Genomic DNA, 142,699 nt, shown 5'->3' on the forward strand with positions numbered 1-142,699 from the left:
TAAAATTGGAGACAACATAAGTATCATGAAAAAAAAACTAGATACGTTATTACACTAACTTTTATAAGTAGTTTAGAGAAATATTATATTTTAAGTTTTAGTTATGCATTTGAAACTATGAAAATAAAAAAATTTGAATTTGTAAAAACTCAGAACTAATAATATTTTTTTTTGTTTATTTAAAATATTTTGCAATCTGTTGAGTGTCAACAATAAACACAAGTAATGACATTTACTAATAGTCCAGGGCGCATCTATTTTGAGATGGATGTTGAGAGGTGACTAAATTTTTTTGCAGAAATTGCTTGAAAAAGCTCAAATAATAATATTTGGGTTTTAATCCCACTCAAAAAGGTCTGGAACATTGTTTAAATAATCAAAATGTCAAAATATGAAGGAAAGATTTGGTTTTTTTCTTCGTTTTTTGATTATAAATTCAAAAGTATTCATTTCCGAGAAAAGTTGTACTGACATAAAAGTTGCATAATTAAATTTCCCACAACATACAATTGGTTAAAAATTTAAAAAATAGTCACCCTTTTTGCAAAATAGCAATAATTGCAAATACCATAAAAAAATAAGTATTCGCATTTTACGTTTTTCAACAATTTATGCTACACTTAGGACCTTCATATTTTACCCAGAAAAACTTTATGATATAGTAAAACAATACTGTAAATTTCATTAAGATCGGTTCAATAGATTTTACAAAATAAATTTTGGAATCCAGCTTTCGCAAAAAAATTAATTTTTTTCAATATGTTCAAATAAACTAGGCAGCAAGTTGAAAATTTTTTTACATATAAAAGAGTACTGTACCTTTCACTTGCAATTTGCAAAATTGATATCGATTAATTACCACGGCGTCAGGAATTTTTTTAAATAAACATTAATTTTTGGTGCTACGCGCAGGACAGCGGTGTTCGATTCACACAAGTTGATTTCCACCAAAATTTCCTCCAATCTTTATCTAATATATTATTTTCTAACTCTATATTCTGTTTAATGTTAATATTTTAATTCCACAAACATCAAACTAATTTTATTATTGTTTGTGAAATATTGTTTAAACAATTGCATATGTTTAAAAATAATAAACTTTTATTTTTTAAGTTAAAATATATGAACAAAGAAAGTTTTTGCTAAAAAAAGTGTTATTTCAAAGGACAGAGTATGTGTTTTTATTTTTCAATAAACAAATTTATTGTTGTTGTTTGTTTGGGTTTATATGACTGCGGACACTAAATCCATTCGCCAATTTTACTATTTTTTATTTTATTAGTCATTTTTTCGTATCTTATCCTAAAACTAATACTAATATAATAAACAATTCTACTAATAAATAATTATTTTTGTATTTTTTTTAATAATTTTTTATATATATATATATATATATTTTTATTAATTTTTTTCCAAATGATGTTCTCAGAGTTCCACAGCAAAAACTGCAACATTCTTCTTTAGCCCTCTACTTTATTCGAAAGCTATTTTACTATGGACTGTCCAAGTTCGTCATTCATTTTTATCTACATATTTTTTTTATATTTTTTAATTATTATATTTATTTTTTTTTCTATTTTTTTTTATATATCTTTTTTATATTTTTTCTTTCTTTTTTTTATTATTTTTTTTTATTTTTTTATTTTTTTTTATTTTTATTTTATTATTTTTTTTATATTTCTTTTCTTTTTTTTTTTCTTTTCTTTTCTTTTCTTTTTCTTTTAACATATAACAATTTACAAGAAATACTTACTCTATATTTTACAATTACAATTTAAGCTTAATATCTAAAATATGTTTATACAATAGTCGGTATACCAACTCATTATTTTCTAATGTTAATAAATAATTTAAATTAATGGGATGGTGGACATCAGTCAAAGAATATAGTGAATTTAAAAACATATTAACTTTATTAGAGATAAGAGAACAGGTCAAAATTTTGTGTTGTAGATTGCCCAACTGTCCACAAATACATTGTGGACTATCAGCTATATTAATTTTAAATAAATATGATGGAGTAAGACAGTGGTCAAATCTCATTCTGCATATGGTTCTTATCATATCTTTTGTCGACTCCATTTTAGAAAACCAAGGTTTATCCGTTATATAGTTTCTGATTGATCTGTAGTGGTTTCCTGTATTTACGTTTTCATCAATATACCTTTCTTTCCATTCTTTCTTAATCTCTTTGAATAAATTTGATTCAATATCTTTTGGCGTACAAAGATAATGGGTTAATACTCCTTGTGTCACCGCGTTTTTAGCCAATTCATCTACCATTTCATTTCCAGTTATTCCACAGTGGCTTTTAACCCATGCCAACTTAACAGACTTTCCTTGTTGCTGAAGTTCTTTAATTTTATTTATGATATATAATTCAATGTAGTTCACTTTTGATTTAGGATTTATAGCACTAATTTTACTAAGAGAACTTTTACTGTCACTAAAAATTATAAACTTTGAATGATTTATATTAGATAAATAATTTAGTGCTTCCATTATCGCTATTAATTCAGCTGTGTATATACTCATAATAGAATTTAGTTTAAACATTTTACTAATTTTATTACTGCTATCCCAATAGGCACATCCCACACCTTCAATATTTTTTGATGCATCTGTATATAGCATACAATAATCTTTGAACATTTGTGAACTGTCGGAGATAAACACTAATTTTCTTAAAGATATAGGCAACTTGCTATAGTCCCTTAAAAAGTATACCTGAACTTGTTCCATACTATTAAAGTCAATATTATAATTTGGGTTTATGTCATATTTATAAAGTTGTTTATCATATATTGTCATTTTTGAATATAAATCTACCGTATTTAGAGTTTTCTTTTTTATCCAATATTTTTCTGTCAAGTCTGCTAAAAACAGTTGATGTATTTTGGAAATTAAACTTGCCTTTTTTTCATACAATCTAACTAAAAGGTTGATGCCAAGTTTTTTTCGTCTTATATCCATCGGCATTTCACAGCATTCAACTTGTAGATTATTTATCGGTGTACTTCTTAGGGCTCCTATACACAATCTAAGGGATTTATTAATGATTTTGTCTATTTTATTTAAATGACACTGTGATGCGTCACTGTATAATATTGATCCGTAGTCGAATATAGCTCTTATATTATTTTTAAATAACAACAAAGAAATATTTGGATCTGCTCCCCAACGTAAGTGTGATACGAATCGAAGAAGGTTTATTCCTTTTTCTGTTTTTTTAACTATATGGTCTATATGTTCTTTCCAGAGAAGCTGTCTATCCAGAGTAATACCCAAATATTTAACATAACTTTGTACAGGATAGGATATATTGTTTATTAAGATGTGATTGGGTATTTCTTTTCGTTTTCTTGTAAAAATACATAATTTGGTTTTGGAATCAGATATATTTAGTCCATGTAATTCACTCCATATTTTAATATGTTTGTCTCCTTCTTCAATGGATTTGACTGCATTTTCTATTTTAATGTTTTCTTGATAAATAACTATATCATCTGCAAATTGTAAAATTTTTGTTGAGTTTAAATTTTTTTCTATATCAGAAGTGTAAATTAAATATAACAAAGGGCTTAATATTCCTCCTTGAGGTAAACCACCCATCGCTAGTCTTGGACCAAATGTGTTATTATTTACCGATATATAAATTTTTCTACAGTCATACAATTTTATTATTTTTTGACAGAAGCATTCTGGCAGACCTATTTGTATCATTTTGTTATATAGTATATTTAAATTAACGTTGTCGTATGCTGCTTCAACATCTAATAAAAGAGCGATTACTGAAGAATTTTTCGTAAACGCTAAATTTATATCTGTTACCAAATGACTCACAGCTTCCACAGTAGAATGATTTTTTCGAAATCCAAATTGTGTTTGTGATAATTTATTGTTTTTTTCTAGCCAACTTTCGAGCCTAAGTTTTATCATTCTTTCCAGTGTTTTTGTTATGCAGGAGCTCAATGAAATACCTCTATAAGATTCTGCTGAATCAGGATTCCGATTTGTTTTGAGAATAGGAATCACCCGGTACTCTCTCCAGTTATCTGGAATATCTTCTGATAACCATATTTGATTAAAAAAATTTAATAGTGTTTCTTTCCCTTTTTGATGTAAATTGGCCAACATAATATAATGTACATTATCTATACCTGGAGAAGTATTTTTCTTATTCTTAAGGCTTATTTCTAATTCACAGAAACTAAATGGAATTGAAAGTGGATGCATAGAGTTTTTTCTTTCCATTACATTAATTTTTGAAAATATATTATCTGGACATAATTTTCTTAAAAACTCCTCAACCCATTCTCCTTCAGTCACTGGATTTACTTGTGGTTTAAAAATGTTTTGTAATCGTTTGGCTTGATTCCACATATCTTTAATTGGTGTATTTTTGTTTAAAGTTTTACAAAAATTTCTCCATGCATTACGCTTACTCTCTAATACAACTTTTTTGGTTTTCGCTACACATTTATTATAATTTATATAATTTTGTATATTAGACTGTAGTTTAAACTTGCGTAAAGCTAGTTTTTGTTCTTCTATTACCTTTTTACAATTGTCATTCCACCAAGTTTTTCTAAATCGTGGATTAGTCCCTGTTCTCTTCTCCGGTATACATATCTTACAATATTCGTTTAATTTATTTAAAAATTGTTGGTAATTTAAATTATTACCTATTTCCATGAAATTATCAGTGATAGAAGAGAAAAGAGACCAATCCGCTTTATTTATGTTCCATTGGAATTTTGTATTTACACATTCCGCTTTATTAACATTAATATTTGACTTAATAATAATAGCAAAATGATTTGATCCTAATGTCTCGTCCACAACATCCCAATCGAAAAAATGACTAATATTTGCTGAGCATATTGTAAGATCTATTGCAGATTTATTATTGCTATTCGGTCTACGCATCAAAGTTTCTTTACCATTATTTAAAATTACAAGATTACAGTCCTCAATAGCTTCTAACAGATTTTTTCCTATAGTATCTACAGTACTACAACCCCAAACATAATTGTGGCTATTAAAATCACCACCAATTATAAAAGGCTTCTCTAGACTATTAAAAAACTTTTTCCATTCATTTAGAGTGATTTTAAGATTTGGTTTTACGTATATTGAATAAATGTTTAACTTTTTTCCGGATTGAATTTTAATTGATATGCTATTGCACATTATGTCATTAATTTGGTGAAAAGTAGGACTGTTGTAAAAGTTTATTAATTTTCTCAAAAGGATGGCTACTCCACCATATCCATCATCTCTATCATTCCTAAAGACATTATAACCAGTAAAGTTAATAAAATTACTTTTTTTTTAACCAAGTTTCTGATATTAATCCTATATCTATTTTATTGTCATACAAGAATTTTTCTAAATAACCCTTACTTGTTTTAATTGATCTCGCATTCCATTGAAGAAATGAAACGTTAGCCATCACGAGGTAATAATAATTGTGAAATATTGTTTTTTAATAATTCCAACGTTTTTTGATCTAAATTGTGATTAATTTGATTTAATGTTGCTGAAATAAAGTTTACTATTATTTCTCCTATATTATTTTGATTATCGTTTTGTGTTTGTGTTGTGTTAGAATAAATGGGATTATTAAAATTATAACAAGGCTGACTTTGTATTCTTGGTGTTTGCAAAATTTTTCTGCGTGTTTCCATTGTTTCTTTATCTACACTACTAGAATCAATACTACTTGATCTTTTTCGTTTAGATATTGTATATTTATTTGAAGTATTTTCTTGGTCTTTACTTACTGTTGAATAACATTTTTTATATTTATTATTAGCTTCATAATATGTTATATTTTCATTATTCATAATTTTTTTAATATATTCCTGTTTTTGTCTTTCTGTACAATCTGCTCCCTTGTCAGTAGCGCTGTGTTTTCCTTTGCACAATACACAAAGTAAATTATTCGGATTGGAACAATTAGATTTGTTGTGTTCTTCGCCACATCTTTCACACCTATCTTTTCCTCTACATTGGGCACTTATATGCCCAAATCTCAAACACTTTAAACATTGGATTATTCTGGGTGTATAATTTTCCACCTCGTATATCATTTTTTCTATTATTACATTTTTTGGTATAGACTGACCTTTAAAAGTGACAATTACGGTTCCTGTTTTTACATAATTAGTATTACCATTATCTTGAATCACTTTCCGCATAATTCTTTTTACATGTAATACTTCGAATTTAATTCCAAATCTAGGTTTAATTAATGATACTAAATCATTATCTTCTATCTCTTTATCTACCAATTTTATAACACCTTTCTTTTGAGTAAAAAACGTTGGAATATATGCCTCATACTCTTTGCTTTTAAGAATTTGAGAATCAATTAATTTATTAGCACTAGCAAAATTATTTAGTTCTACCTTGATTTTATTTCTACCAACTACTGTAATTTGTGTGATATTATTTTCAATTTCAGGTACTGCACTTAAAATCAAACGGGCCGTGCCGATCCTGTGTAATCGACCAATGTTACCGTTTTTATTTTCTATGTGTACTATATAAGGAGCATTATCTCCAAATTGATATCTATGTTTTAATCTTAAATTTATTACTTTATTTAAATTTTGCTTACCTGACTTATCTGTTTAATTTAAATTTGTCAAAGTTTCATCGTTATTGCAACTAAATTTGTTACTTACCTCAATAGTACTACTTGTTTGGTTTTGTTTGTTTGTTACCTTATTATTTACTCTATTGTTATTTTTATTTAATTCCTCATATTCCATCATCCCATCTCCTTCCATTTCTACATAAAATTTACCTTTATCTGGAGGTTCGGGTGGTATACCTTCCATATTATTTGTTTTCTGAAATTTAACTTCTAGGCGCTAAATTTCACACTTTCTTACAGATCACTGGTTTAGTACTTCTTTATACTACTCGTAATACTCAAAAAGTTAAGAAAAAACCTTAAAAATTAATAATTTTTAGGAGAACTTCTAAATAAACTGCCTTTCAATTTGACGTTTATTTGACATTCCAACAAATTTATTTATTTATATCGAAATGTACTAAAAATAAAATGTATCAATCATTATCAAAGGTCATTATAATGCCCAGTCAGAGCAAACTATCCGCTGTCCTGCGCGTAGCACCAATAAAGAATGTTTATTTAAAAAAATTCCTGACGCCGTGGTAGTTAACCGATTTTAATTTTGAAAATTGAAAATGAAAGGTACAGTATTATTCTATATTCAAAAAAAAAATTCAACTTGCTGTCTGCTTTATTTTCAGTCCTGCAACATTTAGAAAAAATGATTTTTTTTGCGAAAGCTGGATTGCAAAATTTATTTTGCAAAATATGTTCACCAGATTTTAATGAAATTCACAGTATTATTTTATTATATTAGTGTTTTTCTGTGTAAAATATGAAGGCTCTAAGTGTAGCATAAATGGTTTAAAAACGTAAAATGCGAATACTTGTTTTTTTATGTTTTTTTCGCAATTATTGCTATTTTGCAACAAGGGTGACTATTTTTAAAAATTTTAACCACTTCTATATTGTAGGAAATTTAATTTCGCAACTTTTATGTTAGTACAACTTTTCTCGAAAATGAATACTTTTAAAGTTATAATCAAAAAACCAAGAAAAAAATCGAATTTTTCCTTCATTTTTTGACATATTGATTATTTAAACAATGTTCCGGACCTTTTTGAGTGGGAGGATAACTCAAATATTATTATTTGAGTTATTTTCAAGCAATTTCTGCAAAGAAATTTGAGTCACCTCACAACATCCAAATGTACTAATATTTTTACAGATGCGCCCTGGTCTATAAGGACAAGAAGGATTTTACTCACTGGTAAAATCAAAGTACAATTTTTATAAAGTTGTATAGAAAATAATTACATTTTATAACTACTAACTAATTAGTTCACAAGTTTACTCTAAATGGCAAGTTTGAACCTCTTTAACCTACGCTATTCTTGGAATTGTCTAGCTAGGAGGTTAAGTGCAAACTGGTTTACATTATCCTCCAACTTGGCAATGTATGCAGCGCTACGTTTTTGAAGATTTCTTGTACCATATCCATTTTAAGGTCTCGACGAACTTTTGGTGATGTACCAAGGTGCATTAATTATGGTTCTGAGGGTTTGTTATTGGAAGCGTTAGATGATTTCTATGTTGACGCGACTGTCTGTTCCCCATAGTTTCAAGCCATATGTTCAGATTGGCATAAGTATTGCCTCATAGAGCAGCAATTTATTATCCAGAGATAGTCTTGATGAACGGCCCATTACCCATAACTTATTTTTGAATTGGAGACCTAGTTGCTTTCTCTTGGTCCAGATATGTTTCCTTCATGTGAGACTTCTGTCCAAATGAATAGTAATTTAAATTCTGAAGAATTTTCATCAAAACAGATACAGTCGAACCCGCTTATTAGAATACCTCTTAAAGGAATATCCTGGTTTAAGGAATAGAAATTTGAGGTCCCGAAACATTTATAGTAGCAACCAATGATCGGTTATTAGAATATCCCGGTTATAGGAATACTTTTACTTGGCACAAAGGCTATTCCAATAAGCGGGTTTGACTGTAGTACCTAGTTAGTTCAAAGTATACAGTGATGAGCGCGCTATTAACCGGCAAAATAACGCAAAAAATGGAAAACATAATACATTGCGAAACAAAAAGGGATAAAACTAGTGGAGATGGAAATTATCGTTATAAACGTATAAATTAACATTACATTACATAGTTTTCCACCTTTAGACGTATCAGAGGAGTATGACAACTGTCACTGTGATAGTAGAATTTTATAAAATACTCCTGTCACAGATGTCTAAAGCTGGGAAACTGTGTAATGCAATGTTAGTTATTTATATGTTTATAACGATAATTTCCACTTCAACAAGTTTCATCTCTTTTTGTTTCGCAATGTAATATGTTTTCCATGTTTTGCGTTATTTTGCCGGTTATTAGCGCGCTCATCACTTGATATTTTACCCCAGGAGTCATAGTACGAGATCCGAATAGGAAGTCAAAATGTATCTGCTTGCCGGATGAACATTTTTTTTATTAAATTTCATACATAGACAAATATTTCTAGCATGAGTTGCCTATCAAAATCGTGTCATAGCTATCCTTAAGTGGGGCCGAAGAGGTTGAAATCAATATTCCAAACACATTTTTTTAAAGTATGTTAGAATTATTTTATTTTTAAATTATAGGCATATTCAATACAATTCATAGATTACTCAAGAAAAAATTCAAGGAAAAATACTGAAAAATAAGCCAACGGTGGCAAATTTTTAAAAGACACCTCAAAATATAATGAATTTTGCGGTGGACATCAGAACTCATCAGTGATTCATGATAAACAAAAGATTTAAAATGATTTTATTAGCTTATGAGTTTCTCGAGGTAACGCTGGCAAGTTTTTATAGTTTTGTCTAATTTTGACTTTTTGACATCACTCAGAAATCTAAACAAAGAGTTTTATTTTGCAAAAAGGGTGAAAATCAACATATTTATTATTGTTAAATAAAAAATAAGCATAAAACAAAAATATCTTGACAGAATTACCTCAAGGAATGTCTAAAAAAATATATATAAAATTCCAGGTAAGTTGGTCAAGTAGTTTTTGAGTTACAATGTCTACAGCCTGAAAAAAGCAGTTTTGAGAAAAACGCGTTTAAAGTATTGTCAACTTTTATTTTCAATTTCTTTTTATCTGTCAACTCGTAAAGTGATGCACACCGAAATATGTTTTTAAATCGCGGAGTAATTTACAAAAAAAAATAAGAACAGCTGTTGACCGTTTCTCACTACGCACAAGCGCGTTGGCACGAACTTGCTATAAAACGAGTCGAAGGTAGGGAGGTAGGGAAATAGTGTTAAATAGCCTTAACTTCGACTCGATTTGCAGCAGGTTCGCGCCAGCACGCTTGAACGTAGTGAACAACGGTCAACAGCTGTTCTTCTTGTCTTTTGTACATTACTCTGCGATTCAAAAAGATATTTCGGTGTGCATCATTTTACGATTTGAAAGACAAAAAGAAATTGAAAATAAAATTTGACAATACTTTAAACGCGTTTTCCTCAAAACTCTTGACTCCTCCGAAAAACTACTTGACCGACCCAACTGGAATTTTGTATAAATTTTCTTTAGCCCGCGAGTGGTCGCTATATGAGATTTTCTCTCACGGTTTCAGAAAATTGCGCACAACTTTTTTTCTGGGAAATTATACGCGCTGCAGTTCCTTCTAGTCTCCTATCCTCCCTCGACAATCTAATACACTCGTCCACTCAGATAGTGACTCAGTTTCTTTAGTATCACCATATTGTTGAGTCAGTGCGTTTCATGTGAGAGATTCTCTCATCAAGCGACCACCGGCGTCACCAACTGTGTATAAAAATTAATTTTATTTTTCCCCTTAAAACCTGAAATAATATCCTTTTGTGATGTAATAAAAGGCGCCGTGGATGTGGTCGATGATATGAAAATCCTATTAGGGGAGGGCATTTAGATTTTCACTTCGGAAAAAATCAAACAAGATAAAACTTTTTGTAATTTCATTAAGAAATGTTTAATAAACAACATATCAAAAAGTTCTACTCGAGAAGTGGGTGCTTCATTTTTTATTAAACAAATGAACAGCGAAGTTAGATGTTTTTTTAAATAACTCCGAAAATATAATTTTTAGAAAAAAACTGACGTGACCATTCAAAAATTCAGAAAATTTTACAAAAAAAATCTTATGTAAAGATTTTTCTAAAATTAAATCTCTAGCTTCTGTAATTTTTTATTTATAACGCTAAAGTCACCCTTCTCACACACATTGGCGCAATGTAAACTAGCGTTGGAAGAAGTGCACGGTTGAGTTTTTTAATGTAATTCTTCAACTAATGGATCAAAAGAAATTTTACAAATTGGACATGAAAGAAGATAAAATAAGCTATCTTATGGTTGTAATAAAAAGAAATAAAATGTATGGACATAAGTACAGTGTGGGCGGAAAGTGAGACTTAAATGAATTTTGTTTAAAAATTATTTAAAAATGTGTAACTAATACAATTTTACTTACAAAGCTCTCAAATTCGCACAACTTACCTCCCAATCATCTTACTAAACGATGTTTCATTCAAAAAAAATCTCAAAAATTTAATTCAAATAATACGCTGTCTCAAAAAATGTAATTTTTGAAAACTTCGTAGTTCTACAGAATTCCCACCACTTTAAGACGGTATTACTCAAGTTTGAATAAATCTAATACAATTTTTTTAATATTTTTTTAAAGCCTAGGATGTATTCTTTAAAAAACACTGAATTATTTTAGATTAAAAATGAAATAAACAATTTCTTTTTGAGAAAACTAAGAAAGATAACAAAAATGTAATACAAAAACCGAAAATTACCAGCTGAAAAAATGTATATACAGAGTGATCAAAACATTTTTCTGTAAAACTTACCTAAAATTAATTTAATAATAAGCTTCAAAAATAATAAATGTTCAACAAAAAAATTTTTTTAGCTCTTATACAGTATGTCTGCGTAACTTGGAACCTATTGATAACTTTTTTAATATCAGTTTAACGAAAAAAAGTTATTCTTTATAAAATACTCTGCATCGTACATAACATAAGATGCAACCATCAAATATCAAATTTTGTTAATTTTGTACGAGGTATGTCAAAAAATATGAATTTCACTCAAGAGTAAAGTACCTTTATATTTCACAATATCGAAAATTTTTATAAAGAAAAGTTGTTTGGAATTAAAAACTATGTTCCAATATGTAATTATATCCTTCTAATCGAAAATTTGTTTTTTTTTAATATTGTTTCAAATTAATTATACCAAACATCATTAAATTTTCAGTTATTATTTATGATAACTGATTTATTATTAATTTTATAAAGAAAGTTATTCGTCATAAATAGCTGTGCATGGTCTAACACTTAATATGCAAATATAAAATATTATATTTTATCAATAATATACGAGGTATTATGTAAAAAAATTGCATAAAAGTGTAGTAATTGCATATTGACACATCGTTTTTAATTCTGAACAACTTTCCATAATAACAATTTTCAGTATTATGAAAAATATAGGTATTTTACTCCTAACTGAAATTTTTATTTATTGACATATCTTGTACAAAATTGATAAAAATTGATATTTTATGATTGCATTTAAAGTTTTAGAATATGCAGAGCTTTTTACTAAGAATAACTTTTTATTTATAATTCCATTGCAACAATTTTTTGAATATTGAAGAGATAGATTTTGAATAATTGGTTCTTTCTTTCTAATACATTTTAATTTTTAATATTTTTGTGAAAATTATTTGTTTATCTTTTTTTTAAGAATGAAATTCCATATTTGTTTGATTGGATTCTACTTGTTTTTCATTTAAATATCCGCCATTTTGGATCCGCCATTTTGAAATTTAAATTTTTAATCTTTAATTCAGATTCAACAACCTGTTAAAAATAAAGAAAATAAATGTTTTAGAAAAATGTTCTTTTTAGAAAATCCGCATTTTAGATCAGCCATTTTATAGTTTATAATGTTAACATTAAGTTAGGTTTATCAAAGCTCTCAAAAATAAATATATGTAGAAATAAATACATTTTGTAAAGAAATTATAATTTTACAACTATTTTTTAAGTTATCCGCCATTTTGGATCTGCCATTTTATAATTTAAATTATCAAAATTTGATTCAGGTTAAGCAACCTCTCAAAAATATCCACATATATGTAAACAAACACGTTTTATAAAAAAAAATCGGATTTTACAACTGCTTTTTAAGGAATTTTAGGAAAAAATCTGCCATTTTGAATCCGCCATTTTGAATTTGCAAATTGTAATGTCAGATTCGGGTTCAGCATAATCAAAACTAAAATAAAAACATTTTTTATCAAAATAAAATGTTGAATTCACCCATATTCTTAACATTATTTATACAAAACAATTGTTATTGTTTAAACAATTAATAAACAATTAGCGGCGAAATTTGTGAGTAGAACTTTTTACTTTAACATATTTATAAACTAACAAAAAAAGTTTTAGAAAAATATAACCTTGTTTGATTTTTTCCGAAACATTGTATCTTCTCGTTCTAATTACACTCCCCTATATATTCTGTTTCGAATTGGCAACACTGTAGTCAAAACGTAAACACATATTTTATTTGTCGTCTGCAATAAACTCAATTTCTGAGAGTTGTAACGGGAAATAAATTATTGGAAGTATCTAGTGAATAATATAAGACATTAAGTTAAGGACAGTGATAAGAAAAAACTTTAAAATCGGTGAAATAGCATCGGAATAATACCAAGGACCTATAAAAAGTAAGATCGCTACAATTGATAAGCTTGTCTAACATCAAAGCGTAGAAACGAAACCTTGACCGTTGAAATTGCGACGTTACCGTTGTGAGTAGACTTTCAGGATAACCACAGAAAATAACAACGGATAATAAACAAACAAAATAAATACGGTAGACGCTGTCTTCTCTGCACTGTTGAGGTGGAAGACAGTGTTTGGCGCCGGAAAATGGAAAAATTAGAGAGTGATGACACACATCCAGAAGGAGGGTCAAAAATTGATCAATTAATAATAATGATGAGCCTCCTCACCGATGACATTAAGGAAATAAAAAGAAATCAAAAAGAAAGTAAGGAAACAATAGAAAAGCTCATTATGGAAAACAGAGAGCTGAGAAAAGAAAATGCAGAACTGAAAGAAGAAAATAAAGAGATCAAGGAGGGACTCAGAGAAATAACAAAAAACATGGAAGTTATGGAAAAACACCGACGAATAAACAACGTAGTTATAAGCGGCCTAACAATAGACACATATGAGCAAGCACGGTTAAAAGGAAAAATCAACAATTTCATCAAACACCACTTAGGAATAGAGGTGAAAATAAGAAATGCTCACAAGCTATGCGAAAAAACATGTCTAATTGAATTAGAAAACCAAGAGGAAAAAAGAAAAATAATGGAAAAAAAGTACAAGCTAAAAGAAATTAAAGAGCACAAGGTATATATCAACGAAGATACAACCATAAAAGAACGAGATATACAGAAAACAATTAGAAACATTGCCCAGGAAGAAAGAAATAAAGGAAATGAAGTCAAAATTGGAGTAAAAAAAATATGGGTAAATAACATCGAATGGAAGTGGAACGACAAAGAGGGCACAATGATCAAAACAGCATCAAAAAACTAACAAATAACTGTACCATAGGAATAACGTTGACGAAACAAGCACAGAAAAAGGATAGTGATAATACAAAAAAAGGAAACAAGAGGAAAAAAACAAAAACCGGACCAAAAAACAAGAAAACATGTCGAAAAGAATACTTACTTTTAGGAACATGGAATGTAAGAGGCACATATGGCGAAGGTAAACTTAAACATCTTGCGAGAGAAATCGAAAAGTTCCAATTTGACATAGTAGCCTTGCAGGAGACGAAACAGCTGGGAAATGATATATTAGAAATAGAAGATACATTGTTTTTTAACAGCGGTGGAAAGAATCGAATATTAGGCACAGGTTTTATGATAAGAAAAGAACTAAAAGAAGCAATAGTAGAGTTTAAACCGATATCAGACCGCATATGTACTATCAGGATCAAAGGAAAATACCAAAAAATCACCCTCATAAATATTCACGCTCCATCCGAAGAAAAAGATAATGATGTTAAAGAATGTTTCTACAGTGAACTAAACAGAACAATCGAAAGTGTACCCAGATATGATATGAAAATTATTTTAGGCGACGCTAATGGCAAAATAGGGAAGGAAGAAGTGTTTAGACCGACAATAGGAAAGCATAGCAAACACAATGAAACTAATGAGAACGGACAATTTCTCATAGATTTCGCAAGAGAAAAAAATATGATCATAATGAGCACATATTTTGAAAGAAAAGAAATACATAAGGAAACATGGATATCGCCAGATAGAAAGACTAAAAACCAAATAGATCACGTGCTGATTGAAAAAGAAGAACAGCAATGTATAAAGAAGATAAGAACATACAGAGGACCAGATGCCGACTCTGATCATTACATGGTGGGCATCAAAATGAAACAACTGATACCAGAAAACAAAAACAAAATAAAGGTAAAGAAATATATAAATAAACCAATTCGATTAGCAACAAAGAAAGAGCAAGAAACGTATGGGGAAACAATGGAAAGAGAACTAAAAAAGATACAAACAGAAGAACGAACAGAAAACAACTGGGACATCATAAAGCAAGTAATGAACAAAGCAGCAAAAGAGTGTAATAAACAGGAGAATAAAAAGAGAAAGGAGTGGTTCGACATAGAATGCCAAAACGAAATAGAACTAAGAAAATCATTAAGGATGGAAATGATAATGAAAGAAACGACAGAGACGAAGAATAAATATATAGAGCAAAGAAATAAAGTAAAGAGATTGCTGAGAGAAAAGAAGAGAAAACACGTAGAAAATAAGCTAAAAGAAATAGAAGAGAACTACAGAAATAAAGAAATAAGAAACCTGTATCAAGGTGCCAGAAATGAGAAAAGAGGATACCAACAAAAACCAATATTCGTTAAAAACAAAGCGGGGAATAATATAAGCGGTGAAGCAGAAATAGTAGAGAGATGGAAAGAGTACTTTGACGAGTTACTAAATGGCAAGAATAAGTCAAACCAAAGAGAACACATGGAAGCAGAAGAAGGAAATGAAAACTTAGAAGACATAGAAGATAATTCACCCAGCAAAGAACAAATCGAGGAAATCATAAAAGATTTGAAGAATAACAAATGTCCTGGAAGCGATAATATAACAGCAGAGATGATGAAATATGGTGGAAAATTGCTACATGAGTGGATATACAAGATCATAAAAGAGATATGGAGAATAGAACGGATACCAAAAGATTGAAAGGAAGCAATTATTTGCCCATTACACAAAAAAGGAGACAAAACAGAATGTAGTAATTACAGAGGAGTAGCATTACTAAATACCATATATAAAATCTTATCAAAATCCATAAAAGATAAACTTGAAAAAGAAGCGGAAAATATAATAGGTGAATATCAGTGCGGATTTAGACGAGGAAGAAGCACAACGGACCAAATATTCGTAATCAGAGAATTACAAGCAGAAAGCTATGAACACAACCTACCAACGATAGCGCTATTCATCGATTTCCAGCAAGCGTACGATAGAATAAAGAGGAAGAATTTAAAGCAGGCGCTTGAGGAATTGGGAGTTAGCAGAAAGTTACGCAACATGATACATATTACGTTAGAAAATACAGAAAATAGAGTCAAAATAAACAACCAATCATCAGACACATTTATAGTAAATGAAGGAGTAAGGCAGGGCGATCCTTTGTCATCATTACTCTTTAACTTATGCCTAGAAAAAATAATGCGAGAAGCAAAAATCAATAGAGAAGCACTCCTATATCAAAAACGACACCAAGTTTTGGCATTTGCGGATGATGTGGTGTTGCTTGCAAGAGGAACAAAAGAGCTACAGGAAATAGTACAGAGAATAGTAAAAGCAGCGAAGAAAATGGGACTCCACATAAATGAAACTAAAACAAAATGTATGGAATGGACAGATGGTCAGTTCAGGAATGGACAAAAGCTTAAAGTAGAAGTAGAAGAAGGAACATCATACGAATTCGAAATGGTAGAAAGATTTACATACCTAGGAGCAATAATATCACGTAAACCGAATATTAAAGAAGAAATACAAGCTCGAATAATGGCAGGCAACAAAAGTGTACATGCGCTTAATGGAATGCTGAAAAGCAAGTTTTTATCAAGAAAGGCAAAAATACAGTTATACAAAACAACTATCCAACCAATAGTAACATACTGCAGTGAGACATGTACAATGACAAAAAATGAACAAAGTTTACTGGAGATCTGGGAACGGAAAATCCTGAGGAAGATATATGGAGGAATAATAAGGGACGGTTTATGGTTAAGAAGATCAAATAATGAGTTAAAGGAATTATACAATCAACCTAATATAATAGGAGTGATAAAGGCACAGAGACTTAGATGGCGAGGTCACATAGAAAGGATGCCGAACGCGAGGACTCCAAAAAGGGTACTAAACTACAACATAGCCTCAAAAAAGAGAAAAGGAAGACCGAAAAATAGATGGAAGCAAGAGGTCGAAAAAGATATGGAAAAAATGGGGTTAGAAGGTCAGAGAAGAAAAATGAATAACAGGAAGGAATGGAGAAAAATCACATACCAAGCCAGAGAAGATCTAGGTACCTAAAGAAAAGTAAAAATGAAGAACTAACAAACTTTTCAAGCCATGGGCCTCTAAGGCCTTTAGTGCTATTATATATATATTCTGTTTCACGGGTTAGTTGTAGAAGGTCACTTACCATATATTTTTCAGTCTTAAATATTGGCGGCATCAGTAGTCACATTTTATATAAAGAAAATAATAATAAAACAGAAAAACGTCGTATCTTTTTAAAGCAAATAGCTTTATCGTTGCTAAAACCTCATCTTTTTGGTAAAATTTTGTAAAGAAAGCCAAAAGTTGGATATGTGAGAGAAAATCTCATGCGCGACCACTCGCGTAACAACCTACCTAGCGACCAATGCCGGGTTAGACATTCCTTGAGGTAAAGCTGTCGAGATATTTTTGTTGTATGCTTATTTTTTGTTTAACAATAATAAATATGTTAATTTTCACCCTTTTTTACAAAAAAAATTCGTTGTTTTGACTTCTGAGTGGTATCAAAAAGTAAAAATTAGATAAAACTAAAAAGCTTGAAAGCGTTACCTCGAGAAACTCATAAGCTAAAAAAATCTTTTTGAATTTTTTGTTTACCACGATTCAATGATGAGTTCTGATGTCCACCGCAAATTTCATTATGTTTTGAGGTGTCTTTTAAAAATTTGCCACCGTTGGCTTATTTTTCAGTATTTTTCCTTGAATTTTTTCCTGAGTAATCTATGAATTTGTACTGAACATGCCTATTTAATTTAAAAATAAAATAATTCTACCATACTTTAAAAAAAAATTTGTTTGGAATATTGATTTCAACCCCTTCGGTCCCCCTTTAAGGATAGCTATGACACGGTTTTGATAGACAACCCATGCTAGAAATATTTGTCTATGTATGAAATTTAATAAAAAAAATGTTTCATCCGGCAAGCAGATGAGTAAATTTTGACCTCCTATTCGGAACTTAGACTATCAAAGATAAAAATTATAAATCGTATGGTAGTTACAATAAGCATAAATCAATCGAGAAATGAACAACTGAACTTTTTATTGCACCCAAATACATTTTTTACCTCCACAAATTCAAACTTCTCGAATATTTTTATAGCAATAGTGAGGTGATTTAAAACACAATAGTGTTTGTCTAAATTGTTCACACTCCACAATAAGTCGATTTAGTAAAAGAACAATAATTTGTGAAATAACGAGGAAAACGAGTGTAGAGAAATATCGTAAAATAATTGAATCTCCAAGCCAGGCATCCGGCTAACGTTTCCTTATAAATTTGCTCATTCTATTCGTTTATAAGGGACGGACTACCGGGAAATGCAGGAACACCTCTTTTTTTTTTAATTATCAGTAGTAATTATTGCACGAGAGCTCTAAAATTATCGATTTGTTTCCCGAGTGACACTTTGACAGTTATGTCAAAGTGTCACGAGGGCAACAAGTCGATAATAATTTTAGACATCGAGTGTAATTCGCTGAGATTATTTCATGAATAATTCTATTTAAATCATTTTAACTAATATTTTATTGATATATTCAGCTGAATATTTGCTAAACCTGTTTGTGTTCTCTGTGACAAGTTGTAAAACATTAATTGTCATTAATGTCACCGAATGTTCATTTTTGCGTAATAACGAAGGGCATCATATAGTGCGGCAGATTCGTGCAAATATTATAAGAATTGTACATTTAATGATAGAAGCATATCATTTGGACCACATATACTACACATACAAAGGTTCAAAATTAGATATGAGGCCATCTCAGATTTTACCTTTTACAAAAATGGCGGGCATTCAAAATGGAGACAATACGTCGATACATATGTGACTAATAGCACGATAACTTTAGGATACTTTAACTAGTGGTAAAAGATAGTTTTCTGCTGTTACCAGGGGCGTGCTGTGTAGGGCTTTTCATTCACAATCATTTGTTTCGAGCTTCTGTCAAATGTCGTATAATCCGTGTATTTTATTTATTTAGCGTATGGCTTAAGTATATCACAGAATATATTTAGATTTATGCATTATACAATGCATCACAAACAGATGTCCAATTTTTTTATATATTCGATTGACCCTTCGGTTGCCATTACAAAGTCTATAGGGTCGCCTGTGTATGCTCTGCGTGGGCAGTCCTGAACAATGTGACTGATCGTCTGTCTTGCAGCGCCGCAGTCACAAGAAGGCGAGGGGAGTTTACCCCATCTGTGGAGGGAGTCGGCGCATCTTCCACAGTTTTTTCGAATTCGATTAAGGGCTGCCCAAATCTTACGGGGACGTTCAAATTCGCCAGGTTTCCCTATGATGTCCGGTAGACTATGGTAATGCGGATCTGTCCTACTTTCCCAATCTTCTCTCCATCGGGTATTTAAGTCAAAGTTGGATTGCTGCAGCGCTTGAGCAGATTGTAGAGGGGGTAACCTGGATCGGAGACGGTTTCCAAGAATATCGGGGATGTCGTTGTGGACTAGAAGCTGGCGACTGTCCATTATTTTGTTCTATTCTTTAACCAATGCATGTTCGCGGCGTAGGTTGGGTGGTGCTATATTACTAAGGGTAGGTAGCCACATTGTAGAGGTGGGCTTAATTGTGCCTGTTATCATACGCACAGTACGGTTTAGTTGGGTGTCGACCAGGTGGGTATGCCTGCTATTTAGCCACACTGGAGCACAGTATTCTGCCACCGGATATATCAGGCCAAGAGCAGAGGATCTTAATGTTGATGCTGTGGACCCCCATGTAGTGCCGCAGAGTTTCTGTATTATATTGTTGCGTGTTTTCAATTTTGCTGCTGTTTTCGTCAGGTGTTCTCTGAATGTGAGCGTTCTGTCCAGAGTAACCCCAAGGTATTTCGGGTATTTATTGTGTTTTAACAGCTTGTTATGAAAATACACTCGCAATTCTCTGTTTGCCAACTTGTTTAGATGAAAAGCTGATACTTCAGTTTTTGTAGTACTTGGCTGTAGTCTCCATTTCTTAATGTATTCGCTGAGGATGGATGTCATTCGTGAGAGTGATTTCTGTAGTTTCTAAAGATTGGTGGCTTGTTGCAAGGGTCCAGTCGTCAGCATATCCAAACTTCCGAGATTCGGTTTCAGGCATGTCAGCAATATAGAGGCTGAAAAGTAAAGGGGCAAGGACAGAACCCTGTGGAAGACCATTGTTAAGTTTCATCTGTCTACTCGTCTCCTTTCCCATTATAATCTGGAAGGCTCTGTTGGTCAGCATGTTGTCAATGAGGTTAATTATCTTTCTGCAGGGGATAATGCGGGCCAGATTATATATTAATCCCTGTCTCCAAACAGTATCATATGCTGCTGTTAAATCTATAAATACTGTTGCTGTCTTTTGTTTCTTTTGAAAACTAGCTTCTATAAAAGTTGTTAATGACAGCACTTGGTCCGTACAGCTTCGATGAGGGCGGAAGCCAGCTTGTTCAATGGGGACATTTTCTAGTATCCTGTGACTAATTCTGTTGAGGAGAAGCTTTTCTAATAGTTTATATACCATGCTGAGTAGAGCTATGGGGCGGTAGTTTTCTGGCTTATCGTTTGATTTGCCCGGTTTCGGAATTGCAATTATCTTTGTTCGCTTAAGTGAGAAAGGAATGTTACCTGACTGAAGTATATCATTAAAGAACATTGCAAGCCACTGTTTCGTGTATGCACCACTGTGTATCAAGAACTCTGGATGGATACCATCAAAGCCAGGTGCTTTACCTGATTTCATTTCTTTCAGCGCATGTGTGATTTCAGAAATAAGTATTCTTGCTGAATATTCGGAGTTCGTTCTGTCCATTTGTTTTAATGCCCTTAAGTCTCTTTTCACGTTGGTAGTATGTGTTCGATCTCGTGGAGCTCTGGATAGATACTATATGGGAGGCAACCTTGTTAGGAGACATTTTAGACTCTCTGGATTCCAGCTGGTTAGCTCCTCCAATTTTCCGCAACAAGGACCATGCCTGCCGGCTTGATTTTTTGAAGTCAAGGTTTTCGACAGTCTTTATCCATTTTTGGCGTCTAGCTGTATCGATGTTGTGTAAAAGCTCATCGGCTATTTCTCGGTCACCACTTTAGAGAAATTTCGTGTATAAGTCTTCACATGTTTCAGTCCATCCAGGCACATATTCTTTGCGATACCCCCTAGGGATGGTTTTCTTGGCAGTGCTTATTACTGCGCCCACAAACCTCTCATAATGTTTGCTGGTTGGAGGGACCCAGCTCAAGGTCCGGTCTAGTTGTTCAGAGAACTTCTTCCAGTTTGCTTTTCTAAGATTCCACCTGGGTCGAGGATATGATCTAATTATTGGAATTGATATTCCGATGGTGATAAGCACCGGACGATGTTGAGTATGTGGGAAGTCTGCAAGGACACTTCTCGCAGTTGTTAGTGGTCTGTCATTGGTATCTTTTGAGACAAAACATAGGTCTGGGTTATATTCTTTTCTCCATGCAGCTGATTTAAATGTTCCTCTGTCTTTGGCATCAAAAACTAGATATGTGTTTTGCTCTTCGGACCATTCTACTAGTGCCTCCCCATTTTCATCATTCGTGGTGTACTTCCACATTTCGTGGTGGCTGTTGAAGTCGCCGATGTATACAGTAGGATGTGGATGAGTCTTTAGCACTTCTGGGTTCCATGTAGTGGCTGGAGGTTTGTATATGTTAACTACGGTAATATCTCCAATCTTGGTGACTACTTCATGTATATTATTTTCATTGGAAGCAGAAAGTAGGAAACCATTTTCTATATTGCAGCGAATGTAGGTTGCGACGCCGTAATGTTTATCATAGGTGGCTCCCAGTAAATCGTAGCCAGGTATCTTCCCCTTAAATCAAGCTGGACTTTGTCTTCAGTATGGGTCTCTTGTATGGCAACCAGGTCAATGTCGTTATCGTGTAGGATTTTTTGCAACACTTGGCATTTTGCCTGGCTTATGCCCTCGATGTTAAGGTGACAGACTCGGATACACGGTCCGAGATCTCTAGTCAGTTGGTTCTGAGAAGAACCTTTATTTGTTCCCATCGTATGTTTACGTATAGATAAGATTTCTGTTTGTGATCTGTGATGTTGGCAGGATATTGTTTTTGTTTTTCGTTCGTCTGCCGCCAAATCCGTGTATATTAATATTACACACAGACTATACAACATATGACAGAAGCTCGAAACAAATGACAATCGATGAAAAGCCCTATGGATATACAGGTGTGGTAATCCGAAAACTGCATATAGCACGCATAATTCGTGCGAAAAGAACAGTATGAGGTTGTTCTGCTAACAGAGAGAGACCAAATATAGTATGAAATTAGTACCGACATACGAGCTTATTTTAATACCCATTAGATTGAATTCTAGTTTTGTCAAAGTGACATTCAGTTTGATAACGATAACAGAAACGTCAAATAAACGTTTATTTTTTCATTAGTAAAAGGTATTATTTGCAAAAAAACAGAATAAAGAAATTAATATTTCAAGTTAGGAAAATGGTAACCTTTACAACTGAACATAAAATTCAAATTATTAAATCTCATTATTGTGGAAGTAGTGCCGACCATATAATCAGTAGATTTTCATTTTCATTCGAAGACCCTGTACCAACAAAATCTACAATTCACGACATTATTTTTAAATTTGAAAAAACTGGTTGTGTCAAGAATTGTAGAAAATGCACGGATAGTGATGAAAACTTAATTTAAAATAGTTAAAATTATAAAATTTTTATTTTTTAGAATCAATTGTTTTAGTTTATGAGAATTTATTATGTTATTTTTCATGAACTGAGATTAAAGAAACTTGATTTCATCTAAAATATGAACCTGCTTTTATAATCTTGTAATTACATCGTTGACATATTCCCCAGACCATCTAAAAAATAAACTTTCTTCGGCAAAAATGTACAGACAAGACTGGCCATAGTGCTTACGGGTTTATCACAGACACGTGGTTACATGTTATTCTCTCGGACATACAAGCCCATATAATATTTTTTCTCAGTTCGTTGCGTTGTCTTAATGCCCTATAATCAGATATTTTTTTTCCATACCTGTATACTTCATTTTCGCCCCTTTTCCCCCCTTACAATGTACCCCACTGTCGTAATAATCATTTCAGCATGTTTTTTGTTTCTTCGTTACTTCTTACGTAAATATCATCCTTTTGTCTCAATGCGATAGAGTAAGTAGTTTTCAAGTTACTTGCGTTTTAACGTAATGGATTTATAGTCCATTCTTTCACGGTCTTTGCCCTAAATTTTAAAGAACCGCTTGGATTGACATGAAATTTGGCATGCGTATAGATTACATGTCAAAGAAAAAAAGTGATATTGTGCCGATGTGTGCTTTTGCCCTGGGGGTGATGTCCAAAATAAGTCCAGAAATGGGTAAACTGACTAATTTTAAGTAACTTTTGTTCTATAGAGCTTCTTCGCCAAGTCAACACTTTTCGAGTTATTTGCGAGTGAACATGTTCATTTTTCAACAAAATAACCACATTTTTAGACGATTTTTTGCAAATAACTCAAAAAGCAAGTATTTTGTCGAAAAAAACGTTCTTAGCAAAAATATAGCTTATAAAAAAGTAAAAAAAATGGTGTGCGCGTTAGGTCTCTGGATCTCGTAGAACCAGAGTTATAGCCAATGAAAAATAGATTCATATTCACCAAATTTCAAATAGAATATTTCGACGTGAAATATCCAAAAAATTAAGCACTTTTTGGAGAAAACCAATTTGAACTTTTTTAAAGTGTTCAAAAAAAGATTTGTTCCTGTTTTTACCAAAAGTTTCTAGCGTTAAATTTAAGCAAGTTACGCTCAAAATAAAGTTGGTCCCTTTTGTTTTTGCAAAAAAAAAATCGGGAAGACCAACCCCTAATTAGCAACTTAAGCGAAGTTAATCGTTACCGCTCCACAAATTATTTTACTTATGTTGTGTTTATATGATCTGTAAGTTTCATCGATGCAAAGTGCTTATTTTTAAAAAAATTTGGTTTCAAAGTAAAATTTCTAAAAATTAAAATTTTGAAAAATATGCTTTTTTTCAAAATAACTTAAAAATTGTTAGAGATACCAAAAATCTCGAAAAACAAAAAAAGTCAGATTTGCTTTTCTGAATATCATGTATTTTTTTGTTTTTCTGTTAGACAAAAATTGATTAAGATTTGGTGTTTCCAAATTTGCATACATTCGTGATCAATGACTCGTTCAACCCCTTTTAACTACAGCCCTTTCAATAATAAGGACTTTGAACCGATGAAACTTACAGATCATATAAACAATATATACACGAGTCAAGAAACTTGTGAAGTCGTAACGATTAAGTTCATTGAAGATACTAATTAGGGGGTGATTTTCTCGATTTTTTTACCAAAACCGAAAGGGACTAACTTTATTTTGAGCGTAACTTGTTTAATTTTGATGCTAGAAATTTTTGAAGTTATACTTCTTTAGGCGCGATTGAGATTGAGGGTGAATTTATATTGATCTGCGCGCATGCGCACAACGACAGTTTGGTATTAGTCGTTATACGGGCTCTGATTGGGTGTTGAAATAATCTGTCAATAATAAATAATTGTTCAATATGAAGGTAAACAAATGTATAATATATTAGTTTTATTGTTGTGAGGACAGAAACAAAAAAGTTTATAATTGTACTGACATTTAAATAGTTTTTAAAATCAACAGGTACGTCATAATTGTAAATGTATCATAGGTACCTACCTGTTTGAACCTACCAAAATACATAGTATGTAATAATTTTATTTACATAATTTGATTACCATCAAAATTTCTATCAATGTTCACCTAATATATTGTTTTCTTACTCTATGTTTTGTTGTATTTTTTCAATTCTAAATCATTTCAATTCAAAATCAAAATAATTTAATTTAATTCAAAAATGTCAAAAGATTAATCCGTTTAGTTAGTCGATCTTCGCACATAATGACACATTGCCTCCGTGGCGAAGCGTTTAAGGCGAATGAACCCCAATATACCAACCGCGCTGATAGCTGGTTCGAATCCCAATAAAAACTTTTATTTTTTTATTTTTTTTATACATTTTATGATTGTAAGTATATTTATTATATAATTTTATTTTCAGAAAATACGTATTTGGTTAAAAAAATTTTCTGACAATTAATGTTCAGAAATCATTTGTGGCATTTTTAATGTGTTTGTGTGTGTTTCATTCTTTTATTATTTTAATTTTTGGCAGTTTTAATAAAAATGTTTGAGAAGTAGTAAGTGTAAATTAGTTTAATATTTAAATAAAATATAAATAAAAAGTATATTAATTTCGTTTAAATCATATAATAGAAGTATAACTTCTTACGTGCGTACAAAGTACACACACATTCTTTTTTTTTATAAAACCAAAATGAAGCTTTTTTTAAACACTTTAAATAAGTTGTAATGAGTTTTCCCCGAAATGTGCTTCATTTTTGGTTATTTCACGTTAAAGTATTCCATTTGGAATTTTACGAATACTTACTATTTGAGTTATTTGCGAAAAACCGTCTAAAAGCGTGGTTATTTTGTTGAAAAAATGAACATATTCATTGCCAAGTAACTCGAAAAGTATTGACTTAGTGAAAAACTCTATAGAACAAAAGTTACTTAAAATTAGCCAGTTTATCCATTTCCTGACTTTCTTTGGACGAATATTTTTTCACCCCCAAGAGGGGGTAGCACATATCGGCACAATATCACTTTTTTTCTTTGACTTGTTAGCTATGTGTATGCCAAATTTCATGTCAATCCAAGTGGTTCTTTAAAATTTAGAGGTTTTGCAATATTTTACCGTTAAAGAACGGACTATTAATAAGATTATGTATTTTAAACACAAATGATCTTATTGAATGTATTTTAAAATACATAGTCTTATGGAATCCATTATCTTTAAACGCAAATAACTTGAAAACTACTTACTTACAACAGTGGCGTAGATTATGAGGGGGAAAGGGGCAAAAATGAAGTACTTATATATCCCTACAGCACGCCTCTGGTAACAGCGGAAAACTATCTTTTAACACTAATTAGAGCATCCTAATGTGTTTAAACTGCTTGTCGAGTTTGAACAAAAATATCGGAAGGTGTTAAAACAATGGGCTGAAATCATTTTCGAATATTTTTAATAAAACACTCTGTATCTCGGTAAGGAAGAATATTATTTTATGAATACCTTTAACGGTTGATATTAACAGATGTTTGAAAGTCCTTTCCTGTACCTAACAGCCCACTTGATTGATCTCGTTATTGTGGAATGCGCTGAACTGATTCATATGAGAGGTTCGTTATTTTACACCATAATTTGTTTTCTCGATTTTCACGACTAAATTTACGGAAAAATTACTGGCACGTTGCACAAATGAGAGGCAACGTTCAATGTTATATCAATTAAATGGAAATTTCCGTTTATGTAAATTTTCGTCTTCGTTATTTATTGTACAAATGTACAAGAAATTATAACAATTAAAAAATGTTTAATTGTAAGTGAAATTTAATAAAAAAATTTCCTCTTGGTAAAAGGTATATTAGTTTATATATACCTTTTAAATATACATTTTTACCAAGAGGAAAATTTTTTATTAAATTTCACTTGTAATTAACGGTATACAGCCAACTACACGAATGTTTTCCTTGTGGATGTTTAATTGTGTATTAATATAAAATATTTACGAAAAAAAGTCAAATGCCTGGGTATTGGGATGTCCAAAACCCCCTTTTTGGATATTTTCTTTTTAATAATATTATACTGTATGATTATATTGTATGACGGCGAAAACCATAATGATAATAATAGGCCTGGATCTCATGTACCAAAAAAAAGTTGATTAATAGCAAGCTGAAAATTTGTTAATAGCTTAACGGTGTCTAGTCGGACAAACTTTGATGTATGGGAACACTGGAACAAGGTAAGTTTTAATTGTGGAACGTTATTTTAATTGTGGAACGTGTCATCCTGACAAGTGTATGGTTGTGAAAACTAGCAGGTAATTTTTAAGTTTATTTAATAACAAACTTTATATAATAGGGTAGAGTGGGCCACAATGAGACATGGGCCACAATGAGACAGTCAAAGTATTCAAATGTAGCGGAGCTTGACAGGTGCTGAATTATATGGGCAGTTCTATGAATTTCATCTTTACCCATAACCCTACATTACCAATGGATGCTATCACTCTATTACAGATTGTTTGACTTTCGTACTTTTCGACACCAGAAGTTTTTTCATCACTCTATTTCATCACAAAATATTACCCAGTTAAGCACATATTCTGTTACTTTCTATAACTAACATATAACACATGTTTGATATAGTTGAATTTCATGATATTTACATTTTAAGTTTCTATGTTTAAGTCGGTTATAATAAAAAAAGAGTAAACACTGTGCTTTGGGCCACAATGAGACAGATACATTGGGTCACAATGAGACAGAATTTTTGTAGGCAGTCAGACATAGAACACTACGTTTCAAGTGAGAGCAGTGAGGAATTTCAAATTACTGCTTCTAGTAACAGTGAAGAGAGTTTTCAGACACTGATAATGACCAGCAAGAAAGAGTTGATCCTTCAAAATTTAAGCCCCTTGATGAAGACCCAAATGTTGAAGATTTAGTCCTTGTTAAATTTGAGGCTAAAGACATGTTTATTACATATAGACCGGTCAGTATCGTCGCCCCCGCTAGCGCAATTATTCCGATTCGATTTTTTTGCACAAACTTACTCAAAAAGAGGTCCTTATAACATATCCACAGGGCGGTGCCGTTTAAAAATGTTTTAAACAATTTTTTTAAACAAATTCACAAAAATAATTTTTTCATTTCCGACAATTTTTTTTAGATAACTTGGCTCATTGTGAGTAAAAAGGTTTCTGTTCATTTTTCTCTAAACTTGACTGTTGTCGAGTTATACGCGATTAAAAATTTGAAAAATGCGAAAGTGGCCATTTTCAAGGCTTCATAACTCGATTAAAAATTATTATTATGAAATTCAAAAAGTGACAAAATCAAGATTCAAATATCTTCTTCAACGTCTTGAACATATTTTTGGCATTATTTTATTACAAAGCTGTTACTTTTAGTTATTAACAATTAGCGCTAGAGTCCAACTGTATCGTTGCCCCCGTTAGCGGAACTATTTCGATTAGATTTTTTTGCACAAACTTACTCAAAAAGAGGTCTTTATAACATATCCACAGGGTGCGGGGCGGTGCCGTGGTCGAAAAATGTTTAAAAATTTTTTTTTTAACAAATTCACAAAAATAATTTTTTCATTTCCAACAATTTTTTTTTAGATAATTTGGGTCATTGTGAGTAAAAAAGGTCTGTGGTCATTTTTCTCTAAACTTGACTGCTGTCGAGTTATACGCGATTAAAAATTTGAAAAATGCAAAAATGGCCATTTTCAAGGCTTCATAACTCGATTAAAAATTATTATTATGAAATTCAAAAAGTGACAAAATCAAGATTCAAATATCTTCTTCAACGTCTTGGAGAGATTTTTGGCATTATTTTATTACAAAGCTATTACTTTTAGTTATTAACAATTAGCGGTATAGTCCAACTGTATTGTCGCCCCCGTTAGCGGAACTATTTCGATTAGATATTTTTGCACAAACTTACTCAAAAAGAGGTCTTTATAAACAATTGTTTAAACCATTTTTCGACCACGGCACCGCCCGGCACCCTGTGGATATGTTATAAAGACCTCTTTTTGAGTAAGTTTGTGCAAAAAAATCTAATCGAAATAGTTCCGCTAACGGGGGCGACGATACAGTTGGACTATACCGCTAATTGTTAATAACTAAAAATAACAGCTTTGTAATAAAATAATAACAAAAATCTCTTCAGAACGCTGAAGAAGGTATTGGAATCTTGATTCTGTCACTTCTTGAATTTCATAATAATCATTTTTGATCGAGTTATGAGGCCTTGAAAATGGTCATTTTCGCATTTTTCAAATTTTTAACCGCGTATAACTCGACAACAGTCAATTTTAGAGAAAAATGACAAGAGACCTTTTTTGCTAAGAATGACCCAAGTTATCTAAAAAAAATTGTTGGAAATAAAAAAATTATTTTTGGGAATTTGTTTAAAAATTGTTTAAAAAATTTTTCGACCACGACACCGCCCGGCACCCTGTGGATATGTTATAAGGACCTATTTTTGAGTACGTTTGTGCAAAAAAATCTAATTGAAATATTTCCGTTAATGGGGGCGACGATACAGTTGGACTATAGCGCTAATTGTTAATAACTAAAAATAACAGCTTTGTAATAAATTAATGACAAAAATCTCTTCAGACCGCTGAAGAAGGTATTTGAATCTTGATTTTGTCACTTTTTGAATTTCATAATAATCATTTTTGATCGAGTTATGAATCCTTGAAAATGGCCTTTTTCGCATTTTTCAAATTTTTAATCGCGTATAACTGGATAACAGTCAATTTTAGAAAAAAATCCTTTTTTGCTCAGAATGACCCAAGGTATCTAAAAAAAATTTATTGAAATAAAAAAATTATTTTTGTGAATTTGGTTAAAAAAAATTGTTTAAAAAATTTTTCGACCATGGCACCGCCCGGCACCCTGTGGATATGTTATAAGGACCTCTTTTTGAGTAAGTTTGTGCAAAAAAATCGAATCGGAATAATTGCGCTAGCGGGGGCGACGATACTGCCCGGTCTAATAGATAAAGTAATCTCAACAAAGGACATAAATGGTGATATAGAAGTAAGTTTTTTTAAGGAAAAGTTTAAAAAATCCAGGTGTCTCATTGTGGGCCACAATGAGACACTGGCACTAATTTTTAACAAACTTTTTGAAACTGATTGAAATCAATCAGAGATCATCAATTTCAATGTAAAACGCAGAGAAAACGTCAACGTTTCTAGAATACTAATCTTGAAAATAATCTGTCTACTGAAAAAAAAAAATAAAAAAAATAATAAAGTGAATTTTGTCTCATTGTGGCCCATATATGAAAAAATGTTGGTCCGACAAATACTTTGGGCATTTTAATAGGTTCGACATGTAGAACATGTCAAATGGCAGGAATTATATGGGTGGTAAATAGCAGCCTGGTTTTTGCATGAGAGTTTAATGAAAGGGTAACAAATCAATTTGAAGTGCTGTCCGGCAAAATACATGGGAATTTTTCGTGATCTGACTTTCGAAACCTGTAACCTGTTCCACAATTAAAACTTCTCCTATTCCAGTGTTCCCGTACATCAAAGTTTGTCCGACTAGACACCGTTAGCTATTCACTAATTTTCAGCTTGCTATTAATAACCTTTTTTGCAGTGGCGGCTCGTGACCTCAGTATGCGGGTAGGCTACACATATACTTCGGGTAGACGACGGGTAGGCGACAAAAAATATCCTACAATTTGTAATACATTTTGAGCCGTCTTGCAATATTAAATGTAATCTATGAGCGCAACAATATGTAAAAATTGCTTTTGGAGCATCTACTTTAATTTTTGATTGTAATCCGTTTAAAGAGCCAGCCATTACACTTGCACCATCGTAAAATTGAGCAATTTATTTATTTTTGTAATCATATGGCTCAAGCACGTTTGAAATTAAACTATATAGAGCGTCTGCAGATCTATTCTCGCTAACATCAAAAAACCCTAAAAATCTTTCTGTTACCTGACCAACTTTGTTAACAAAACGGATTGTTAAAGTACTCTGCCATTTTTCGGTTATATCAGTAGTATCGTCCGCTAGTATAGAAAAAAATTGACTTTCATTAATTTCTGTTGAAAATTGATTTTTTACGTAATCGGCAAGACAATCTATTAAATCTATTTGTATTGTTTTTGACAAACCCGTGAACACCCCTTCTATTTTTTAACATGATCCTGGATTTCCTGATCGCGTTTAACTACTAGATTAAAAATTTCTTTAAAATTACCCATGTTTGAAGAATTATGGCTCTCATCACGACCGCGAAATGCAAGTTCTTGTTTTGCTAACAGAATTGTAACATCAATTTCTTCAACTTCTTCAATCTTTTTCAACTTCTTCATTAATATATCTTATTAGATAGAGAAATGTGTCCAGCTAAAGCACTGTCAGTAGTTTGTTTATTTTTTTCTAACCGTTTTAAACCTAAGCAATTGTTTAAATGTTCTTTCGAAGATTCATGTTTTTTTACACTGGCTGATAAATTTTTCAAATCTGAATATCCCTGACTCACCCAAACATTTTGCTTCAAATTTGAGAGCAACAGACAAGGCCAACAGAAAAGTGAATTTTTAAAATAACTTCCGCTTAGCCATTTATGATTTTCATACCATATTGTTTTAAACGATCTCGAAAATGGTCGATTGTCTTTTGTCTTATCTGTGGATAAAATTGTTAAATTTGGTAAAGGCGGCCCATTGAAATAATTTCTGATCTTTCTTGATTTTGGCGCCTTGAAAAAGGCGTCTCGATGAAACTGCATATTACATGGTTTAAAATATTCATATTCGATGACTAAAGTTTTTCCACCAATAAAACTAACACACCTACGTTTCAACAACGTCAAATATTACTTATTTTATTTATGTATCAAATAATAATTTACTCTTCGAATAAATTGATAAGTTAACAATTAACCTCGCTTTAAATTTTTAATTATCTATATAATCTAATAACACAATTCGTCAGTTTAACTTTAAATTATCCAAATTGTATTGAAACACAATAAAAATATAATGGACGACTGACAAATAACTATTCACAGATTTATTTGTCGTTAGTGAATTATTACTAAATTAATATAAAATTAAAATGCCCTTCAATAGACCGACCTCAAATTTACCTGTTCATTATTCAGTTTTCATAAACAAATTTAAATTGTCCTACCTAGTTTTATTCAATACTTAACCTACTAATAACAGCCAAAATCAAAAAACAATTATTTAAAACAGTTTCACAAGACACAAGAGAAGCAACTGATAAAATTTTGTAGGTCCGGCTATAAGACTCTGTGCCTATCCGCCCTTTCAAAATCGTGGAATACGGTCGCTAGCAGCAGACCTGCAGCAGGCCTTTAGTTCTCGTAAACAGAGAGAGATCGCACGTCAATTCGGTGTTTTCGTCGTTCTATTTCAGGCTACGTTTACAAGTGCCTGACCAAGGAAGAATATAAAATCTGATACAGTACTACTGATACTACAAGGAGCGTACAATAATTATAACTACGGAGAAAATTTTTTGGATATTTTTAAAAATAATTTGTATAATTTTTGCTATTTTATTGTAGGTATTGTGTCAAAATTTATAAATTACAATTTTGAAATAAGTAATTTTTATTAATAATTTATATTATTGTACTACATTTGAAGAGGGTAGGCGGCGCCTACCTTGCCTACCCCGACGGGCCGCCCCTGCTTTTTTGGTACGTGGGATCCAGGCCTATAACATACCCTTAGTAATGATTTCAGAACATTTTTTTAAACAATCAATTCACCGATAGACTGATTTACATTAACCAATTATTACCACCCCCTTTAATTTTTGTGTGAATTTACAACACAAAAATAAAATAAATTATCCATTGCAAACGTGTAAGTAATCTCCAACACGTGTCCTGTCAAACAAGGACGAATCAGATTTAAAGGTATTAAAATTTAAAACTCTGTTGGTGACATTGCTAAGCTTAATCTTCGATTTAAATCCCACAAAGGGTTGTTTGTAACGTGTTACATTGTTTTGAAACACGTTTTAAAATAGATCGATTTTTTTAAATTCAATTTACTAACGTAAGCTTTTGTATTAAATGCTGTATTACCAGTTAAATATTGTTCTGAAGTATTAAAACCAGTGTAGTTTTTTTCTTTTTTTGCACGTTAAAATGAAGTTAACTAAAAACAGTGAATAAGATCAAGATTATGAGGAAAAAGAAGAGGCAAACGAGTAGCCAGAAAAAGTAAGAGGAAGAATTCTATGAAGTATTTCTACAATAATTATTGTTAATTTTTTCTATTCGACATTAACCCTTAACCACTGACATGCGGTATGTCATTTTTCTTCTTCTTCTTCTTCGTCTAGCCATTCACGTCCACATCTGAACATAAGCCTCTTCAAGTCTTCCTTTCCATTGTTTTTTATTGTACGCTACTTGTAGCCAATTTTTCCCGGCAGTACCAATTTTGCAATTTTTAGCACTCCATAGGAGACTTAAAAATGCCAATTTAAAGCACTGGGTGCTTTAAAATTTTTAAGGCACTGCAGTTAAAAATGAAATTTCAAATTTTGAAAGCAAACGTTAAAATATTTATATTTCTTTATAAACATTAATAGTAAAAGTACAATTTGTGTAATTTGAAGAACGAATTTATTGCACTGCAGTTTTCCGTAAACAATTAAGTCAACAATGGTTGCTAAAGTCCGTAATATATGATGCAATTTAAAACTATTAGACAAGACGAAAACGGCGGGTTCGTTGGGAAAAATATTCCCATGAGATTTTTTGCATAATCACATTCGTGAGACACCCCAGAATAAGGTTCAAGAAGTCGCCCACGCGAAAAGTGGTCCAATTTTTTTTCAATTTTTTTTTAGTTAATTTGCAAAAATCAATATTTTTGGCCCGGCAATTTTTTTTTAGGTTTTTTGGACCATTCTGGGCAAAAAAGGTCTGTTATATTTTTTCTCTACAGTTGATCGTTTTAGAGTTATAAGCAATTTAAAATTTGAAAAACGCGAAAATAGCCATTTTCAAGGCTTAATAACTCGGTAAAAAGTTGTTATTATGAAAGTCAGAAAGTGACTAAATCAAAGCTTAAAGCCCCCGCTACATGATCCTAAAAAATCTGTGTCATTAATTTATTACTTAGCTGTTATTTTTAATTAATAACAATGAGCGGTTAGATCGTATTGACGCGGCTGTAAATGTGAGTGCGAGTAAGATGCACAAGTGGACTGCCGGGATGGCATCTCCCTCGCACTCAGCATTTACGGCCGCCTAACACGTGCATGGCGCTCATTATTATTACTTAAAAATAACAGCTTAGTAATAAAATAATGACAAAAATTTCTTCAGGATTTTGTAGGGGGGCTTTAAACTTTGATTTAGTCACTTTCTGACTTTCATAATAATAACTTTTAACCCAGTTATTAAGCCTTGAAAATGGCCATTTTCGCGTTTTTCAAATTTTAAATTGCTTATAACTCGAAAACGATTAACTTTAGAGAAAAAATATAACAGACCTTTTTTGTCCAGAATGGTCCAAAAAACCTAAAAAAAATTGTCCGGGCCAAAGTATTGATTTTTGCAATTTAAATAAAAAAAAATTAAAAAAAAAAATTTGGACCACTTTTCGCGTGGGCGACTTCTTGAACCTTATTCTGGGGTATCTCACGAATGTGATTACGCAAAAAAATCTCATGGGAATATTTTTCCCAACGAACCCGCCGTTTTCGCCTTCTCTATATCGCCTTTCAATGTATTTAAAAGTTCTTTTAAAATTTAATTGAAACTTTATTATTGCATTTTTAACACGTTTGTAGAAAAAATATTATATGATATACGTGTTAAAAGTACATTTTTAACGCACTCATGCGAATTACAGAATTCGCTTCGCTCATTCTGCAAACCTTCACATGTGCCTTAAAATTTTACTTTTAACACTTATATTATAAATATCTCTTAAATGGCTTGCATGTTTTTGCTTTTTAACTGGATGAATTCTTACATTTGACTGTTGCTAAAATTTATTTCGTAACGCATAGTGCGTAAAATGTTCGACAAATTTTGACCGATTTATACATATATATTAAGAACACCTGTTCCTATATCAGTTTATTTTCATTTACGCAAATAATGAAAGGACATATTTCTTTTATTGAATTGAAGCCTATTTTAGTTAAGCTGTAAACTAAATGGTAATATCGGTAATAGAATTCATTAAGAAATTCCAATCCCGTGCCCTTCTCTCCGACACTTAAACACAGATATTCTAATTTGGAAAACACAGGAGGCTGAGCTCTATAATCCCGAGAAGACGTTTAGCAATTTAAATTTGTTATCGGTTCTAATAGAATTAGAAATTTCGTGTTACAGGAGTCAACTGAAAATTTTGAGGCCTACGTATGAAGAATTTCATTATAGAGAACATAGAGAACAGGTCTGAAAATGATAATATAATCCAATAATATATCCAAGATAAAAATTGACCAGATTATTATTTACTTGCTCGGGATAGGAAAAAATTTGTTAACAGGTTGACAGGTTTAATAGAATTATGACAAAGAATTATTAGAATTATCAGAGTATGATAAAAATAAATTCCACGACTCTCTAAATCAACCATACCCAGAAGCTACTGACAATGATATCAAAATAATATTAGGGGATATAAAAACACAGAAGAGTATACGTAGTACCGGTGGCAGGAAGACATATTCTATCACGATTGATCTATTTGGCCACAAGCTGCAACTTAGTGAACCCGGGTGAAAAGCACCCAGTTTCCTTTAAAAAATCCGTTAAGTAACATGAACATCAAACAATGGAAGAACAAATAATCAAATAGACCATTTTCACGGACCATTTTCTTGTGAACGCCAAGCTCAGAATATAGAATACCAATAGATAAACAGAAGAAGATAAAAGGTGGAATACGGCGAAGCTGGAAGAAGAAAATACAGAAAGATAATATCAGATAAATTTAAAAATAAGTTTCAGGTTTTGGAAATAAATGAAAATTAAAGTGAAGATGGGGATGAGCAATGGCATTCCATAAAAAGAACTATTATAGCAGCAGAGAAATTTATTGGAAGAAAGAACAAAATAAAAAGAAAAAATGGTTCGATGAAGAATGGGAATGAATGAACAAAGAATGAGATCTAAAAGAAACAAACAAAAGAATAATGGTTATCTGTCGATCCCATAAGATATACTTTATATAAAAGGACACCCAATTTCGTTAGAGATAAACATGGACAAATGCTCGCCGCCCAAAAATAAAATAGGAAGATGGGCTGAATATTTTGAAGAACTCCTGAATATCCATACTGTCACTGATGAAAATAATGAACATGATGGAAACAACGGAAAATGTGAGTATCAAATGGTCGAAATAGAAATACTGCCACTCCAGCCTAGAAAAATTAGAAATGCCATAAAAACACCTAAAAACGATAAATCCCTGGTCTCGATAATGTTGAGGCAGAGTTAGTTAAAAAAGGGGGTCACGAATTTATAAGTAAAATAAGTAAAAGCCAGATAGATAAGGTATGGCAATAAGAATTACTGACGAAAGAATGGTGTGGCGGTATTATTGTACCAATACCAAGGAAAAGGGGGATGATCATTGAACTAAAGAGGAATTTCACTCATCAATAATGCATATAAAATATTGGTTCGGAATTGCTACATACGCCGAAGTGACTACCACTGTGGCTTCAGGCATTCATAAAACTACCCAGGTGTACGTAGATATTAATCAATGCTTCAGGAAAAGGAGATCAACAATAATTGGATAAAATTTTTTACTATAGTCCATTCTTTCACGGTTTTTGCTCTAAATTTTAAAGAACCGCTTGGATTGACATGAAATTTAGCATACATATAGCTTACATGTCAAAGAAAAAAAGTGATGTTGTGCCGATGTGTGCTTTTGCCCTGGAGGTGACTTTCACCCCCTCTTGGAGGTGAAAAAATATATGTCCAAACTAAGTCCGGAAATGGGCAAACTGACTAATTTTAAGTAACTTTTGTTCTATAGAGATTTTTCGCCAAGTCAACACTTTTCGAGTTATTTGCAAGTGAACATGTTAATTTTTCAACCAAATAACCACATTTTTAGACGGTTTATCGCAAATAACTCAAAAAGTAAGTACTTTGTCGAAAAAAACGTTCTTAGCAAAAATATAGTCTACAAAAAACAAAAAAAAATGGTGTACGCGTTAGGTCTCTGGATCTCGTAGAACCAGAGTTATAGTCTATGAAAAATAGATTCAAACTCACCAAATTTCAAATAGAATATTTCGACGTGAAATATCCAGAATATTAAGCACTTTTTGGGGAAAACCTATTAAAACTTTTTTAAAGTGTTTAAAAAAGCTTTATTTCTGTTTTTACAAAAAGTTTCTAGCATTAAATTTAAGCAAGTTACGCTCAAAATAAAGTTGGTTCCTTTTGTTTTTGCAAAAAAAAATCGAGAAGACCACCCCTAAATAGCAACTTAAATTAAATTAATCGTTACCGCTCCACAAATTATTTTACTTATGTTGTGTTTATATGATCTGTAAGTGTGATCGATTCAAAGTGCTTATTTTTGAAAAAATTTGGTTTCAAAATAAAATTTTAAAAAATTTAAATTTTGAAAAATATGCTTTTTTTCAAAATTACTTAAAAATTGTGAGAGATACCAAAAATCTCGAAAAACAAAAAAAGTCAGATTTGCTTTTCTGAATATCATGTATTTTTTTGCTTTTCTGTTAGACAAAAATTGATTAAGATTTGGTGTTTCTAAATTTGCATACATTCGTGATCAGTGACTCGTTCAACCCCTTTTAACTACAGCCCTTTCAATAATAAGGACTTTGAACCGATGAAACTTACAGATCATATAAACAATATATACATGAGTCAAGAAACTTGTGAAGCCGTAACGATTAAGTTCATTTAAGATACTAATTAGGGGGTGATTTTCTCGATTTTTTTACCAAAACCAAAAGGGACTAACTTTATTTTGAGCGTAACTTGTTTAATTTTGATGCTAGAAATTTTTTTTATAGAACAAAAATGAAGCTTTTTTAAACACTTTAAATAACTTGTCATGAGTTTTCCCCGAAATGTGCTTCATTTTTGGTTATTTCACGTTAAAGTATTCCATTTGGAATTTGACGAATATGAACCTATTTTTCATTAGCTATAACTCTGCTTCTACTAGGTGTAGAGACGTGATATATACACCATTTTTTTAAATTTTTTACAGGCTATATTTTTGCTAAGAATGTTTTTTCGACAAAGTACATACTATTTGAGTTATTTACGAGAAACCGTCTAAAAGCGTGGTTATTTTGTTGAAAAATGAACATATTCACTGCCAAATAACTCGAAAAGCATTGACTTAGTGAAAAAACTCTATAGAACAAAAGTTACTTAAAATTAGCCAGTTTATCCATTTCCTGACTTTCTTTGGACGAATATTTTTTCACCCCCAAGAGGGGGTGAAAATCAACCCCAGGTCAAAAGCACATATCGGCACAATATCACTTTTTTTATTTGACTTGTTAGCTATGTGTATGCCAAACTTTATGTCAATCCAAGCGGTTCTTTAAAATTTAGAGGTTTTGCAATATTTTACCGTTAAAGAACGGACTACTAGTCGACAAATGAGTGAAAAGTATTGACAATATAATCAGGATGTATGTCAGATCTACCTTATAAATGTCAAAAAGGCTTATGATTCAATTAAGGAGTAAACGGAGTAAAATGCAAAATGTCGAGGCACGTCAAAATTTTCAACGTGTTTTAAATGTACTCATTTTTTATAATCCTGAGAAAACTAATGAGTATTTTTAAAAAATTTAAACCCAGAATGAAAGACTACTTTATTGCCGAGGGTTGAAAGTACCTTAGAATAACTAAAAAGTTTTTTTTTAATGAAATATTTGCAATTAAAAATCACACTAAATTTTCTCTTTTATTTTCACCCCTGTAACTTATTAAAATAAATAGTGTAGAAGTTTTCAGGTACTTTCTGCCCTCATTAATAATGTAATCTTTCACTCTGGGTTTAAATTTTTCAAAAATATTAATTAGTTTTCTCAAAATTCGAAAAAAATGAATACATTCAAAGCACATTGAAAGTTTTGACATGCGTCAAAATTTTGCATTTTGTTCCGTTCCCCTTAATCGCTAGATGCTATGGAATCCAACGATTGAGCTGGATATACCTTAGAACAGGGGTGGGCAAACTTTTTTTAGTAAGGGCCACAAAATGTTTTTGGTCTATTACCAAGGGCCGCAATATTTGTTACCTACATGTTCGAATTTTTAACTCTTGACTAATTTTCCTTAAAGGGGTTGGGGAGGGTATGTTTTGAAATCAACACTTCAAGCACATTTTTGTGAATTTTGTTTGAAACTGTGGTAGAATTATTTTATTTTTAAAATAAATAAACATATTCGGTACAATTCAAAGAATGTTCAAAAAAATTTCAACCAAATATTGAAAAATAATTAATGGTGGCCAATTTTTACAGACACCTCACAAAATATTTTATTAGCTTATGTGATTATCGAGGTAACGCTGTCTAGTTTTTTAGTTTTAATAATTTTTGAGTTTTTGATATCGCTCAGAAGTGAAAATAACAAAATTTTTTAAAATAGGGGGGAAAATCAACATATTTATTATTGTTAAAAAAAAATTCTCGACAGCGTTACCTCACGAAATGTCTAAACAAAATCTATGAAAAATTTCAGGTGGATCTGTCAAGTAACTTTTGAGTTACAATGTCCACCGCCTTTGAGAAAAGCAGTTTTGAGAAAAACGCGGTTAAAGTTTTGACAACTTTTATTTTCAATTTTTTTTGTCTGTCAAATCGTAAAGTGATGAACACCTAAATATGCTTTTGAATTGCGGAATAATGTACAAAAGAGAAGGGAATAGCTGTTAACGTTTTTCACTGCGCTCAAGCTACTGCAAAGCGAGTCGAACGTAGGGATATTAAACATGTTTTATTTCCTGTAATTTTACTCCGATCAAACTGAAAGTTTCAGAGAGTATTCTTGAAGTTAGTAAAATACTTGCATTCAAAATAATAAAAAAAATCGAAATCGATTTTAAGTTTGAAATTAAATTTATTTGACGTTTCGATTTCCACTTCAGAAATCGTTAAAAAAATACAAAACATTAATAAATTAAACTAATTAAATAGATGCTTAATTTATTAATATTTTGTATTTTTATAACGATTTCCAGAGTGGAAATCGAAACGTCAAATAAATTTAATTTCAAACTTAAATTGTGTCTTATTTCCAAATAAAATAGTAAATTGCATAAGATGCCACTAGGAACTTCCACTTCAGAATAATATTAGTCAAAAAAGAAATATGTTCATAGATATTGAGGGAAATAGCATGCTTAAATAAGTGCAAATGTTATTTAGGGCAGGGGGTATGTGTTTGAAATGTGATAATAAAAAAATCGAATTTTTATAACGATTTCCGAAGTGGAAATCGAAACGTCATATAAACCTAATTTCAAACTTAAATTGTAGCTTATTTTCTAGTTGAATGTAGACTGCTAGGAATCAATTTGAACGGAAAAATGATTTCTTAGAAGTGGTAATGGAAAATATATCTTCAAAATCTTTAAAACAATTTTCAATATCCGTCAGCAAATTATAAAGTTTTTTTTCGTCAGTTTTAAACATATTTTATGGTACATTATTTAATGATTTTAATGAGGGAAATAATTGAACGAATTCTTGCTTTTTTATATGATTAATGAATAGTTTGAGTTTCATTTTACGTTCAAACCTTATTTTAGCAAATTTGTCCCAGTTTTTGATTTCTAAAAATAAAGCAATTTCCTACTCTAATTCACAGCATGTTTAAGAACCCTTTCTAAACCTAACCATCGAATATAATACATTGAGTATGTTCTGTTCCTATAACTCTTCCAAAAATGCTATGAATGTACCATGATATTTAATCCTCTTGAACGAATACAACTAACAATATTAGTTATAATTATTGAAATGACGGTGTCTACTCGTAAAACATTTTTGCACAATACCTGCTAACGGATTATGCAGTGACAAAATAATAAATCATGTTCTGGAAATTGTTCATGAACGTTATCTTTAGGTTTTCTCAACATTACAATATTTTCTCCTCTTAAATTTGGTGCTCCATCAGTTGTTACACTTAGGTACTAGGTGATTACGGTGTAGTTTAAAATTTTCTAAACAGTTCCTGACTACTTCAAAAATATCGTTTCAATTTGTTGAAATTTCATTGATTTCATTGAGAGAGCCGACAAAACTCTGTGCCGGAAACCCAAATAATTGCCCGCGTTGTTTTGAAAATTTGCGGAAAAATCACCCGTTGCGAAAGTGTTAATTAATAGCTGTATTATTATCTATATTTAATTACTAATATTACCAATAATTAAAAAATCTTTAAATGAAAATAATTAACTTTTTTTACGCGGGCCGCAAAAAAATGTCTAAAGGGCCGCATGCGGCTCGCGGGCCGCACTTTGCCCACCCCTGCCTTAGAAACTAGCTACAGTAACGCAAGTGTGGGTAAGTAACTCTTTTGCATAAGTTAGAATAGAAGAGAAAACATTAAATGGTTTCTGATTAAATTCTGAACTGAGACGGGGAGATCTGATGTCCCCATTTTTGTTTAACCAAGCATTCGAATACGTCATGCGCCAAATTTATCTGAAAATCAAACCGACATAGCTACTCGCGGTGCAACAATCGTTTTCGCCTTTGGCGATGACGCGACGCAATCTCTTCAAAAATTTCCAAAAAGCATGGAATAGCGTCTTGTCCATCTTGAATGGACACGAAAGCTAATGGAATAGAGACCAAGAGAAGATAAACGCATTAGAGGAAGGCCGCCTACATGATGGACAGATGATAACAGACGGATTAGTAAAAACTGGCAACAATCAGCACAAAACCGTGAAGTGTGGAAACAATTGGGGGAGACCTATGTCCAGCAGTGGACGTAAATTGGTTGGGTGATATGATAGCATTAAAATGGATCAGATATGAAATGCAATGGCAGAACTTCTAGTTCCAAAAAACTTCTGTAGATCCAGGGTACGGGTAGGTAACAAACTCTCAGAATCGCTTGAAATAAACAGTGGTCTGAAACAAAAAGCACTAAGCGTCTACATCATGACGTACACAGCGCTAAACGTTAGTGCACTGCGCTTCTTCTTGTTTCAGGCCTATTCATGACTATTGAATTTCTATCCTCTTTCAGAATAAAAATCCAATCTATGGACGATCTATTTTTTCGGAATCTGGCTTGATATTTTATATTTCGATAAGATTTTGTACGCCATATTAAGTAGAAAAATTCCCGATGATGAGTGCGCTAAAAACTGGCAAAATAAAGCAAAAGACGAAAAACAATACGTTGTAAAATAAAAAGAGATGAAACTAGTAGAGGTGGGAAATTATCAATAGAAACCTATAAATTTACATTATATTGATGGTTTCCTACCTTTAGACGTATCGGAAGAGTTAAACAGTAGTACTAAATTCCTTTTTCTATAATCAAAAGTTTCAATTAAAGAATACAATTTATTGTGGATGATCATATAATTTTTAGAAAAATTTCTTAAGATTTTTTTAAGATTTCTTTATTTTGATATAATATGTTTGCAAATTGCTCTTTTTTGTAATAATACTTCAAGGCCCGAGATATTTTTGTTTTAGCACCCGGTAAATATTCAGCAAATTGAAATTTGAATCCATCACGCCGATATAGGTACGACTATAATAAGATGGTAACGCGTCCAAGTAATTCTTGGGATTCCCTTCCGACCCTTTTCATATTGCTATATTGAAGATGTTGGCGTCTTTGAATTGAAAATTGTAAACCACCCTAACCAACTCTCGCATTCCAAACACTGAACATTCACACCAATATCTGACTGTTCGCGGGGGACGGAGAGCGACTGAAAGACCTTCTCAAGGATTTTCTCCAAAATTGCACTATTGCCGAAAGTGTACGCGGTAACAGACATTTATTCGATCTTGAAACAAAAACGTTATTCTCAATAACATAGTTTCAAAAGTTATGCATCACCCCTCGCATTCACGATGTTTACGCTTTTATAAATCCGTATCTTTATCACATCTTTAATGGACCTTTTTTATAAAAAATATACCATTTTTGGTTTTTTATTTTATTTGATTACCCATGTAATTGACCTGGTTTTGCCAAGGTGTAAACATTTGAAAAATTTATTTTGATGAAATTTTCGAAAACGTGATTAAAAATGAATCGTACTTTAATTTCTGAGTTGGACCGTATAAGAATTATCGATTTAGTTGAAGAATGCAATTTACAGCGGTTCTTGGAGGAAAGAGTGGGTGTTTCTAAGAGTGATGTCTCACGGATATGAAATAGGTTCCTGGAGACAAACTCGATACGGAATAGAGCTGGGTCTGGTAGACCTCGAGTTAACAATGATCGACAGAATAGATATATCAGAATTTCCATCTATAGAAATTCTTCTATGTCTGTACCAGCCCTCCAAAGTAGAGTTGCACAAGTTTGACTTGAATGTTTGAACTTGACTTGAGTTTGACTTAATTTCAAGTCAAACTCAAGTCAATCCTTCTGACAAATAATTCAAGTCAAGTCAAACTGGTCAATCGTACAGGTTTGAAAATTCAAACTGTTTGTCAAACTAGTTTGAAAGAGTTTGAACACAGTAAATATACTTTTTTGTCGAGATTGACATGTTAGTTGCCAATTAAGATAAGAAAATTAATAATACAATGAGTGCGACATAAAAGTAACTTAATACAAGAAGCGATTATAATCAAAATAGGGTGGTAAATTTAAATTTCTTGAAAATTATTCCTGTATGCTTAGAACTGCTTGCTGGCAAGTTCCGTTTTATCGATATAGCTTTAGGATAGGTGAAGGTAACATCATCTTTAGCATAGGTGAAAAACTGAAAAGTAATTGGTATTTGCTTAGTAAAAATTTTTTGTAACGGCATGCGTTTTCACGGTACAGGGCGTTGAAGAACAAAAAATTTTACACATTTTTTACGATTTTGCCGAAACTACTGACAACAACGTATATTATTCGTTATACAAAAATTTTTACTAAGCAAATTCAATTATTATTTTCCAGTTTTTCACCTATGCTAGAGACGGTGTTACCTTTTTCTGAAACACCTTTCTGATTCAAACTTTCTGCATTCAAACTCTTTATGATGACAGAATCGAACAGCGTGAAGCCAGTGGGGCCGTATGAAAACCCATGTTACCGGAAAGTCAAGAACTTTGCCTTCAACACTTTAAATAATTAGTACAACCTGGACCTATATTGTCTAAACCTTCTGGGCGCTCGGTAGAGCGCATACAACCGAGTTGAGTGACGCATGGCCCCTCTCAGCAAACGTCTGTCAGACGTCATCCTGCCGTATGAACATTTTGGTTCTCATCTCGACCAAAAAGGAAATACAATTATTGATGAAAATTTGGAAAAACTTAATTTTCAGCACGCTGGGGAGACACTTGCCAAATAGAGTTGCACAAGTTTGACTTGAATGTTTGAATTTGAAATATTAAACGGGGGTCTTACAAATTGTAATGTGAAGAAATGAATCTACACGGATAGTTTGACTTTCTGTCTGAATAAAGCACTTATTACTCCAAGTTCTCGTTAAGGGAAAGACGCAAAATGTCGCCTGTCAAAATTTTCAATGTGTTTTAAATTAAAACTTTTAAATGTAGATATTCATTTTTTTCGAATCCTGAGAAAACTAATAAGTACTCTTGAAAAATATAAACGCAGAATGAAAGATTGCGTTATTACCGAGGACCGAAAGTCCCTTAGAATAAATAAAAAGTTTCTTTTGAATGAAATATTTGCAATTAAAAATAACAGTAAATTTTCCCTGTTATGTTCACCCCTGTAACTTATTAAAATAAACATTATAGAAGTTTTCAGGAATGTTCGTCCCTCAGAAATAATGTAATCTTTCATTCTGCGTTTAAATTTTTCAAAAATACTTATTAGTTTTTACAGGATTCGAAAAAAAATAATACATTTAAAACACATTGAACATTTTGACAGGCAACATGTTACGCCAATGTTCTTAAGGGTTACAATTTATAATAAAAAAAAAGACTATTGGGCTTTTCAATAAACAGCTCAAAATAAAATGATTTGGAATTTTTATGACTTTCTTTTATTAAAAAAGGCATTTATTTAAGTTCCAAAAACATCTGGTACCAAGATGTACCAAGTTCCCTCGAAGACACCACAATACAAAAGTATTGCCATTGTATTGCTGTATATTCTTTGGTATTTCTTTAAAATTCAAAACTAACCATAGGGTTTTTTATCTACAACTTAAATTTTTTTCGGATAGAAGCTACAAATGTTGGGTTTACATTTTAAAAAAATTAATGTATAAATCGAGGGGTTCGAGCGGAAACCCGATAACTAACAAAACCATTGTTTAGAGATAATCGCGATTAAAGATTTTTGGAAGTTTGAAGAAGATTTAAAATCGTCATAGGAAGTTTTATCAAATATTTGTTATAGCCAAATGGTAGAGAATTTAATATTTAGTTAGAATAATTTTAATAAGTTTAATTTATAAAAACGTCTTTACAAAAAAAAAAAATAAAACGTGATATTTATCGGGTTTTACCTCGTTGAATGAGTATAACATTTGACTTTATTGGTTTTTATTTTGAATTTTTTTAATTATAAAATAAAAGTTAATTGTAGGTATATTATTCCAACAAAAATAAATAAATCTGCATTCTTTTTAGAAAATTAAAAGGTAAAATGTGTTTTCTTCCGATTCTTCTCACATCATTACGCCTGGAATCTGGAATTCGATCTACGATATAATTACCGGTTTTTAAATTTGTTATTCAAGCATGCACCTCTTCTGGAAAATATTTTCTTAGCACATGTTTATCAAATCGGTTTCCTTTGCTTCACTTATTGGAAAGGTACTTTTATACAACTTTCGTAAATTGCCCGGAGTTGGTAAGTCTATGGTTGCTTTTTGGGATGAAATTTGTTTTAGCCTTTTAGGGCGTAGAGTATGATTTTTTTTTAATTCAAACCAATATATTCTGATATTTTTATTAACTGGTTACCGTTTTCCGCTATTGTCCTCTTTAGAATATCATCCAGTAGAATCACTGTTAGCTACAGCATTTATTATATCATTTGAGAATACATATACACAGCGTTTTTTAAAAAACTTTTGACACACTGGAATTCATTCATGGTAAGCTAGTGGAAAGAAACATTTCTTACTAAATGTTCGTTCCTTTCTTTGGGAAGTTTTAGGGACAAGTTTTGTCCAAATTAGTTTAACAGTTATATTGTGCAAAATAAAAAATGTTCTAGACTAAACTACTACTACTAGATTCCAGTAATTTCTACAGAGTTTCAATAGTCTTCAGACAACTTTTCAGTGCACTTAAATTTAAATTTACTACAATTGATTTGCTGTGGTAGCTTGGTAGCTCTGAGTTTGTTTTTCATTATAAATATAGCCCCATTCCAACCACTTTTTTGTTTTCGTAATATTCAATTGTCAATTTACGCCATCTTTTACTGGGTTTTCGTAGGAAAAAAGTGTGCTGAAAGTTAATAAACTATCATATTCTAAAATTCTTTATCGGATTTTCGCATGAATATATTTTGTCAAAATGAACAATTTTGTAATCTTCATCTCCGATAAAATAAATTATCAGTTTTTAACTTAGAAATGTTTCTAATAAAATTAGTAACTTTACACAGGAAAAAGAAGATAAATGATTCTACCGGATTCTCATATTATAAATATGTTTACAACAAAGTATTTTTATCAGTAAAGGTATATATCGGGTTGGTGTTATTTGAAAATATGAGTTAACGGTTTTTACCATGTTTGGTTTTTATTAGTTATTGTGCTTAAAAATGTTAATATCAAATAATAACATTTACCAGTGGTAGGAGACGTATTTTTACTACAGCAGAAATAAAAATACCGGATTTCATAATTTTGGTATTTATCGGGTTTTCGCTCGAACCCCTCGAAATATGCACTAAGCTTTCTTAATTATCCTAACTAGCGCGTTTATTGGGTTTTATTTGTCTGTCTGCGGTTTAAATATCATAGCAGCTAACGGACCGTTCAAGTATTACGTAACGCAGTTTGGGGGAGGGGGTCAAAAATCTTCACAAATTGCGTTACGCAATAGTTAAACTCCCATAAGAGTGCATTACGTAGGGGGGGGGGGGGATAAAAATCTTCAAAAATCGCGTTACGTAATACTTGAACCCTCCCTAATACATTTCTATGTTTATTGTTTGTCAAAAAAAATTTTTGGACAAAGGCGTAGGCGGTCTCATTTAAAATTGAAAATAAACACGTTGCGTAATATTCAAACTTTTCAAACTGTTTGAAGATGTTTGAATTCAAGTCAAACATACACATATCGAAATCAAGTCAAGTCAAACTTTTTTATAAAAAAAGTTTGATTTTCAAGTCAAGTCAAGTTTGTTGAGTAAAATCAAACTAGTTTGACTTGATGCATCTCTACTCCAAAGAGAATTCAGGCATGCTACAGGAGTCAGAATAACGTTGGCTACAATAAGAAGAAGGATTTTAGACTCAGGTATGAGGAGTCGTCGACCAACAAGTGTTCCTCAGCTACAACCTAGACATGTTTTGGACTGCCTCCAGTGGGCTCAAGAACACACACAGCTCCCTCAACAGTTTTGTAATTTTGCGTTTTTTTAGACGAGACCAGAATCTGTTTAAATAGTGATAACCGGCGAATTCGTGTGTGGCTAGTTGTGCTCTCACCACACACAAATTCGCCGGTTATCACTATTTAAACAGATTCTGGTCTCGTCTGAAAAAAGCACAAAATTCCAAAACAGTTAAGGGAGCTCTATGTGTTCTTGAGCAAACTGGAGGCGGTCCAAAACATGTCGAGGTTGTAGCTGAGGAATTCTTTTTGGTCGACGACTCCTCAAACCTGCGTCTAAAATTCTTCTTCTTATTGAAGACAACGATACTCTGACACCTGTAGCATACCTGAATTCTCTTTGGAGGGCTGGTACAGACATCGAAGAATTTCTAAGGATGGAAATTCTGATATATCTATTCTGTCGATCATTGGTAACTCGGGGTCTACCAAACCGAGCTCTATTCCGTATCGAGTTTGTCTCCAGGAACCTATTTCATATCCGTGAGACATCACTCTTAGAAACACCCACTCTTTCCTCCACGAACCGCTGTGAATGGCATTCTTCAACTAAATCGATAATTCTTATACGGTCCAACTCAGAAATTAAAGTACGATTAATTTTTATTCACGTTTTCGAAAATTTCATCAAAATAAATTTTTCAAATGTTTACACCTTGGCAAAACCAAAAATGGTATATTTTTTATAAAAAAAGGCCCATTAAATATGTGATAAAAATACGGATTTATAAAAGCGTAAACATCGTGAATACGAGGTGTGATGCATAACTTTTGAAACTATGTATATGATTCGAAATTAAAAGCAACAGAGTTAATACAGATACATAGCGAGAGGCAATGAATGCGCCAAAGTTGGAGTGTATTTATTGTACACTTGAAAATAAACAAAATTAACATGTTTTTTGCTTTATGGCCTTGGTTTTAAACCTTTAGTCAGGTAATTACATATAGTTATCACTAGCTCAGGTGAGTAATGTGTAGTGTGTGTTGAGTAAAGGTTTTGTTACTTAGTAAAGTCGACTTTATTGTCTTTACAAAAAGGCACTATTGTATTCGAACTTCTGCGGTCTCTCATAGTCTAGGCACTAAATAGGGGTACGTCACCGTGGCATTTTCGATTTTGATAGGTCCACCCAAGTTTTGTTCAGGTATTTTTAACTGCTGATTACGAATTTCGAGGGAGGATTTCGATCCGAGTATCAAATTTTGTATTTATAACAAAGTATTTATAATAAAAATTTGTTATAAACAATTTAATTGTTTATAAGGCTCTAGCTCGTAAACTAAAAAAATTCAAATAAAATTTGTCCCTTAATAAAGAAACTAAGAAAATGGCGTTTACTAAACTCTAATCCAATAATTAGAACTCGAGATATTGTAGAATTAGTGAAATATGGTTCCAAAATAAATATTTTTCGAAATTTTTCAATCGTACCTCGGCTTAATTTGTATATCAAAAATAAATAATCATTTTCTATTTCGTTGCAACACGAAACTACAGCCGCATCATATTCTAGTTCAATCAGAGGGTGCAGCAAGCACCTCTGCCGGTTTCGAAACTTATTAGTCTCTCATCAGGAGGCACATATGCTGCTCTCTCTCTCTCTCTCACCCAACCAGGACAAACCCCGGCGTGCAGTCACGGATTGCAACGATCGAAATGACAGGGATGCCCTAGCGGCAACTGCTAGCAAATGACTAAGTTTTCAATATAATAGCACATAAAACAACATCAAAAATATTACTCTACATCCCACCAGACTGAAAACAATGGGAACCTTCTCTGGTTACACCTCCGAAGCTTCTAAAATTTACCTGGTGGGATGTAGAGTAATATTTTTGATGTTGTTTTATGTGCTATTAGATTGAAAACTTAGTCTTTTGCTAGCAGTTGCCGCAAGTGCAACCCTGCCATTTCGTTCGTTGTAATCCGTAACTGCACGCCGGTGTTTGTTTGGTTGAGTCAGAGAGAGCATCATATATGTGCCTCCTGATGACAGACTAATAAGTTTCGAAACCGGTAGAGGTGCTTGCTGCACTCCCTGATTGAACTAGAATATGATGCGGCTGTAGTTTCGTCTTGCAACGTAATTGAAAATGGTTATTCACTTTTGATTTACATGTTTACTCTAATTGCAGTAGAAGGGAACCATTCTCGTTGGAACTTGACCGCGCTGAGCAGATGGGACGTGAATTATAAATTATAAAATTCCCTCATCTTCTTTAGTCTCAGCATCCGTTATGGCTTGCAAATTTTAGAAGCCTCGGAAGTGTAACCAGTGAAGGTTCCCATTTTTTTCAGTCTGGTGGGCGGTAGAGTAATATTTTTGAAGTTGTTTTTATGTACTATTAGATTGAAAACTTAGTGTTTTAATTTATATACTTTAAAATAAAATTTGCGAAATTACGTATTCCTTATTTTAATAAAGTTATACGCGTCTGAAGTTGTACCATCGTTGTACTTTTCTTAAGAAAATTGTAAAATAATTTGCTTATAAGGCTTTTAAGTAAAATTAAGCAAAAAACATTTATACTTTAATTAAGAGTAATGTTAGAAGGATTCAAAAGAAGATTTTGAGATTAGGAAAATGTTCGTAGGTTTATTTTTTATAGTTCGTAGGTTTATTTAGTTAATATTATACAAATATGGTGTCGAAGCATGGATATTAAAAATATCCACCATTAATCGTTTGGAGGCCTTTGAAATGTGGCTGCACAGACGTATACAAAAATACCATGGACGGCCATGCTGACAAATGTGGCAGTCCTTAAGAAAGCAAATGCGGCTCGCGAGCTGCTTGATAATATCCAATGTAGAGAGATGGCCTATTTTGGACACGTATAGGAAGGGGAAACATCTTCATTTTTGAAGATCCTAATAAAATGTTTTCATATAATTCTTATGATTAAATCATCATAAAATAGATCATTTTCATTATATTTACTTTTTCTTGGATTTTTTGTACTAAATCAGATTGTTTCGAGTAGGTAACCTATTTAGGAAATCCTTATATTATTGAACTGATCATATTAATAATCCTTATTAAACTAGTGTAAGAATTTTCAGTAAAGGTTCTGAATAGGTATCTCGGAAAATGTGAAAACTTTTGATGAACTTCGCTGTTGTTTATATGAACATGGAGGTGTTTTTCTTCTTGAAGAGAATATAAAAGGAGCATTTTATGCTCTGTTCATAATTTTCAAAAATTCTGTGTAGAAATTGTCTAGTCCTGCGGCTTTTCCTTCCTTGCAGTTTACAGCAGCTTCTACTTTCGCTTCGAGTTCTATAATGCTTCGATTTCTTTACATTGTAGGTTTTTTTTAAATTTTAGACGTAACTAATCAACAAGTGGGTTATGGTCCTACTTAATATGTGCACCAGGGTAGGTTTCTACTGATGCTATTGAATCTTTGAATCTTTTAATTATTAGAAGATAATTTTTTATGGGCATTTCTAGCGTGTCACCGGGTTATCGTCATTATACAACCTTCTGTGTAGAATAATGTTCTATCTAACTGCTATCAACATTATTTTATATTGTTTAGTTGCCAATACTCAAGTTTTTTTATAATTCAGTTTATAAAGGCTTTTTTAAGAACCTCCACCATTTTTTAAATATTATGCATGCGTTCATAATTTTCTTGAAAAAATAAAGTGTGTTTTATTTGGAGTCGTATTTTATTCTACAGCAATGTGAACAATTATTCTGTAGTTGATGTAAAAACAAATACAATGATATAAGACAAATTCATTTGAAAATAAAAGGAGAATATCTAACAATAAAACACTGAAAACGTTTGTTTTCTATACTTCCACAAAATTTATTACAACTATGTGACTACAGCTGTTTCGGCAGAGTGCCTTTCTCAAGTGATTTAGTTTACTATGTGTTTGCCTTTTTAAAGTCTTTATCTGAAGAGGTTGAGGAGTGGGGAGCTGTTTGTCTCGAGTTGGTCATTCAGAATTATATCTTTATTTTTCAATTTATTAATTTCCATAGATTCTAATAAAGATAGCTTAAGGCCTTTATTTTGAATATGCAGAATTTGAAACTGTTCATTAAAAGAATGATTATGATCTAGAAAGTGGAGTGCGTATGTAGACGTGTCTGTTTTTCTATTGTTGAAAGCCCTTTTGTGTTCTGCACGTCTACATACGCACTCCACCTTCTAGATCATAATCATTCTTTTAATGAACAGTTTCAAATTCTGCATATTCAAAATAAAGGCTCTAAGCTATCTTTATTAGAATCTATGGAAATTAATAAATTGAAAAATAAAGATATAATTCTGAATGACCAACTCGAGACAAACAGCTCCCCATTCCTCAACCTCTTCAGTTAAAGACTTTAAAAAGGCAAACACATAGTAAACTAAATCACTTGAGAAAGGCACTCTGCCGAAACCACTGTAGTCACATAGTTGTAATAAATTTTGTGGAAGTATAGAAAACAAACGTTTTCAGTGTTTTATTGTTAGATAAAATGAACTTCCATCAAGTAACGGTCGAATCCATCAATTATTTAAAAGGAGAATAGGCAACGGTATGACATCCACGTCAGTAGTTAAGGGTTAAATCGTTATAAAAAGACTCTATTACTTCATTTGATTTATCTGCTGTGAGTGCGTATATTTGGATTACTTTTTTATTTGTTTATTTAAAATTATTCCGAGGTAAAAGAAAATAAATCGCAGTTTTGTGCAATTTTAACAATTTTATTAACGCAGTTGTGCCAAATATGCTAACAAATAACATTAATATTCCACATGTAACAATTGTACAAAGTACTAAACAAACTGTAAACAATTTCACCCGTAATACGCAAAACTGTTACTGTTCAACAAAATATTATTAAAGATAATAAAGCTATTAAATACGTTTACATTACTAAATAAAAATATGTAGGTACTAGTGACATTCATTTCAAAACATAGTAACAATGAAAGCAAAAGAACTTGTTCTTATTGTTTATTTATAGAATTTTAAGGAACAATTACTATTTCAAATAACATCCATCCTACTATTATATAAAAGAGAAAAGGACAATAAAAATTAATCTAAAAGTGTATTAGAATGAGAAACAAAGGCGACTTACACGATGAAGAAAAAACTAAGCAGGGAAAAATAAAAAAAATATGAGACAAATGAAAAGTCGTTTAAACAGCTGAAACGGAAGAAATGAGGAGATAGGAAATTAAGAAATGAGAAGAAAAGAAAATATAGGAAGAGAAGAGGAACGGAGAAGCAATTTAAAAGATGAGTAAAATGAAGAAAAGAAAAAAGAGAACAAGATTGATAAGAAAGTTAATCAAAGGCGTTCATTCAAAATATTTCATTGATATTTAGTGATTATTAAAATATATATTATACTGGAAATCTATAGTAGATCATGCAGCTCTGAATTTAATGTCTACTTCTGCTAAGTTTCATAATATTTTGGAGTATAATCTGCCTATTGTTGGTATTACTGCTATTTCTCTATAATTGACTGGATCAGTTTTTGTGACTTTCTTATACGTATATTGAAAAGATTTATTTCATTCTTCTGGACCTCTTTCGCCAAATAATCTACGAAGCATTTCAACAGCTCTGGATATATTACACCTAGGCCTAGGTTTTTTTTTTAAATTTCATCCCCTTAACTCCATCTCCTACCTGTACTATTTTTAGCTATATCCTTCCTTCAGATTCGATTTATTCATTTGTTTTTAGAAACTTTTCTTCATTTCCATCATGTCTGTTTTTTCTGTCAACAGATTGTCGAAGTGCTTTATCCATGTGTCCCCAGATGTCATACTTAATCTAACGTTGTTTTCATTAGTTGTTCCAATAGTTTGTTGGGCTCTCCATGCTTCTGAACGCATTGTTTGTCCTAGATGGGTGTCTATAAATTCGCACTTTTTGTCCAGGTCTTATTTTTTTTATTATTTTTTGTTTCACCTCTATCTTCAAGTCTTTATGCTGTATGTTTGTTTGCCCGTCTTCATCTTTCAATACGTTTTAATACAGTTTCTTTTATTTCTTGGCCTTCTTTCGACTTTTGGTCTCACCGATAAGATTTGCTTGTTCTTGGATCTTGTTTCCCTAAAGCTTCTTCTGCTTCCTCAATTTTTGGGCTTGATCTGAACCCTTTGTGCCTCTTAGATAATTGATCCTGCTAGTTGGTTGTCTATAAATTTGCACTTTTTCCCAGGCCTAATTTCTTAGTGATTACTTCTCGTTTTACCTCTCTATTTAAGTCATTACATTGTATTTTTGTTTGTTCGTCTCCCTTTTGCAATATTTTTTATCACAGTTTCTTCTTTTGATTGATATTCCTTGATATTTTTAATATTTCAGGTTATATGACACGTTATGTTGACATTTCATGGCCGTATTCCTTTCCTACCATAAGAAATAGACAACTCGTCTCCCCTCTTTGTCCGTTCGGCTTAAAATCAAAGCGCCCAATATACTACTCGCGAAGTTGATCGAAGTTCAGCGAGCACGAGAGTGTAGAGAGGTACTTCATGCGACTTCGCTTCGACTCGGGCTACTTCCATTCTATGTCCGTTTTTGCGATCGAGTCAAAGTTAGTTTCTCCCCGCGCGAATGTGTTCCTCGAAGTTGAACAAGTATGTAGCGATGCATTTCGGACAAGTTTCCCTAGTACTTAGACGAGTAACTTCGGGAGATTGTAGAGCTCGCTTAAGGCTCGTTTAATAAATGTATTTATAAGACAGTATCAAAAACTTATATAAGCATTGTTTATCGCATACAATAGAACTTAATTGAAGCAGTTTTATCTGTTGCAACATTGTTTCTATTGTTTAACAAAAATGCCACTATCTAACCTACCTAAAGTAAAAAGATAAGCTTATCAAACGATGTTGTCGTTAAATTGTGAAACACAAACAAAAAGGTAACTTACACCACCAACTGGCAATATATACATTTATTTACATACTAAAAGACATAAGATTAAAGCAGTTGACCCACATTTTGATTGTCTATTTAAAAATATTGTTCTAGATCTAGTGTAAAGAGATATCAACTTTGTAAAAATGTATAACAGCCCTTGTTACAACAATGTTACATTGTTTTTAGTAGCTAAAGTTTGAGCTTTATTATTTAGGAAAAATATTGTTTTAAACTCGTATAATAGTAGGGGAGGAAACTATGCTAAATGTGCAGTCATTCGAGCGCTTTGGGGACCTATTGGGTTGAAGAGTAGGTTCTAAAACCAAAAAAAGTTAAGCCAAGTTTTCCATTTTAGTGGGGACTTTCCATTTTGTATTTAATTTTCCATTTCCAACAATCGTTTTTTACGATTACAGCGCCATCTATCCATAATTCGAAAAAATGCTTCAAATAAAAGTTACCTACTTTTACGTAAGGAATCCGAATCCGCAATAAAAAATGGGGGCTGCTATTTAAAATTTTAAAGTAACCCCCCACTCCACATCCATGGGGGTCGTGTTTGGTGCCATTCGACAGATTTTTCAAACATAGTGAAATATCGCGGAATTCGTATTTAAAATTTTAAATTTACCCCCACCCCTCTCCGTGGGTAGTCGTGTTTGCTATCATTCGATAGATGTTTGACAAATATTGAGCACGTATTTTTTAGTTTGTAGATCTATCCTTCATTTCGCGAAATATTCGCTTTTTTCTTGTGAAACTTGGTGACTCACCCATTTCCTTACGCCCCGCTCAAATCGTCAGATTTTTGAAATATACACTGTTCTGCATGTACTTAACTTACCTTATCTTAAGCTGACAATTTCGAGTTTTTTTAAAGACAGATTTTTTTTCGGGCCCCCTTAACGAACTCGCCTGTGTTAAGAGCCAATATATGGTAGAGGTACATCTACAGGGTACCAGGGTTCTCCCCATATGATAATCTGACGCGCTCGAGTTACTGCAAAAATCCCTGCTTGGGCTCCCCTACCATAAGTTTCTTGCGCAGTCCGTTGAGGATTTTATGTAGGTCAAACCAAGCAAAGGATTCAAAACAGAATATATGAACATTCCATTTTAGGTCTCAATTCCAACTCAGATTCAGCTCTCGGCAAACATAATCTTCATATAGATCAGCGTACCGCATCACCATCGACGGTATAATAAATATAGGAACCGTCCCCGACTAAAAAGAGTGAATCATTTTTAAATCGTGCCTATCCGTTACAGATGTCGGCGATGATCATTGTCAACTTTATTTTAATATGTATTGGTTCCCTAATACTATTTCATTCTGTGGAAGTATATTTTATTGTGGGCTAGGGCCCATCCAACTATGGAAATAACCGCAATCCATCATTGCCTGGAAGAAATAAAACGACAGAAAAGAACATACCGTTCAATTGCCATCTTCACAGATAGCCAGGCAGCGCTTAAAGCACTCAATTCTGTAGAGGTCAATTCTAAGCTAGTATCGAATGTTATAGTTGTTCTAAATAAACTAGGATTCCTGTAGGAGATACTAGGTAGCCTTGGTATCGGGGCACGAGGGATGACAATTCATATTATTTAATGGCCAAATAAGGCTCATGAATACCATTCCTTGGACTAAAACCCTTCTGTGACGTTGTGGATGGTTCACAAATCTTTGAAATGGTGGAGGAATTCATCAGGACAAAGACAAGTGTAGCAATTCATTACAGAACATTTGCCAAAATTTACGGCGAACCTAATAAGCAAAGACAGGAAACCAGTTAAAACTATAGGCGTAACCAGGGGGGTTGGGGGTTATAACCCTCCCCTCCCCCCTTTTGGATGTACTTTGAGCTCCATACGCTTAACACCATTACTCTTCCATACCCCCCAGAGACCATCAAGTAGTTGTAAGCCCCCTTAGGATCCTCCTGGTTATACCTCTGGTTAAAACAATGGTAGATCTGATAACAGGGCACTGTAACGTTGAATAGGGCTTTTCATCGATTGTCATTTGTTTCGAGCTTCTGTCATTGTCACATTATATTAATATATCTACGTCATACGTCTCTGGTTTGTATCATTGTTATATTCCAATAACGTATGACGTAGATATATTAATATTATGTGACACATGACAGAAGCTCGAAACAAATGACTGTGAATGAAAAGCTCTATAGGCAGTTGAATAGGCAGTTGAAGTTGATTGGATTGGCAGATGATGACCTATGCAGATTCTATCGGCTATAAGAAGATACATCTGAGCACATTTTATGTCAATCTGACATGGCAAATGTGCGGTTATTTGTACTGGGCGAAAAAAAGAGCTACATGAGAGGTTCAGCCTCGAAGTTATTAGACCTTTTAAAAAAGAAAAGGCTAGAGTATGTCATCTAGGGTTAAAGGACTAGAATAGGTCTGAGAATGTCGCAGTGGAATAGACCAAAAGACACCTACCTCATTGAATCTATTTACCTGAGATCGATTCTCGGTAACTGATTGCAATTTTCTGATAACCAGCTTACTGATACCTTCTTTAAAATCGTAAATCTTATGAAGATGAAGTCTTCCATTCTTCGTCGATGTCGACCAAAAGACACCTACCTCATTGAATCTATTTACCTGAGATCGATTCTCGGTAACTGATTGCAATTTTCTGATAACCAGCTTACTGATACCTTCTTTAAAATCGTAAATCTTATGAAGATGAAGTCTTCCATTCTTCGTCGATGTTTTTTTTTTCTTCTTGGTATCGATCCTTTCTCAGATTTTCACTGATCTACCGTTATAGCTTTATTTCCATAGGACTATAAAAATGTTTTTACAAGTAGCTAAATATAAAATAAATAAGATATTCTTCTTTCCTTGGCCATTTTCAACCTGTACAGTTATAACTGATTGAAAAATGAGTATGAAATGACCGGTATCTGATGTCATGAGACTTTAAGGCAGAGGTTCTCAAAGTGGGTGACGCGGCACCCTGGGGTGCCTCAAGCATTTGCCAAGGGTGACATGGAACATCTAAGAAAAGTCGAACAACCGGCCGCTGCGCCAGTGTCCAATCGAAACCTGTTGACTATTTGTACTTTCTCTCGATTACAGGAATTTGTTATAACAAATGAAATCAATCCTCAAACGAACTTCTTTGAAATTTCTCTAAGTATTGTAAACTATTTTCCTGACATTGACTCAGATGACTTATATAGCTGGATGATGGACTCGTTTTCGTTCGACTCAAAAAATAAACCTGTCGGAATGACAAATTAAGTTTTTCAAAATCTACTTGAGATCATATATCAGCGAAGATAGCAGTTTAAAACTCAAATATCGTGAAGGAAACCAAGAAAAGTTCTTTATGCAGGTATATTCAGAAAATAATGTTGTTGGCAAGGCTGCAGTGAAAAAACTTGTGTGTTTCACATCGACTTATTTCTGTGAGTCTTCTTTCTCCGCATATGCTTACATTAAAAACAGAAAATACAGAAGCAAACTTCAAGGATCAAGGGTTTTGACGGTCAAACTTACAAAGATTCCCATAATTACAAAGGATATAATGAAAACATCATCCAAACAGTTTCATTCATCACATTAAGTAAGGATATTTTAATATCAAATGTACTGTATTTTCCTGATCTGAAATAAAGTTTATATTGAAATCAAATGAGCCTCAGAATTGTATTTTTTCATTTTTTGTCATTTCCCAAATCGCTTCAAGGGTTGGTGTGCCTCGAAATATGTTTAGCCCTACAAGGGTGCCGCGACTAAAAAAGTTTGAGAACCGCTGCTTTAAGGAATGTGACTATAAGTTTTGAGATTGATTCAAATAGTAGGTTGATGACTGTATTATTTCAACCATTAAATTTTTTTACTTTCTTGCCAAACTTCTACGAGGACATTTTTCTACGACTACTGTTCCTTCTAAGAAGAGTGATTCTCTTCTTTTAATGTTTTAACTTAGATTGACCGATTTATTGGTTTAATAAGATAATTATTTTTAGTCTTTTTTACTAGAAAACAAAGTGACCTAATTTTTTGTTGTATTTTTTGTAACTGACTGCTCTCATTTATTTTGTTTCATGTGTTTTATATACCTATCACTTACAACTAAATTAATCCAGTTGATAGTTTTATGATCCTATAAAAAATTTTTTTCTATTAAACATGACCACTAAAAAGTAAAGGTATTTTAATTTACCATAAAATCGATAACGTAGGTCAATCACTTCAATCTCCAATTAATAATAAACATAATAAAGTAATAAAACTGAATCTACAGACTAGTACATTTTGTGTCATTGCTAAAACGACCTACTTTTGACGGAATACACATAATAAGTGAAACATTGTATACAGTAAGCAGTATGCAGTAGCTGTGAATAATTAGGAGAAGGTGACTACTGTAATTGAAAAACAATAAATATCACAATGTTTACAAAATCACATCAATATCTATGCAAAAATTGTATTATCTAATATGTCATATATTGAAAAGTTACAGTTTAATACATTATTTTAAATCAACAAAAACACACTTAAGCGAATAACAATAGTAGAGGTGCTAGTATCTCAGTTTTGATATTGTTGCTTTATCTCAAACCCAACATCAGCTTGGTAAACTATAAAGTTTAATTAATATTTCTGCATGGAATGTATAGGCAGCCAAGTAAATTTGTGGAGGGAGTTCCAAATCAGCGTTGTGTCAGAGAAAAGTGAGGTTAAGCGTAAAACTAATATTGCAAGATTATCCATCTCCTCAATGGAGGTTAGCTGTTGCAATTACAAACTCTTCTCTGTCTTCAGCTGTTTAAAATTTAGCCCTATCCATTGTCGGATGTTTCTTAGCCTCGATAGTCTTTTCCTTCATAGCCTTCCCTTTCCATCGCTCTTACATTTCACAAAGAGTTAAGCATATTGGTACTTTTTTAGTATATGGCCTAAGTATAAGTTTTCAAACTTTCACTATGTTAAAAAGTTTTACTATTATATGCAGCACTTCTTATTATTCTTTGGATTTGAGGTATGCGATGTCCATGAAATCTTGAAGATTTTCCGGTAGATCCACATTTCAAATGCTTCCAATTTAAACTGGATATGTTGTCACATATATGTTGCCAATACAATTATAAAATGCCTCCTTGTGTAAGATCTCTTAATCTGTTTATACAGTTTCAGCGTTACCTATATTTCATAAGGTGTAGATTGGTAACCCCACCATTTTTCCAACGTAACTTTACCTCAATGTTACAATATCTTACTATATGCTGTAGTACGTGTCCTCTTATATAGTTGAGTCCCTGAATTTTTACCCGTGTGTCATCATTTAAAGCATACGAAATAAGTCGATGATAAGTCGGAAATTGAAATTTACTAAACGCAACAGCAAGTGACAGTAAGTGACTTGCTGATGCGTTTAGTAAATTTCAATTTCCGACTTATCATCATCGACTTATTTCTTATGCTAATGATGACGCACGGGTAAAGATTCAGGGACTCAACTGTAATTTTTATTGCCTGAGCTTGAGTTTTAGCTCGTCTAATTTCTCCTTCAGTATTGCAGAATATGGAATGGCAAAAAATCATGATAAGATTGATAAATGCACCTGTATTCTCAATTCGATATAGGGCAAAAATTTGGACTCTCCTCATGCACAATAAATAACACTAAAAATTGATGCCTTTGGGATGTGGTGTAGGATTGTGCCATCCCAACGCACAGACATTTACATTCTTAACCAACTTGGCATTAAAAAAAGCTGCCCACAATATGTCTGCAACGAATTCTACAGTTTTTTTGTCACGTGGTTTGTAGATGTGACGATAATTTAGAGAGATCAATTGTTTCTGTAAACATTACGGACAGAAAACTAAGAAGAGGTAGCCAACCAGATGGACCAATTAATTAGAATTTAGCCGGCCACTAATTCTGCGGAACTCCAAGAGTCACTGAAGATGAAGACCAATGGAGAAAATTTATTATTAGTGTAGCGACCCCTTAGTAATGAGAAAACGACAAGAGAGAGATTGCAGATCATGCAATAATAAAGTATTAACTAGAAAAATTAGGTTGGGTTGAACTCACAGTTGTATTTGGTAAGGATTCTTGTTCTTATTTTAGTCGTTAATCTGATGCAGCTATCGTGGTATCATGAAACTATTAGCTTATTTTTCCAGTGTTTTAACTTTTATGGGGTAGAATAGAAACGTAAGAATTGGAGCGACATAATCCTAAAGACTAATCAGCTGAAGATGGACTTTTTGAGTATTCAGGGCAAAAAATTATTGATTAAACCCACAGTCGATCTTAATCTGAAAATCACATGATTCGCCTAATTTAACATTAGTTTGTTAAAACATTCTCAAAACAGTTCAACAGCAAACCTTTCCATTGGTTACGGCCAGTATCCATTCTTGTTTCAGTTTCCTGCAGTCAACGTTTATTTTTTTTTTGAAGCCGGTAGGTCACCTACTTTGTCACGAACATAAATTAATTTTAAAAAGTTATCAATTTTGTTAAATTTTGCAATTGACTTAAAATTATGAATTATACTGCTACTTGAAAGCCTGAAAATTTTAGAAATGGAACAAAAAATAGTAAATACAATAAACAAATACTTGTTTCGAATCAAATTAAAAAAAACTCTCCTTATAACACTGAAAAAACGAACAGTAATAGTAACAAGGTATGAGATAGATATATTGTATTTACCATTTTTTTTCTGTATTTTGATATACTTAAGTTCTAATCAACAGTTAATTTTTTGAATGAACCTTCGAGACCAACGCCTAGTTCTTCATTCATTTCCGATACCACTGGACAATTCTTCTCATCGATTTCGATGTAGAGATCGTCTAAAGCCAGAATCGATTCCCTTTTCTCTTTCAAGAATGTCTTAAATTTGTCTAACATTTCTTTTAGAGGTACCTCACCGCCGTATTCTTTGGGTAGAATCTTCTTGTCTATATGTCCGTAGACGTCGTCGATATTTTTGTATACCTAAAACACATAAATTACATAAAACGCACAAATCCCATCCTCATTAAGTGAGGAGTTAGACAAGGAGACTTAATACATATCACCAAAACTTTTTAATCTAACGCTGGAAGACGTCTTCAAAACTACAAATTAGTCAACATATTATGGTATTAATGTTAATGGCAACAAGTTAAACCACCTCAGATTCGCTGACGATATCGTGATTATAGCAAGCACATTCGAGGAACTACAAATTATGGTGGAGGAACTCAAAGACAGCTCTCAATACGTCGTCCTAAAGGTCGCAGCACATTATCATGCAGGGAGCGAATCCAGCACGTAGCGTTTAGTTTCCGAAAAATATTGATTTTATATTTAATGGTTTTAAATATGAACAATTCACACTGTATGTCTGGAACGTATCGTATCAGACACCTTTCAGTAAAATCAGGTTTTTCGGAAACTACGCTACGTGCTGGAAACGATACCTGCATGATAATATGCTGTGACCTTAAAAATTAATATGACAAAACCAAAAACAATGATAAACACAGACGAACCCAGGTGCATAAATATAAATATCAATGAGATAGAAAAATTTCATGAACATATCTTCTTTTGCCCTTTAATTAGTCAAATTTTGAACATAGGCTTCCCCCAGTTTCCTCCATTCGCTTCTGTTTAGTGCTTTCTGTTTCCAGTGCGTTCCTCCTATCTTTTTAATGTCGTCTCCCCATCTCATCTGGGGTCGTCCTCTTGCTCTCTTTCCTGCCCATGGTCTCCATTTTTGTATCATGGTATTCCACCTATTGTCCGTTTGTCTAGCGTTATGACCTGCGAAGCTCCATTTTAGCCTGGCTATATGTTGTCCTGCGTCTTTGACTTTTGTTTTATTTCTTACCCAGTTGTTTTGCTTTTTGTCTGTCAATTTTATTCCTAACATTGCTCTGTCCATGGCTCTTTGTGTCTTCATTATTTTTATCCATGTTTGCCTTAGTCAAGGTCCATGTTTGGCATGCGTATGTGAGAATTGGGAGTGTGCACTGGTCAAACATTCTTGTTTTTAAGTATTGTTGTATTTTTGTATTCTTCAAGACCCATTTTAATTTCCCAAATCCTATATATATATATATATATATATATATATATATATATATATATATATATATATATATATATATATATATATATATTGTTATATTTCTATTTGATATGAAAATTAAAATTTGATAATTATAAACAAAATTCAATTTAATATAAAATATTTTCAATTTTCTCAACCACGGGCATATAAATTTAGAACAACCTGTATACAACAAATTGTTATATTTAATTTTAAGAAGTGATTAGAAAAAGCTTACGGAACACGGGACAATGCGCTTAGAAAAAACAAAGTGAATTGCGCGTACCATTATCGTTGTTCGCGGAAGGTTCGATCATTAGCCTATGCTAAATAAAACTCAAGTGAAATCGATAATAGGTCATTATCGTTGTTCGCGGAAGGTTCGATCATTAGCCGATGCTAAATAAGACTAAGTGGAAATAGAGAATAGGTCATTAAAATTTGTATATAGTAGAAAGTAATTTTAGAATGGGAATTAACTATTTTCTTTGAAATCCATTAAGCATATTTAGAAAGATTAAAAATTGGTTTTGAGGAAGACTGCAAATGAGAGTTGGTGGTGGAAGTTTGATTTGTGAATCTGGAAGGGATATTTAGAAAGTAGGGGAATGAATGACAAATAGAGATCAGAATGTTTTGAGCTGTCGAGAAGTGAAGTCGAGTAGTAGACGGTAGTGTACGGAGAGTGAGAAAGCCGGTGTAGTTCCGTGAGTGTGGAGTATCTATCGTGGAACGAGAGGTAGGCCAGGTTGAGAGTAAAAGAACCTCCTTGAGCCAAGAGTGTCCCGGTAGCTGATTGCAGTTTCGAAAAAGGTAGAATACAGCATCACGACATAAGCAGGTACGAGAGCTATACGAGCTAGTTTTCAAAGGAGAACATTACTGAAAGCCAGGACGAGGTTTTGGTCGCAGCCAAGGATAGCAGGAAACGGGTCTTGTGTGAAGACATTCTCAGTTCACCAGAAAAAGGTCAGTCTCATTTGTTTGGACATGAATGTATGGGTTTTTCGTATTAAATACCACATTATAAATTGAAGAACATAATAAATAATATCAGAAAAGCTTCATCAAACTTAAATAGAATTGTTGCTAATAAATCCTAATAGTTAAATGTTAATAAAAACTTTCAATTGGAAACCAAAAGGAAATAAGATTCCCATTTGTAAATGTTATGTTTAAGAAAAATAGGATCTAGCAAATATTAAGCAGTGATTGCCATTTAAATAAAATAAACAATATTTTGATTATAATTGTAACCCATATATGTGTATTATTTTACTATTTTCTTCCCTATCCCGATTAGGAACCATTGAGAAATACTTAGAAGCCACGAGAGTAAGTAATTAATTTTATAATTCGCCCTGAGATTGAAAACATATTGATATGTGATCTGGTAAATTAATTAGATTATTATTAATACATTGATTAAATTAAATGACATATAAGAATATTATCTCATATCAATAATCAATATCACATCAACTGTCGTCCAACGTGGAAAGCATTGTAAAGTATTTCTAGTGGCAAATTTGAAGGATAGAAAGAGTAAAGCCGGTATTTGAAAATTTATATGCCTGTGGTAAAAAGTGAGATACTTACATTTGATAACATAAAATTTTAGATCTCTTTAGGTACAAATTTTACATAACTGATTTAATAATTTATTTTTACGATATTTACATTTGATATATTTATTGACAATTTATAATATTTGGGTGAAAAAAAAGTCGTCTTGGTAACATACTAGTAAAATTTCATATTTGGCGGGGACAGTACTTCTTGAAAACAAATGTCTGTGACAAGAAGCCAAAGCAAAGACAACAAAAAACAAAAGAACATTCAAATCAAGAGAATAATTCAGACCAAGAAGATATTTTAGACACGACAATCATGGCATCAGAACAGCAAGAATTATCAGGAATAGATAAATTATTACAAATGATGCAACTCCAGTCACAAAGAATGGAACAGAAAATGGATGAAACACAACAAAAACTGGATGACAATCAAAGAGAAACAAAACAAGCAATGGATGAAGCAAAAAGGACAATGGATAAAAATCAGGAAGAAACATCAAAGAAAATGGATAAAGTGGATCAAAAAATGGATGAAACACAACAAAAATGGATGAAACACAACAAAAAATGGATGAAACACAACAAAAATTGGATCAAAAAATGGATGAAACAAAAAGAATAATAATGAAAATGGGATAAATAGTTATGAGTTGAGGCACAGGAACTCGGAAAAGATCTGAGGAATTTATAATATTCACGATGTATACAAATATCACGAATAAAAGACAGAATTACATGAAGTAGATAGTAAGTTAGGGTATAAGACGTAGATTAAAGTAAGGAAATATACAGGGAGTTGGTTTTGCCTCGAGAAAATTTATTTAAAAATGCAGATAAATTTTATCGAATACAAGGCGGGGATTTGTTATATTTCTATTTGATATGAAAATTAAAATTTGATAATTATAAACAAAATTCAATTTAATATAAAATATTTTCAATTTTCTCAACCACGGGCATATAAATTTAGAACAACCTGTATACAACAAATTGTTATATTTAATTTTAAGAAGTGATTAGAAAAAGCTTACGGAACACGGGACAATGCGCTTAGAAAAAACAAAGTGAATTGCGCGTACCATTATCGTTGTTCGCGGAAGGTTCGATCATTAGCCTATGCTAAATAAAACTCAAGTGAAATCGATAATAGGTCATTATCGTTGTTCGCGGAAGGTTCGATCATTAGCCGATGCTAAATAAGACTAAGTGGAAATAGAGAATAGGTCATTAAAATTTGTATATAGTAGAAAGTAATTTTAGAATGGGAATTAACTATTTTCTTTGAAATCCATTAAGCATATTTAGAAAGATTAAAAATTGGTTTTGAGGAAGACTGCAAATGAGAGTTGGTGGTGGAAGTTTGATTTGTGAATCTGGAAGGGATATTTAGAAAGTAGGGGAATGAATGACAAATAGAGATCAGAATGTTTTGAGCTGTCGAGAAGTGAAGTCGAGTAGTAGACGGTAGTGTACGGAGAGTGAGAAAGCCGGTGTAGTTCCGTGAGTGTGGAGTATCTATCGTGGAACGAGAGGTAGGCCAGGTTGAGAGTAAAAGAACCTCCTTGAGCCAAGCGTGTCCCGGTAGCTGATTGCAGTTTCGAAAAAGGTAGAATACAGCATCACGACAGAAGCAGGTACGAGAGCTATACGAGCTAGTTTTCAAAGGAGAACATTACTGAAAGCCAGGACGAGGTTTTGGTCGCAGCCAAGGATAGCAGGAAACGGGTCTTGTGTGAAGACATTCTCAGTTCACCAGAAAAAGGTCAGTCTCATTTGTTTGGACATGAATGTATGGGTTTTTCGTATTAAATACCACATTATAAATTGAAGAACATAATAAATAATATCAGAAAAGCTTCATCAAACTTAAATAGAATTGTTGCTAATAAATCCTAATAGTTAAATGTTAATAAAAACTTTCAATTGGAAACCAAAAGGAAATAAGATTCCCATTTGTAAATGTTATGTTTAAGAAAAATAAGATCTAGCAAATATTAAGCAGTGATTGCCATTTAAATAAAATAAACAATATTTTGATTATAATTGTAACCCATATATGTGTATTATTTTACTCTTTTCTTCCCTATCCCGATTAGGAACCATTGAGAAATACTTAGAAGCCACGAGAGTAAGTAATTAATTTTATAATTCGCCCTGAGATTGAAAACATATTGATATGTGATCTGGTAAATTAATTAGATTATTATTAATACATTGATTAAATTAAATGACATATAAGAATATTATCTCATATCAATAATCAAGATCACATCAATATATATACACCATTCTTAGGCGTCAACGCCCTTCGGTAGGGATCTATGGAGGAGTATCACCAAGCCGCAAGCCCTTATCCCTTGCCGTACCGCTCCTCCATAGGACGATCAGATGCCAGTTTATTCCAGACCAAGCCGTAGACTATTGAGTTTTGTACTAAGGCGTTGGCTTTTTAATAATTTCTTGACCTGGCTGAGGCTCGAACCATCGATCGCAAACCACTAAACTTGTCGATCGACTGCGCCTTTGCCAACTGGACCGTCTAGACCGACATTTCCCAAATCCTGCCCAGGCTAATCTGACCCTTCTTTTTACCTCCGCTGTTTGGTTTTCCTTATTTATTTTTATCATCTTTCTCAGATATATATAATCATTAACCGCTTGTATTGTGTTTGTCATTGTTTTTGTTTTGGCAAAATTCATTTTTAGACCTATTTGTTCGGATTCATTTGCTAGTTCGGTTAGCATGGTTTTATTTGTAGTTTTTCAAAACTTGATGCTATTACTACTACATCGTATGCATATCTTAGGTGGTTTAATTTCTTTCCATTTATGTTTATTCCCATGTTTGTTCATTTCATTGTTTTGAAAACATCTTCCAGTGCTAATGTCAATAGTTTAAGAGAAATAACATCTCCCTGTCGCACTCCTCTGTTAATTGGTATGGGTTTTGTGGTTTCTTCCAATTGTAGTGTCATTGTTGCTTTCTTACATATATTATGTATTAGCATTCTGTATCTGAAATCTATTCTACAGTTGTAATGAATACATCATAAATACATCTACCTGGGGCAAATTCTGAAACTTGACAAAGGGAACCAAAGTAAGGAAATCAATAGAAGAGCAAGACTCGTATGAGTTGGATTTGGTAAACTTAGTTAGATACTTAAGAACCGCAAAATACCTTAATACTTTAGGAGCAGAGTGTTCAACTGGTGTATCCTTTTATCCTGACCATAACATTTGAATGTTAAACATGGACTCTAACCAAGGCCAATATGAATAAACTGGCCACAACACAAAGGGCAATGGAAAGAGGAATGCTAGGTACGACTGCCACTACTACCAGCAACGTCACAAAACTGATTCAAGTTTAAATTTGAAACTAAAAATAAAGGAATTACTTTTGACACTTACATGTAATCTACTTTTGAGTTTTTCACTAAGTAATGATGATGAATACTCGAATAGTTTGGCGGCACTAGGATTCATGTTAAGGAAGTGGTTTCCCTTGTGCCTCATGGGTGTTGTATTCTGGAAAATAAACATAATTTAACTATATAATATGTTTTAGTAAATTTAATAGACGATAATTAATAAATTGTTTTCGTTTGTAGCCACCGAAGTAGATGGCACCATTGTACGCTTACCACTTGAGTGGAAAACATTCAGGAGATGTGAACTAAATTCTAATTACTATTTTTAATTGTTACTATGCAACCTTTAAACGTACATACGCTATCTCAACATTTTTACTTTTTACACAATATTTTTACACACTTTACTTATTATTTATATTTGTTTTTATTTATTTATTATTATACAATTTAACTTTGTAACGTGATAGTTGCGTTTGTTACTCCAGATAACAAAAATTCAGCCGAAGAAAGAAGGTTCGCTTTTTAAGACATTTATTTTAGAATCAAAACATTACAAATGATAAGATAATTAGCCTTAATTGCTACAGTGGAACCCCGTTAACTCGGATTAATCGGGACCGCGGCCGATCCGGGTTATCAAAAATCCGGGTTAGCCGGAGAAAATGGTAAAAATTAATAAGATATGGTATGCTTACAGATAAACTCCGTTATAATTGTCACACAGACACTGGTAAACCACGTTCACATTCCACACAAAACCACACATACAAAGCGTCGTCAAGAGTCTCATTCTTAGCTTTATTAGCTTTGCACCGTGTCCAAACTGTCTTTTGTTATCATTTTGAAAAAAATTCTTCGATTTTAGTTCTATTTTTCTTCCAATCCGATACTGTAGATGTACCGACACCATATAATGCTGCAAGATTCGCCTTTATCAATTCTACTCAATGCTTCTAGTTTCTTTTCCATTGTCACTACAACATTTTTACGTTTTGTTGACCTTATAGACAACAAACACGCAAACACAAAATCTGAATAGATTTACGAACGATTACAGAACGGAAGCGAACAATACGACTTTACTACACATAATACCGTCTCTTATGTTATGTTATTTAATAACAGTGATGACTAAGACCATTGTTAAAAAAAGAATTTTAATAGTCTTTTCTAAACAATGCTAAGACAGTTTCAAATAAATAAAGGATACTACAGGTGCCTGTTGTTTTCGATAATACGGCAATGAATGTAGTGTGCCATGAGTCATTTTTACTATGGTATATGTAGTTCAAATTACACGAATACCCATTATCTCTCAAATATTATATTACATACATTTTTATTGTTGAAATGTTTGTCTGATAAAAATAGATCCGGGTTAGCCGGAGTTCCGGGTTATCGGGGGCCGACTTATCGGGGTTCCACTGTACTCGTTAATTTCGTTAACAAATATATTTATAACCTACGTATCGAACATTAGGTTCGGGTTGATGTGAAGATATCTGGTATATGAATGAATACTACCGAGGATCGCGTGGATCAGGAAATACATTTATTAATATGAAACGGATATATAAGGAGAGGAAATCTCGTTCAGCTCGCCAGCGGAAAAGACATGTAGGTAAATACGATCACCGCTCGTATAAGGATAGGTAAAAGGAAAAACCATCGAAATTCGTTCAACACACCAAAGACGACGGCGGAAAATGGTCGGGATAACTCACCTCTTGCAGCACTCCAAGAATAATCATCCACTAGGCTTTTCGTTCCGACTTTTATATCGTCCGAGACGGTACAAAAACACGTTTTACTTAATTCATTGGCGTACTCTAGACGATAAAATTATATTATCGTTACAACTTTAACATAAGTTTATTTTGACATTTCGTATTCCAATTCGAAAATCTTTCTCAAAATACAATGCACTAATAAAGTGAAATTATTAATGAAAGTTAAAGCAGAAATATTAATGTAAGAAAAAATAAAAAAGCAGTATAATAATTAAATATAATATTACCTGTATACATCTGACAATATTTCTGAGGTCTACCAGACTCCATAAAGAAATGTGGGCCATGCTAAATCCCCCTTCATCATTTACGTATGTGTAACCATGAATCTGATTCATTTCGTCGTCCATGAGGGATTCTGTAACTAAGCTGTGGACGCGGATCATGTGCGCAGAAGTGAATTTGTGGGGATCGAAATTTCCTAAAATTAAAATATAAATCATTAAAATATGAACCCATATAAATATGAACTTGAACTACAGTTAATATTTCATTCTGTTTCAGAGGCGACTTACGTACGTTTCGCTCTTTTGAGATCTTCAGAGAGACCTGTAATCCGCTCTGAACCAGAAAGAAAACGAACTGTCTCACTAAGCAAAGTTATAAACAAAAATTTGCTTTTAGACGATGTAGCGACATTTAACAACCTACAATGAAAGTAAAACAGTTCGAAGTTTTCCACCAAATTGGTGCCTTCTAAAATTTGCAAGCAAAATGAACGATAATTAAGAAGATTAGTTTTTTATATACAAATACATATGTTGAATGGGTTGTACGTGTGAGTCCATTTCAATTTAGGTAAGAGAAATAAAAGTCACTCACCATTAGTTTAATATTACCTACGACGGCCGGTTTCGCATATTACAATTTGCTATGTCTTCAGGTCTCCGGTCAGCGGTTGTCGCGTTAAGTTGTCTTAACGGAGACCTGAAGATGATCGTAGGTAATAGTAAACTGATTGTGAGTAAGTCTACTTTTATTTCTCTTATCTAAATATATAAATATGTTCTACACAATATAGTTTCATGTTGGTGAAACCTTAGAGTCGCGTAACTAGTGGATTCATTTCCCGTCTCCCCTCCAAAAAGGTGTCCCAGACTAACGATGGTTATAGTTTATGTATGGTTATATAGTTTATTTAACGATGGTCTTGGGAAAATAGATTGTGCGATAGCTTTCTGTTACTTTCCGCACTGAAGTACCACAGTCATTCAAACTGCCCTTCTTTTGCGCCTTGTCTCGGTACTGATGATCTCTCCTGCCCTTTACTAGGGGTTTTAGGACTAGCAGGGATATAAATGAATTAAAAAGCCAAACATATAACGCATGGCGCACAATTTGTCAAGAATTTCCATGTTTGAATCGGTATAAATTGATTGTTATAAGGTTATTTCTGCATCCTAGCTTCGTCAGACACTCTGGTTGATACAAAATTCACACACGCAACTGCCAGCGACAGTTTCCTGATTATTTCACACTTCAGGTGGTTAGCTACAAAAGTGGCGTCTACTTTGAACATCCTCTCTAATTCTATATTTGGTCTTTTTATCCATATCCCATTCCATAGATTTCTTGCAACAAAGGTAATTTATTTCCACACTTGGAGCTCGAAATATTCTGATTTGTTTATCGTTTATGTTTCACTAGCACATATTACTATGTATACCTGAAGTATAATTAGAACACTATGTATAGAATATGTTTTAAGTTAATTTTAAATAACCTTATAAGATGTGTACTATTGGATTAACATTGACCGTAGGTGAACTCATAGACGTGTTGATGTGAGTTAACAATAAAATATAAAGTCACATGAGAATCAATTATATTATTGTACGTAGAATTGCGAGATGCCTCGGCTGATTTAATATTATTGTTTATAATAAACTTCGAAGACTTGTAAATAAAGTATGTTGTTAGCAGATGCAGTCGTAATTATTTAAATAAAAACTATAAGGGTTATTTGAGCACCAACTCTTCAGCTTTTCCTTACAAGGCCTTATTACTCTATTATTACGTTAGGCCTTTTACATATGTTTTTACTTCTTAATAACAGGTTTAGAGCAAAAATTCGACAATTGCCAGCCATAATTCTTACTTGGATTCCTGACTTCATATTTGACCTCCTATTTTCATTCCTAAATACTGGAATATTTCTACTTCGAATTAATATGTTTTTTTGCCATTATTGTTAAATATTGTTCTTGTATGTATCTGTCTATTTCATATTTTTGGTCTTTTCTTTTATCCCATTCTTTTTGCTTCTAATCGTTTTGTTATTTCTCTTAATTATTGCTTACTTCTGGATATTAGTACTATGTCATCAACGAATGCTAAGCGTTGGTGTTTTCTTTGACAGATAAGTCCTAACCTGTTGATTTAAGATTCTCTGACGATAACTTAGAGAAGGATACTGCATAACAGTGATGACAGTGGGTCTTCCTATTGCATCCCCTCACTTATTTCAAACTTATCTGGTTCTTTTCTATTTATTTGTACCCATACTCTGTGTTTCGTAGTGTTAATATTATTACCCTTATTAATTTTTCATTTATTCTCATTTCACTTAGTGCTTTATACACTTCTTTCCGTTTTACTCTGTTACAATAATACATTAAATAACTTCCTCTAAATTACATTCACTTACCTACACAACTGAACAGAACACATCTACCACTATCCCTTTCAAACAGTGGGAATAAATATCCTGAATCAATTATTTCTTTTAACTCTGGATCTTCACAGTCCAACTTTCTGAACCACTGGGGATACAGCTGGCGAATTTTGAGGTATCGTTCGACCATCTCACAGGCCAAGGGTACACTGAACTTTTTCGTACGAAGAAATCTTAGTAAAAAGGTGCTATCTGAAAATAAAAATAATTTAATTGAAACTGTATCTATCTACCAAGTATTTTTCTATCTAAATGAGTTATATACAGAGGTAAAACTGTCCAAAAAAGTTGTATACAGAGGTAGAATAATACAAATGACGTTGGAACTACAAACTCCAGAAATTATCATAATAGAAGAAGTTCAGATAAACAAGTAGAAAGTACCAAAACACTTGAAAACTAAAAAACCAAAAAGGTGCAGGTAAAGATGAGATACCAAATATGGTGGAGCAGCAATGATGCATGGTCAGTTGTTTTATATGGTGTCTAATCATGAACTTTGAAAATATTAAGCTCTTAAAGTCTTTTAAAATGTGGTTGTATAGACGAACACTAAAAATACTGTGTATTGCTAAGCAGAAAAATAAAGTAGTTCTCAACAGAGCAGAAGCTCGTCAGTTGAATCGTCAGTTCACTGATAGCTTCAAATCCAGGATAATATCATATCTTGGGCATATAATCCAGGGAAAACACTATTTATATTCCTCGACTATTTATAATGGGTAAAATCGAACGATCTCACATGAAATAAAAACATTAATGGAAAAACGGAGAACACTAGCTCAACAAAACAAGAGATCAACAGCAGAGTATTCGAAAATAAACAAAAGCATCAAGAAAAAGATAAAAGAAGAGAAAAGAAAGAAACAAGAAGAACAAGTTGAAAAAGTTATTCAACAAAACAAGAATATGAAATGGTTACGACCAAAACTGGGAAAAACAGAAATAAATGCCATCAAAAATACTCAGGGAGAAGAGACCAACGATATACATGAAATATTAGCAATAACACAACAGTATTACTTAGACTTATATCAAGAAAAGCAACCACTGACACAAGAAACTCTTCAAAAATTGAGATATAAAATAAAAAATGCTAACTCTGACCTACAATCAGAGATTAGCAAATCAGAAATAAAGAAAGCCCTGATAGAAGTGAAAAATAATAAATCACCAGGAAGAGACGGCATTACAGTGGAGATGATTAAAAATGGCGGAAAAATTACAAGGGAAGTCTTATATAATATATTATTGAATAAAATACTATGTACACGAAACGTACCCAGTAATTGGAATGAAGCAATCACCCTATTATTGTTTAAAAAAGGAGACAAAAAAGATCTGAAAAATTATAGGCCAATTACATAAAATGCATAGAAAATGCATAGATGAAAATACAAAGGAAAATGCAGAGATAAATAATATTGGGAAAATGGAAATTAGTGGCTTTTTTTGCTGTTCTGTCTGTTAGTTTTGCTCTGGCTGGATCTCTTTTGTTTAAACAATTATGTAAGTATTATCAAATCCGTTTTCAATTTTCTTTATTCTTTATGAAACGAACTATTTATGCATATTATTACCTGTAAATAATACCCCTTTCTTTTGATTTTTAATTGTAAAGAATAGATAAATTACCATTCATTTTAATTTTTTTAGAATCAACTGAAAGTGTATTGGCTATTTGGAAGAAACTCCACATTGTCGATTATTACTTTATAAATAAATATTAAGACCTGTATGGAATTATGGATGCCCACTATGCGGGTGTATTAGACCAAGTAATATAAAAGTTATACAAAGATTCCAGAACAAAATACTGAGAAATATTGTAGATACTCCTTGGTATGTGACAAACAGTGATCTCCATAAGGACCTAGGAATGGAATCTGGATATAATCATCACGAAGATGGTAGGAAGTCACTAGCAACAACTTCATAAGTACGAGAATATTGAGGAAATCCAGCCCCTTGATACCCACATAACAATTTCATGTTCTTAGTAGATTCATAGAACATACTTTTCAGAAAAAGTATATACTTAGAATATGCGTAATTACCATTGCGAATGTGCAAAGCATATACTAAGTATATACTACATTACAATACTTAAACGTTCTATGTATATACTTAGAATGTACTACCGCACTTCTTTTCAGTATATACCAAGAACATACTTTTTAGAAGGTTCTAAGGAGGTGCTATAAACATTCTATTTATATACTTAGAATGTACTATCGCACATATTTTTAGTATATGGGAAGAATATTCCAAGGAAGTGCTATATACATTCTAGTTATATACTTAAAATGTACTATCGCACATATTTTTAGTATATGGGAGGAATATTCCAAGGATGTGCTATATTTCTCAGAGGTATGTTTTCAACATCACCCAATCTCATCCTAGGTTCTACTAATATATTATATTTACATATTCTAATTGCACATGAGAATGTAGTTATTACATTCTACAATATTACGTAAAAAGTAAGTATAAAATATATAAACTTTAGTTAGTTATATAGGTACCTATATATAATAAATATTATATTACCTATATATTTATAAATATATAAAATATAAGTAATATATTTAGTTATTATGTGCACATCAAAATAAAAATGCTGCTTATATATTATATAATAGCCAAATATATATAATATCGATACATTTTTGGCAAAGTAACGTAAGTGACATTTTTGGCGAAAATCATGTTTTTCCATTAAACTAACGCTATTAGTGTTTAGAAGGTACTGTCAAAGTGTAGTAAGCCTAGAATTGCTTTAAACCTTTTTTTTTAACTATTTTAAAAACGTATGTCCAGAATTTTTTTAATCATACCCGCAAAAGAAACGTAACTTTAGCACTATTTCCATAATAATAACGTAAGCAAACGTCGTTTACCGCCATAATAACGTAAGTACCGGTCGGTTTCTGTTACTTACGTCAGATTTTCGCAGTCAGTGTTTGGCTTACGACAGTAACAGATTCATGCTACAATCAACTAAATGATTGATTTTAGGTAACTTATAACGAAAAACATGTTTTTGTAGTTATATTTCAAAAAACTCGAAACCTTAACTAACATTATGAACCTGTAAAACTCCTTTTCATATTTAATTTTGTTTATTTATTACAAATTATTTTGACATAGCCTAAGAAAAAATTTGGTTGAATTGTTTGTTAAAAAATCTTTGTAAATTTTGATATGAAAATGTAAAATGTTTGTGAAAAAATAAGTTAAAAATTGTAAAATTATCAATTTCAACTCTTGTATCAAGAAAACGGTTAGAAATAAAGAAATATTGAAAATGAATAACCATTTTCAATTTCGTTGCAAAACGAAAATACAGCCGAACCATATTCCAGTCCAATCAGAGAGTGCTGCAAGCACCTCTACCGGTTTCGAAACTTATTAGTCTCTCATCAGGAGGCATATATGCTGCTCTCCCTGATCCAACCAAAACAAACCCCAGCGTGCAGTCCCGAATTGCAACGAACGAAATGGCATAGATGCCCTAGCGGCAACTGCTAGCAAAAGACTAAGTTTTCACTCTAATGGCATATAACATATCCCACCAGAATGAAAACAATGGGAACCTTCTCTGGTTACACCTCCGAGGCTTCTACAATTTGCAAGCCATACGGATGCTGAGACTAAGGAAGATGAGGGAATTCTACAATTTACAATTCACGTCACATCTGCTCAGCGCGGTAAAGTTCCAACGAGACTGGTTCCCTTCATACTCCACACAGAGTAAATGTAAATCAAAAATGAATAACCATTTTCAATTTCGTTGCAAAACGAAAATACAGCCGAACCATATTCCAGTCCAATCAGAGAGTGCTGCAAGCACCTCTACCGGTTTCGAAACTTATTAGTCTCTCATCAGGAGGCACATATGCTGCTCTCCCTGATCCAACCAAAACAAACCCCAGCGTGCAGTCCCGAATTGCAACGAACGAAATGGCATAGATGCCCTAGCGGCAACTGCTAGCAAAAGACTAAGTTTTCACTCTAATGGCATATAACATATCCCACCAGAATGAAAACAATGGGAACCTTCTCTGGTTACACCTCCGAGGCTTCTACAATTTGCAAGCCATACGGATGCTGAGACTAAGGAAGATGAGGGAATTCTACAATTTACAATTCACGTCACATCTGCTCAGCGCGGTAAAGTTCCAACGAGACTGGTTCCCTTCATACTCCACACAGAGTAAATGTAAATCAAAAATGAATAACCATTTTCAATTTCGTTGCAAAACGAAAATACAGCCGAACCATATTCCAGTCCAATCAGAGAGTGCTGCAAGCACCTCTACCGGTTTCGAAACTTATTAGTCTCTCATCAGGAGGCACATATGCTGCTCTCCCTGATCCAACCAAAACAAACCCCAGCGTGCAGTCCCGAATTGCAACGAACGAAATGGCATAGATGCCCTAGCGGCAACTGCTAGCAAAAGACTAAGTTTTCACTCTAATGGCATATAACATATCCCACCAGAATGAAAACAATGGGAACCTTCTCTGGTTACACCTCCGAGGCTTCTACAATTTGCAAGCCATACGGATGCTGAGACTAAGGAAGATGAGGGAATTCTACAATTTACAATTCACGTCACATCTGCTCAGCGCGGTAAAGTTCCAACGAGACTGGTTCCCTTCATACTCCACACAGAGTAAATGTAAATCAAAAATGAATAACCATTTTCAATTTCGTTGCAAAACGAAAATACAGCCGAACCATATTCCAGTCCAATCAGAGAGTGCTGCAAGCACCTCTACCGGTTTCGAAACTTATTAGTCTCTCATCAGGAGGCACATATGCTGCTCTCCCTGATCCAACCAAAACAAACCCCAGCGTGCAGTCCCGAATTGCAACGAACGAAATGGCATAGATGCCCTAGCGGCAACTGCTAGCAAAAGACTAAGTTTTCACTCTAATGGCATATAACATATCCCACCAGAATGAAAACAATGGGAACCTTCTCTGGTTACACCTCCGAGGCTTCTACAATTTGCAAGCCATACGGATGCTGAGACTAAGGAAGATGAGGGAATTCTACAATTTACAATTCACGTCACATCTGCTCAGCGCGGTAAAGTTCCAACGAGACTGGTTCCCTTCATACTCCACACAGAGTAAATGTAAATCAAAAATGAATAACCATTTTCAATTTCGTTGCAAAACGAAAATACAGCCGAACCATATTCCAGTCCAATCAGAGAGTGCTGCAAGCACCTCTACCGGTTTCGAAACTTATTAGTCTCTCATCAGGAGGCACATATGCTGCTCTCCCTGATCCAACCAAAACAAACCCCAGCGTGCAGTCCCGAATTGCAACGAACGAAATGGCATAGATGCCCTAGCGGCAACTGCTAGCAAAAGACTAAGTTTTCACTCTAATGGCATATAACATATCCCACCAGAATGAAAACAATGGGAACCTTCTCTGGTTACACCTCCGAGGCTTCTACAATTTGCAAGCCATACGGATGCTGAGACTAAGGAAGATGAGGGAATTCTACAATTTACAATTCACGTCACATCTGCTCAGCGCGGTAAAGTTCCAACGAGACTGGTTCCCTTCATACTCCACACAGAGTAAATGTAAATCAAAAATGAATAACCATTTTCAATTTCGTTGCAAAACGAAAATACAGCCGAACCATATTCCAGTCCAATCAGAGAGTGCTGCAAGCACCTCTACCGGTTTCGAAACTTATTAGTCTCTCATCAGGAGGCACATATGCTGCTCTCCCTGATCCAACCAAAACAAACCCCAGCGTGCAGTCCCGAATTGCAACGAACGAAATGGCATAGATGCCCTAGCGGCAACTGCTAGCAAAAGACTAAGTTTTCACTCTAATGGCATATAACATATCCCACCAGAATGAAAACAATGGGAACCTTCTCTGGTTACACCTCCGAGGCTTCTACAATTTGCAAGCCATACGGATGCTGAGACTAAGGAAGATGAGGGAATTCTACAATTTACAATTCACGTCACATCTGCTCAGCGCGGTAAAGTTCCAACGAGACTGGTTCCCTTCATACTCCACACAGAGTAAATGTAAATCAAAAATGAATAACCATTTTCAATTTCGTTGCAAAACGAAAATACAGCCGAACCATATTCCAGTCCAATCAGAGAGTGCTGCAAGCACCTCTACCGGTTTCGAAACTTATTAGTCTCTCATCAGGAGGCACATATGCTGCTCTCCCTGATCCAACCAAAACAAACCCCAGCGTGCAGTCCCGAATTGCAACGAACGAAATGGCATAGATGCCCTAGCGGCAACTGCTAGCAAAAGACTAAGTTTTCACTCTAATGGCATATAACATATCCCACCAGAATGAAAACAATGGGAACCTTCTCTAAGAGGTGTAACCAGAGAAGGTTCCCATTGTTTTCATTCTGGTGGGATATGTTATATGCCATTAGAGTGAAAACTTAGTCTTTTGCTAGCAGTTGCCGCTAGGGCATCTATGCCATTTCGTTCGTTGCAATTCGGGACTGCACGCTGGGGTTTGTTTTGGTTGGATCAGGGAGAGCAGCATATGTGCCTCCTGATGAGAGACTAATAAGTTTCGAAACCGGTAGAGGTGCTTGCAGCACTCTCTGATTGGACTGGAATATGGTTCGGCTGTATTTTCGTTTTGCAACGAAATTGAAAATGGTTATTCATTTTTGATTTACATTTACTCTGTGTGGAGTATGAAGGGAACCAGTCTCGTTGGAACTTTACCGCGCTGAGCAGATGTGACGTGAATTGTAAATTGTAGAATTCCCTCATCTTCCTTAGTCTCAGCATCCGTATGGCTTGCAAATTGTAGAAGCCTCGGAGGTGTAACCAGAGAAGGTTCCCATTGTTTTCATTCTGGTGGGATATGTTATATGCCATTAGAGTGAAAACTTAGTCTTTTGCTAGCAGTTGCCGCTAGGGCATCTATGCCATTTCGTTCGTTGCAATTCGGGACTGCACGCTGGGGTTTGTTTTGGTTGGATCAGGGAGAGCAGCATATGTGCCTCCTGATGAGAGACTAATAAGTTTCGAAACCGGTAGAGGTGCTTGCAGCACTCTCTGATTGGACTGGAATATGGTTCGGCTGTATTTTCGTTTTGCAACGAAATTGAAAATGGTTATTCATTTTTGATTTACATTTACTCTGTGTGGAGTATGAAGGGAACCAGTCTCGTTGGAACTTTACCGCGCTGAGCAGATGTGACGTGAATTGTAAATTGTAGAATTCCCTCATCTTCCTTAGTCTCAGCATCCGTATGGCTTGCAAATTGTAGAAGCCTCGGAGGTGTAACCAGAGAAGGTTCCCATTGTTTTCATTCTGGTGGGATATGTTATATGCCATTAGAGTGAAAACTTAGTCTTTTGCTAGCAGTTGCCGCTAGGGCATCTATGCCATTTCGTTCGTTGCAATTCGGGACTGCACGCTGGGGTTTGTTTTGGTTGGATCAGGGAGAGCAGCATATGTGCCTCCTGATGAGAGACTAATAAGTTTCGAAACCGGTAGAGGTGCTTGCAGCACTCTCTGATTGGACTGGAATATGGTTCGGCTGTATTTTCGTTTTGCAACGAAATTGAAAATGGTTATTCATTTTTGATTTACATTTACTCTGTGTGGAGTATGAAGGGAACCAGTCTCGTTGGAACTTTACCGCGCTGAGCAGATGTGACGTGAATTGTAAATTGTAGAATTCCCTCATCTTCCTTAGTCTCAGCATCCGTATGGCTTGCAAATTGTAGAAGCCTCGGAGGTGTAACCAGAGAAGGTTCCCATTGTTTTCATTCTGGTGGGATATGTTATATGCCATTAGAGTGAAAACTTAGTCTTTTGCTAGCAGTTGCCGCTAGGGCATCTATGCCATTTCGTTCGTTGCAATTCGGGACTGCACGCTGGGGTTTGTTTTGGTTGGATCAGGGAGAGCAGCATATGTGCCTCCTGATGAGAGACTAATAAGTTTCGAAACCGGTAGAGGTGCTTGCAGCACTCTCTGATTGGACTGGAATATGGTTCGGCTGTATTTTCGTTTTGCAACGAAATTGAAAATGGTTATTCATTTTTGATTTACATTTACTCTGTGTGGAGTATGAAGGGAACCAGTCTCGTTGGAACTTTACCGCGCTGAGCAGATGTGACGTGAATTGTAAATTGTAGAATTCCCTCATCTTCCTTAGTCTCAGCATCCGTATGGCTTGCAAATTGTAGAAGCCTCGGAGGTGTAACCAGAGAAGGTTCCCATTGTTTTCATTCTGGTGGGATATGTTATATGCCATTAGAGTGAAAACTTAGTCTTTTGCTAGCAGTTGCCGCTAGGGCATCTATGCCATTTCGTTCGTTGCAATTCGGGACTGCACGCTGGGGTTTGTTTTGGTTGGATCAGGGAGAGCAGCATATGTGCCTCCTGATGAGAGACTAATAAGTTTCGAAACCGGTAGAGGTGCTTGCAGCACTCTCTGATTGGACTGGAATATGGTTCGGCTGTATTTTCGTTTTGCAACGAAATTGAAAATGGTTATTCATTTTTGATTTACATTTACTCTGTGTGGAGTATGAAGGGAACCAGTCTCGTTGGAACTTTACCGCGCTGAGCAGATGTGACGTGAATTGTAAATTGTAGAATTCCCTCATCTTCCTTAGTCTCAGCATCCGTATGGCTTGCAAATTGTAGAAGCCTCGGAGGTGTAACCAGAGAAGGTTCCCATTGTTTTCATTCTGGTGGGATATGTTATATGCCATTAGAGTGAAAACTTAGTCTTTTGCTAGCAGTTGCCGCTAGGGCATCTATGCCATTTCGTTCGTTGCAATTCGGGACTGCACGCTGGGGTTTGTTTTGGTTGGATCAGGGAGAGCAGCATATGTGCCTCCTGATGAGAGACTAATAAGTTTCGAAACCGGTAGAGGTGCTTGCAGCACTCTCTGATTGGACTGGAATATGGTTCGGCTGTATTTTCGTTTTGCAACGAAATTGAAAATGGTTATTCATTTTTGATTTACATTTACTCTGTGTGGAGTATGAAGGGAACCAGTCTCGTTGGAACTTTACCGCGCTGAGCAGATGTGACGTGAATTGTAAATTGTAGAATTCCCTCATCTTCCTTAGTCTCAGCATCCGTATGGCTTGCAAATTGTAGAAGCCTCGGAGGTGTAACCAGAGAAGGTTCCCATTGTTTTCATTCTGGTGGGATATGTTATATGCCATTAGAGTGAAAACTTAGTCTAAAGAAATATTGCTTGCATGTTTCTATTCTGATTTAAATAGAATAGTGCAGTCACTGAAGCTTTCACCTTCGATTTCGTTGAACCTTCATCGATTTTCATGAAAATTGGTGAGTAATTAGAAGATACCTCAAGGAATAAAGGTGACAGGATGCAAACTTGCGCTTTTATCCTGGGGGTGGACCCCTTCTCGGGGGTGAAAATTATTTTATTAAAAACAATACCATAAGTCGATAGAGGGACAAATTCTAAGCCAAATTTGATATATAACGTTATTAAAATAAATTTTCTTTTTGAGTTATTAAATATCAAAGATTTTATTTTTTCATAAAAAAATGCTCATTTTAAAGTTATTTTTCACGTATAACTCAAAAACTATAAGCTTTTACAAAATAGTTATTATTGACGAAATTATCAATAGTTAGTATTGACGAAATCAAGATAATAAACAAAAATAAATACACCCCTTACTTAAAGAACGAAACTAATGTTAATTCAAAGTGAGTGATGGGTAATTGAGTGTATATTATTTTCGACGAATACTCAAATCTAAGTATTCAAGCTTAAATAACGGGAAAACGATGCACTTTATCAAATATACCTGTTAAGCACTTGTAAAGGTACTTCAGAATATCTATCAAATGAGCTGGAGAAGAAGTTAATAGCTTCAAAATTAAGCAAGTTATGATGAAAATAAGAGAATTTTTTCGAATTTTTTAGGAAAAAGTGAAAAATAAAACATATCCCATTTTCACAAAAATTAAAAATGTATAGTAATCCTTACAAGAAGTTCTTTATATTAGTATAAGTAATTATTCCAACAAGTTTAACCGGTTTAGAATGCATATTTTTGAAAATAAAAAGTGTAATTTAAAAAAATCAGATTTTTAAAATAATCGTAAGTTTCAATTTCTTTTGATAATAACTCTAAAAATACTCAATATACGTAAACAATGCTATATAACTAAATTTTAGTTTTTTCCATGTCAAATATTTTACCTTTTTTTACTTAATTAATTGTTGTAACGTTATTTTGTGTTTCTTATAATAAACGATTGTTTGTAATTCTTTCCAAATTACTTTGAGTGCTACAATTTCCCGCCAAAGTAACGTATGTGTGTGCTTACATTACATTTTTTATCAAGACTCAAGGTTTTAGAACCCGTAAAATAACTTAAGTATCAATTAACCGCCAAAACTATACAAAAACTTTAAAAAATATTGTTCTTTATTAAACTGTAGACCTCAAAAAACACCCTGGTAAATTTTGTATAATTTCAATAAGCTTAACCAGGTTAAATTAAAAACATGGTTTTTCTACAAAAACGTTTTTGGTGACTTACGTTACTATGCCAAAAAGGTATCGATATGTATGTAAATTACTAATATTTATAGGTATCTATATACATTATACATACTTTTACTAACTAGGTATTTAGGAAATATTGAAGTACCAATATGAATTTATTATTTTCAAGCTGCTTTTTATGTTCTTAAAAATGTTTTAGTCCTTGTAGCTAGAAATACTTGTCTTCGCTTCGTCATAACAGCGTAGACATAAATGCCTAACCTAACTGTAGAACTGTACTGACTGGAAACTATTTTCATATTTTGCCCTTTTGTTACCTACCCCCTTCCCTTGTGCAGGTATAAAATATGCAATGCAAGGGTCAAAATAACAATGAATGGCCGTTTCCGGATTCCCGAAAATTATAGGTAAAAATACTTATGGTATAAACTCAAATCAAAATGGTATATTCATTTCAATGGAAAACGAAACGAGAATTTCTCATTTTTTTCAATAGAATTAAGTTTTAAACTTTTTTACCATACAATTAAAACGGTTTAAAAAAGTGAATTAGATAGTTCAGTATAGTTCCTACCAAAATACCTAAATTTTAATAATTATTCTTAACGCGAAGTTGATAATCTATAGGATAACATTATTCTTCTTCCTATAGGTACACACAGTATATTCTTTTTAAGATATTTTAAAAGTATATAGAAGTATGTGTTAAGCATATACTTTTGCATATACTTACGCATATACTAAGAATATTTGATTAAGGTATATTCTAAGAATAAACTTTTACGAACATTCCGAGATACTACGTACACGAATGTGCTTAGTATATTCGGTGCAAGAATATTCTTTGAAGCACATGCAAAGAACATGAAATTTAGAATGTTTTTTATGGTACATGCTATGCTTGTACTACGCATATACTAAAAAGGATATACTTCGACGAATGTTGGTAGGATATGCTTAGAACATGATGCTTAGAACATCATTGTTATGTGGGTACTACTGGGCAAACTAGAAGATTGAAGAGGACAAAGCCTTTTGAACTAGTTTGAGTGATAGGTGATAGTGAAAAGCAGAGCATAGTGCTTGTGTGCCTGTGTATGTTAGAATAGTGCACGATATTGTTAGATTAGATAAGAGACGCTATGGGGTAAGATCTTCATTTTAAGGAACAGTACCTAGTAATTTACGTTAAATTAAAATTGCTCATTGGTCAGTTATGACCAGATTGTAATTGTAATGTACAATTCAATACAATGAATCATCATCGTAGTGATAATTATGGAAAAAATATATGACAAGATTTTGTGCAATAAAAATGTTTATATTTATCAAGGATGTATTATTTGGTATGGCCACGTATACTTCTGGTATATCGTCGGTGATGTGACAATACCTCCTATCTGCTTTTTCATGAATTTTGTAGGAGACGAAAAACCATTTTTAGGGTCATCTTCTGTTTTCACATGTAAATTTTGACATGTTTTGTAGTAAATAGATAGTTGAATTTACTACAAAACATGTTAAAAACATGATATGAAAACAGGAGGTGACTGTAAAAAAGTTTGTAGTCTCTCTTACAAAACTCATGAAATAACAAATCGGAGGTATTATGTCACATCAGCAACTATATACAGGGAATGTTTAAAAAATATACTGTGAATGTCCAAAGAACATTTGTAAACATTCACGGAATGTTCCAACAAGACATTCAAGGAATGTTTAAAATGCTGACACAGGACTTTCCTGGGACATTTAGGGGACGTTCTTGTGCTTTTGAGGACATTCCAGGAATGTTTTCAATGTCCTGTGTGTACATTCTAGGAACATACATGGAATGTTTGGTGTTATTAGGGTATCTGGGTCACATAATTCGAAACGATAAATACTCTCTGCTACACGTCATCATCCTATAAAGAGTAGGGGGAAGAAAAGGCTTGGGAAGAAAGAAGAAATCTTTGCTGTGAAATATCAGACATGGGAGCAACCTCAGTGTTGAACAGATATTTCACGTTGAAAAAGATAGGGAAGCGTTTAAAGAAGTGCTCGCCAACCTTCATAAAACGCTTAACACGTGAAACGTATTAAAACAAAAAAAGAATTTTATGCAATAAAATTTCTGTTTATGGTAATCACAAATTATAAAACCACTGTAATGATAGTTGTTTTGTTATTTAATAATATCATTAACTAATATCAAATATAAATTTAAAATGTTCAACAGGAAGTCATTTGTATATAGTTTAAAATATTTGATGAACTAAACATATTTTTCCATTATATTCTGGTACTAAATGTAGAGTATTTAAATCATCAATTTGTGACAGCTATTTTAGTCCAGAAAGTCACTGCGCATCCGCTAGGAAAAATATTCCGATTCGGATTTTTTGCACAATCTTACTCAAAAAGGACCCCTTTTAACAAATTTGCATGTTGTCAGGACCAAAAGTGGGTCAAAAATTTTTTAAACGTTTTTTTTTATGTTTTTTTCCTAAAATCATTTTTTTTGCATGGAACACAGCTTTTCTGGGTTTTTGGATCATTCCAAACAGAAAAGGTCTTTAGTGACTTTTCTCTAAAGTTGAGAGTTTTTGACTTATAAGCAATTAAAAAATTGAAAAATTGCAAAATCGGCCATTTTTAATCGTCAAAAACTATGTGAAAAACGGAAAATTTGAATGTTGCCAAGGTAAATAGATATTCTTTAAACATCGATTGATAAAATCCCGAAGACTTTTTTGGAATACAATATTCAAAACTCCTTTGTTTTTTAATTGCTAATCAAGCGTGCGCGACACTATTTTCCACCGTTGCATGGCTATACAGTATGGTGCAAATGAAAGGAATAAATTTGTTATTTCGTAATCCGGCGACTTGAGGGAAACTCCCGAAACAGGTCAATTTTTATTAAAGTTATACTTCTTTACGATTGAGAGGGAAATTTTATAAATGCCGGGCGCATGCGCACACCGACAGTATGTAGTTCGTTGCTAATCTTTCAAGATATGTATGTATCAGCGCAAATAAGTCATTAAAAGTAAGTCATATATTAGTGTTTTTAGGAAATGTATTATTTATTATAATTTTTGTGTCTTTGGATTTGTCTTCCTCGGGAATAAGATATTTTATAATAAATAATAGTAAGTATATATGTAGACTTCACTTGGTCTATTAAATTTATCAATATGTATGAGAAATATTGTAACCTGTCAAAGCAAAGAAAAATAACTCAGTGGTAGAGCGTGTGAACCGGAGATCGAGAGGTCCCGGGTTCAAATCCCGGACGATTCATATTCTTTTTTTTTTAATTTTTGGTATCGTTTTAATAAAAAAATTTTAAAAGTGGTAGGTAAGAAAGTTAGTTTAATATTTAAATAAAATACAAATAACCTGTTAAGTATATTTATTTCTTTGAAATTATATAATAGAAGTATAACTTCTTACGTGCGTACAAACTACACACACATTCTTTTTTTTAAGTTATGATATTGTGGCATATATGGTATACTAGTGACGTCATCCATCTGGGCGTGATGACGTAATCGATTACTTTTTTAATGGGAGTAGGGGTCGTATGCTAGCTCATTTGAAAGGTTCTTCAATTCTCTATTCAGTAATATAAACATTTACATAATCATTTATACAGGGTGTCCAAAAAAATTTTATTAAATTAAATTATTTGACAAAAAAAAGAATGTATGGAATTTATTTAATTCAAAATACATTTTACTGCTTTCACAGATCAGAAAACAAAGTTTATTTCCCAAATAAACATTGCTTTTCGCTTAAATTAAATGTTCAAACTTCCAAGAGGCAGGTGGTTGGTGGGAGCTGGCTTGAACATTGAATTTAATCGAAAAGCAATGTTTATTTGTGAAATAAACATTTTTTAGTTTTCGGGTAACAGTAAAATGTATTTTGAATTAAATAATTTATACATTCTTCTTTTTTCCAAATAATTTAATTAAAAACTTTTTTTGGACACCCTGTATAAATAATTATGTAAATGTTTATAATACTGAATAGAGAATTGAAGAACCTTTCAAATGAGCTAGCACACGACCCCTATTCTCATTTAAAAAAATCATCGATTACGTCATCACGCCCAAATGGATGACGTCACTAGTATACCATATATGCCACAATATCATAGCTTAAAAATAAAAACCGACCTGTTTCGGTATTTTTCCTTAAAATAGCCGGTTTACGAAATAAGGAATTTATTCCTTTCATTTGCACCATACTGTATACACATGCAACGGCGAAAAATAGTGTCGCGCACGCTTGATTAGCAATTAAAAAACAAAGGAGTTTTGAATATTGTATTGCAAAAAACTCTTAGGAATTTCATTAATCGATGTTTAAAGAATATCTACTTACCTTGGCAACATTCAAATTCTCAGTTTTTCACATAGTTTTTGAGGGTTAAAAATTGCCGATTTCGCAATTTTTCAATTTTTAATCGCTTATATGTCAAAAACTATCAACTTTAGAGAAAAGTCACTAAAGACCTTTTCTGTTTGGAATGATCCAAAAAAACCTAAAAAAACTTTGTTCCATGCAAAAAAAATAATTTTAGGAAAAAAACAAAAAAAAATCGTTTCAAACATTTTTTACCCACTTTTGGTCTGGCAACATGCAAATTTGTTAAAAGGGGTCCATTTTGAGTAATATTGTGCGTAAAAATCCGAATCGGAATATTTTACCTACATCCAAAGAGAGGCCTGAGAAGCCTGAGAAGCCCTGAAAGATAAATAGCTCTTTATATGTCATAAGATTTATCAAAATAAATATTTATTGCCCCTGTGAGCAGATTGCTGTAAGTTGTACTTATTGGAGTTAAATAATAAAGAAATTATTTATATCTATCAATTTATTCTTAATAAAAATTACTTACCAGTTCTACATTTCTTAATATTGGGATGCTTGGCAATCCACTCTCTCATTTGTTCTAACGATTGTTCACGGATATTGTCATCTTCTCTAAGTTCTTCTAAAGCTATTTTTCTTTCTTTTTCTGGTAACGTGAATGTGTATTCTGTTTCTTGTTTACCGCCTAAACCCATTTTTGAAATCTGAAAAGGAATTGTGATTAGCATATCAACTTTTTTACTTTTATTTTTCTATATTCTATTACAAATGTTGTATTGTATTGTAACGTCTCTTACAAACAATTTCAAAGTGTCTACGCCATAGCCAAGCAAATATATCTTCCGTGACTTACTTATGCAGTAGTCGATTATAACTTATTTGGAAGATAATTGTTTTAACTACTGATTTTAAATTGTTGATAATCATGCGCTTATTGTCTTGAAACACAATGTAGGATGGTGAAAGTAATTTTGCTCTTAAAACAGAATCGTTTAATAATTTCTATTAATATAAATATAATGAGATTTGACAAATTACATATTCGATGTTAAGTGTGGCCTCACGTAAAGTGTGCGAATTATTCGCGATAACTTCTAATCATCATCATCGTTATCAATGGCGTTACAACTCTACATATGTGAGTCTTTGCCCTGTTTACTATTGCTTTCCACTTTGTCGGTCCTGTGCCACTGTTTCCCATTGCCTCACTCCCGTTTTCTCCAGATCCTCTCTGACTATATCTTTCCACCTTTTTCTACGTCGTTCTACAGACCTTCTCCCATATAGTCTTTCCCAAAACACTTTGTTGATAAGGCGATTGTTGTTACTGAGTATCACATATCCTTCACATCTTAGTTTATTGATCATTCGCTGTTTCTCGAGCAATAGGGAACTTGCATAAAATTTTAAATTCGAAAAAAATGGTATAAATCACAACAGAACATAATTTAGAACCTGTATCAAAGATAAAAAAGTTTTGTTTGTCTTTCGTTTGGCCCCTAAAGGCGACTAAAAATTCAACTTATACCAGCCACCCCAAAACGCGTCGTGACGTCACGAGGTTGTATGTTTACATTCTACACCAATTGTATATACAGTGATGATCGCGCTAATAACCGACAAAATAGGGCAAAAGATGAAAAACATATTGTTGTGAGATAAAAAGAAATGAAACTAGTCGAGCTGGGAAATTTAGCGATAATAACATTTAAATTCGCATTATATTGATCGTTTGAACTATTCATAGAAAATTTGTACTTTTACAAAATGGTTTTATTTTCAATAGTAAACCTTCTTTCCTTTCCTTCAAAAACTGTATCAAACTTTAATCTCAACAAACTAGAATATATTATTACAACGACATACGATAAATGTCATTAGAATATAAATATTTTTCCTTTATTCCCCGACGACGAGCTGGGCAAATACCCAAGTAGGTGGAGGCCAATAAACTAAAGAAGAAGAAGAATATACGTAAATATAACCATAAACAGAACCACATAGTTAAACTCTGTGACGTCACGGGTCGTTTGAACTATTTTAAAATAAAGAAGACTTTAAATTTGTACTTCCAAGTTATTATGAGCTTTTGAATTTTAACTATTTATAATGGGAAATAAGCCACAATATTATTAAAAAATGATTTTTATTAACGTTTCGACGCCCAAATCGGGTGCCGTTGTCAAAATACAAAATACTACTAACATAAACAAAAATGTTGTTGCTTAGTAAAAAAATTCTTCTAATAATTTATTTAATTTGACTCATTTATATCGGCAAGTCAGATACATATGATACATTTTAAAGTAGAAGACTTTAAAATGATATTGCCAATATTTATGAGTTGCGTTCCTGGGACGACTTTACTGAAAGATAGTTCATTCGATTACATGAAATCAACCCCAACTCAAGAATATCCGTCACAAAAAATCATAGCATGTGATCTGTCTTTAAAAAGACAACCACATGCAACGGTGACATTAAAATTCTCGCGTTAGAGATCTCATAGTAAATCACGAGGGAAAACCAGGAAAAACCTCGTGATACTATCCCGATATCGTAAGTATTTGGTCTTACATTTAATTTACTCTCAAAATTAATACCAAATTCTGACTTTACTATAACGCGAGAATTTTAATGTCACCGTTGCATGTGGTTGTCTTTTTAAAGACAGATCACATGCTATGATTTTTTTGTGACGGATATTCTTGAGTTGGGGTTGATTTCATGTAATCGAATGAACTATCTTTCAGTAAAGTCGTCCCAGGAACGCAACTCATAAATACTGGCAATATCATTTTAAAGTCTTCTACTTTAAAATGTATCATATGTATCTGAATTGCCGATATAAATGAGTCAAATTAAATAAATTATTAGAAGAATTTTTTTACTAAGCAACAACATTTTTGTTTATGTTAGTAGTATTTTGTATTTTGACAACGGCACCCGATTTGGGCGTCGAAACGTTAATAAAAATCATTTTTTAATAATATTGTGGCTTATTTGCCATTATAAATAGTTAAAATTGTAAAAATGCCACAAGAAAATAGCTTCAGAACAACATGAGTTTTTGAAGCGTTAAATTTTGGAAATCTCATTTTTATACAAAACTGAACATTATTATGTAATAAAAAATGTGCAAGTTCCCTATTGAATGTAATAATGATATAGTTGTTCCATTTTATTTTTGCCCATGTGTCATAATTCATTTTTAAACAAATCAAATCAAAACATAAAGTGAAACGTACGTCGATGGTGTACAGTATACACAATGTATATACACATCCACGTACACGTACGTTTCACTTTATGTTTTGACTTAATTTGTTTGAAAATAAATCGTGACGCATGGGCAAAGATAAAATGGAACAACTATACCAATATCGTTAAAGTGGATATTCTGTCTGATTCTGAGTTCGATTAGGTCCTTCAATTAAATAAGTATATCCTAAGCACCCAATTGAACAAAAAATTATCAAATCAGAACATTATCTAGGCCAAGAAAAAGGTAGAACAGGTAACTTCATATAGATTTCTTCACTTTTGGGTTTTACCAAAAATAAAGATACAGACTTAAGTGTGATGCAGACCGGGTGTGGTGTCTTACTTTTGAAAGAAAGATATTGATAAGGATATTGAGATCCATCTATAATTATCAAGAATCATCTATAGCAAATTATGAAAAATACAAAGATGGACCTTATAAGAATGTATAATGAAAGAACATCTAATAGAGTGGAACTATGGTGGGAGGTGGGAGGAAGATCAAGGAAAAGGTGAGTAGACGAAGTGAGAACTGATACTAAAGGGATATTGAGAATGGATAACATTGACACAATTATTTATACAGGGTGTCCAAGAAAAATTATTTTAAATTAAATTAATTGACACAAAAAGAAGAATGTATGTAATTTATTTAACTCAAAATACATTCTACTGCTGACAGAAAACTGAAAAAATGTTTATTTCATAAATAAACATTGTTTGTTGCTTAAATTCAATATTCAACCTACCAAGAGGCAGATGGGTGGCAGCATATATATTGAAATTAAGCAAAGAGGTTTATTTATAAAAAAAATTTTTTGTTTTCTGTTAGCAGTAGAATGTATTTTGAATTAAATAAATTACATACATTTTTCTTTTTGTGTCAATTAATTTAATTAAAAAAAAATTTAAGTATAAGTAACCGAAGGAGATCAAAGATGAAATTAATCATTTGAATGAAAAAAAGGCACCAGGCACTGATCTCATAACAGCAACAATGCTAAAACAACTTCCTAAAAAAGGTATAATGAAGTTATTGTACATATTAAATGCAATCTTAAGACTTAATTATTGGTCTATATCACTAAAAATTGTCCAAGTAATTATGATACCGAAACCTGGTAAAGCTTTAACGGATGTTTCATCATACCGTCCAGTAAGTCTACTGCCAATAATGTCAAAACTTCTTGAAAAGCTGTTACTTAAAAGAATTATGAGCGACCTAGAATTCCAAAACTGGATCCCAGAACACCAATTTGGATTCCGGCAAGGTCATTCTACAGTGCAACAATGCCATCGCATATCAAATGTAATTAATAGAGCTTTGGACAATAAACAGTATTGCACAGCAGACTTTCTGGACATCAGCCAAGCATTTGATAAGGTATGGCACCCAGGATTACTTTATAAAATCAAAAAATCCCTACCCAACAAATACTTTGAGTTATTAAAATTATATCTAAATCACAGAGAATTTGAAACTAAAGTGGAGAATGAACTATCAAACCGTAACAAAATTCAATCAGCAGTCCCACAAGGTAGTATATTGGGTCCACTTCTTTATGTACTGTACACATCCGATTTACCAACCTCTCCACAAACCACCATTGGAACTTTCGCTGATGACACAGCAATATTTGCAACTGAAGAGGATCCAAGAGCTGCAGTATTAAAACTTCAAGAACACCTAGACCAAATTGGACAGTGGTTAAAGAAATGGAAGATAAATCTAATGAAACTAAGTCAACACATGTAACTTTCACACTAAGGAAAGACCAATGCCCAAATATTAGCCTTAATCAAGTCAACATACCACAACAGAACATCGTCAAATACCTGGGGCTTCATCTTGATTCTAAATTAAACTGGAAACAACACCTTTTAAAGAAGAAGAAACAAATTGAGTTAAGAGTGAAAGAAATTAATTGGCTTATAGGTAGAAAATCTCTACTCTCAATTGAGAACAAACTGCTGATTTATAAATCAGTAATCAAACCTATATGGACGTACGGTATAGAACTATGGAGTTGTGCCAGCAAATCAAACACAAAAATTATTTAAAGACCTCAATCAAAAATTCTACGCACCATCGCAAATGCCCCGTGGTACATTTCCAACCAAACCCTTCATACAGACCTAAACATCCCGTTAGTCCAGCACAGTAATTCAAGAAAGAGCCAACAGACACCACGAGAAATTGGAAGGCCACCCCAACCAATTAATATTACCATTACTGCAGCCACTAAACAACAGAAGATTGCGAAGATTATGGCCCATAGATCTTCGCTGAAACTGAGATGAAACCGCTGGGTGATGTACCTCATAACGCCATTTTAGTGTACAATACTACATTGATATACGTTATTGTACTTATAACTCATAAAATATGTAATTCTGATTGTTAATAAATGCTTACAAAAAAAAGTATAAGTAATGCCCAACTTTATGATTCATCAGGAATTTATTGGGAGGCGTTTTGGAAGGTCTGACCTGTATATTTCCACATTTTGTAACAGCTTAATTACAGTAAATGATAAAATAATGATAGAATAATGTCAGCAAAATTTCTACGTATACACGATACGATAAAAAAATATTGAATGATCTGTGCGTATACTGAGGGATCAAAGGAGTTAGGTGAGAATAAAATAGAGCTTTCTCTGATGAATTAGAAGACATACTGAGTGATATTTCATCAGAGAAAAAATCTATAATTGGAGGTGATACACGTTTTGTACTCCAGGGTAATAAACTAGAAATAGACCATGTTCGGGACACTCAAAGATCCAGGTAGCTGACTACTTTTTTAGTTATTGTAGACCTATAGGAAGAAAACCTACCTGTTTCCTGCCTAGAGTTCGCGTCCGTTTTTTAATTATTAACAATTTAGTGCAAAAATCGCGATTTTTTCGATTTTTCGTACCCCATTCAAAAGATAAATAGTTGACATAAAATTACAAAATTTAATTTTTAGAACATTAAAAAACCATCAAAATGCCGATTTTTGAAAGTTAAAAAGTTAATTTTTTGCTACGAAAACTGCAAAATAAGTGAAAATAGTTATTTGTTAATAATTTCTACTAAAACTACCTTAGAACTTTAGTGTTTCACTCAAAGTTGGGTGTTGGGGTAATTAACAAACCCCTTACAATTTGAGGCCGATCCATTAATTAGTTTAAGAGTTATTCAAATTGTTTATCCCAGAGACCTTCATTTTGCAATAGCATAAGACAGAAAATAATAAAGATAGGCCAATTCTGCGTATGCCAAATGAAAGTAGAAAACTGATGCTATCAAAATGTACTAAAAAAAGATAAAAAAATTATCTAATATAGTCAAAAATCCTAATGCTAAATTTGTGAAATTTTGTAGTTTATAAACATTTAGAATAACTTTAAAAATATTGTCCGTAGAAAAAATCATTTTGCATATTAGAAAAGCTGATATTTTACACGAATTTTTAAAAATGTAGTTTAATTGGTGACTAGTCGTGGTAAGTGAAGGGGGAGCTGGGAGCCGACAAATGCACAAGTTCAAAAACTAAAAAAGGCAACTTAAAGCTACTATCATTTTCTATATCTCGGGATCTACTGAATATGTTTTGATCGTTCTTGTTTTAATTTGTATGTAATTTTTCTGTACATTACAAATAAGCAATTTGTCTAGACATTTATTAATTAACAAACGGTCTAATTTGATTAAACAATTTTTAAAAAAATAATTTTTTCCCAAAAATCCATGATTTTAATCATACTATCGTTATTATTCATAAAAAAGTTAAGGTATATTTTAATAAATAAATTATCTTTAATAAATAATTATCTAATAAAAATCATTTATTTATTACAGTGTACTTTAACTTTTTCTATGATCATTAACGATACTATGATTAAAATAATAAATTTTTGTAAAAAAAATATTTTTTCAAGAATGGTTTAAACAAATTACACTGTTTATTAATTAATAAATTTATAAACAAATTGCATATTCCTAATTAACGTACAAATTACATACCAAATTAAAAAAGAAAGATCAAAATCCATTGAGTTGATCCGGAGATACAGAAAATTATATTCCTTTGAAATTGCTTTTTCGGTATTTTAACTCGGTGGATTTGTAGGTTCCACCTAGTAATCGTTTGAACTACATTTTTGAAAAATCGTAGAGGGTGCTGTGAAGGTACAATGTTTGTGAGATTTTTTTAAGAAAAAACACAATCACATTATTTAAAATGTCATTAATGAGGTTCCTTAATTGATATAAACAAATTAGCTGTGAATTAAAAAAAACATATGGCTAACTTGGTCCCAAATGAACCCAGACTAATGATTTTTATTTGTAAATTCGTGTTAAAATACTATCTTTTCGAATATATTAAAATATTGTTTCTACGGATAACATTTTTGAAGTTATTCTAAATGTTTATAAACTACAAAATTTCAAAAATTTGGCATTAGGATTTTTGACTATGTTAATTATTTTTTTATCTTTTTTGCATACATTTTGATACTATCACTCTTCTACTTTCATTTGGCATACTCAGAATTGCCCCATCTTCATTATTTTCTGTCTTATCTTATTGCAAAATAAAGGTCTCTGGTATAAACAAAAAGAATAACTCTTAAACTAATTAATGGATCGGCCTCAAATTTTGAAGATTTGTTAAGTACGCCAATACCCAACTTTGTGTGAAACACTATAAAGTTCTAAGGTAGTTTTAGTAAAAGGTATTAACAAATAACGATTTTCACTTATTTTGCAGTTTGCGTAGCAACAAATTAACTTTTTAAATTTATAAAATCGGCATTTTGAAGGTTTTCCAATGTTCTAAAAAACTGAATTTTGTAATTTTATGTCAACTATTTAGCTTTTGAATGGAGTTCAAAAAATCGAAAAAATCGCGATTGTTGCACTAAATTGTTAATAATTAAAAAACGGACGCGAACTCTAGGCAGGAAACAGGTAGGTTTTCTTCCTATAGGTCTACAATAACAAAAATAGTAGTCAGCTACCTGGATCTTTGAGTGTCCCGAGAAAATCCTTATTACCCTTGACTATTGGGCCAATCTTATACAGAATATGAAGCAATACATGGAGGCTAGACATGGAATACTAGGCTTTGTAGTAATCCACTTACAAAATAGATTGTTTCATGAAAAGAAAAGAAGATATACGAGAATGTAAGTTCTGCAAAGTAATAGTTACTGCAAGCAACAGTAAGCCACCAACATAAGTTGCTTGTGCTGGACATCGAGAGCAAAAGCACAACTAAACCAACATTAGAGAGATGACCACAAAAAATCAAGGGATGAAAAGGGAGACTTCACTGAAGATATAAATGACACAAAAATAGTGATTAAAATGAGTTAACCTTCCGATGACCAACCTTTTTTTGTTACACAGATGACCAAGGAGGGAGGGGGGGTGGGGAAATGACCCCAGGTCGAAAATGTCAAAAATGACAATTAAAAAAAGTAAAGTTTTTTTTTTTTAATTTTTAATTTTTTTTTTTGGCATGGACTTTATGTCATTCAGCCAGTCACAACATGAGTATTAGTGTCATGTGTAGTGTGTATGTTGAGTAAGTGTCTTGTTACTTTGCAAAGTCGACGTTATTAGCGTAAAACTACTTGTAATTACACATAATAGACGCTATTTTACTAAACATCAACTTCAGAATATATTTTTTATTCGTAAAATATAGGAATTTTTTTTTTATTTCAAAATATGAGGATATCTAGAATGATATTAAAGTCAAATAAAAAATAATGAATAAAAAATTAAAAATACTTTTGAATTTATTAAAGAAAAACATACGCTGGGGTCACAATTTCCCCCGCTTGGTCATCCGAAGGTTAAACGATAAACAAAATACGATGTGTTAAGCCATGGATGAGTAAGCATGAACAACAGTTTATTAATTAATTTTATAATATAAAAACCATAAATGTAAAACATTAATCAAATGGAAATGTTAACTAACCAATAATCCATAAAGGTATTAGGTATTTCGACCAACAATATAAAGGACAAAGTCCATTAACAAAATATAATAATTTAAGTGCAAAACAATAAAAATTTATAGTAAATTAAAAATGATTAAAAATCGATTTTGCACTAACTTATACAAGCCGTTTTGTAAATAATTGTTTCAGCTAATAGTTTATAAATATTAATTATTCTAAAATATGCATAAAAAACAAGAGAAAGTTAAATATTGTCTACAATCTACGTTATTCCTGTTATTAACAACTAATCCCACGATACACAAAAAGCGTTGGTAAAACTTTCTGTAATTCAACTCGCTCTGTAGGCCAGTATCTGTGAAAAAATAATAATTGATTATTTATATCTCATACCTCTTATATATGAGGGGTAGCTGATGAAAAATCCGTGAAGACCTACAGCTGAATTTGCTTTGTTTTTTAACAATCTTTAAAAGTCAAAAACATATTTTTTGTCCGTAACACGCAGGGCCGGCGATAACGGGCCTGCAAGGGATGCATTGCAGGCGGGCGACCCTGTTTGGGGGGCGCCAAAATGAGCACCTTTTTCTGCTGGTGTTGCACAAAATCATAGAAAAATTATTTTCTTTCAAATTTTTCAATGCAATAGAATTTTATTCACGGCTCCAGTAGGCGTAGTGTGTGACAAACACTCATTTTCAAAATGCTATGGATTTTAAAATTTAAAATCCAAATTTAAAATTAAAAATTTTAATCCGGAAAATAATTTTTTTAGATAATAAGAATTAAATAAGATATTTACATCCTAATTACATTTTGTACCATTGCCAGAAGATTAAATATCTAAATATAGGTAAATACCTAATTAAACCTAAGGGCGCCTTAGCTAGTATTGCAGGCGGGCGCCTTATACCCTAGCACCGGCACTGGTAACACGTTACTTGTTATCTACCAGAACAACACAATAAAAGTAAAAGTGGAAGATGAACTAATTGACCCAATTGAAGCCGGTAATGGGATAAGACAGGGGAATTCCTGAGTCCTTTTTTGTTCAACCTGATCATGGACGAAATAATAAAAAAGTAAGAACTAAAAAAGGATACCAAATGGGAGAAAAATAACTTAAAATAATCTGCGATGCGGACGATGCAACACTAATCTCTCAAAGTGAAGATGATTTACAACGTATGCTGTTTAAATACCTAGGCATCACACTAGCTCTAGCTACGGAAGGCTCGAAACAGAAGTAGAAGATCAAGTGAATAGAGCAAACAGAGCCGCAGGTTGCCTGAATGACACAATAAGAAGAAATAAAAATATCGGAAAAGGAATGAAAGGCAGAATTTATAAAACATTCATCAGACCAATAATGACAAACGCGGCAGAAACACGACCCGACACAGAGAGGACAAAAAGATGGCTCGAAACAGCGGAGATGAAAACCCTTCGAAACATCGATGGTAAGACTCTATGGGACAGAGCCAGAAGTAGAGATATACGACAGAGATTCAAGGTGGATAATATTAAAAACTGGGTAAGAAACAGAAGAATAGAATGGAATGACCACATAAGCCGAATGACAACAAATAGGGTAGTGAGGCAGCGAGAGACGGTTCCCCAATAGGGAGACGATCAGTGGGAAGACCACGAAAACGATGGAACGACAACTTACTAGAGGCACATTGAAAAACAGACAGAGTCATGTCTATACAAAAAGAAGAAGAAGAAGAAGAAGAAAAAGAAGAGAAGAAGAAGAAGACGTTACTTGTCTATTTTAGAGAAAAATGGTTCAAATAAAAGTTGTAGATTATAAAAAGTTCTTTAGCGAGACCGCGTCTGTAGACAGAAAATTGTAAAAAATTAAACTAATTGTAAACTTTTTGCCCTTTGACATGACCCCTAGAGCTCCTTGTCATGACCCTTAGAGGTCATGTTTTCTGGAGCAACAAAGGTAGGCACGACCGTCAGGCTCATGTCGAAATCCATTCTCATCTGGCGGCAAAAAAGAAGGAATGAAACAGAAAAGGTGATGACACAATATTGAGCATGGAGCCAGCATAATATTGTATATTACAAGAATAAAAAACCGCTAAACGCCGTAAAAATGAGTGGCGCATATTTACAATATTCCAGCTAAAAAAGATCTGATATGAATATTACGTGGCGCGAAAATGTATTTTCATTTTGATGCAAAACAAAATTCTAGTTTTATTTTAAAAGATTTTTCCATAATGTTTGCTAAATTTGAAGTAAACGCGCCATAAAAGAGTTTCAAAATTCAAACTGTATCAAAGTTACTCTTTTGTGGCGCGTTTTACTTCAAATTTAGTAAATATTATGGAAAAGTCTTTTAAAATAAAACTAGAATTTTGTTTTGCATCAAAATGAAAATACATTTTCGCGCCACGTAATATTCATATCAGATCTTTTGTAGCTGGAATATTGTATGTGCCACTCATTTTTACGGCGTTTAGCGGTTTTTTTATTCTTGTATCAGGAGTTTTTCAAAGTTATTTATAAATTAAATGTATGCAGTTAAATGTAATGTCTCTCGATTAGTCGCCTTTGTCGCATTATCTCCCAAATGATCTGGTGTCTATCGAATGTACACTAGATTTTTTTTATTCAAAATAGATTGAAAAATAATATTGAAATGGCCGGTAAATGAACTCGAATTGCCCGTTGCCAGATTAAATTTAGCGTCGTAACCACTACAACTACATAAACCATTTAGGGAATAATCGTTAATTGGATTATACTTTTGTAGCTTAATAACTTCTAAACTGCTTAACCGATTTTGATCACTAAACATGAGTTTGAAACGTATTGACAAGTAGTATCTGATGAATCTAAGGTCAAGTATGATAACTGAAGTTATTACAGGAATTATTGAGCTTGAAAAACCGTTTTTCCCATAAGAAATAGATTTGATCATATTTATGAAGCCTATAACTTAAAAATTGGAATTTTTCCGGATATGGAGTATACACCGTTAGATTCGCCTAGAGTCCTTCTACAAACGCTTAATTATTGGTGCAATTCGTAGGCTGAAATTTTGAGAAATTGTCGAAAAACCAAAATTTTTAAAGTTTAGTTTTTCAGTTTTTGGGCTATACTGAGCCGTGTGTATGTCTGATCCTGGCGGCTTAAACACCATTTGAAAGCTTAACTCAATACGTTTCGGTGTATTTGCGGTGCTCCTGTCTCTTCTTGAACCGAAGATATATACCCCCAAAAAATATGCCGTTTTGTACCTACCAAGTCCTATAGCTGGCTTATGGGTGGTCAAAAGTCACAAACTACATCGGTTCTGAATCGGCCCTGACCCCCTCTTCAAACACAGAAAAAAAATTCAGATCGGTTTAACTTTTCCACATACATACTATTGTGTATCAATTTATCAATCAAAGATAGAAAAAAAATTTATTTTTTTTTTATTTAACGCGGGCACGTAAATTTGATACACCCTGTATATTGATTTGTAACTAGTTATTAGAAGGTAGCTTTTACGCAGTGGGTTTTTCCTTAATGAGTTTTTCCCTGAAGAATTAAAGACATTTGTAAATAAGTGAAGTGATAGACAATTTATTTCGGATTATAATTTTAAAAAAGATTGTTTGTTACGGGAAAGGTAAAATCCACAGGTAATTTTAATTATTAGTTTTTAGAAAAATAAAGGTAGATAGATTTGGAATTTTAAGGCTGTTTGTTTAAACACAAGAATTTTTGTATAATTTCCGAAAAGTGATTAGGTTGAGTAGAAGTATTGTTTGAAAGAATGCCTGGGCTCTTCGAATGGAAAAGAGAAATGTTTCTGATTGGCTTGGCAATTTGGAAGGGGGAAAGAGAGGTTTTGAATGTTCAGATAGTTTGGAAAAGAAAGATTATTGCCGCTAGGGCATCTATGCCATTTCGTTCGTTGCAATCCGGGACTGCACGCTGGGGTTTGTTTTGGTTGGATCAGGGAGAGCAGCATATGTGCCTCCTGATGAGAGACTAATAAGTTTCGAAACCGGTAGGGGTGCTTGCAGCACTCTCTGATTGGACTAGAACATGGTTCGGCTGTGTTTTCGTTTTGCAACGAAATTGAAAATGGTTATTCAAAATTGAAAATGGTTATTCATTTTTAAAGATTATTGTGTTGTGGGCATCCGAGAAGGTCAGTCGAAAGTTCTCGCGTAGAGTTCAGAAGCATGTACTAGTGGTTTTGTTTGTTAGTGGAGACTAGCTGAAAAGTGGAACGAGAGACAAATCAAATCGAAAAGAAATACCTCTTTGATTCTGTAAAGTCCAAGAGAGTAAGTTACAAGATTTATCGTTATTAAAATTATTTGTGACACCAAGTAAAAAAGATACTTGGTCTAAGGAGATTATTATTGAGAGAAAGAGAGGAGAGAGTTTTGGGAGTTTATTGAACGAGTACTTGTCAAAAGCGGCCTGGCTTGTGTTTTGGAGAAATAGTTGCTGGTATGCTGCTGGAGTGATGCTGAGAACGGAGAGGGCTTTAAAAATGAAACATAAGCTGCTTTTAATTTTTCATTTTACTCGCATTTAGAGTACACGGAATCAACTTTTGTTGGAATTTTTCCTAGACGAATAGACGGAATGTGACTGCATATTGTGGAGTCCCTTTCGTTTCCTTTGTTCGTCGTCTTATAAATTGCAAAAGGCAGAGATTAAGGATGCTACCCAGAAAGTGGTTCCACGAGAATTTTCAGATTTATTGTTCAGATCTGCGACTTCTCATTTTTTTTAATAGATGTCGCTACCGCTACTACGTTCGATACGCAGAACTATTTTTATAATTCTGCTTAAGTAGGCAGCTTGGTTTCGTTTCGATTCATAGGTGTTCATGTAATCCCACTGAAGAGGTCGGAAAGACCGAAACGTTCGTATGGGGATGGTGGATCATCTCTGAACTAAAATAAAGCACAAGCTGTTTTTAATTACAGTAATATAAACATTTTTATTGGGTACTTCGAAAAAGAAAATGCGTCTGCGCACATTACATTACATTACATTATATGTAATACACACTGGCTACACGGCAGAAGTATTATGTACTTTTTAATTAGATTAAACCCAAACGGAATTAATTATATGGGAACTCAAAATAGGGCGTATCTTGGTACAAAACAATCAAAATTTTGAGAGCAGTTATTACTAAAAAAATCAAAACTCTACACAATGACTGAGATCCCCTGCTAATTAACTTCATACAAGGATTTTCCCACCACAAATTTCATTTGGTCTGTTCACCATATTGGAGACGTTTCTCTGGCTCTTCAGCGTTCTACCTTTCCTACTAATGCCAATAGTTCAAGGGCATTGACCAACCTCAGCTTAGTATTCTGTGTTATTGTTCGGTCTTTGCATATTTTAAATAATTTAGCTGTTTCAGTTACGACCATTTATAGTCTACGCTTGATTTCTGAGGACCAATGGTCATTGTCGGTTACCGGGGACTCAAAGTATGGAAATCTGTTTACTACTCCGAAATTAGCTACTTGGTGTAATGTGTGGTAGATTATTATTTGTCCTGTCTACGATCATTATTTTTGTTTTTCCGGTGTAGATCTGAATTCGGTTCATATAATTAGAAATCAGATAGATTATATTCTAGTAAACAAGAGATTTAAGAATGGTGTAAAGAGATCAACGACATATCCTGGTGCAGATATCGGTTCAGACCATAACCCTCTAATAGCTGACATCCAAGTGAAGCTCAAAAAAGTCGAAGAAAGCCCCAAAACACCAAAATTACATATATCAGCATCCAACAAAACGCTAATAGAAAATGACCTGAATAATCAGCTAAAGAATTCAACAAATGAAAACAACACAGAAATATGGAACACGTTTAAAGATCTTACCTGGAAAGTAATGGAAAAATATACAACAACGATGCAGAGGCACAAGAAACAACAATGGATGACTGATGAAATCCTGGAATTGATGGAGCAGAGAAGAAAACTGAAAGATAACAAAACAGAATACAAAGAAAAACAGAAACTAATTAAACAAAAGATAAAGGTAGCTAAAGAAAATGGATGGAGGATAAATGCAAGTTATTAGAAAAGTTGAATGAAAAACATGATACGTTAAACATGTTTAAAAAAGTTAGAGAAGTAGCTGGTCTTTATCATAAGAAAACTCCACATACTATAACTGATTCGTCGGGAAAAATGATAATAGACGAACACGAAATTCGAACTACCTGGTATAATTATATAAATGAACTGTATAATGATGATAGACCCGAAGAACTGGAGACTTTAGATGAAGGTGAAGGACCAGAAATACTGAAATCAGAAATACTACATGCTATAAAATTGGCAAAAAACAAGAAAGCCGTTGGTCCCGACAACATACCTACAGAAATGTTAAAGCTCATAAATGAGGAAAACATTGGAATACTAGTCAAACTTTTCAATGATGTTTATTCGACTGGTGATATCCCTGAAGATTGGTTAAAGCCCGAATTCATAACCCTACCAAAAAAAAACGTCCAAAAAACTGTAGCGATTATAGAATGATAAGCCTTATGAGCCACACTTTGAAAATTTTCTACGTATCATTCACAGTAGAATCAGAGATAGACGTGAAGAAGACCAGGATGAAACACAATTTGGCTTCAGAAATGGACTGGGAACTCGGGACGCACTCTTTGCACTAAATGTGTTATTGCAGAAATGCCGAGATCAAAGAAAAGATGTCTTTGCTGTATTTATTGACTATGAGAAGGCCTTTGATCGAGTACAACATCACAAATTAATTAAAATATTAAATGATAAAGGAGTTGATAGTCAAGATGTACGAATCATAGAAAAATTATACTGGCGTCAAACAGCGACAGCTTGCATAAATCGAAAATCAACAGAAATATGCAAAATACAAAGAGGTGTCAGACAGGGTTGTATACTGTCCCCACTGTTATTCAATTTATATTCAGATATAATATTTAAGGAAGCGCTGCATAATTTGGAATGGGGTGTGAAAGTTAATGGAATTCTGATAAATACAATCAGATATGCAGACGATACAGTTATTTAAGTGATGGATGATATAAATGGATTACAACACCTTTTAAATGCCATTGACACAGTGGGAAGAGAGTTTGGCCTAAATATAAACTGTTCAAAAACAAAATACATGGTATTTAGCAGTTTGGCCCATCAAGATTCACGGTTATATGTTGATGGTCATATAATTCAAAGAGTACCCAGTTTTAAATATCTTGGTTGCCATATTACTGAACAACTAGATCCAGATAAAGAGATAAAATGTAGAATCGAGATAGCCCGCACGACATTTTTAAAAATGAGGTCATTCTTCTGTAATGATACCTTGCAACTTCAACTTCGAAAGCGCATGATTAAATGCTACATTTGGTCAGTCCTCTTGTATGGTGTCGAAGCATGGACATTAAAAATATCCACCATTAACCGTTTGGAAGCCTTTGAAATGTGGCTGCACAGACGTATACTGAAAATACCATGGACGGCTATGCTGACAAATGTGGCAGTCCTTAAGAGAGCAAATGCTACCCGCGAGCTGCTTGATAATATCAAATATAGAAAGATGGCCTATTTTAGACACGTAGTAAGGGGAGACCGGTATAATATTCTTCAACTTATTATGATGGGTAAAATCGAAGGACGCAGAGGAATTGGTAGAAAGCAGGCCTCTTGGTTGAAGAATATCCGGGAGTAGACAGGAATAAAGAAAGCAGAACACCTATTTAGAATAGCTCGTGACAGAGACAGTTTCGCCATGTTAATCGCCAACGTCAAGGGGACTTAATAGGGCACGTTAAGAAGAAGATCTGAATTCCGAATTCTTTTCTCATCCGTCTTATGTCCGTATTTATAGTCAAGTCTCAAGACATCGTCGAGCCTTGAGACCGACCTTGAATAAAAGTTGTATTTAGTTTACACACAGATTTTATTCAAGGTCGGTCTCGAGACCCGTCGAGGTCTTGAGACTCGACTATAAACACGGGCATTAGTCGTTCGGTGATGGTAATTATTTCTACTTCATTCGGTGCTAGTGCTAGTATAAGTGTGTCATCTGTGGTCAGGTTACTGATTATGATTTTTCTGCCTCCTATAGAATTCCTCCATCACATTCGTCTAGTACTTTCCTCATTATATATTCAGAATATATGTGTTATATATAACAATACAGTCCGATAAGTACTTAGCCTACAAAAGAAAAGGAAAATTTTGGAAAAGTGGCATATTATTTCTCTACATAGTCTCTTTTTAGCTCGATACACTTGACCCAACGATGTTCCAACTTCTTTAACCCGTCTGGGAAATACCTTTTCTCGAGGTCTGCAAAATAGGCTTCCGAGGCGGCGATGACCCCCTTATTCGACTTAAATTTCTGACCAGCGAGTGTCTTTTTCAAGTTTTGAAATAAATAGTAGTCGCACGGGGCCAAATCTTGAGAATACGGTGGATGGGGCAACCAAATTCGACCAATTTGGCCATGGCGACGGCGGAGGTGTGAGCCGGTGCGTTGTTATGGTGGAAGAGCACTTTGTTCTTTGCCAAATGGGGTCTGTCCACTCTTTCGACTGTTCCTTGGTTTCTGGTGTATACCAGTGAATCCATGTTTCGTCGACGGTTATGAAACGTTATAAAAACTCCTTTGGATCAAACTTAAATATCGTCAAACACTGCTCTGAAGTGGTCTCACGGTTGCGCTTATTGTCTGAAGTGAGCAAACGCGGCACCTATCGCACCGACAGCTTTCTCATGCCCCAAATTTCATGCACGATATGACCTACGCGGTCTTTTGAGATGCCTACTGTGTCAGCTATCTCGCGCACTTTCAATCGGCAGTCTGCCAATACAAGATCGTGGATTTTTGTCACGTTATTCTCCGTGGTAGCCATTTTCGGGGCATCTACGCGTGGCTCAACAAAAACCGACGTTCGTCCACGTTGAAACTCATTAAACCAATTTTTGACAATTGTCATCGAAGGGTCACCGTACACATCATCCAAGCGCTCTTTGATTTCGCTGCGTGCTTTACCTTCCAAAATCAAGAATCGAATCACCGACCGACATTGCTCTTTTTCCATTTTACTAAAATCCGCGGACACGCTGACTTTCACACGCAATCACAACAATACTATAATTTAGATTTGGCTGAAATTTTGACATTAGCCGTCTACGAGAACGCATTAAATGACAGTACACTTCATTTGCGATGGTGGCGCCATCGGGCGGAGAGGCTAAGGCTAAGTACTTATCGGACTGCCCTAATAATGATAGTATGCAGCCCTGTTTATTTCCTTTTTTTGTTTTAAACGCATTTGAGTATAATCTGGCTGAGTTTTTATGGTACAAACTTCTGATTAGTTCAAATAAATGATTAGGTACTCCCATATTTCCCATTATTCTCCAGAAGGGACCCCATTTTACTGAATCGAAAGCCTTTGTGTAATCTACGAAACAGAGCAGCATTGATATATTGTGTTACCTAACTTTTTTTATTATCTGTCTGGTGTTCCATATCTGCTCACTCGTTCCTTTTCCTGGTACGAAACCGCATTGTCCTTCGGCTATCTCTGGAATTACTATAGAAAAGAAAGTTCTTTAGCCGTTCGTTGATTATATTTATGTAGCAGGCCAAGTTAGTATGACATTCATCTCTTGTGATTTTTGCAGTGAAGCTTTTATACTGACGAAGTATTAATTTTTCTCTTGAGTAAGTTTTGTGTTTTGTAGTAAAATGCGAAATCGTCATGACACAAAATAGATGGAAGAGTCAATTTACTCGATACGGGAAGTCCGGGAGGAATGTTATGTAATATAACTCTGAAGCAATAGAAGCAGGTAGCAATACAAAGGAATAGGACTGTTTTCTTACAGCCTATTTACTGGACTATAAAGTCACAAAAATTGTGAATAAATATTTTTGCATAATAATTACAATGATTACTTAGAACCAGAAGCATGACCAGTAAAAAATCTTTATGCAATATACATCCTATAATCATGGGCGACCATACCCATGGGCAGGGGGGCCGTGGACCCCACAGGGCCGGCGATAACGGGCCTGCAAGGGATGCACTGCAGGCGGGCGCCCCTGTTTGGGGGGCGCCAAAATGACCTTTTTCTGTCGGTGCTATACAAAATACTAATTTAAAAGACACCGACGGGCGCCTATGCTTCTTTTGCAGGCGGGCGCCTTATACCTTAGCGCCGGTACTGTGGACCCCCCTAGCTTTTCGGGTGCTGTTAACTATATATGGTTATCCAAAGTATACAAAATATAATGTGCAACATCTTCACGTCTGCCCCTCCCCCCTGAAAATTTTTTTATGGGCGCCCGTGCCTATAATTATATTGTTGCTAAGCCCATATTTTCGCATGTCACACATTCTCCTTTACATATTACATTACACCACTCAAGATGTAAAAACCCACCTCTTAATTTGAATCCTTTTGATTTTTTTAGATTGCAAAATAATATATCGAAGAAATTCTATAAGTACAAAAAACAGGTTAACAGTCGTATGCTTACTTTCTTATTCCTCGGCACTTTCTCCGGCAATTTTAACAACTGACATTGAAAATCACAGCCGTTACTAAACTTTACTTCGTCTTTTGATAAGTGATTGGCAATTATTTAATTCTTTTTAATATTGATGAGAAAGAAAATTCGTATTCGTATTGTTAACTAGAGAATTTAAATTTATTATGGTTTTTCTAATTTTGCCCGTTGTTTGTAAGAATCCGTCGTCTATTACAATATTAAACAAGCCGATATAAACTGTCTATTTCATATGGCGTATACAGGGTATGCGTGTACGCGAAAAGAAGCGGAAAGGTCAATATTTTTCAAAAATCTGTCGAATGACGTCAAACACGACCCCCCAGCACCACTGGGGGCAAGTTTGAAATCTTAAATGGGATCCCCCTTTTTCTATTGCAGATGTAGATTCGTCATAAAAAAGATAAGTTGTACTTATTAGAACCATTTTTGTCCTGATTTGATTTATCCTGATACCCTAGGAAAATTATTAAAACGGTCTAATATCTCAAAAAATAAAATCAAAAAACACGTATTTGATATTTTTCAAAAGTCTATCGAATTGGTGTCATTCGATATACAGTATGTCCCTGTAAGTTGTATCCATATGGAAACTTTTTTATTATTAATTTTACGAAAAAAAGTTATTCTTTATAAAAAGCTCTGCATGGTCCAAAACCTAAGATTTAACCATCAAATATCAAATTTTTTGAATATTATTAGAGAATCTGCAATAATTGACAATTTTTGGTTGGTTGACCGCTAGAGATCAGCACTAGCCGAAATTTTATAATAATTCTCAGAGAGCGAGAAACATGGTGCGCGGTATTAACCCACCTTCCCCTAACTTTATGTTTCGTAATTCTTCTGACGGATCCACAAATCGTAATACGATAAAACTTGCCTTAAATACGGCTCTTCGACAACACCGCAGCGAAAAATGGAACAACTATGTACAAGAGATGGAAGAACTAGATTCAAACATGAAAAACGTTTGGAAGCTCCAGAAAATGTTAAGAAGCGACAGAAAACCCATTCCCCCATTACATGGAGAAAATGGCATGGTATACACCATAGAAGAAAAAGCAGAGGCAAAGAGGTCCACACTCGAAAGAGAATGCAGGCTAAACTTCCATGAAGACGAGGACGCAGACTTCATGGAAGAAGTCGAAGAGCAAGAAGAAAGACCAGAGGACCCAGAAGACATCATCTCCCCAACATCGCCGGAAGAAATAAACGAACACATAAAAAACAGTTCACCGAGAAAAGCGCCTGGTCTAGACGAACAAATAGAGCCCTAAAATACCTACCCAGAAGAGCTATAGTGTATTTCACAAACATAGTGAACGGGATATTAAGATACAAAATATTCCCAAAGAGATGGAAAGAGGCCCATGTCATCATGATCCCAAAACCTGGCAAAATCCACACGTTCCGGCAGAACTACAGGCCAATCAGCTTACTCCCAGCGATCAGCAAGATAGTGGAAAGAATCATCCTCAGCAGACTGCAAGCGGAAACAAACAGATTAGAGATAATCCCAGAAGCTCAATTTGGATTCAGAGCAGAGCACTCCAGCGAGCTACAAGTACTCAGACTAACTGAGTACATAGCAGCTGGTTTCAACGATAAGCAGTACACTGGAGCAGCATTCTTGGACGTAAGCAAAGCTTTCGACAGAGTATGGCATAAGGGGCTATATATAAAATGCGAGGCTATGGGTACAGCGGGGCGATGACGAGGCTGATCCCTTCGTACTTGGGCGGCCGGAGTTTCAGGGTTCGGATAGGACAAGTCCTGTCCGAGCTCGGGAGCCCGGAGGCTGGAGTGCCACAGGGCGCAGTCCTATCACCCCTGCTGTACACAATATACACCGCAGACGTACCTAGAACACCAGGTACCCTTATGAGCCTCTACGCAGATGACACAGCGATAGCGGCCAAACACAGAAACGTAGACATAGCAGTGACCAACCTGCAAACAGCGTTAGAAGATATTGAGGACTGGAGTATAAAGTGGAAGATAGCCATCAACTCCGAGAAAACAGAAGCGGTATTATATAAGAAAGGTAGACAACAGCCAGAAGAACAACTGACGGTGCAGAACACCCCCATCGAGTGGAAAGACGAAGCCAAATACCTAGGAGTCATCATGGACAAAGGATTAATCTTCAAGAAACATGTAGAAGCCACAGTCCAGAAATCCAACATGGCAAGAGCAACACTAAGAGGACTCACAGGAAAGAAAAATAAAATAAGAATGAAAACTAAAATAAGGCTTATAAATAGTATAATACTTCCGATATTAACATACGCATCTCTCGTATGGGGACACGTGTGTGATACAACAAAAAAGAAGATACAGGCGGTCCACAACAACAGCCTAAGAGAAGCAGCCAAAGTCCCAAAATACGTAGCCGAACGATTTCTCTTCAGAGAACTACAGCAAGTTAGAGTCACGGAGATGATGACAGACAAGGCCAGGGAAAAATTCGCTAAGCTGGAGCACCATCCAAGCCCAATACTGCGAGAGATGCTAAGGTACGACGCTTTCCACCGGTGGAAGCACAAATGTCCTAAACAACAGATAGTGTAAAGTGGGATAAATAAATAAAATAGTGAAAACAGTGAATAGATCGTAGCTCGAAAACAACAAGTGCCGAAGAAAAACGTAACACAAACGTAGGTCCAATACCACGATCACCTTAAGGTAAGACAATTATAAAAAATATCAGAAAAGGCGCAAGCCCCCAAAAAAATATAAAAACAAAAAAAACTCAAAAAACTTGAGCAACAAGTCATTGGACAAAGCTCAGTGGGGCTTGGTACAATGACTTGGGGCCCAAGCAAGCAATTTTAGTTCCGCGGATAAGCAATCAGACGATAAAGGCATAGAGCGCTTCACGCTGGCCTAGTTTTTTTTTTTAAATTCGATTAGGGTACCTCATTGAAATCTTATTACCCAGGATTCCATTGTGAAGAGTATTTGGCTACGATAGTTGTGCCCCCATCGCGCATCAGCGTGCTATGGGGGGGAAAGGGATGGCCTGGGGCATTGGAGCGAGGTGGGGTGATCCCTGTTTTACTCGTGTCAAAACACCTCGCCCCAATGAATTGTTAGACCCGAATGTACTTTTTCGATAGGGTGAACATCTCCCACAGGTCGGGTTAAATCAAATTGCTTGCTTGCTTGCAAATACGGATTTAGATGATGCTGTATAATATAAGCGGTTTACTCGAAACTTAAAAAAAAATTTCTCCTCCCAAGATCCCAGGGAGTTTTAGCTTTGTTTCATATAGTTTGATGCCAAACTGACACCGAAAATCAAATTTCATATTTTTGAATCCATTCTGAAATACTTTGCCAAATACATGCTTAAAAAACACGTAACCCAGCCGCTCGTAAACAGTTAGGATTGCTTCGGCAGAAGAAAATGTAAGATTTTCTAATGCTTGAAAAATCTTCATTTTTACCAGGTGAATGGAAAAGTGCAAATTTTAGGGGGTAAAATAAACTTTCTCCTGTAAGGTTTAAATTTAAGTATGTGTTTGAGTAAGTCATTTAGAAGAAATGTGTACAATGAAAGGCTATTCTGAAGAGCATAAGACCTTGCCAGGCGAGGGGAAAGATTAGGGGTTTTTCCTAAAATTATTCTTTTTGCATCGAACAAATTTTTCTTAGGTTTTTTGAATCATTCCAAACAGAAAAGGTCTTTAGTGATTTTTCTCTTAAGTTAATAGTTTTTGTTATATAAGCGATTGAAAATTTTGCAAATTGCGAAATCGGCCATTATAACCCTAAATCGGACATTTATCTAAAAATTTCAAAGTTGCCAAGGTAGGTATATATTCTTTAAGCATTGATTGATGAAATCCCAAAGAGTTTTTTGCAATACAATATCAGAAACGCCTTTGTTTTTTAATTGCTAATCAAGCGGGCGCGACACTGTAGTATAAGTGAGGACGTTTGAGTTGGCATAAATTCATTATCTCGAGAATGGGCAAATTTCAAGAGAAATCCTCAGACAGGTCGATTTTTATTTGTAAATTAGGACTTTTTGGCATATATATAATACTAGTGACGTCATCCATCTGAGCGTGATGACATAATCGATGATTTTTTTAAATGAGAGTAGGGGTTGTATGATAGCTCATTTGAAAGGTTATTTAAGTCTCTATTCACTAATATAAACATTAACATAATTATTTATACAGGGTGTACAAAAAATTTTTTTTATTAAATTAACTTTGATTAAATTTGACAAATAGAAGAAAAATTTTTTTTGTACACCCTGTATAAATAATTATGTTAATGTTTATATAACTTAATAGAGAATTAAATAATCTTTCAAATGAGCTATCACACAACCCCTACTCTTATTTAAAAAAATCATCGATTACGTCATCACGCCCAGATGGATGACGTCACTAGTATTATATATATGCCAAAAAGTCCTAATTCAAAAATAAAAATCGACCTGTCTGAGGATTTCTTTTGACATTCGCCCATTCTCGAGATAATGAATTTATGCAAACTCAAACGTCCTCACTTATACTACAGTGTCGGGCCCGCTTGATAAGCAATTAAAAAAACAAAGGGGTTTTCGATATTTTATTGCAAAAAACTCTTCGGGATTTCATCAATCAATGTTTAGAGAATATCTACGTACCTTGGCAACATTGAAATTTTTAGATAAATGTCCGATTTAGGGTTAAAAATGGCCGATTTTGCAATTTTCAAAATTTTCAATCGCTTGTATAACAAAAACTATTAACTTAAGAGAAAAATCACTAAAGACCTTTTCTGTTTTGAATGATTCAAAAAACCTAAAAAAAATTTGTTCGGTGCAAAAAGTATAATTTTAGAAAAAACCCCTAATTTTTCCCCTCGCCTGGCAAGTCTTATGCTCTTCAGAATCGCCTGTCATTGTACACATTTCTTCTAAATGACTTACTCAAACACATACTTAAATTTAAACCTTACAGGAGAAAGTTTATTTTACCCCTAAACTATGCACTTTTCGATTCACCTGGTAGATACACCTGCACGGCTGATGCCTGCCAGGTCATGGTTTTTAGCCTTGGTGTGCTATGAATTATCACTAGAAAAATTTCTAGCCTTACAGGACGACCGTTAGTCGGAGGGTTCACTAGCTCTTAGACTATATCTATCATAGATCTATTTGATCAGATAAACATAATATGTATAATAGACATATAGGAAATTGATAAACATGAACATAAATGGTACGGTATCAATATGATATCTTACATTCTTGGAAAGTGTAACATGCAAGTATGTCAAAGAAAAAGTTTAATTTTATGAACAATATACAATTAAAAATAATGACAGATAGAAGGATTAAACGGCCACGAAACGAAATGATAAAACACACGACCATGAAAGGCGCACAAGCGATTCTGACAAAGATCCACATCACTTTCATTAACCTACTTAATATGTACGAGGTTCGTTCAAAAGGATATCTTAAAATGTAAATAAAAAATAATTGTAACAAAGCGAAAGATGTGCTAGTTAACCAGGTAATTGACAAATCTTTTGTTAAATATACAGGGTGAGTCACCACTAACGGGACGGAAGATTACAGCGAAATGATAAAAGATTTGAGAAAAATTTAAATTGAATAGTTTGTAAGTTGACAAAATCCACATTTTAAAATTATTTTGGAATATACAGGGTGCGCCAATAAATGGCGGCGTATCAAAGTTTTATTTTTTCTTATGGAACACCCTGTATTTTATTGCATTTTTTAATTATCAGCAAAAAATAAGGTATAGTTTCATAAGGTTTCCCTATACCTATGTACAGAGTGTTCTGAGTTATGTTGACTTTTCTTAAAACGTGAAGTTTAAAAAAGGCTTATTCTCAAGTTATTTAAAAAATTATCAAAACGTTACTTTTACATCTAAAAAGTTGGATAATGGTTGAATGTATTCCATGATTAATTATCATACATTTGTCTACAGGGTGTTCAAAATTTACAGTTTCATTATTGGAGTATTCAATGTGTCATATGATTCTTATTTTAAATAGAACACCATGTATATTAATAAATAATTATACTAAACAAATTTACCTCTTTCGAATGGTATATGGATGCCCTATACCTAGGTGTCATAATTTTTGCGTAATTTACAATTATTTAAATTCTTAATCTGTAAATCGATTTTAAAACAAAAGATGTAGTTAATTAATGTCATTGTATGAAATTGTCAGTTTATGACAGTACGGTCTGGTAATTATCAAGACTATAAACATCCGTGTATGAAATTCAATTTTTTTTTAGTTAAAAATGGCTTTGGCAGGGCCAATTACATTCAAATTTAATTGTTCCTAAAAATAAATAATCACGCTATCTATGAGAGAGTAGACATGCTACTTTGCATTGGGGAATATTTTTAAAATTGTCTCTTAGCTTCTAAAGTTTACGCTTAAAAGTATCCTGATAGAAGACACACAAAAAGGACGTTTTTAAGAGATTTCTCGATAGATTCTGTGCTAATGGTAATGTTGCATAGATACGAAAAGTTAAATAAAAATAAACCATTTATTTTTGATGACGTTAACGAACTTGATGTACTGCTTTCTGTTACGGAAAACCCAAATACTAGTACGAGAAAAATTTCGGGTCGATTGGAAATCAGTCAAACGAGTGTATGTACAATATATAAGAAAAACCACTATCATCCGTATAAAACTCAACTACAACAGCATTAGACAGAACAGGAACGTTTAACTTTTCGTTTATAGACTTTAGAATTTGGAGAAGATCCTGATTTTTTAAGAATGTATTGTGTACAGACGAATCTACCTACTTTTCATAATAATCGTCTAGTTAATAGACATAGCTTTCACTTTATTATGATACAGGAAACAAACATTTTACTGTTGATCGCCAACACCGATGAAGTGTTAATGTTTGGGGCAGTATTCTGTGCGAGTACGTTATAGACCCATATTTTGTTGACGAAAATCTGAATGGAGCAACTTTTTTAAATTTCTTAAAACAAGTTTTTTGGATCCTTCTTAAAACCTTCCACTTAGCGTGCGAACAAACATGTGGCTCCAATTGGACGGAGCTGCTGCTTATTTCTGACGTTATGTTAAGAACAACCTCAACATGAAGTTTAGAAATAAATGGATAGATAGATTCGGTCCATATATTTGGCCACCTAGGTCACCAGGATTGACCAAGATGATTTTTTTTTTAAATGGGGTTATATTAAAAATATTGTAAATGCTACACTTCCTACCCTACTACCTCAGATGATATTTTTATGAAATTAAGAATTTCGAACGTTTTTGCTTCTATAGCACCATCTATGTAAATAATGTAAACAAATCATTTAAAATCGCTTGTTGTATAAACATTTTGAATGTGTACCTATTACATAAGTGATTAATATCCATGGTGTTCTGTAACTGTAAATTTTGAACACCCTGTAAATAAATGTGTAATAATCAATCATGGGATGCATTAATTATAAGATTATTACCAGACCGTATTGTCATAAAATGACAATGTCATACAATGACATTAATTAACTTCATCGTTTGTTTTAAAATCGATTTACAGATAAAGAATTTAAATAAAAACTGGGCAAATTTTAATGAACTCTTCTACTACAAAAAGAGCAGCTCAGTTATGGGCTGCCTTAAATTCCTTTACGTTTGTTATTTGTCTAGTTGTGGCAAGTAAATATTCAAATATTTTAGAGCCCATTGCAAATACGCTACAAGGTATTTCAATTAATTTTGTAGATGTTCATCACCACATAAATTTAATTACCAGGACTTGTGAAAAACAGCGCTCAGAGGTTGATTCAAATTTTGCAGATATTTTTTCCTATGCATTATCTATCTGTGAGACCCTCAACATAGAAGTGGGAAAACCACGAATTTGCGGTCGACAAATTCATAGATCTAACTATGAATCTGATTCAGCAGAAGATTATTTTAGAAAATCTATATTTATACCATATTTAGATCATCTGATTCTTGCCTTAAAAACAAGATTTTCTAAAGAACATGAAGTCGCCTTCTCTTTGTTTAATATTTTACCAAAAAATATAAAATCTTTAGATGTTAAATCTTTCGCAATTAAGGTAGGAAATCTATACAACATTGAGAATTTGGAAAGCGAATTAAATATTTGGAGAGAGTATTTATCTCAATCTCAAATAGCTGAGAACATAACCATTGAAGATCTTATTCAGTACTGTAAATTTTTTCCTGCTATCAAAGATAGCTGCATTCTTCTACTTACTTTGCCGTGTACTACCTGCACAATTGAACGGAGTTTTAGCACCTTACGCAGGATTAAAACGTGGATAAGAGCTACAATGGGACAAGATAGACTTGTTGGGCTAGCATTGTTGAGTATCCATCGAAATCGTCTATTAAATATTTCCAATTTTTCCACTAAAATACTAGACGAATTTTGTCAAAATAACAGAAGACTGGTTTTTAGTTAAGAATAAAATTGCATGCTATTTTGTATTACTTTTAGGTATTACTTTTATTACCTTTTAGCATTAATAACATTTATTATAATATTTTGTTTTGTATTTTTTAAGAGTTGCTTTCGTGGTTTTGTTATTTGTTCCTAAAAGAAGTTGCAATATTTTGTTTTCTTAACGTTTTAAAAATATAAGTATTACATACAACAGTTTTTTATTTTGCCCCCCCTGAAAAAAAATCCTGCGGGCGCCCATGGTCGCAGGTTGCTTGAATGAAACAATATGGAGAAATAAAAACATCGGAAAAGAAGTGAAAGGCAGAATTTACAAAACAGTCATTAGACCAATAATGACATACTCGGCTGAAACAGGACCTGATACAGAAAGGACAAAAAGAATGCTAGAAACAGCAGAGATGAAAATAATGCGAAAAATTGATGGTAAGACACTGTAGGATAAAGCTAGAAGTGCAGATATACGACGGAGATGCAAGGTGGACAATATTAATAACTGGGTGAAAAACAGAAGAGTAGAATGGAACGACCACATAAGCCGAATGACAACAAATAGAGTAGTAAGGACGGCGAGAGACGGTTCTCCAATAGGAAGACGATCAGTGGGAAGACCACGAAAAAGATGGAATGACAACTTACTGAAGGCACATTGAAAAACAGACAGAGTCATGTCTATATAAAAAGAAGAAGAATAACTATCAGAAAGATATAGGAAAACCACTAACAATAGTCAAATATTGTAATGCCCTATTTATATTCATTGCATACAGTGACGCCTTTTTTATAGTTAGACAATTTTAGTGATATCGGAACATCAATTCAGATTCTGCGATACTGTATTAGGTAAGCGACAAAAATGCCCCACCTATTACACTTATGGATAAAAAATACATTAATAGTTATTTATGTACCAAGTCAGTAAAGTTACTCTTTATCGAACGAGTCTGATATTATGAACAGGCGAATAACAGACGAGTTCGATAAAGAGTCTTTACTGACGTGGTGCATACAAAATTTTATCGCCAATCATAAAAAACATTAACACTTAGTTAACACTTACTTAATTACATCCTAATGAAAAAAGAGTGTGTGTACTTGGTACGCACGTAAGATGTTATACTTCTATTATTATAATTTCAACGAAATAAATATATTTTTTTATATACATATATAAACAGTTTAATCGTATTTTTATTTAAATATTAAACCAATTTTAACACTTAAAATAAAATACCAAAAATTAAAAATACCGTTAATAGTTACGTTATTGTTTATGAAGTGTAGCCTTCTGCAGCGCATGTGCTTTTCCCTTGATGAATAGTAGAAAATCTAAATAAATATATTTGCTAACAAATTATCATTAATATCTGTCACCGTCCTATACAGGGTGAGGCAGATAAAGGGCCTATTAGAAATATATCGAGAACTAAACGTAAGAAAATCATGAAAATTGTTATACAGAGATTTTGTGGTGTGAGCTATTTAATGAAAATATTTTGGTTTCTTTGCTACTTCCGGTTATACCGGAAGTTGATTGTAACTTCGTTTTTTTTAAATGGGACACCCTGTATATTTTTACATTTTTGGATTCTCCTCGATTTCTTCTTTCTTTAAATATAAGGTTTTGTAATATTATACAGGTAAGGTTAAAAGATAATTACGTTTTCTTATTAATTTCGTAGCAATATTCACACCCTGTAGGCTTGTAGTAGTTTGACATAATAAACTCTATTTATCTTCAAATGATTTTTAATATAGTCTTCTATTGTTAACAATTATTAGTATAGCTAAATTTTTCGTTTTAGTGTACAGGGTTGGTCGAAACACGGAATGAGTATTTTCTGAGTTTTTGAAGTTATACTTCTTTACCGGCGATAGAGGGTAAATTTTTATATGGGAAAACCTAGCGACCGGGCGCATGCGCATTATAACTTTGTTCTGATTGGATGTTCAAATGACATGTCAAAAATTATTCAATATGGCGGCTGTGACACAGCTGTAGTTAGATTATTTATGGTTGTTGCGTTTTAAAATTTGTATGAAAAGAAACAACAAACAAAAGTTAGTTAATAGTTATACTGCCTTTTTAAATAGTTTTCATATACCTATATTTTTGGACTTTTGGACTATTTTGGACAAGAAAAACTCATTCTAATTTGGTAAGTAGTTTTTATTATAATCATATATCGTATAATTGTAATTATACATTTGGATTAGGTTGAAATACATACATTTATTTTCTCAAGAATGCGGATTTTAGAGAGAAATCCCAAATTAGGTTCGATTTTTGTTTTTAAATTATGATTTTTTGGCGTAGATTTATTTATCTAGTAGGTATGTAATGCTTTGATTTACATACTTAATTTGATTATCAACAAAAGTTCTACCAATCTTCATCTAATATATTGTTTTCTTACTGTTTTGTTATATTTTTATAATTTTTTCCACAAAAAACTACATAATTTAATTTTCAAAACTGTCAAACAGTAAAACGTTCAGTTACAGTATTTTTCCACATGATAAATAATGTGGGATTGGACGAGTGAGTCTACGCTTCGGTTACGAGTCAAAGCGGCACGAAATTCAAGGGTTCAATTCGCAATGCAAGTTTTATTTTTTTATTTTTTTATGCATGTTATGATTGTAAGTATATTTGTTATATAATTTTTTTTTCAGAAAATGCGTATTTAAAATTTTTGCCAACAATTATTATCGTTCAGAAATCATTTTTTCTTTGTGGCATTTTTCAATGTGTTTGTGTGCGTTTTATTCTTTTATTTTTTTAAATTTTTGGTATTGTCTTAAAAATCACATAATATGTAGTAGAAGTATAACTTCTTACGTGCGTACAAAGTACACACACATTCTTGTTTTAAATGGAACACCCTGTATTTTAGTATTGTAATGAAATGATATTTCATAGTGCTTTTTTATTTTATAAGTATTCCCTATACCTAACTGCTTTAGTTTGTGAGTTATTGGTGATTCAAGCAAAACATTAATTGCAACACAAAATATGTGAAATTGTATTAGGTTGGCCGTGAAAATATTCAATCACAAATAATTTTTTGGAAATAAATACATATTAATCTAGACTGATACTTAAAATTGCCAATAATGGTTGAACTGTCAAAATACCATCGAAGTTAAGATTGTTGGTGCGATTAAAAATTAAGCACAAATTAAAGCAGTTAGGTATAGGGAATGCTTAAGAAATAAAAAAGTACCATGAAATATCATTTCATTACAATACTAAAATATAGGGTGTTCCATTTAAGAAAACTCAGAAAATATTCATTCCGAGTTTAGACCCACCCTGTATACTAAAATTAAAAATTTAGCTATACTAATAATTGCTAACAATAGTAGACTATATTGAAAATCATTTGAACATAAATAGAGTTTACTATGTCAAACTACTACAATCCTACAGGGTGTGAATATCGCTACGAAATTAATAAGAAAACGTAATTATCTTTTAACCTACCCTGTATAATGTTACAAAACATTATATTTTAAGAAAGAAGAAATCGAGGAGAATCCAAAAATGTCAAAATATACAGGATGTTCCATTTAAAAAAACGAAGGTATAAGCAACTTCCGGTATAACCGGAAGTACCAAGTAGATGAAAATATTTTCATTAAATAGATCAGTCTTCAAAACCCCATTATTCCAATTTTCATAATTCAGTTACCTTTAGTTCTTGAGATATTTCTAATAGGCCCTTTATCTGCCTCACCCTATATATAATCGAATTAACAAAAACACCATTTCATAATATATTTACATTAATACAAAACTTAAAAGATTTAAGAATTTTATTAATTTTAAACGAAATAAAAATTTCGTATGACAGTAATGACGATGACAGAATGCTTTTGCACGATGGCCGATTTCGATGTTTAATCGATAGTTGTTCAAGTAATCAATATTGAATAAGTACCTACCTCTGTAATTACTAAATCTGTAAAGTTTCGATTTATGTTTTATGAATATACATAATTGCAAAATACTACAGAATTTCACTTTCTGACATAAATTTAATTAAAAATAACGTAAACTTTGTACAATATTTTTAATAATTAAAGTAAATAAATTTTAAGTTCACTCAAATAAATAATCGATTACTGCCATCTGCCGCTTACATTCAATCTCAGTTAATTTGATTAATCGCGGCAGGTAAAGTCAAATTCTTCTTTCAGTACAATAAAGTGTTACTTTACTGCCGCAAATGGCGTCAAATGAGTACAATAATGAATGACTTTAGTGACGGTTGGCGATAAAAGAAATTTTTCTCCTTTTTAAGGTAATTTTTCGTCCGAAGGTTTGCGATCTAAAGGTGGGAAACAATCCATATAATGTAAATGTATAGGTTAACATCGCCAAATTTCCCAGCTCGACTAGTTTCATTTCTTTTTATTTCATAACTTAATACTTTTCCATCTTTTGTACTATTTTGTCGGTTATTAACGCGCTCATCACTGTATACTTTAGTTCGAGTTTTGTTTAAAATAATTGTACTTAGTTAATTGTATGATTAGGTATGTTTTATAAAAATGATCTAGGTCATAACGGCCTGTTCTGCTAATAAATAAAATCGAAATAAACTCCTCCGCTAATAGGAGTTAATATGTTTAAAAAACTAAGACTACTTGATATTATGAAAATAAATTTAAAATTAATGTTATTTTACACTCAAACATTTTATAGTGTACCCGTATTTTTAAATAAGTTTTCAGGTGCAAACACTGCTTTTTTCTACTTTTTATCAAATTTTTTACAGCAAATATTAAGTACAATACATTTTATTTAAAAAGTGCATATTTCCGTAAATATTGGTAGTGCATAGTATATAAAGCTTACTTGTATCGTTACTATTGTTCCGTGTATTCACAGCACACACCACAACGGCTAAAGTGTGACTAAATGTACTGCAATGTTTATAATAAAAAGCTAACTTTCTCCTAACCTACTTTTCGCCACCGAAGAAATTCTGCATTCGCTGATGAGTAAGGCAGTGCGCTGGCTTCACGCTATTCTTCAGTTTCTTCACTTCTTGCCTTGCTCACTCGTTCGGTAGAAAGTGTATTGCTTAAATCCTGTTTTGTTTCCAAATTTTTCAGCAATACCTTTGATGCTCCGGTAAATTTTGCACGCGACCAGTGACTTAGAAACAAGCGGGCGTTCGGGGTTAACTATTTATATTTTTTTATAATTATTCTTCTTCTTCATGTACCTTGTCCGTTGCAGACGTTGGCTATAATCATAGCAATTTTAAGTTTGTTTGCGGCATTTCTAAATAACTCGATCGCTGTTAGTCCATACCATTGGCGTAAGTTTTTGAAGCCATGGGTGTCTTCTTCTTCCGGGTCTACGTTTGCTCCCGATTTTAAAAAGAGATTTGTTTTTGTTTTGCTTTTCGGCGCAATGCCTCTATGTTGGTGGTATGGGCCGTCAAGGATATTTTGAGGATACGTCGGTACAAACACATTTCGAATGTCTCTAGCTTTTTCATTAGTATTTTCGTTATTATCCAGGCCTCTGCCCCAAACAGCAAGACTGGAAATACATGGCATTTTAGCAGTAGTATTTTTAGTGGGAGAGATATGTCCCAATGGGTGAATATATTTCTCGTGTTGTTAAACTTTGCTTCGGCCTTTTTAACTCTATATCGTATTTCTGTTGTTTGATCCCATTTAGAGTTGACGACTGTTCCAGTATGACCTTCCTTGTCTTTCAGTTTCATAATTTACTCTTTACCATCACCCATCACAAATCGTTCTTCTTAGTATCTTCAGATTTCTATATTTCTCAATCACCTTTGAATTTTCTCAGATTATACTACCTCTGATCTTTAAAATCTTCACAAAACGTTTAGAACAAAAGTTAGTTCTCTTGCCTAAGGAGCAAGCTGGTTTGAGGTGAGGCTATGAAACAAATTTCATCCTACAAGCACTAAAAACCAGATTTTTAGCTAAATTTACTTTTCTTCTTTTTCATGTGCCGTGCTCCATTATCGAGCGTTTTCTATCAAATAGGCTATAGTAATTTTGTTGACGGGAGCTCGAAAAAGGGATGCAGAGGATCTGTTAAACCATTCTCTCAGGTTTTTAAGAGGTCTCCGAGGTACCTGGTGCCCACTGTGCTCATTGGAACGAGAAACTGAAAAATACGTGCTTAATATTTTTCAAAAATATATCGAATGACACTAAACACGACCCCCTACTCCAACCCCTGGAAGTGGGATGGGGGTAACTTCAAAATCTTAAGTGGAAACCCCCATTTGTTATTGCAGATTTGGACTGCTTACGTAAAAATAAGCAACTTTTATTCAAGACTTTTTTTGCATTATGCATTGATGGTGCTATAATCGGAAAAACGATTTATCGTGATACCATAGGTAATGTTGTTCTGAAGCTATTTTCTTGTGGCATTTTTATAATGAACTATTTTAAATGGGAAATAAGCCACAATTTTACCAAAAAAAATGAATTTATTAACAAAAAGACTAAGTTTTCACTCTAATGGCATATAAAACAACATAAAGCTATTCTACACCCCACCAGAATGAAAACAATGGGAACCTTCTCTGGTTACACCTCCGAGGCTTCTACAATTTGCAAGCCATACGGATGCTGAGACTAAGGAAGATGAGGGAATTCTACAATTTACAATTCACGTCCCATCTGCTTAGCGCGGTAAAGTTCCAACGAGAATGGTTCCCTTCATACTCCACACAGAGTAAATGTAAATAAAAAATGAATAACCATTTTCAATTTCGTTGCAAAACGAAAACACAGCCTAACCATATTCTAGTCCAATCAGAGAGTGCTGCAAGCACCCCTACCGGTTTCGAAACTTATTAGTCTCTCATCAGGAGGCACATATGCTGCTCTCCCTGATCCAACCAAAACAAACCCCAGCGTGCAGTCCCGGATTGCAACGAACGAAGTGGCATAGATGCCCTAGCGGCAACTGCTAGCAAAAATACTAAGTTTTCACTCTAATGGCATATAAAACAACATAAAGCTATTCTACACCTCACCAGAATGAAAACAATGGGAACCTTCTCTGGTTACACCTCCGAGGCTTCTACAATTTGCAAGCCATACGGATGCTGAGACTAAGGAAGATGAGGGAATTCTACAATTTACAATTCACGTCCCATCTGCTCAGCGCAGTAAAGTTCCAACGAGAATGGTTCCCTTCATACTCCACACAGAATAAATGTAAATAAAAAATGAATAACCATTTTCAATTTCGTTGCAAAACGAAAACACAGCCGAACCAGATTCTAGTCCAATCAGAGAGTGCTGCAAGCACCCCTACCGGTTTCGAAACTTATTAGTCTCTCATCAGGGGGCACATATGCTGCTCTCCCTGATCCAACCAAAACAAACCCCAGCGTGCAGTCCCGGATTGCAACGAACGAAATGGCATAGATGCCCTAGCGGCAACTGCTAGCAAAAAGACTAAGTTTTCACTCTAATGGCATATAAAACAACATAAAGCTATTCTACACTCCACCAGAATGAGAACAATGGGAACCTTCTCTGGTTACACCGCCGAGGCTTCTACAATTTGCAAGCCATACGGATGCTGAGACTAAGGAAGATGAGGTAATTCTTGCACTTCGACGCCCAAGTCGGGTGTCGTTGTCAAAATAGTATTATTTTGTATTTTGACAACGACACTTGACTTAGGCGTCGAAACGTTAGTAAATTCATTTTTTTGGTAAAATTGTGGCTTATTTCCCATTTAAAATAGTTCACCATAGGTAAATTATAGAAACGGTCTAATATCCCGAGAAATAGACTTCCAAATAAAAAAACCAAAGAATACGTGTTTAATATTTTTCAAGAACCTATCGAATAACATCAAACACGACTCTCCACTCCACCCCCTGGAGGTCTTTAAAATCCATAATAGGGGGCCTCGTTTTTTATTGCAGATTTGGATTCCTTACGTAAAAATAAGTAACTTTTATTCGAGACATTTTTTCGAATTATGGATAATATGGCGCTATAATCGGAAAAACACTATTTATTAACGCCATCTATCAACAATTCTAAAAAATGTTTAAAATAAATGTTACTTCTTTTTACGTAAGGTTTCCGAATCTGCAATAAAAAATGGGGGTAAGCTATTTAAGATTTTAAAGTTACCCCCCACACCACCTCCAGGGAATGGAATGGAGGGTCGTGTTTGATGTTATTCGATAGGTTCTTGAAAAATATTAAACACGTATTTTTTTTGTTTTTTATTTGGAAATGCATTTCTGGAGATATTAGACCGTTTCAATAATTTACATAATATAGCATATAATATGCAGATAGCATATTATGTTATCACGATAAATCGTTTTTTCCGATTATAGCGCCATCTATCTACAATTCAAAAAAATATCTCGAATAAAAGTTGCGTATTTTTCTGTAAGCAATCCAAATCTACAATATAACAAATAGTGTTTACATTTAAGATTTTTAAAGTTACCCCCACCCCACCTCCAGGGTGTGGAGTTGGGGAGGTATTCGTGTTTAGTGTCATTCGATAGATTTTTGAAAAGTATTAAACATGTATTTTTCAATTTTTCGTTCCAATGTTCATTTCGCGAATTACTCGATCGTCCAGCGAATTATGCGATCGTCCCAGTCAATCCTGGGCACCAGGTACTTCAGAGACCATCACCGTCTTGAAATTCGTGTTCAGTGACCTCCAAAACCCCCAAATATAAAAATTTCCGTCAATATTTCCTAAATTCTAAATTTTTCATTTTCCATCTCTTCGAGATGCACTTTGATTATTTCATTCATAAGAGATTCTGACCAATAGAAAGCTACAGAAATCTGAATTAAATCGATAATTTTTGATAATCTCCCGTCGTTAAGTATATTACGTCAGATGCCCTTCGTTGCTACGAAAAAATACATTCAGTGACATTAATGACAATTAATGTTTTAAAAATTATAAAAGTGATGACTTTCAATCGTCAAATATTTATAAAACTGTGTATTTAATGGTAGTTATTTGTACTTACATAAATAAATTGCAAAAAATTTTGGCTTTGAACAGTTTTATTCATGAAATAATCGCAACAAATTGCACTCGAACTCTGAAATTAATATAGAATTTTTGCTCTCGTGACACTTTGACATAATTTCACTGGCCTTCGGCTCGTGAAATTAAAACTGTCAAAGTGTCACTCGGGAAAAATTCAATAATTTCAGAGCTCTTGTGCAATTACTACTGAAAATACATTTTCTTATGCACAAAATTTTTTGCCGGAGATCAATTTAGTTTACAAAATTGCCTGACACTCTCTCGAATCGAATGCAAAAGTTGTATGACGATTCATCTTTCTGCACCAAATTCCTAGGTTTTGGGCTTTTTAGTGCTTCGTTGCTTCGCCTAACATTTTGATAAGTTGATTTTGTCTGCACAGCGGGGAACAAAATGAAAATGAAAGGTATTCCTTTTTATTGAAAAATTTTTAAAGAGGAAAGATATCGTTACTAAGTATTTTCTGGGTAGTCAGGATATTTTTGGTAAATTCTTTAAACGATTATGCAACTTGTTTGAATATGTACAAACAAAACGTGACTGTACAGAAAACCCAACTAATGGCATATTTCTCGGTAGAACCTTTTAAGGGATTAGTTTCTATATTTGTAAATAAAAGCTAACGGACAGTTAGTCAAAACATAACGGGAATTTGTACAGAATATATAAAGAAAATTCGAAATACAGTCATTAAACAATAACAGACACAATATTTAGGTAAAAATTACACTGGGCGGTGAAAATATAACGGGCATTTTATTATCAGGGCTAACAAACTGATTTTACAAAAATTAACGTCATATACAAAGTGTTTTTGACACAAAGCGACATATAGTTAACTCAACACGATTATACACATACTATTTGGCCACAGCAGATTGAAAAGTACTGACGATTCCGGATCTTCTTAGCTGAGGTCTTGTTCTACTATAAAAATACTAGATATGTGTCCTTTTGTTTTTGCTTTAACCTAAGTTTCTAGTCTCCTCCCAACTTTGTGATTTATGTCACAAGTTTGATTTTTGCAGGGATGCTGCGCCACTGTGAATACTGAATAATTATATAGCGATGAAACTCACATTAAATCAAACCAAAGCAATTATCTATGGCTGCAAACGGAAAAACTAGTTCACAAAGTTATCTTTTTAATCGAGGTAACATTTCGTAATAGCTTGTGACAATTGTTTTTCAGCCGCCGATTATTTTTTTAACTGTTCTATTCGCAATTCGGCGGTCGTTAAGCAAAAGTAGCGAACCGTTTAAATACATGAGAGATTAAACATCGATGATAGTCTAGGTTATGAAGCCTCTTCCGTACGAAAAATATTTCTGGTTCGGTTTCTTTGCGGATTCCCGTTCAAAAATGATCCCTTTAAACAAATCTGATTAGTCCAGGAACCGAAGCTTTTCACCTCGCAATTTTTACAGAATAAATCGATTTTCTTGAAATTTTGAGAATAAGTAGTGGATAGTCCAAGGATCAAAATCTATATGGTAGGGATGGGAAAAACTTACCGGCTATAACCTAAAACCGGTTTCTTTACTTCGCAATAACCGGTTTAACCGGTAATTTTTTTGTCCCGGTTATAACCGGTTTTTTCTTTTTAAAGTATTAACCGGTGAAAAACCGGATAAAAATTACCTTAAAAAAAATAACGAATTTGGAGAAAAAAGATTGTTTGCTTAAATTCATCAATACTAATTTTTTTTAATATTTATATTCGTTAAACACTCACTGAGAAATGTGATAAGCTGAATTGACTATTTTGATGAACTTGAGAATAAGCACGTCTTGTGTTGCTGAATTCGGGAATCCTTTTAAAAAGAGATATTAGTATCAATCAGCTTTGCAGTCATGCTATACCTACACAAATGAGTCTGTGGAGTGTGGAATATGGAATCAGTTAAAAAAATGAAAAAAGTAAAACAGTTTTGTATAGCTATCTTGTGTAAAAAGTGATTTTTTTTCGGAAATACAACAAATTTTCAAAAATATTTAGGACCATAGTACATCCAATTTAGAATATAGATCGAATGAACCTAACTTACCTTAGCACAAATGTGCACTTTTAAAAAAGTTACAGCTCTTTGAAGTTACCAAATGAAAATTGATTTTTTCCAATCTATCGAAAACTGTGAGATTTTATATTGAAAATAGGCATGTGGAGTATCACAAACTAAAGGGTAATGTAAATTTAACGTTGTAACCTACTGGGTATTGGATATTGATTCAAAAAATCTAAAACCGGTTTTTGGAGTAACCGGATTTTTTGACCGGTTATAACCGCCAAGTTAAACCGCAAGTTAAAAAAACCGGTATAACCGAAAACCGGTGTTTTATTAACAACCGCCGCCATCCCTACTATATGGTGCCAAAAGGCGCTTTTACCATGGGGGTGATTGCCACCCGATCTCGGGGGTGGAAATTTTTTATTATATTTTGACCGCAAAAATTGATAAAAACATTCATTCTAAGCAAAAAATGTTCTATACTTTTTGGATAATATTAATAGTTTTCGATTTGTTCGCTATCGAAAGTGTTAGTTTTATATCGAAAAAAATCAATGTTTTTCGAGATACTCATTTACGATTCAATCAATTTTTGAAGTAGAAAACTTTTTTCAAACCAACTTCTTGGGAATTAAAGAACCTACAATTTCATATTTAAACATTTTTTCGTATCTCTGATGCTAATCTTTCTATTCTGACGAAAATGGCATTTTTTACCAAACTACAAAAATTCGATATTCGCTTTTAACTCCAGTTTTGTAAAAACTAATCATTCTAAGCCAGTCAAGCTTCTAGAATCTATTAATAACACATAAATAAAGAAGAGTGAATAAGGCCAATGACTAAAAACACCGCTAACTTACATTATTATGCTTGAAATTGGATTTATCCTTTTTTTATAAAAAAAATATATTGATTTTTTAACCGTAACTTTTTTATTTTTTACCTTAGAAAGTTTGGTAAAAAAGAATTTTGTAGGTGTTTACAAGACCTGTAAGCCTATTAACATTAAATATTTTTAAAATCCTCAGTCACAAAAAGAGGTGACTTTTTTTTTATTAGAAAAAGAAGTCGCATCCACCAAGAAGTTATTAGCGACGGAACAAAATATAAATAACAAAAGTAAACAACTACAGGTTTTACAAAATGTTTATGGATTTTAGATAATTAACTATATTGTCACAGGAACAGTTTTGACCTAGAGCCTGTGGTAGAGCGTTTGGGATCTTGTAGCGCTGTCTTTCTTGGTCATCTTTACTACAAATTATTAAAAAGTGCTCGACTGTTAATTGGACGTTACACTGATCACATATAGGTGGATTACTCTTTGTGAAAAGGTAAGAGTGCGTTAACCTGGTATGTCCTAGACGTAGACGCGCAACCGCAATTTGTTCTCGTCTATTGCGCGACGATGGAAACCAATGAGACACATTATTTTTGATTTTATTCAACTTAGAATTAAATTGAGACCACTCATTTCGCCCCAAACACAACACTTTATTTTTAAAATAAGCTTTTAAGTCACTGGAAACACACTTGTCTATCGGCTCCGAAAAATCACTTAAAATTGCCTCTCGTGCAGTCCTGTCAGCTTCTTCATTTCCTGTTATTCTTATTCCGACGTGTGATGGAACCCATACAGTTTGGACGCTTCTTCCATGTTCATGAGCTTGGGAAAGCTGGTATTTTAGCAACTTTTCAAAGGGATGTTTCGGAGAGCTAAGGCAATCTGTTATGATCAGGGCTTTTGTGAGTGTAAGCTCGTTAAGAAGTTTCACAGCACGGTATATGGCGTAGAGTTCAGCTGAATATGTGCTACATGCTGGGGGTAAACGGAAAGAAGATTGTTTTCTGAAGAAAGAGGTGACTTTGAAAGGGTTGGTAAAGATGGTTTTTGCATTTTGGTTGGTTATTACAAGTTTTAATGGTCAATAGCTCACTCAATTTTTGCCGTAGAAAAAATTTTTGCAAACCATGTTCTTGAGAATTAAATAACCTACAATTTCATGTTTAAATATTTTTTCGTATCTCTGATACTACTCTTTCTATTCTGAAGAAACGGTAATTTTTTTCCAAACTACAAAAATTCGTTATTCGCTTTTAACTCCATTTTCTTTAAACTAATCATTCTAAGCCAGTCAAACTTCTAGAAGCTATTAATAATACATAAATAAAGAATACCAGTTAAGGTCAATGACGAATTTTAATTAGGATGGTGATTAGGGGGTTGCTTCCGATCACTTTTTCGCTGAAAAAGATAGAGACTGACATTCATTATATTAAAAGTCACTTAATTTTTAAGCTAGAGACTTTTTTTATTTCTGGAGAGAGACATTTTTAAATACTTTAAATTAGTTTAAACAATAATTTATCCTCGAAAATGCATAATAGTTTTCCTGTCTTTTGACTTTGAAACTACAATATTTAGCATTTGACGAAGAAGAGCTAACGATTAATAAAGTATAGCTCGATTACTATTGGTCTTAAAGAAAATTTAAAAAAAGAAGAGTTTTGTTTATTTTTTCAAAAGGTACATTTTTGTTAAGTAAAGTTGTTTTGATAAAACGAAAACTTTTGGAGTTATTAGCAGAAAACTTATTAAAAACATTGATTTTTTCGATATAAAACTAACACTTTCGATAGCGAATAAATCGAAAACTATTAATTTTATCAAAAAATGTATAGAACGTTTTTTGCTTAGAATGAATGCTTTTACCAAATTTTGCAGTCAAAATATAATAAAAAATGACCACCCCATAGATGGGGTGGCAACCACCCCCATGGTAAAAGCGCCTTTCGGAATTATATAGATTTTGATCCTTGGACTATCCACTACTTATTCTCATATTTTCAAAAATTCTGTAAAAATTGCGAGGTTTTCTCCTATTTTAAGCTTCATTACTTGGACTAGATGGGTGCCAGCCAGGCGAAATTTTTGGGCACAACAATATTCTTAAACAAATTCCAAAAGTCTAATTTTTGGGCCATTCGAGAAAGAGGTATCTTGTAATTTTTCTACAAAGTTGATAGTTTTCGAGTTACAAGTGATTTAAAATCTGAAAAATGCAAAAATGCGTTAAATTACTATTTTTGAGGTTGCCAAGTACCTACCTAAATTGAAATTTAGGGATTCGATTTCAAAACTCTAAAGAGTAATCGGGGCTTTTTTTAATTGTTAATTATGCGCGTCCAATCAATTTTTAAGTTGCCGAAGCGCGACCATTCTCTCTGTCGCACTTATGCAAGTCATATACGCACTTAGGTACACCAAAAATTCCCAACAAATACTTGACATTTATTAAAATTTTGTAATTTATGATTAACATAGTTTTTTAATAATTTATTTATTAAATTAATTATTGCCAATGTGCTGATTAAATACGCCAATCATCACAATATAAAAAGCGTATTGTTATTTCCTCTTTTTTAAATGTGATCGACACAATATAAATTAATATGTACTTTAGTTATTTAAAAAATGTTAATAATAAATTAACAAATTTTAATAAATGTAAAGTAGTCCAGACGGAATCTGTCAAAAAGCTGACCATAAAGGATATTTTCCATATGAGCCTCTTTTTTGCTGGAATCACTTCAAAATGTACCTTGTATTAGTAGTCACGATATGCGCCAGTCGCACAACTTGTGCTTAAGTTTTTCTTAACAAAGCCTGAATAAAATACAACCAATAGGGTTAAGCGACTTTTATGGAACTGCAGACGAGTTGTAGGTAAAACCTGGGGATTGAAAGGTGATCTGTTGGTTATACACATTAGTGATACGACCGGCAGTCACTTATGGGTCAGAGCTCTGGTGGAGAAAGACGGCTTTGCAATCTTGTGTGACCACTCTCACCACCCTAAAAAAACAAGCGCTTCTAAATATAACAGGAGCTTTGAATAGTACAGGAATGGCTTCACAGGCTATCACAGGTCTCCCTCCGCCGGAATTATATATTTCGGAGGTAGCTTTTATGACCATCCTGAGACTCAAAGCAAACAATACTTGGAGACCGAATTATGTATTGAATAGTCACACAAACACTACTGGGACTATACTTGAGGAATCCATCTTTATGATGAACTCAGATATGATGACACCAGAACTAATCTTCACTAAGAAGATTAACACAATTATACCATCTAGAGAACAAAAAGTCCCAAATATTAATGGGGACTTAATATAGTTCACTGTTGGATCTAAAACTGCCCATGGTACTGGATTAGGAGCCTTTGGGCAAAAATGTAACTATAATAAATCTTACAGCGTAGGTTAACATACAACGGTGTTCCATGCTGAATCTTTTGCTTTGGTGGCCTGCATTGATGAAATCATTGATGAAGACCCTAAAGCTAAGAGAATTAACATTTACACAGATAGCCAATCGGCTATTCTGGCTATAGATGCCCTCTCACCAAATCAAAACTGGTGATAAACTGCAAAGATCTCCTCAATAACCTGACAAAAGACAATAAAGTGTCTTTATTATGGGTGCCGGTTCATGAAGGGGTACATGGGAACGAACGAGCAAATATGTTAGCGAAACGAGGTTGTAGAGAAACTTTTGAAGCACCAGAACCTATCTGTGGCATCACTAAAGATGCTACGAAAAACGAGGTTTAGAAATGGCTGATAAAGAATCATCAAAATAAATGGAGGGCAAATCCAGACTAAAAGAATAATAAAGAATATTTTGAGTTCAAAGGTCAAACTATAGCCCTTTTCTTACAGAAAATCTACCGCTCGTTCTTCTTCTGTGTTCAGAATTTTTCTACAACTGACGACTCATGAGGAAAAATTCAATTTGCAGATTTATAAATGTCCTGAAAATTTCGTAAAATTGAAAATAAATATTTATTATCGTCACTTTGAGTTCAAAAGTCAAACAGTAGCACTTTTTTACATAAAATAAATTTTCCGCTCGTTCTTCTCGTGTACTCAGACTCATATGGAAAATATCAAAACAGGTCTCACCTGGACTATAAAAGATTAAAAACCGATGAGGTGATGCCCACAAACAGAAGGGTAGCTAATTACTACAAAGAAAAGCCGTGGATGTATGCTCCAGATAATTAATGAGCACAACTGTAAATGATACAAATTAACACATGCGCATTTATTATACTTACAAATGTGCAATAACCACTAGGTCTACTCAGTTATAATTAGATGGTTTAAATAATGTACATTTATTATTGTTTTATTACTGTTTTTATAGCAAAAAACTGTTTGATAGAAGTTCTTGTCTCTTAAACGTAGAAATTTTGTGTTTTAAGAGTTATTAAAATTGTATGTGTGTGTGTGTGTGTGTGTGTGTGTGTGTGTGCGTGTGTGTGTGTGTGTGTGTTTGAAGAGTTGTCTTGGAAGCTAGTCCTTTAGCCACAGAATTGTAATATAAGTTATTGGTTTTTAAATAATATATCCAACTTTAAAAAGAAAGTTACATAAGAGAATAAATTGTTCTCGAAACAAGTCGATTTTAATTTTTAACTTATAATTTTTTGACATACATATATATCATATAAGCGTGAATAGCGTTACAACTCTTCATGAGTCTTTGCTACGTTTACTATTACCTTTTATGTTTGTCCGTCCTATGTCGCCTTTTCCCATTGTCTCGCTCTCATTTTCTCCAGATCCTCCATGACTGAATCTTTCCACATTTTTCTAGCCCGTCCTAGGGACCTTCTTCCATAATATAGTCTTTTCTAAAATACATTGTTTACAAGGCGACTGTCAGTACTGCGTATCACATGCCCCGCCCATTTTTGTATATTGTTTTATCATTATTATCATACCATTCGTTTTATCATACCATTATACTGCCATGCTTTGCTTAAAAGTGGTATCTGCCAGAATTATGAAACTGAGAAAAAGGGGTTTAAAGTTGTAAGCACATTCCGACCCCATGTAAATTTATATTGTGTGATACTTTGATGCATTTTATTTAGTAATAGATAGATTTAAACTTACTGAATAAAAAAAGTAGTTATCTTTGGTTTTTATTTAAAAAATGGTAGATACCACTTGAAGGGTGTCGGGAGAAAATCATGGATGTCACCAATTGGGTGATATTTAGGTAAATACGTCATTCTCTAGATTTTAACGAATACTATTACATCATTCCTTCAAATAGGTAGAAAACATCAAATGTTCAGAGATTTTAAGCCTTTTAGATTGACCATGTCGGGAGAAAACGATATTTGTCCACGCGTAATTAGGTGAAAACAATGATTGTCACCCAAGCAATATCACTTGCCACGTCGGCACGCTGCGCTGCGTAGTAAAATGTATATTTTTCGGTTGATTTGTAATACACACGTGTTTAGATAGGTTAGTCGTTAGTTTGTTTACAAATTATAACAACAGAGCAGCATATTGTTTTATAACTGCGCAAACTGTACAGTATTGTTTAGTGTGAGTTCAATATAATATAATATTATCTCATAATGGCTAATAGTGAAAAGAGTGATGGAAAAAAGAAAAAAATGGGAAGGATGTACGAGGTTATGAAGAAAATAATTAAAAAATACGATTTTTTAACTAAAATGTTTTATTTTGTTTTAGATGAAAAGCAGAGAACAAATAAGCAAAAACAAAACAGGAATAATCCTGTGACTAAACGCCTGTACTTGGTGACATCCATTGTTTTCTTCTTTAAAAAGTGGACATTACGCGACTAATTTTTTATTTTCTTAAAAACAATTTAACTCTTATGCTTTGTTTACATTAGTTTATATTATCAATACATTTTTCTATCATTACGTTTATCTTTAATACCTCCCAACACATTTTTTTTGTCGTAAATAGTCTTATAACTTTAAAATTCGTTTTTCTCAAAATCATTTCTTGGTGACATCCATGATTTTCTCCCGACGCCCTTCTCTTTCAAGTCAAGAATTATTTATAATATTAACAGTGGTAACGTACTGCCAGTGAAGATACCACTTTTAAGTTAAGAAAAATCATAATTGTTATATTTATAGATGTAAAGCAGGGGGAGAAAAAAATGTAAACGAGTACATATAAATTGTTTATTCATGTTCATTTAAGGAAAAAAAAACATGTAGGTAACGTTAGTATACTAAAGAAATAAATTTGAAAATAAAATTGAATAATTATCTTGCAAATAACCACAACGGATATTTTTTAATCTTCTACGTTGCTTAGCAAACAAGTGGCTTTGTTGTTAACTTGCAAATGTTCCCAAAATGTAAGCCTATTTGCTGGCATTAAGGAAGACAAGGTTTTAATAATATTGGCCTTTATTTCTTCAGTGATACCTCTTATTGGTTTTTTTTTTTGGTAAAAAGCCCTCCATTTTTCAAGTTCTCATTTTTCAAAAAAATTTAGCTCAGCTTTTCAACTTGAGTTTTTTTCCTCTTATTGTTCGAATTTGCAGAATATCCTTTAGATAAATGCGCGGTTGTTGTTTCTTTAATTTATAAATTGAAGAACGATCATCCCACTCATAAAAATTTTCAGGTGTAATAACTTTTACTGTGCTGGAATTAGTTTTTTGGACAACAGCAACAAAATCTTTAAAATCATATATCTTTGGATATTTTTTCATAGAAGCTTCTACTTGATGATGAAAATTGTCCGCAGACATAAACGTATGCCCAGGTTCAAAGTATTTAATAACAATCTCGTTAATAGAGACCTATGCGTGAGTTAACAATGTAAGTTAAGAAAGTAAATAACCTCCAATTTTTCTTTTGTGACGAACAGTTGTCTACCCATAACACAACATGTTCATATTCTCTCATTTCTAAAAAGAAATTGTAATACATGGTCACCAAGTCTCCTTTTTGCCTTCCTGCGAGGCCTTCAGGTCAAAGTAGGGCAATTGGTAAAACTTTTTTCTGTTTTGTGCCAATCGAAACAAAACTATGATTAAATACTATGATTCTTGGACAAAATATCGCCTTTTTAAACATATCCAATCTGGGGAGCTTGATAACTTTTTGAAGATCTCCCGAAAAACAGGTACACAGTTTTGTCATTTAAATACTCTTTGTCTAGCTGGTAGGCTGAACGAGCTTCATTTGCCTTGAAGATATGGTTTTGCCACAATAAACAAACTTCGCAGTCTACACAAGGATTTTCTTTTGTATGTTCCGGATTATGTAGCAAGAACGTTTCACATGCTTCACACTCTTCATGGCCGAGTTTTGTAAATGAAATATTCAATTCTTTTCTTAACTACCGTTCGATATATTTCGTAAGATCAAAGAAAATTGGGGTGTTTTTCTTTGAAATATGATTACAAAAACTGGATAGTTACATCACTCGGTAGGTATCGTTTATTTGGGGCGTGTTCGCGGCGATACAGCAGGATTAAACTTTTCAACATGAGCTCTTATCACATTTCTATCAATTTTGGGAGTCTTGGTATGCTTACCTTGTTTACTAATACTATGACAGATAAATTTTCTAAGTTTCTAGAAAAGCAGTCTTGTAGTATTCGATCATTATTTTTACTGTATCCCTATGTCGATATAAAAAATTGTTTGCAAACTTGTACTTTTTTCCCAGAACTACACTTACCTAAACTGTGCCCACTTCTAGGTAAAAACAAAATTCTATTAAGCAAATTTACTAGGTAGAATGAAACACTAACACATTTGTTGCTTTGATGTAAATAAACTGAAAATAAACATTGCACTTTTAGACGCGCATTCGTTCATAAGCCGGTGAATTACTTGTCTTAAAAGTGGTATGTACAGAATTTTGAGAACATACCATTTACTAGCTAAGGAATAGTAAATACCACGTTTAAGACTATTACTGCGCTATTTTGTTGTACATATTACAATTGTTTTAACAATATATTTTTATTTTTATAAGCTTTTGCAACTTTTAAGTTAATCAAAATGATGTAGAATGTAAAGGTTTATATGTACTTATAACATCATAACTCCATTTGGCACAGAATTGGAGATACCACTTTTAAGATAATCACGGCAGTATATTACTCGACGGATTTTAGGTGCCCACACCAACAAGTTATTTACTTCTTTTTTTTTTTTTTTGTTATCTTCCATATTTCGCTTCCATACTCGACTGCATTAGACTGAATTGCAAAGAACGATCTGTTATCACCAGTATTCGCGTTTCCACTTATTGTTCTCTTTGATGTTATTTTGTTCCTATATATTTAAATTATTTAATGTCCGACTGGTATATTATTTGACAAATAATGATATGATTTCGAAGTCAGTTAAGTATGATATAATGCCCTATGGCGTTATTTTGAAAAATAACGCCCTAAGGAATTAAATTTAAATAACTAATTAAATACTGTCAAGTTGACAAATAACAACCTAAGTAAAACTATGGTTACCACAATTACGTTAAGTCTATTGCTGGTAAATGTACTTATTTGAAAACGAATGAATTCAAAATTAATTCAAATTTTTTGCATATAAAGGATATTTTAGTCCGACATTAAACGTTGAAGGCACCACGAGTATTATAGATAATAACGCTTGAGGTCAATGGTGTATATACCGAGGGCCTTCGGCCCGAGGGATATACACCATTGACCTCAAGCGTTATTATCCTTTAAATAACCTTGGTATCTTAATAACTTTAACCACATCGAAGTAATGATCGTTTATACTATTTTGATTTATGTGTCGTCGTTCTTGTTTTGAAACGACCATGTATTTTGTTTTGTCTTTATTTACTTTAGACCAATACTTAATGCAGCTAAATATTCTACGTCATCGGCAAAGGCGAGAACTATCTTTGCTCTCCGATCAGCTCTATCTAATTTGGATTTTAGGTTAAATAATATCGCACGGCATACTCGAATGCCAGGTTAAATAACAATGGAGACAGCGGATCTCCCTGTCTCAGTTCGCAATTTACGCAGAAAGCCATTGATGTTTTCCCTCCTATTCTACCTTATGCCATACTTAAGTTACTGAGTTACAGTGGAACTCCGATAAGTCGGCATTCGATAACCCGGAAGTCCGGCTAACCCGGAGCGATTTTCGTCAGACAAAATTGACACAACCGAAACTGACGTGAGTTTTTTATCAAGAAATGAACAATACTGTATACAAGTTTACGTAATTTAGATGGACTGTGCATATGTACTTCATGTTTTTGCAATTAGTATTGAGTTTATCTGTAAGTATACCGTATTTTATTAATTTTTACCATATTCTCCGGCTAACCCGGATTTTCGATTACCCGGATCAATCCGACTTATCGAGGTTCCACTGTACTTACACACAATTGCGTTACTTCCCTAACCACGGCAATCTTCTTAAGAGCAAACAGTAGCGATCAACACGTAACAACAAACGCGTTCCAAGATTGCGGCTCTAATTTTGAATATTTTGTCGAGATATTTGGCACACATATTCGTAATATAATAAAGAATGGCCCAATTTCAGAAATATGTTAGTATGTGGAAATTACTCAACTAAATAAAATATTGAAAAAATGAGCCTGTACCGCCATTAAGAAAGACAAAAAAATACACTTTCTTCAAATTAACTTTTTTATCCCATGCCTAGATTTTGTGTCACATTGGAACTACTAAAAATCGATTTTTTTATAAGAAACAAATCGAACGTCACTGACTTGGCAACATTTCGCGCCTATGTGTATAAAAATTATTGTTTTTGATAGCATAAACGTCACTGTCAGTGTCGAATTACCGACGCACTGTTGCCTCACTTTTGAAAGTTCGCAGAACTTTCGCAATCTTGGACCGCGTTTGTTGCTACCTGTTGATCGCTACTGTGTGCTCTTAAACATTATACTTGGTACATTTTTCTATTAGTGTTTCTACAGTGTGCTGGCTGGTCTATAGCACTAAAATGTTTTCTGAATCCAGCCTGCTCGACAGATTGGTAGAAGTAGAACTTACCTATTTATTAGGCGGTTGGTGATGATTTTGGTTTGTAATTTACAAGCTTCTTTCATAATATACAAGCCACCAACTTTGTCATAATTCATAAATATTATAAGTCAGAAATATTTTCATATCAACAACATGTATATATGTATTACTAACAATTGAAAGTATTTAAATTATATAGGAAATAAAAAAATCGAACTAGTTGATTTAAAATATCGAATTGTGTAATCTAATGATAGGTTATTAAACAGTTTAACTAATATTTTGGTTTAAAGTATAAAAAGACATTTCACCAAATTATTCATGTGATTCTAATAGACAAATCAAGATGATAAAGTTGGTACGTACTGCCGTCATACGTTTTTTATATTTTTATAGTTTAAGACCACTTAGTAATTAATTTTGATAATATTTCATAAATATGAAGAAAATCTTAGTTGTGATAGTTCTTTTTCTTCCTTTCTTAACACCGTTAGAGTGTCGGAATTTTTGTTTTGTTGGTATCTTTTCTCTTTTTCCATTGTGTTTTGTTTTTGCATATGATTTTTATTTCTGTGTAATTTATCCCTCTGGCTTTACCTGCTTTTATAGTATCATTTATCCAAGTTTTCTTGATCGTTGTCTCTTTTTTCTCTATTGGTTTTTTTATTTATCTCTATATGGTCGTATGGTCCATGAGGAAATGGGCTTTATTGGCCGGCATAAGCCGTCTTTATTTATTTCAGGTTCTTTTTCGTTATTTGTGACCAGGTCCATTCCCAAGTACTTACGTCATTCTGGTCACGTATTCTATGTCATCTGTATATAGTGTTGTTGTTGCACGTATCTATTTCATCATCATCATCATCAATGGTGCTACAGCCCTATGAAAGAGCCTCGACCTTCATAAGTCTATTACGCCAGTCAGTCACATCCATTGCTAACCGTTGCCAGTTTGCTGGGCCTATTTTTCTCCCATCCTCATCCACACCATCCTTACATCTGAGTTTTGGCCTACCCCTATTTCTACTTCCCACAGGTTGTAACATAAGGATTCTTATAGGAGGGTTGTTATGCTGTCATCTTGCTAGATGTCCTGCCCATCTTAGTCTTCCTATTCTTATAAGAGATACTACGTCTTTACCACCAAATATATGTTTATATCTGTGGTATACCTCGTAGTTGTACCTCCTCCTCCAAATACCATTTTCACAGATGCCACCGAATATTCCTCTCAGGATCCTTCGTTCAAATAAAAGCAGAAGGTTTTCATCTGCCTTTGAGATGGTCCATGTCTCCGATCCATATGTCAACACTGGTCGTATAAGGGTTTTGTATATGGTTATTTTTGTTTTTTGGCTTAAGTTTCTGCTTCTCATATGTCTACTCAGTCCAAAATAGCATTTGTTCGCTAGGATTATCCTTCGCTTGATTTCTTCCGTCATGACGTTCTCCATGGTGATCAGGGAGCCTAAGTATGTGAATTTGTCTACTACTTCAAAGGCAGAGTTATCAACAGTGGTTTATATGAGTTTTTTTTCTTATATGTATTTATTACTAGCTCTGCAGGTTTTGCACTTTTTGCAAGTATATAAATACGATATTTCTGCTCATTATATACTGTCTGATTACATATTATATATTCAAGGACAAAGTTACCTTAAAATGGCCTTAAATACATACATCTGCTTCAGTTTCTATCATTTTCATTTTTGTACTAGTCCTATTAACGTTGGAATATCTTGAAAAAATATTAGGTATGTACCTAGTTTTTTTATCTATTGAATCATAGGCTTGCTTAAAGTTTAAAAAATATATTGTAAACATCTATTTCATAATCAACTATTTTCAATGGGAAATATTTAGGGACGACGTCTTTCAATGCCAGATGGCGCTAGCCACCTACTATCATCACTTCAGTTTCAATGGGTGGGAAAACCTCTAGATACGAATCAGTTAAAATATGGAGAACAGTGCCTACGTTCCTTCCGATGAAGGCTCCAATAAGAGCCGAAAATCGCGATTCAAGGGACTGGACTGCACTCCGTATTCTAATTGAAAAGTAAGATTGTTTTGCCTTCGCATTGCAACTGAATAAAAATGGTATACGTTTTTATTTTGGGAAATATTTATTTCATAATCTGCCCATGCTTAGGCTGGTATTTGTTTATAAATGTTTGGTTTTTATTGTTTATTCTTATCAATAAATACCTATTTAATACTACTTAAACGCTTAGACTAAAAATTAAAATAACCATTATGTTTCAGATACTGATTTTAATTGTTGCTTCAACCTTCATCTCTAACTCAGAAAGCTTCTTCATTGGCAACCGAGAAATAAGAAAATTTTTTGGATTCTCCCCTTTTAAAGCATTCAGATTTTTTAGGAAAGACGTAGACCATGACGACGACCTTAAAGATCATTATCGAGAAGACGAACATTACAAAAAGGATTACAACGATTATCCTCAGAGTATTAACGAGAAACTGAACAAATATCATAAAGAAAAACCAACTGACCTTCTGGATATAGAACATTCAAACCAACATGAAGAAGTCTCAAGACCTGAGTCGAAATCGAAACCCCATCAACATGAAGAAGAAGCCAAAATAATAAAAGTAAAGATAGTCAAAGACGAAAATCCTCAACATGACGAATTAAAATATGGCAGGGTAATGATTTTAGTTCCTGAAGGTGGATCTAGGTATCATCATAACCAAGCAGATGAGTTCCACCACCATTTTAATAAATATTTTACTGGGTATTCTGATAATTTCGATAAATTCGAAGAAGAATTTCAATTTTTTTAAAAAGTCTGTTATTAAAATAATTTGATACCTGTAAAAATATTTAAGTGATTGTTTTTTAATACAATTTTATTTTTGTAACCAGCGCTGTTTTAATCATATTTCCCTTATTTCTTGAAATTGTTTCCTGGTAACATAATTGTTAAAATTAATTTGTCCCTATCTTCTGCTTTTCTTAAAAGCGTCTGTGTATTTAACCCGGTCCAGTTGCGAATGTTTTTCATCCAGGATATTTGTCGTATATCAGGAACCCTTTTTCCTTTGATTTTACCCTTCTGGATATATTCGTTGTTTATTTTATTCAGCTGCAATAACTCGTACTTATCATTTCTAAGTATGTGCTCCAAATATGCTGTTTTTCGCTTTTTAATGGTGGTAAAAAGTTCTCTGTCATTTAGTCCAAGTAATGAAGCTTAAAATGGGACAAAACCTCGCAATTTTTACAGAATGGATCGATTTGCTTGAAAATTTGAGAATAAGTAGTGGATAGTCCAAGGATCAAAATCTATATGATGTCGAAAGGCGCTTTTATCATGGGGTGGTTGCCACCCCACCTCGGGGGTGGAATTTTTTTATTATATTTTGACCACAGAAGTTGGTAAAAACATTCATTATATGCAAAAAACGTTCAATACATTTTTTTGATAAAATTAATAGTTTTCGATTTATTCGCTATCGAAAATGTAATATTTATATCGAAAAAATCAATGTTTTTAATTAGTTTTATGCTAATAACTCAAAAAGTTTTCTTTCTATCAAAACAACTTTGCTAAACAAAAATGTACCTTTTGAAAAAATAAACAAAATCCTTTTTTTAATTTTCTTTAAGACTAACAGTAATAATTGAACTATATTTTATTATATGTTAGCTCTTCTTCGTCAAATGCTAAATATTGTAGTTTCAAAGTCAAAAGACGGGAAAACTATGCGTTTTTTCGAGGATAACTTGTTGAAACTAATTTAAAGTATTTAAAAATATTTATCTCCAGAAATAAAAAAAAACTAGCTCTAAAAATTAAGTGACATAATGAAAAGAATGTCAGTCCCTATTTTTTTCAGCGAAAAAGTGATAGGAACCAACCGTCTAATCACCACCCTAATTAAAATTAGTCATTGAACTTATTTCGTCTTCTTTATTTATGTATTATTAAAAGGTTCTGGAAGTCTGACCGGCTTAGAATGATTAGTTTTTAAAAAAATGGAGTTAAAAACGAATAACGAATTTTTGTAGTTTGGAAAAAAATGCTTTTTCTTCAGAATAGAAAGATTAGCATTAGAGATAAGAAAAAATATTTAAATATGACATTGTAGCTTATTTAAATCCCAAGAATTTGGTTTAAAAAAATTTTTCTACGGTAAAAATTGAGTAAGGTATTGACAATTTAAACATGTAATAACATACAAAAACCACCTTTACCAACCCTTTCAAAGTCACCTCGTTTTGCGACTGAGGATTTTAAAAGGATTTAATAATTATAGCCTTATAGATCTTGTAAAAACCTACGAAATTCTTTTTTACCAAACTTTCTAAGATAAAAAATAATAAAGTTACGATTAAAAAATCAATATTTTTTTGAAAAAAAAAAGAAGAAATCCAATTGGAAGCATACTAATGTAAGTTAGAGGTGCTTTTAGTGATTGGCCTTATTAATTTTTCTTTATTTATGTATTATTAATATATTCTAGAAGTTTCACTGGCTTAGAATGATTAGTTTTTAAAAAACTGGGAGTTAAAAGTGAATAACGAATTTTTGTAGTTTGGTAAAAAATACCATTTTCTTCAGAATATAAAGATTAGCATCAGAGATACGAAAAAATGTTTAAATATGAAATTGTAGGTTATTTAATTCCCAAGAATTTGGTTTGAAAAAATTTTTTCTACCTACGGCAAAAATTGAGGTAATCGTAAATGAGTGATTTTTTCGATATTAAACTACACTTTCGATAGCGAATAAATCGAAAACTATCAATTTTATCAAAAAAATGTATAGAACATTTTTTGCTTAGAATGAATGTTTTTATCAACTGTTGCGGTCAAAATATAATAAAAAATTTCCACCCCCCAGACGGGGTGGCAACCACCCCCATGGTAAAAGCGCCTTTCGGTATCATACAGATTTTGATCCTTGGACTATTCACTAATTATTCTTAAATTTTCAAGCAAATCGACCCATCATCATTCTCTTTGCCTTATCCCTATGCGGGGTCGGCTTCCCTAATTGCATTTCTCCACACAATTCTATCTTGGGTCATATCAATGTTAATCCCCTTTACAAACATGTCCTGCCTTATCGTCTCCCCCCAGGTCTTCTTTGGTCTTCCTCTCCTACTCTTTCCAGGAGTCTGCACTTCGTATTGGGTGGTTAACGTCTCGACGTTGAACATGACCAAACCATTTTAACCTATGCTCTCTCATTTTGGCATCAATTGGTGCCACAGCTAGATTTCCCCTAATATATTCATTTCTAATTTTATCCTTCATTCGTTGTTCCTCTTTATTTTTCACTGCCCAACATTCAGTTCCCTACATCATAGCCGGTCTTATGGCTGTTCTATAGAATTTTCCCTTCAGCTTCATTGGAATTTTTCTGTCACACAACACACCACTCGCTTCTTTCCACTTCATCCATCCAG

The 142,699-nt window shown here is 33.1% G+C and overlaps 2 protein-coding genes and 1 long non-coding RNA gene across 3 annotated transcripts; 2 read left to right on the forward strand and 1 right to left on the reverse strand.

The window, feature by feature from the left end:
• Positions 1-52,406: 52,406 nt before the first annotated feature.
• Positions 52,407-120,350, reverse strand: LOC114331420 (clavesin-2). Its single transcript, XM_028281006.2, has 6 exons — positions 120,193-120,350; positions 87,583-87,760; positions 72,112-72,330; positions 69,692-69,885; positions 67,712-67,828; positions 52,407-61,618 (listed from the first exon to the last, which is right to left on the reverse strand). Exons 2-6 carry the CDS (start codon positions 87,749-87,751, stop codon positions 61,364-61,366), a joined length of 954 nt encoding a protein of 317 aa, XP_028136807.1. The 5' UTR covers positions 87,752-87,760; positions 120,193-120,350; the 3' UTR covers positions 52,407-61,363.
• Positions 120,351-132,740: 12,390 nt separating this feature from the next.
• On the forward strand, positions 132,741-133,163 carry LOC114331215 (uncharacterized). Its single transcript, XR_003652600.2, has 2 exons — positions 132,741-132,905; positions 132,967-133,163. It is a non-coding gene; the product is annotated as an uncharacterized LOC114331215 (long non-coding RNA).
• A 4,438-nt stretch (positions 133,164-137,601) lies between these two features.
• On the forward strand, positions 137,602-140,108 carry LOC114331206 (uncharacterized). Its single transcript, XM_028280704.2, has 2 exons — positions 137,602-137,618; positions 139,526-140,108. The coding sequence occupies exons 1-2, from the start codon at positions 137,607-137,609 to the stop codon at positions 140,066-140,068; spliced, it is 555 nt and encodes a 184-aa protein (XP_028136505.1). The 5' UTR covers positions 137,602-137,606; the 3' UTR covers positions 140,069-140,108.
• Positions 140,109-142,699: the final 2,591 nt, after the last annotated feature.

The sequence above is a fragment of the Diabrotica virgifera genome, chromosome 6 (assembly GCF_917563875.1).
Source record: "Diabrotica virgifera virgifera chromosome 6, PGI_DIABVI_V3a".
Taxonomy (NCBI): Eukaryota; Metazoa; Arthropoda; class Insecta; order Coleoptera; family Chrysomelidae; genus Diabrotica; species Diabrotica virgifera.

What these genes read in the sequence shown, in the direction of transcription:
- LOC114331420 (XM_028281006.2), bottom strand. Translation starts at nt 87,751, where the DNA reads ATGGGTTTAGGCGGTAAACAAGAAACAGAATACACATTCACGTTACCA. An exon ending in TGTTCTGTTCAGTTGTGTAG is followed by an intron (nt 69,886 to 72,111) that starts GTAAGTGAATGT and finishes TTTTAATTTTAG; the next exon opens with GAAATTTCGATCCCCACAAA. An exon ending in ATATTGTCAGATGTATACAG is followed by an intron (nt 67,829 to 69,691) that starts GTAATATTATAT and finishes TTTATTTTCCAG; the next exon opens with AATACAACACCCATGAGGCA.